The sequence below is a fragment of the Ziziphus jujuba genome, chromosome 9 (assembly GCF_031755915.1).
Source record: "Ziziphus jujuba cultivar Dongzao chromosome 9, ASM3175591v1".
Classification (NCBI taxonomy): Eukaryota; Viridiplantae; Streptophyta; class Magnoliopsida; order Rosales; family Rhamnaceae; genus Ziziphus; species Ziziphus jujuba.
Window position 1 is genome coordinate 21,446,564 of NC_083387.1, and position 144,179 is coordinate 21,590,742.

The window sequence follows — 144,179 nt, forward strand, 5'->3', positions numbered from 1 at the left end:
ATTTGGATATGGTATAAAATCGTAAGGATTCATTTGATATGCTATATTAAATGGTAAACAGTGTTTGATATAGTCTATATTATAAATCTGTATAAATTATATTGTACTTGGTGCAGGATTGTAAAGTATTGTGGTATAATCATTCTTTTTTTAATTTTTAAACAAAACTAAATAAATTGATAATATTTTATTCATTTAGTATTTTATCTTTTATTTTTATATTAATTTGACAACCACATATTCAAAATGTTGATAAAAAAAGTTAGTACCAAAACCATTTTCCTAAGTATATTGATAGAACAATTAGCTACTAATTAACTCTGATTATATATTATGAGCCATTAATAATACAAGTATACAACAATATGCCTTTTATAAAGGTCATGCAACAGAATGCATGATGGTTACGATCAGATCTACTGTTAGAAGTACCTCGTTGGTTACAATCAGATCTAGAGCGGAAGCCTTGGAGTTTAGGAGAGTAAGCATAGCTCGAATTGATGATAACGAAGAAGAAGCTCAAAGAAACTCGAATTAAAAGCTCTGATTGATGATGATGCAGTGCAGTCTAGTACAGCGCCACTTCATGAGACACCACACTCGGCATTCAATAATGCATTATTATATATATATACATATATATTTGTTGAATTGATAGCGGGTTATTTTATACACTCGTTTCCTAAGCTTGGATCTTTCAACTAGTTCATCGGTTGATTTCTGGTTTTGTGTGGAATTGTTTGAAAGTGGAGAGAATTGGCAATAGAAAAAGTGAAAAGGGGCTTGATTATAAAGGGAGGTGGTCGAGGATTATGGATATGCAGAGCTATATTATACCCAAAAAAAAAAAAAAAAGTTGCAGAGCAATAGGCATTGAGGTCGACTATGTGGGTTAGAGAAAGTATGAAGGAGTAGCTTTGTTATTATCATATGGCTTTGGTCTTCATTGTCGTCGCATTGTCACTGTCTTCTTCTTTTTTTCACTTAAACTAATGCAAAATAAGGTTTTGAAATATGGATTTGGTTTGTGTTTGAGACACTTTATGTAATTATACTACTACAAAAGATTTGAATTTCAATTAATAAATAGTTTTGAGATCTGGGTTGTCGTGTTTGAGGATATAATTTTATCAGTGTTGTTGATTTCACCGTTTAAATACCCATTAACGTTCTATTTGTTTTAAATTATAAACAATTTGCATTGTATTTGAAAATTTTGTTGTATCAGTTTTTATTATTTGGTGTCCTCTGTTGAAAAATTGATATATAAACTTTGAGATCTTTCATTGGAATCCCATTTTGGAGAAAGCAGATATGGAAAATGGTATAAAAGGGTTAAAATTTCTATGTTTCTATTCGGATGGTAAGCTAAATGATTTGTATAGTGATTTTGACACCGATTCATCTCCAAAGCTTGAATTTATTTTTTTAACACGTTCAATTTGTGAAAAAGAATAAAGAAATTCAAAAAACAAATACAGGATCTGAGAATAAAACCCACCAGAGGAATGAGGAAAACGATCCTAAAGAGAGAGAGAGAGAGAGAGAGAAATGGAGCAGAAAAGTGAAGGAACAAACGGTATAAAATGGAGAAGATAGCAAGCATTGCTAACATGGAATAATAAGACACATGTTAATTAATGAGAGGCAGGAGTACTAAGTGGCCAGTATTCTGGGAGTACTAGAAAATTTTCTAGTGTTCACCTGCTTGGCTATAGCCATGTCTCAACTTCCTAACTTGAATTCTATAGCCAAAGTGTCTTTGATCGGTGCCATCATGGCTTCGAGCTATTGTACAGTTTTTTGGGCCTTTCCTATCAACAATGATATGCTCAAAGACACATCATACGAACCATCTGTAAATGTAAACTTTTGTTATGAGAAGAAAGTATTATTTTATGACCAATGCATTTCATTAGAACTAGGAATAAATATATACACATTACAAGACCAACCAGCAACAACAGCTGATATATACACCAGTATTGATAAGAAAGCTATCAAGATAAGTGTTTGACTATAACTAAACTTCTCTAACCAATATGTGAAGATAAACATAAGTTTACACATGTGGCCCGTAACTTGCTATTTCAGTTTCTCTAACATCCCCCCGTAAACTGGACAAGGAAGATTTCAAGTTCAATTTGTCTCTGAGAAATAGAAATAGGCCAATAGAAAGCACCTTTGTAAAAATGTCTGCAACCTGATCTGTACTAGGAATATAATTAACTTGGAATATCTATTGGAGGACTTTATCATGGACAAATGCACATCTATCTCAATGTGTTTCATTCGGGCATGGAAGACTGGATTAGAGGCCAAAGATTGAGCACTTGTATTGTCACACCAAAGAATAGGAGGGCGAGGCACGGGCACACAGAGTTCATTGAGTAGAGATACAATCCATGCAAGCTCGGCTGCTCTATGAGCCAAAGCATGATATTCAAATTCCATACTTGAGCGAGCAACAACTAGTTGTTTAGGTGAGGACAAAGAAATCAAATTGTCACCAAGTTAGATACAATAACCTCCTATAGACTGCCGATCATCGACATTGGATGCCCAGTCAACATCTGTATATCCATAGAGAGATGAATGCAAAGAAGGCTGAATATGAAGACCCAGCTGGAGTGCCCTCTTTAAGTAATGCAAGACATGTTGACAAGCAGCCCAATGGATGTCGATTGGATTTTGCATAAACTGGCTCAGTTTGTTGACGATGAGTGCCAGTTTAGGCCTTGGGAGCAGCAGATATTGTAATGTGCCAATTGTACTCTGATAAAGTAGCTTATTGGGAAATAAGGCACCAATGTCCTTACCAAGTTAAATCGAAGTAGATGCAGGTGTAGGACTTGTCTTACACTCAGCCATGCTACTTTGGACAAGAAGCTCACGTATATATTTAGCTTGTGACAAGTAAAGGCTAGTAGAATCCCAATAGCCTTCTATCCCAAGAAAAAAAGATAAAAGGCCTAAATCTTTGAGAGAAAAAAAGGAATTAAGCTGAGCAACAAACCTGTTAATTGCATGGGGAGTCACTGCCAGTAATGAGTATGTGGTCAACATATATAAGAACCTAAATGATCAAGCTTGATTGTCGGAAGATGAAAAGGGAGGAATCCATTTTAGACCGTACAAAACCCCATTGACTGAAAGTAAAATGCAATCAATCGTACCATGCATGGGGGGCTTGATTCAATCTATAGAGAGATTTGTGAAGTTTACAAACATGTGTTGGCTATGATGGGTCTAAGAAGCCATCGGGTTGCTGCATATAAACAACCCCATGCAAGCGCCCATTCAAAAAGTCATTGTCAATATCCAACTGCCATATAGGCCATCCATGAGAAACCACAACTGATAAAATGATTCGAATTGTCGAAGGCTTAATGACAGGGCTAAAAGTCTCCTTGAAATCAGTTTTTTTGGGTTTTGCTGGAACCCCTTAGCTACAAGCCTGGTTTTGTATCAATTGGGGGTGCTTTCAGGATTTCTCTTAATTTTATAAACCCACGTGCTACCAATGATGTCCATGCCGGCTTTCTGGGGAACAAGAGTCCAAGTCTGATTAAGGTGCAATGTGGTAATTTCTTCTTTCATGTCTTAAACCCAATTAGGATGAGATAGGACCTGTTTGACAGAGGTAGGCTCATAATGATCAAGATCGACAAGTTTTTCATGAAGAAAGACTTTCTTTTTAGAGATACTAGCCTTCAACTGCATGATCATAGGATGAGTAGGACAGGGTTGTGGAGATGATAGAGGACCAGTAGAAGGAGCAACATCAGACCGATGGGTATTTGAGGCATCAAGTTCAGAACCAGCTAAAGATGGAGGTAGAACTGATTAGACTGACCATCTGGAGAGGATGCCAGTTCCTAGTGTCAGATTCCAGGACTCTAGTGGAGAGATGACTATTGACAGCCTTGGGGAGAAGAAGAAGAGCACATGGCAACAGATTGATCATTGTCATGAGGAGCAAGAAATTGAAATGGTGCTGTTACATTGAGGTGAGACTCATGCTGGGAAAGGGAAGGACCAGATGAGGATGCCCCACTGTGGTGCCCAAGAGATGAAGTGGCTGAGTGGCTGTAGAAGCTAAAATTAGAGAATTAATATGCACAAAAATAGAAGAAGTTGAGTTAGAATTAGATTCCTATCTTTGGAAATTACTGTAGGGAAAACAAGACTTGAAAACCACATTCGATGTAATAGAAATTTTCCTGGTTGTTAAACTACGGCACTTATACTCTTTGTGAATGGAACTATATCCAAAAAAAAATTACATCTTTCAGAATGGTAAAAAAAAAAATATATATATATATATATATATTATGTTGATATGGCCGAATGTAAGGGAAACATTCACAATCAAAACACTTTAAAAAAGAAAAATTAAAATTTTTCTTAAATAATTTTTGGAGTGGTGATTTGTTGTGCAAGACTTTCGTAGGAAGTCTATTAATTAAATAAATAGCTGTAGAACAAGCATTTCACCAATCTTTAAGTGGTAAGGAGTTGTGAGCTAGAAGGGAAAGTTTTATTTCAGTGATGTATCTATGTTTCCTTTCCACCTTACCATTTTGATTGTGTGTGTGGAGAAATGGATGCTGAAAAGCTATGCCAAAATTTTTAAATAAAAGAGCTAATGACCTCTATGTAACACCCCCCCCCCCCCCCAAAGGGGTCATATTGAAAGTTTTTATTCTTGTTTGAAAAAGGATTTTAACCAAAGTTTTAAATTCCAAGAAAATTTTGGGTGTTTCATATTTTAATTTAAACCGAAAAATCCATGAATACCTTGAATAATCATCTTCAAAGAGCTATATCCTTCGGTAGAAATAACAGAGGCAGGTCCCCAAACATCAGAAAAAATTAAATCAAGAGTTTGAGTACTTTTTGTATGCAAATGAGATGCAAAAAGTTTATGGGATTTGCCTAAAGGATGGATAGAACAAAAATTATCTTTATTAGAAACTGAAAATTTTCTACAACCATCAGCAACAATTTTCATTGTAAAAATATAAGGATGTCCAACGCGAAAATGCCATAATTTATCTGTAGAGAAATCAGAATAAAAAGAACTAAATTTATCACTTGCACAAAAAGCTGAAGCAGGTGCTTTATTGAATCAAGGTAAGGAAATTTAATAAAGTCCATCTCTGAAGGTTCCTTTCAGTAGAAGCTTCCTTGTAGACAGATCCTTCACAAACACAGAATGAGCATTAAACTCAACAATTGCTTTATTATCATGAGTTAAGCTTGCAATACTTAAAAGGTTTTTCTTAATTTTTAGAACATGCAACATACGATCTAGTTTAATATTTTTAAGCTAGTGTTTAAAATTGAAGAACCAGTAGAGATGATATCCAAACATTGGGTGCTACAAACAACTAATTTATCCATGCCTCTATAATCCATCTTTTGATGTAAGTTTGATGAATCAGTAGTGATGTGGTTAGTTGCACCACTATCCATCAACCACTCTGGATTAGCTATAATATCAAGACTAGAATAGTAGGCAAATGACCTGTTATTTTTGTGATGTAGAACTTGAAAATCCTTGTCAAACCTATGGTAGCAATCTGGAGCAATATGTCCTGGTTGTTGGCACAATTGATAGAAAACTCGTGATCCAAAACCACGACCCCTTCCACAACCTCATCCAACTCGGAATGAAGTTGTTCTGCCACGGCTAGGATTGGTCTTATCAGGTTTCTTATTTGTTATTTCAATAACATGGACAACAGTTTGTATGATTGGTGTGGCACTTAGAGTCTGTATCTCTTGACTTAATAAAAGTGTTTGCACTTCCTCAACTTCTAAAGGTAAACTGTGTGAATTAATATTAGCTATAGCATCATATTCAAGTGGCAAACCTTATAGAAGGTGCATAATGAAGTCCTCATTGCTAAGGCTATAACCAGCCATATTGAGGTTATCTAACAATTCCTTCATCTTCATGTAATATTCAATGATAGTCATTGATTCTTTCTTTGTGGACTGAAGTTGTAACTTCAACTGCATAATTCTTGCACGGGAATGACTTCCAAACAACCTGCTTATCGAACTCCATAGTTGAAAACATGTATCAGTATGAGATAATTGAATCTATACCTCTCTTGATATTGAAGATCGAATCCATGCAAAGAGTCCTTGATCTAACAATCTCCACAGCAAGAGATCTGGGTTTGGAATATGTCTTGATGATTCTCCATCTTTCGATTCTTCTATGACAAAGGTTGGTGGTGTCTTGATTGCACCACTTACAAAACCTTCGAGATTTCTGCCACCAATGGCAAGGTAAATCTGAGCTCTCCAGAGTTAAATAATTATCTTTTTCAAGCTTGAAAGGGAAGGGATAGTTTCGCAAGGATACTTCATTGAGTTAAGGTATTTCAGAAGAAAATGTAAGAATTATCGCCATGACATTTGTCTTATGGCTCTAATACCATGTAAACTTTTTTATTTCATTAGGACTAGGAATAAATATATACACGTTACAAGATAAGACTAACCAGCAACAATAGCTGATATATACACCAGTAGTGATAAGAAAGCTATCAAGATAAGTGTTTGACTATAACTAAACTAAACTTCTCTAACCAATCTATGAACATAAGTTTACACACGTGGCCCGTAACTTGCTATTTCAGTTTGTCTAACAGTAAAGAAGGAATCAGGTGTGGAGATGTTTGGTGGAATTTTTAGTGCAAGTGGGGTCATTGTTCTTAGTTTCAGAGGCCACAATGTTGTGCTTGAGATTTAAGCCAAAAGAATTTCATCTTTTTTGGTTTATTTATTTATTCAGAATTTAAATTTGAGAAATGGGTTTTAAGTCTAGATTTTGGTATCTGCTTGGAATTTCACCTTGTTTGTTGCTTGTGGCACAATTTGATTATTCAAAACCAAACTTGAATATATACTAAAAGCTAGCATGTCACATTATTAAAAATTTCCCCTGTTTTTTAATTGTTCAAATTGTTTATGTCATTCTTTCTTTCTTACTATTTCAACTTCTCGTTTCCGTCAAAGTTTTATAAAGTTTAAAAAACTAATTTTACTATGGTAAATTAGAGGTCTAACGATAAAGATTACTAAAAAAAAAATGATTTATGATACTTAATACTAGTTTTTGAACTCCACGAAGTCATATTTTAATTGACAATAGCTAACTAGTAAGTTTTATTGTTATTATAATTGTATATTAAATAAGCCAAAAGTATCCCAATTGATGCAGGGGACATTGCCTTCAGATTCAAAATAACCATCCCACAAGACAATGTGGATTGCATTACTCAAAATCTCATACGCATTAATAACCATGTGCTTGTTTTCCCTAGCAATAGCAGGATTTTGGGCTTACGGAAACATGGTAAACAAATAAATCAACTATCATTTATGCTTTTTTGTACCATTATTTATACTAACATATATTTACAAGCATATTCCAAATGAATTATTGTCCCAAATACTTTTAAATGGAACAATGTTGACTGCCATTTTGAAAATACACGGTGATGAAATCTTTGAACGTGATAATACTAATTTACATATAGTAATCATAAGCTATCTATGCACTTCCCAAATCTATGCCATGGTCGTATTCAACAACTTGGAGTTTAGGTATAGCAACAACAAGAAAAAGAAGTGCCCAAGATGGGTTCGAACTTGTATTCGACTTTTCTTTGGAGGGCTGGCTTTCTTCATGGTAGTGACTTTTCCATTTTTGGGTAGCTTGGTTCCTCTCATTGGAGGCATGACAATGCCTTTGATTTATGTTTATCCATCTTTCATGTGGATAGCAATAAAGAAACCAAGCTCCAAGAATGCAATGTGGTGGGTTAATATGGCTTTGGGTGCTTGGGAGTGATTTGGAGTGTCTTATTATTTGCTGCAGCCATTTGGAATTTGGCGGATAAAGGCTTAAATGCCAATTTTTTTTTACCCTTAATATTAGTGGTTTTTGGTTAAAAAACAGAGATCACTTATAAGTGAGGTTCAAAATATCTTGTATAGATTAACATATTGAAGGTTTCTAACGAAAATATTATTAATAAAAGAAGTCCTTTAGAAATATGAAAATATCAAATAATATTTTATAATTGACCTTTCAAAAAAAAAAATTGTAGAAATATCCAAAAAAGAAAAATATGGGTATTTCAAAACTTGCTAATAAGTGGAATTATGGATATATATAGAATTTCCATATATCAGTCCGTCTATGGTGTGGACGGTCCTCATGCGGACCACAATATTGGTGACCGTTTTTCATATTATTGGTGACGATTTTCTAAAAAACCATCGTTAATACTATAAAAAACCGTCACTAATACTGCGGTCCTCATGCGGACCGTCCTTACCATAGAATTTCCATATATATGTATAGTGGCATCAGATAAGGTAAAACATTTGTTAAATGGGAGCTCACAATATTCTGACAACAAGTACACAAGCATGTTTCATGGTTAAGGTGGACACCACATGCCACCAGGTTGCTGCTATTGACAAATCACATAATACAGAAACACACACACACACACACACATAATCATGCCCAACTCAAAAACAACATTCAGAAACTCTTACATGTAAAATAGCTCCAGAGTCACATCCCTGAAGAGGCAGTGCAACAATAGAAGGCTTTAGTGCATCAGCATAATGAGCTAGATTGATGTTAGCCTCACCAAGGACACTAGATCGTGAAGAACCCTGATTCCAGTGAGATTTTGGCCAAAGAAAAGGATTTTCAGTTAATACAAGAGAAGTCACCAGAATAATAATTTTTAAGGGAGAGTAGGTATTGAGAAACGAAATTTCTGAGTTCACACATAAGACTAGAGATCGTATTACAGATATTATAACTTAAAAATAAAAATTATAAAGGAATACTACCATTGTGACCACAAGTTTATAGATCCTCTCATCATACTGCTTTGTTTTAATGTCTTGAAGAAGTCTAGTAGTTTCATAGATAGGATCTGCCCATTTGCAGGTGCCATTCCTCACATTTGCTTTAGTTGTCTTGGCTGTGGCCTTTGCAGAATCAGCAGGAATGAAAGAGATAAACAACTTATCCCATCCGGTTTGTGGAATCTGAATCATTCAGGACAAACATTACATTAAGTACTCATATACTTTGCAATGAATAAAAAATCTAGTCCTTCCTAATCATGCAATGTATGTACATTCACTTCAATCCACTGTCACAAGAAAGCAGGATCAATATAATGTAAACTTCCAATATGAATTAGTTATAAAACTTTATTTCCAGAAAAAAAAAATACGTATAAAATTTGAATGTTGGTTTTTTATTTATCCTATCACAATCTCGTTTGTGCTGGTTGAAATCAAAAGGAAATACCAAACATCTGTCAATCATTAAAATACTAATGTCATCATAACAAAAATCAAAAACCAATTACACAAACCAGATCTTATGACATCAGATGGACAACCTCAAACCGATTCAAAACAACCACCAATGACAATCCAAAACAAAAACCAATTACACAAACCAGATCTTATGCAACCACGTTAAACAACAAAGGACACTAAACAACAAAAAAGAGCATCACTAGGGTCTCGGAGACATCGAAATCCAAATACAAACAGGAAGTGGAATCAAAGGAAAAAAGAAACAAAAGGCCCAGATCAAAGAGTTAGTTACACGTCCGTTTGGTCAACAAGAAAAAAGCAAAAGAGAGAGAGAGTATTGGGAATGAAGAATTACCTGTTAGATACGGTCACTGGCCTTGGGGATCAGCAGGGTGGAAGAGTGGGCAATGAGGGATTGGGGAAAGGCAAAGGAAAAAGAAATGAAATGCTGGAATTTCGGAGTTGGGAGAGAAGGCCGGTTGCTGAAATGCTGAAATACGCAAAGATATATGATTACAAATTTAATAATTCAAAAATAAATAAAAAATAAACCACAAATTTGGGTTGTCTATAGGCTGCAGCTAAACCCAGCAGTAAGCACAAAGCAAAAGCATGTAATACATGGTACACTGCCCCTATATTTTGTACTTGCACTAAAATAAAAGGTGAGCTTGATTGGTGCTTACAATGGGAAGGCCATTACTGCCAAGAATATACAAACTGCAGCCCATAGCTGGTGTGCTGAAAGCAGCCAATGACTGAGCCTGTAATAAGGACCCAGAAACAAATCCACCACCAATCTCAGTACCACCACAATATTCAATAACAGGCTTGTAGCAAGCTCTCCCCATCAGCCATAGGTATTCATCAACATTAGATGCTTCTCCGGTGGAACCAAAACAACTACAAGATATCATTAAGGAAAAAACAAACAAATCTTAAACAATCAACTCCTGAAGCAAAATCCACCATTGATGTACAACCTGCTTCTAAGGAACATACAATGTAAGCATTGAAACGCCAACATAAGGTATTTTATCAACAAACACAGATTTAATATGCTAACAATTGCCCCAATTCTTACCGGATGGTAGACCAATCATAGCCAGCAACACAATTTGAGCTTTTCCATGTCCGGACAATACTTGGGATCACACCAAGCATTGTTACTTTAGCGTCCTAGACAGATTGCAGATCTTTCTTTGAGATCTTACTCTGGTCGGCCAAGGGTTGAGATTCGAGCTCTTGAGGAGTCTTGGCGACGATAGAAAGGGCATGGAGTCCAGATTGGAGCTCGTCGGCCAAGGCATCGTAGACCAAACGATGCCGTTTCACGAGGTTTAGGCCTTCGAATTTCGGGGAGACAATCTTGAGGTTGAAATGGGTTTCGCCGGAAGCAGAGTTAGGGTTAGCTTTAACAGCTACGTGGCTGGCGTGCTGGTAGGAAACGTCTTCGAGGTCAAGAATTGTGGCTTCAAACCGAAAAGAAGTGGCGAACGGTCCGGCAGAAGCAACTTTGTGTGAGAGGCTGAGAGGTTGAAAGCATCGAAAGAGGGCAGGACAAAAGTGACCCAGGTGTTTTGGTGGGTCAGCTTTGTCCCCTTCATTTCGGATAATTTGATTAACGGGATAAGTGTGTCCCGTCCTCCATTTTCCTTCCCAAACACCAGATTGGAACTATAACCCATCCGATCCTGGCCAGTCCCATGTAACAAACACCCCCATAGTGGTCAAAGTTTTGGAAAGACCGTGATGAAATAAGCCCATCTTATGTGGCTGCCATGTTGAAGAACATTTTGTAAATAATTATTTTTTTTTATCAACTTAATTTTCTTATATATAACATATTTGGCAATATTTATGATTCTATTTCATTTTTGTTTTAGACTAAGAATACATGAATGATAAATAACTATTCTAATTTTGTAATGGTAGTTAAAAAAAATTAAATTAAAAAAAATCAGAAAAATAACGTCTATCAAATTGAAACTTGCTTTATAAACGGGTGCCATTCTGTAATATATTGTTAGTTTTTATTGTAAGTTAATTATGTTAAATTTAAATAACAATAATTCTATTTTATTAGGCATCTTAAATAACTATAAACTAGAAATTAAAAAAATTAAAAAAAAAAAACCAACACAATTGGAAATCGTGTTCAATTGATATTAAGCTTTTTTCTTCCTTAATTTTATAGTTAATATAAATACTCAACAAAGTCTAATTACCACTAATTATTTTTAATATAAACAAATTATACACAATTAAATAGAAAAAATAAAAATAAAAACAAAACAAAACAAAAACAAAAATTAAAAGTCAACCATGTTACCAAACAATTCCTTAAAATTAATCTTCTTATTTTCTGTTTTATCTTTTTTTTTTTTTGTTTTATTTAGTTTTTGAAACTTGTAACTAGTTTTTTTGTAGCTACCTAAATAAAAAACATAGCTATTATTTGAAGCAAAAGCCAACAATTAATGGAATAACAAGTAATTACAAGAAACATTCACCTTTTTTTTTTTTTGGGGTAAACAAACTAGAAATCTTCACTTGGCACCTATAAACACCAAGTCACATGATAGTCTAGAAGTCGATGCACGTTGGGCACGCTTTTGTCGGTGAATATTTTAATAACATTTGACATTATTTACTTGTCAGAACAAAAATTATTTTGCAATTTATAAAATTTAAAAACGTTCAGCATCCTTCAAATCAACTAACAGCAATTTCAAATCAATGAGCAGCAAATTTATACTAAAGCTTTGCTGAAATAAAAAAAAAGGCTCATGCCCTTTTTAAATATTTGGTATCCATATTAATATTTAAAAAAGAAAATTATTTAATAAATCCATCCTATTTCTATGGTTATTCTCTTGCAAACATATAAATATTATATAAATTTGACATAAACTTCACATATATGTTTGTGAGATGGTCCATGTAGATTGAATCAACTACATAATTCCTCCGACAAACAAAATTAATCAGTGTATTATTAGGTATTAATTGATAAGCAAATTTGAAAAACTCCAACCATATCCACGTGAGTAGTACCATGAAACCATTACAAGCTCCTGATCTCGATACTACATATAAATATATATCAGCTACCAAGACTTCAAAACCTCTTGAAGAGTACATATGCATGCAGTCCACACCGACCATTCTTGGATTCCTGAACCTAATCAACCATGGCCGACAAACGCCCCCCATCTTACCATGTAAAGCCCTCTTCAATGCAAATTCTGTCTCTTTCTCTCCTCTTGCTTTTACTCGTGTCATTTGCTCTCTTTCACTACTAAATTGTAAGTCCAAATCTTCGTGTAGAATCCACTTCTCCTATAAATACCCCAACACTTTCTAGCTCTCAAACCATCATCAATCTATCAGCTGCCTATCACCGATAGTGTCAATAGCTCTTGTTCAAAGGCTCTAGCTTAATTTCCATAGTTTCGCTCGCTTGCTAAGTTCAGCATTATGTCAGATACACACCACCAAGAGCATGAAAGTGAGGAAAAAGTCGCCGAAGAATCAAAAGGTTGTGGGATGTTCGATTTCTTGAAAAAGAAAGAAAACGAGAAATCTGGGAAACCCCAACATGACCAAGATGTGGGCATGGCAGACGTCCAACAGTCACATGGCGATGACTCTAGCTCGGTAATCTCTCTCACCTATCTCATTTTAAAATGATCTGATAGTTTTAAAATGACAAGATTTAATTTTCTAGTCACATAGATATGTAATAGATTGAGAACTGTGTGTATGATCCTTCAACCAAGTTTTTTTTTCTTTTTGTACTTGTGCTGCTTGAAATATTTGCAGTCGAGTAGTGACGAGGAAGGAGAGTCTGGGGAAAAGAAGAAGAAGGGGATAAAGGACAAGATCAAAGACAAGATATCAGGCAAAAAGAAAGATCATCATGAGGATCCTCAGCATGCAACTATTCCAGCTGAGAAAACCAGTGAGAATGCACATGTGGAAGTGACACACCCAGAGGAAAAGGGATTTATAGAGAAGATCAAAGACAAGCTTCCCGGACAGCACAAGAAACATGAAGACGGTGCTTCTGTAGAATGTGCTGCAGATGGACACTCCCCAGAAGGTGAGAAAAAAGGAATCTTGGAGAAGATCAAGGAGAAGCTGCCAGATGGTCGTAAGAACGAAGAGAAAAAGCATGAAAACTGAAACTGCAATATGATCGAATAGAAAGTGTCAATCTTGGCAGCCTATTTGTTTTCTGGTTTTGTAATTCCATGTCCTATGTAATTTTCTTGTCCTTCTAGGTTTGGATGAATCTGTATGTAGGCTAGTCCTACACCTAATCAGGAGATTTTCTCTTTTCCAAATCTTGCACTCTCGTACTTTTCTTAAATTAATGAATTAGAAAATCTTGTTCAGAAGCTTCTGAATGCTACTTAGTTTCATGCACTGAAAGAAATATTTGGTCCAATCCACCCAAGACAAGTTTCTTCAATATATGCTGTAATATATTTTGCTTTTTAACTCAAATCCTAAATCACATAAACCACATATATACTATAAACCATATATACTCTATAAGCCGTTTATAAAATCACATCGATTGTCGCAAAATTTGAAGAATAAAATTCTCAAAGTAAGAATTCTTTAACTAAAACTAGAGCTAAGTCCAAATAAGCTTAATACTGCACAAAAGCCTCTTTAACTAAAATAAGAGCTAAGTCCAAATAAGCTTAATGCTCCACAAAAGGAATAGACAATGAGAGCCTGTATAAAGTGAACCTTCTGTTTGTCAATTTCAACGTTACATAACCACACCCTGCAAATAGGAATTGTCTTATACTACCTGCAGGAGTCCAGACCAAGTATGATTTGTTCACGCAGTCACAAATACAGCATTCCCAAAGAAATACTAAAATCATATGTAAATTTATGTACAATTTCACTGATTCAACTTTATACAGAAATCATTTTGAATGCAACTAGATAATCATTACCATAAACTCAATAAACTGAAATTTTTACAAGAAAAAGAGGAGTCAATTTTTCACCATGTTTCATAAATAACAGTCAAAGTCAACGTTGGAATTCCAAAATCTGGACTCCACATAATTAAGTGAAGTATTCACCTATAGGTACAGGAATTCGTCAAATTAGAGGGCTTACCGAGTTTGCTTCTTCTAAGGGTGACAGAGCATGTGATTCTTCTATAAAACTTGGACTTCACTAACTTCCCCAAAATGTAGGCCCTCGACCTCATCACAAATGTAAGGTTCAACGGCACTACCAAATTCTCTTGATTATCTCTCGCACCTCCAATAAACGATAGCCCACCATAAACAGGAACTTGATGCCCTAATACTGTCGTCAAGACTCTCCGGTGTTTTTTCCTCTTCTCATAGAACTTCTTCATCTATTATTCCATTTATCACAAAGACAAAAGGAGAAAATCAGCTCCAAGATAGCTAGCATAACAAATCACAGGAGAAAAAAATTACAAAAGTTGAAGCTCTCCAACTGAATTAGTAAACATTTCATGAAGGCTTGCCCACAAACAGTAACATCTGGGAAACAATATCTGACTCAAGCCAGATTCACAATCCAATTCATCTACCTAACCCATGTAAGAATTAGTTTTCCTAACAGAAAACCAAAGAACAGGTGCCATCTATATTTTAAATTAAAAGCCTTTTTAACTAGTAACCCAACAGGCCAACTCAGCCAATTTCTGTCCCGAGCATACACAGGCCAATGAAAAGGACACTGCTTTAATCTTTTTCTTTGTTCACACGGAAGTTGGTTGGTTGTCGTATAATTTTGTTTCTTGGAGATTTCATGTTACATGTACACAAATAAAGTAAGAAAATGTTGCATGTTATAACATATTTAATATTTTATCCTCTAAAAAATATATATACACTAGTTATATACTTATGTATTTCCATACAAGCTAGAAAATGTATGCAAAACTACAAGTAATATTCGAAAATCAAAATATTTATATGGGAAATTACAAAAATTAATACCAATCAAGGAAGAAAATTGAAAAAGTAAAATAAGAGTTACTAGGAGATCTCTACTAGAATTTATAGAAATCTATTAAGTTTACAGAACAGAAAATGAAATACCGTAATTTAGCCTAAATATAATACCATTTAATCTTTTATTGCGAAAATAAATTATATTGAAAAAAAAAAAAACTGTAACTTACTGTTCTTGGACAGTTGTCAATGTTTAATCCATTTGCAGAAAACCAAACAAAGTCAAAAAAGGGGCCCCCAAACGACATCATACAATCATCATTTTTTCTTTTTTCTTTTTTCTTTTTTTCTTTTTTTTCTTTTTTTTTTTTTTTGATATTAGACAACATTCATTATTGATTCATGCAGGATTTCATAAAAATAACAATAATAATAATAAAAACCCAGCAGCAACAACAACAACATGCAGTATCTCTTTATGCTATCAATGGAATTTGACGTTTTCTCTAACCACGTGATCATACAGTTGGAAAAAGACAGAAAAAATGGGGTCCAAAGGAAACCCAATTTTCGCAATCGAATTTGTGAGCGGCAGACCCACGCTTCCCAATGAGAGTAGGCTCATAGAAAATTATAACAATTTATAGCAAACCCACAGGCTTTTCAGTCGCCCAACAAAGACCAAACAGACCAATCGCATTTAGAATCATATTACCACTGCCATTTCCAGCTCCCAGTGCCAAACGTTTTACCACTCCCTAATCTAACGTCTCCCAAAACCACTTGAAATTACCTTATTACCCCAAGGGTGCTTATGTAGTTTCCATTGATACCAACAGCGATAAAATAGACTTTCAGATTTCTAATATCTTCTTTTCGACTTGCAAAATTCTACTATTTTCAAAAATATAATAATAATAAACATTTCATCAAAATAATAATAATAATAATAACAATAATAAACATTTTTTTTTTTTTTGGTTGCGTACCTGGCCAGAAGCAACTTTGAGCTGGTAATAGTGAAGCTCCATTGGGGTAGAGGTGACATGGAGGCTGAAGAATGTACCTCGGTTTCTGAAGAAGACCCTAACCGTTGAATTCAACGAGACCATATCTGTTGCCACTCCCGTTCGATCATTGCCCGCCTGTATCGTAAAGCTCCTGAACACTATGTTCTGCTCCAAAAACCAAACAATATGCTTTTATTATATGCTTCGCTTATTTCCTACTCCTTATTCGAAAAAAATCAAATAAACATTCTTTTTTGTCGGGTATTTTAATCTGAAATAAAATTCAAATTAGATTTTTAAAAAATTAAAAAAAAAAAATCAGGGTTTCTATACTCAACTAACCCGCGCAAATCACTCGTTCCCGTTTCGAGCCCCAAAATCCCCAAAAACCCTGTGTTACTGAGTTGCCTCGGAGAACCCCCATCAGTGATCAGAGACGAATCGTTTCTCGACGAGCCAACTCAGCTCCCGACTCACTTAAACAGATTTAAAAAAAAAAAAAAAAAGAGCTGATAAAGATGAACAAAAACTTAAAAACCCTTACCTCCACAACTATTTCAGGCTTGTGAGATTTACTAGCGCCCCAAAGAATCAATGAAAACACAGTGAAAAGAACGACGAACAACAGAGCGAAGCAGAAGTACAACCTCACATTGCGACAAGGACCAGCCGTTCCGGAGTCGTATTCGTCGTCATCATCGGACTCTTCCTCCCGCTGTACCTTCCTCCAGGCGGAGAGACCCCTAGGGTTTTTGAGAGAGGCAGAGAACCGCGAGGTCGAAGATTCTCGGGAATGGTGAATCGGCGAGCAATGGTAATAGTGGTGAGGCGAACCCAAAGGACTAGAGCCGTAAGACATTTTCTCGGCGTCATGGTTGGAAGGGCTCTGAACGTAGTAAATCGGACGGCGCGGCGATCGAGGCGGCGTCGACTGGTCGAAGCTCGTCACCTCGGAATCGGACTTGGCGTGCATTATCGCAGGCGGCATTAGAGAGGGGAAGATATAGAAGGAATTGGATTTTTGAGGGACCAAAATGCAAATATTTTCCAATTTTGCAGAAATAGAAGAAAAATTTTTGGGTAAGAGTCTGAGACTCTCAGAAAAGGAAGTGATAGGTAACAATGGGCTTTGCTGAGAACGAAGCAGAAACCGAGAGCTTCTATAAATGCGAAACTTTGAATTACGAGCACGATGTTTTCTTTCTTTTTTTTTTTTTTCTTTTTTTTTAATTTTCGGTGCGTAGCTTTCACGCTTTTAATCCAGTTCCACTCGCTAATGCCTGGGAGTTGATCTGACGGTTTGGATTGGTGAAAGATGTGGAACGGTTTTGATGATTTTGTGGCGTGTAACCCACGGCAATTAAGAGAAGGTGGTGGCGTGAATGGTGCGAAGCAGGATAGAATGAATGTTGAAGTGTCTACCTTAACAAAATAACGAAAGGGTATTGTTGGTATTTTGTAAAGTGGGATTTCGCAAAGTGGATAAAACAAATAAAATGGCTTTTATTCATCAATAATAATAATAATAATTAATAAAATGGCTTTTAGGAATGGTCGAAGAATCTTAAACGGTGGCCCACTGCCCCATTTGAAAAATAGTAATAAGAATAATAGAAAATTATAAAATGCTCTTAAACTTTCTCCCAAAAAAAAAAAAAAAAAAAAAAGCTTTCAACATTTTAAAACCAATATTAAATTGCTTATTATATAAATAAAATATGTCTTAGTTATTTTTTTAACAACATCGTTTTTGGAAAAAAAAAAAAAACTTTATGTTCGGCATTATCTTTCAATTTTGATAAAATAAAATTACAATTTAAACATATTTTAGTTATGTAATTTATAAACAATCAATTCTAATACTAACCAAACAATTTCTTCAAATTATAAAGCAATGTTATCAATTTGAATAGTGATCAAGAAAAGAATTGAAATTTTAGTGAAAGTATTGAGAGGTATTTTTCAACATTCTATACAATAATAAGGCAGTGAAGATACGAGTTTTAGAACTGAACTCGAACATGGGCACTAAAAGTATGATTGTTTTATCTAAAAACAAAATAGTTTGTAACCACTTTATGTGTATCCCAAAAAAGGGTAAGACTTTTTTCCGCTTTATCTTGCTATTCCATTTTTTTTTTTTCACTTTTTTTTTTTTTTTGACCTTTTACTTTCTCATTTTAACACTAAAAGGAGAGTAAAGTAAAATTGTACCCTTTTTTAACACCGAAATGAGATCAAGAGGATGATGACGATGAAGAAGAAGATCATAAAAGTACGTGTCCAAGCAGATTTTCATACCATGTATGTATAGTCAAATCAAAACTCTAGTATTTTCAGCCAAAAAAAAAAAAAAAAAGTCTAGTATTTTATTTTTACCAAAAAAATTCAAGTATCTGGTAGGGGGATAATGATCCTCAAAATTTAAATTTAAGTTTACCCAATTTTTGACATATTAAAAAATTAGATCTAATAACTAAAATTATGTCATGTCATTATTTTTAAATAAAAAAAAAATTGTTGGTCATTAATTAATGTTGATATTCTTTTATGGTTTATAATATAAAATAAAATAATCAAATAAAATTAAATGGAGAAGTGATGACTTTTAAAGAGCAAAAATCATAAATATTAATAACAAATTACTTTCTAATTATGTAAGTTTAAGTTTTACAAACTTTTCTCGTGTAATAAGAAACATACATACATACATGAAAATAAAAGCATACCTAAATTGTGAACCCTCTAATAATAATTATTTAAATTATTATTGTTATATATATTTTATTAACAATCATTCATCAATAATAATAAATAATATTTTTTTAAATAATACATATAGTATATAAATATTGAAAAGAAGTTCTCTTAATTTTTATGGTGGATTGTGCACATTTTACCTTCAAATTATAATTTCTTTTCTTGTCATCCTTTTTAATTTATTTTCTTGTTATCCTTTTTGCCTTACTTGTTTTATTATTTAATTTTTAATATTACTTAAAAATAATTATTAGGGAAATATTATATACATATATTTTTGTCATATTTTAGTTTTTTTTTTCTTTTAAGTAATCAACTTGGAATTTTATTTTAAATAGAATTATTTTATTATTATTATTTTTTGCTTCCATATTAATTTTATTTTTAATTTTAAACCATGACAGGATAGCCATTGCATTTAATTTTGTTGATATTTCATAATTCGACAAACTCAAATTAAGATTCTCCAATTTTTTATAAAATAGAGAGGGTTCCTTATCCTAGTAAAGATGGCGAAGGCATCCTATTCAAATTTCCACTCTGAATTAAAATTATGTAACTATTATATAGGTAATATGATGTAACAAAATTCAATAATGTTTTATAGAATCTATATATATATATATATATATATTTATTTATTATAGTGTGATATTGCATTAATTGAGTTTATGTGCCACTTTCTCTTTAAGGAAAGAATTTTTATGGCACATAAATTATGACAATGGTACATTCCCTGATTATTGAGAGGTGGGACAAGTGGACAAAGATCCTTATTCTTCTGTTTAAATCATTTTAAACATTAATTCTTGAAAATAGTATTTTGAAACTTTATAGTATTTTTATGGCACATATATATATATATCATAAAAATTTTAAAAATACTATTTTTATCATGTTGTCATCCTATACTCTAATCCTAAAATCAAAGTTGCTAATATCAAAGCAAAAATAATAAAAATAATAATTAATTAATGGAAAATAAGTTGCTAAAATAAATATGATATACCAGTGATAACAATTGAAAACCATGATTTAGCCAAAAATAAAAAAAATAAAAGTTTCTAATTTTGGTAATATGATTATTTTTTATTTTTTATTTTTCATTTTTGATTTTTCCTATCTGATTATAATATATTATTTATATTGTATTTTTATTATTAAATTAGCCAAAATTGGTAATCAAAACAAAGCAATCTTAGTTGGTGGAATTTTTTTATTTTTTTGACCGCAAAAAAAAAAAAAGTTGTAAAGGTAAAAGTTGGCTTGTCAATTAAATAATTTACATATAATTATGTTCACAGTTGCATATATGATCGAATTTCCAATATAAATTGTGGTGAAACTCAAACCTTTATCATTTTAATTAAAATTTAAATCCATTTCAATTGGTGGAAGTCCAAATTTATCTTAATTGGTTGAATATATGTAGATATATATATAAATATATATATTGTTTTGGTACGTCAAAAATAGATTGAAAAAGGTAGAGGTTAGCGTGTGCATCCGGCAATACATATAAATCCATCTGTTAACACCGAAATTATCCTTGGCGGATTTTGTGTTACATCTCTCTTAGTTAGTTTTGGGTTTTTGTCCTTATCCTTCCTTTTCTCAACGATATGGGCCGTGTTCTAAAATGCAATAGAATAATGGGGTACTCCTTTTTTCATGTTTGTGTGTCAAAGAAAGCTTTGCCAAATTTATTTTGTATATTCCATTTTGCACTACTCTTTAGCCTATTTTGATCCACATGGTTTTTTGTTCCATAAACCGAACTTTTTAACTAGAAAGTCTACTATTGTTGCATTTTTCAGCTCATCATCTTCAAACTGACAAGTTGAAGCTGACAATGTAGAGATTAGAATTCGGAGGTCTAATTTGCATAGCTGTAAAGCATTTTGATTGGTCAATAAACCCCAAATTATTTTCTAGGCAATCACTACATCAGTCAAGGATTTACGGGGTTGATCATGGATCATCATGGTTCACGGGGCATCTCAACAAAATGAGCAGTCCTTGCACGTGAAGGGTAACCATCCTTGTGTATTAGTACATTTCAACATCCCAACTGGAGAAGAAATTATTTTTCCCACCAAAAAAAAAAACACTACATACACAATAAGCTAAGATGTTTTACTTATGTTTGTCTTGATTAATATAAGTTAATCTAAAAAGTAAACAGATGGTCAAAAAACTAAGGGTTAATAATACACTTTACCTCTTGAATTTTTTTTATCTTTTGCATTTTATCATTTAAATTTTAAAAAGTACTACATTACTAACTAAACTACTAGTTTTTTATACTGTAGTGTAATTCTTCAATTTTTACAAATAAATTTGGCAAAATTAGACCATAAATATTAGCTAGAAATGAAATAAAACATAATAAAATTATTTTTATAAATTCCATTAATTGTGTACGATTAATTTTATAAAATTCATCTATAAAATGTTATAATTAGACTAAAGTGATAAAAAAAAAATAATAGTTAAGAAAGTAATATGACAATTTTTAAAAATTTAGGTCTAAAGTGCAAAAGGTGTTATAATACAAAATAATAAGGTGTATTTAATCACAAAATCAAATAGGAAAAATAATAAACAAAATCAAAGTCTAAATTCTAAACTAAACAATTAAAGTACAAAAACTCAATTTACTCTCTCAACTTATGGATTTTGTTTTGGACAATTTCTTTGTAAAATTAATCAAATCAAACCACTATCAACCTTTTTTCTTTTTCCCTCTTTGTAAGAGCCATTAGCAACCTTTTAAAAGCTACAAATAGTGTTTGCTTAGAAGAAAATAGTGTATAACATCATGAAATGTGAAGAAATATACAATCATACTTCCCGCAAAGATTTAGATATGGTATAAAAATCATAAAAGTGATATTTTCTTTTTCCAACTATGTAAGGAATTTTTTATTGGGAAAAAAAAAAAAAAAACAATGTAAAGATGCTACTCTTTTTCCTTTCACAATAAAATTCAAATTCTGATCTAAAAATTATCGGTCTACAAAAATTTTAAAACGGCACCAGGAGAAATCAATGGATTTCCAATTAATATTTTCTAGGCCAATCTCATAATTCAATTAATCAGGCAACTGTGCCTCTTATCCATTTTCATGTGAATAATCGATATACAAGAGAACCAAAAAAAAGAAACAATTTAATCATGGACCATCCTTATTTAACTGGGTCTCCATATTACCGATCCGATTACCATCTTGGTCCGACTCAAATGCCTTAATCAAATCAGGATCAACATTCTCCTCAGGTTCCCACGTGGCATCATCAATATCCGTCCATTTAACCAAGTACTCATTTTTTCCATCATCTCCAAGTCTCTTCCCCAAAACTCCCTCAGCAACTGCATATTCCAGACCAGCCTCATAATCCTTGATCAAATCCTCCCCGATAAACCTGGCTTTGACCCACGTATTATCATCGCCGTCCTTCCATTTGACCAGATATTCAAGGTTATCACCTTTGCCTCTCTTCTCCAGCAATTCCTGCACCTCTGCGTACTCGAACACTGCCTCTTCAAGAGCCCTAATCACACTTTCAAGCCCCAATCTTCTCGCAAATTGCATCGGATTTCCTTTGGGAGTCACTTTCAGTATCTCTTTCGCTAAATCCAATGGCGTACGACCCCTGTCGTCTTGCACCTCGGGATCGGCGCCGAGCTCCATCAGCAGCTTAGCCACGCCGGGTTTGACATACCCAGCCGCCATGTGAAGAGCCGTCAAGCCGCCGCTGTTGTTGCGGTGGTCGAGGTCGGCTCCAGCCTCGGCTAGGACCCTGACGCATTCCTCCGAGCCCAGCCCGGAGACGAAGAGGAGAGCGGTCCGACCGTCGGAGTCGACAGCGTCGATGTCTCGGCCGTCGTCAGCTTCGATAAGCCGCTTGAGGGCGTTGTGGTCGGCTTTTTTGGCGGCTGTCCACCATGGGGTTTCGTACTCGGCGACCACGTCTTTGGCTATGTAATCGGATGAGACCCACGAAGGGGTATGACCGTCTTTCCACTCGATAAGGTATTCCATTCCGGTTTTGCCCTCCGCTGCTCTGCTGCCGATGATCTTGTCGACTTCGCCGTAGTATTCGTCGTCTTCATTGCCCCTTTTTTGGTTGCCGGAGAGTGTTGGTGCTTGGGATTGTTTTTCTGGGTTTTGGATAACGCAGATTGGTGTTGGAGTTGGGTGGGCTTTTTGAGTGGGTTTGAGACGATAAGATTGGGAAGGGAATGAAGAGGTGGTGAAGTTAGGGGAGAGCTTGAGGCGGGAGAGAGATTGGTTTACGAAAAGAGCTTCCATGGAAGTGTGGGAGGTGAGTGTGGTGGTGAAGGGTGTTCTGGAGGATTTGCGGTTGGGAAGTTAGGAAGAGAGTGAGATTTCACTGGTGGGGTAGTGTGAAATCTGGATGAGAAAGGGAAAGACGAAGGTTTTGAGGATAAGAAATCCCATCCATTTCGTGGTCTCTGTTTTTGGGTTGGAGAGGGTCATTCTTGCCATTTCATTTTTGTTTTTCGATTCTGGCCACAAAATCAGTGTTTTTTTTTTTTTTTTTTTTAAATAATAAACTGACAAAGATTACAAGTTCCATTAGCCCATGCCAATGTTTGTGGACCTGAATGGAACATGCTGTTATAGTCTGTACTGTCCAAGTGGCGTTGAGCTGAAAACTATTTTTTATCAAAGGAAACATTACAAATTTTATTTAAAAATAACTCTGGTTTTGCCGAAATACTTTTTTATTTTCAGAAAATATTAAGATATATTTTTATATTTTATTTTTGTTGCAATGCCATGGAGCTGTAAATAATTTTTTTTTTAAAAAAATTACATGTAAAAAGAGTCTGTGTCCCTGCATTTTTTTTTTTTTAATTTTTATGAAAAACTATATGTCCTTGTGATTAAATTAATTAAGTCTGTTCACCCATTTCTAAAATACTCTTTTATGATTTGCCCTCTTACATTTTTTTTTTTTTTTAAAGTATCAACCAAATCACATAAAGAATATAATTAAAAAACTATATTATTTCTTTTATTATTCTTTTCACTGTTATCTGCTTATGCAGTTCCTTTTGTTATAATCATTCACTAAAATGGCAAGTTAAATAAAAATGCCTCAACCCTTTTATTATTACTAGTTGTTGGCAACATACCGCGCGATGAAAATTTAAAAGTTACATAAGTTAAACTAAAAAGAAGAGGGATTCCATCTAGGTATAGTTTAACTCAGCAAATGAAAATACATTCTTATGGATACTATGTATATTGAAAAATATGTAATAGTGTTATAAGAACATTAATACTTTTAATATGATACAACATAAATTTTTGGTTAATATTATTTATTTTTTACACCAGTATTCAGTATTTAAAAGTACATTTTGAAACAATATATATATATACACATAATTCATCTCTTATTATTAAAATATCTAGATGAAATTGATGCAGATTTCAACATTACACAATATGTTGTAGGAAGCCTTTTTTTTTTTTTTTTTTTACACAAGATATTGCGTAATGTAGGAATCTGCATCAAATTCCATCAAGGTGATCTGATGAGAAACTATCTATAAGAAACTATATATATTTATATATGTATAGTATATCAAATAACAAAGTAATTGATTTTTCCCTTTACATGGAAAAAAAAAAAAGAATAATAAATAATACCAAATCAATTATTTTCAAATTGTTTGTGTCCAAACTATGAATTTTTATTGCTAAGAGATGAAAGTAAATTAATGAAAAATTGAGGTTCTCTATCTAAACCCATATAAAATAAAGGAATTGGCTGCCTTCATACTCAATAGGAAGATGCAAAATAGTTAGTTATATTACACAATAATTACAAAATTAAATCAGGTGTTTTAAATTACATTATCCACTATTATCGTTAGAGTTTTGCTTGCTTAAGAATGGATCAATAATAGGTTTTATCATTTCAACTTGGAACATGATGAAAGACATAGATAACCATGTTGTGCTCATAAACCTCTTGACTTAAATATTATATGTATTCTAAAGAAAGAAACAAATTAATTAATTAAATATGACACTACTATTCTATATAAATTTGAACATTGTGCACTAAGTATATTTAATTACATTATAATTTCATAAAATTGATATTCCTAAAAAAAGAAAAAGAGATGAGGTTAAAATGCATTTAGAGAGATCATAGAGAGACCAAGTGTATATTCTTCATTATTTAAGTTCTCAAATTTTATTTTATTTTTTATTTTGGGAGGGGGTGAAAGGTTAAATTCTACTAATAAAACAATTTAAATTTAAATTTGAATCCAATCAGCTAACCCCAACTCCACCTATAGTGTCACAGTATTGGTTGCTTTTGCAAGGTCCATCATATATGATCTTCATCGAATACCATCTCTTATTACCTGCTATTATCTTTTGCAACTTTCTGATCAATTTTCAAATCTAATCTTTCGTTCAATGTTTTTTTATTACATATATTTATTCCTTGTTAGGCGTACATGTTAGTCACACCCATATATATATATATATATATATAAATTAACAAAGTAATGAATTTTTAGTAAACATTTCTTTTTATTTGATGCGCAAGTAATAAAGCTTAGTCTTTGTGTGTTGTTTGAGGAAAAAATTAACTATAGATTTTCACAAGATTTAATGAAGTTGATGATCTAAAATCCATGAAAAGCATTGAGTCTTTTTTTTTTTTTTGGAAGAAGAAGATAAAGAAACAGAAAAAGTAATATAGATAAATTCTTATATAGGTAGAAAGAATTATAAATGGTAAATAGCCAAAAAAAAATTAAATTAACTCCTTTTATAATAAAGTCTAAATGGAATAAATGCAACATTGAAAAAAAACAAATAAATAAAAGTTGGCTTGACAAATAACCATACTATTGAGAAAATTACAAAAACGACCTTCTAACTTCATTAATTTATTAAAACCTAAGCAAATAGGTGATTTGATAAATAATCCTAACATTTAAAAAAATTACAAAAGTGTCATTTAATATTTTATTCGCACTTTTACTATTGCTATAACTTATTATCATGATTTTGATATTGAAATGGAAATTAAACACCTTAGTTAGATCAAAGTAAATAAATAAACAAAATAATTTTGTTATTAGACTAGTGACAAAACACAAAATTAAATTGATATTTAACAATTAGTCTAAAATCAAATCTTTGTATTGAGATTAATATCATAACTTTCTTTTTTTAACCTTTGGAATGTTTCAAAATTGAGATTTAAAATTGATTTATTAACCATTGAATTTCAACATGTTCATTTTTTTTTTAAATACAATTTTAATATATCATTAAATATATATATATTTTATCATCTTTAATTTTTAAATATATCCTCCGCGGAGGATATCTAGACTTAAGTGCCAAATACTGTGGGATATGCCATTCACCCAAGAAAAAAAATGCAATGAGATTTGTCAAGTACAATGGTCAATTTTACATTTAGGGCTTGAGTTTCTTGGTACTATTCATAAAGTTATGTACTCCTGCAAGTCTATTCATAATCGACATCGTTCTCCATGTCATCTCTTCTACTTCACATATAACTAAAAGAAATGGAGTGGTCACATTTATTTTATTTTTATTGAAACAAACTTCATTAGAGAAAAATAGTCTCTTTTTTTTTTTTTTTTTTTCAAATAGTGAAAAATAGTCATGCAGGGGTATCGTCCATCCAAATATAAAAATGATCAAAATGCATAGTAAATCTGACCAACTCATGAGCCACTCTCTATGAATTGGAAATAGAAGATCTCAACTTGATTGAAATATTTTATACCACATAATATGATATTAATGTAATGGTTAGAATTAAATTCAATCATTTTGCTTAAAGTTAAACAACATTCTAAACTTCTAATAACATTAAAATGACATTAGCTTCACTTTTATGTTTATTTTAAATAAAGATCTAATCAATATATTATTGTCCCTTTTTTCCAAATCAAAATATTGTTAAAATTAATATATACCTAGCTATTTAAATTAAAGAATATAAATATAAACTACCATAACAAAATGTTGATTTATCAACCTATTTAATAATTTAAAAACTTCACAAAATTTTTTTTTTAAAGAAAACCATAGTAAAACAGTTTTGTTTTATAGTTTTTGGTGGCTCATTGGTGTGTGTATATATATATATATATTAAATTTATCTATATGTATAAAAATAAATTTGTATTTTGAATTTAGTATTTATTTAATATATATATATATATATATATTTAACATTAACCTAAAAAATAAGTTATAAATATAAAAACTACTAACTATACGATTTATTTCTTAAAACTACTCAATTTATTAATTTATATGATATATAAAAGTTGAAAAGTCATTAAAAAAATTGCCACGTATTATCATAACATTCTTTTAAATTTTTTTAAAATTAATTTTTTAACCTTTTATTGGTTGTACCCAAAAATATATATTTTTATTATTTTAAAATTTTATGTGATATAAAATATATCTACATATATATGGTTCCCTTAATCAAATATATTTTAAATATTTGGAAAATAATAAAGATATTTCTTTATTTGGGGCAAAAAAATTACATAAATAATGTAAGTTTTTTTATTGGTGGAAAAAATTTGACATATTCTTTTAGGAATATGATTGTTAAATATGGTAAAGTATAATTAATATTCAAAATAAATTATTTAATTATATTTTATTTACTAAATAAGCTAAATACATTTGGGTATAAATTAAAAGTAACACTTTAGGTTGTTTAAAATTTTGATGTTAAATATTTTGGCGTTTTTTATATTTTTGTTTTGGTCATTAAAATTCTTTTTCTATTTTTTATTGTTTAGTTTCAATTTAATTTTTTTGATTGAATCCTATTCATGATCATCTGAATCATGAGCAATATCATGGATCATGATATGGATTTTTGGTTGAAGTTGATATTGCTGAATCAAAATATGTTGCAAAAACCAATCCAAAACAATAAAAGGCTTTTGAGGAAGATTCCTCACTAATTGTTAATTCACCTTTATATATCGAATTTTTAAAAAATAATAGAGGACAAGAATCTGAAAATAAGAAAATGTAAAAGATTATTCAGGGTGAGAACATATAAAAAAGAATGATACCATTATTTTGGCAGTTAGGTGATACTGAAATTCTCAAACTTTTTATAACTGTATTAAATAAGAAGTAACTTACGGAGATTAATGATTTATCCTTAACAATATTGTTGTTGTTGTTGTTGTTGTTTTTTTTTTTTTTTTCCTTATTAGGTTTCAATTTTTTGTTAGAATCTATTGTGTTTCAAAAATAATATTTTAATTTTTAATCTGAATTGAAATAAAAATAAAAATTTTATTTATTTACTATTATTATTTTTTTATATTTTAAATTGATGTTGCTTTGACCGTTTCCAATAATCTAATATTTTAACTCAATTTGTTTGAATTTAATTTTCTTGAATTCAATGTATGACAATGAATTTTAAGTCAAGTAAAAGTAACAATAATTAGCCTAATTGCATTTTAATTTTTATGATGGTACAGTTGTAAGACTGGATTCCATAAAGGTTCACCACAAAGGTAATCTTTTTCTAACAAATTCATAGTCTTGAAGCATGTTGGAACATCATCTCTATCCCGTAAATTTTTATTTTTATTTTATGCATCTTTTATGATGATATATTTTGCATAATATTTACTTAATATGAAGTTGTATTTATGATGTTCTCCACTTATTGGAGCATTCTCAATTCTAGGTTCAATGTTTTTTTTTTTTTTTTTTTGGTTTCTCTATACTCTGATATACAAAAGTAAAAAAAATGTTTAGTTTATAAAAATCCAAAAAAGAATATTGAAAGCAAATCAATGTTACTTGAAAGGAATAAAAAAACTTGAAAAATAGTTAGAATAAACAATATTAAAAAAAAGATTTTATAATCTATATATTCATATTTTTATTGGTTTGTTATATTTATTTTATTGTTTTATATATGGTAATTAATAATGAGATTGATTTCTTTATTTGTATAATCAATGTATAATATCTTTATTGTGTTTTTATATTTATTTTATAAAAAATAAGATTTAATTTACAATAATTATAATGATATTGATCTTTTTATTTTATTTTATTTCCATTTTTTAAAAGATAAATAAAAAAAATGTATATAATAAAAGCTATTTTTGTTATCAAAGATATTTCATATAAAATTTCCATACAGTAATACATATTCATGCGTGATTATATAATAAATGAAATTTCAATATCATGATATATAGATTTTAAGAATGATAGAAGTTTATAAAATAAATAATAATAATAATAAATATAGTTAAATTATATTATGAGGATTTAATATAAAGAAATTAGTTAGTTGCAAGGAATAAAAAGAAAAAAATAGTTATAATAAAAAACATTAAAAATGATTTTATAATCTATATATTAATATCTCTATTAGTATGTTATATTTATTTTATTGTTGAATAATAAGATTTTATATATAGTAATTAATAATGAAATTGATTTTTTTATTTGTATAATCTATATATTAATATCTTTATTACTTTGTCATATTTATTTAATTGTAAAATAATAAATTACCTTATAACATAAAATATATGTAATTATAAATAAATTACCTTACAAATAGAAGGTAAATAATAATAATAATAATGATAATTAAATTATATTGTGAGGATTTAATATGGAACAATTAATTACTACAAGGAATAAAAAAAAGATAGTTGGAATAAAAGATATTTAAAAAATTTATAATCTATATATTAATATTTTTGTTGGATTGTTATATCTATTTTATTGTAAAATAAAAAGATATTAAATATGGTAATTAGTAATGAAATTCCATGTACTAATACATATTCATATATGGATATATAATAAATGGAATTTTAATATCATAATATATAGATTTCAATAATAAAATTGATATTTTTATTTAATCTTCTTAAAATATATATAGGCATAAATAAATTACTTATGAGTTAAAAATGTGTTTATAGGATAAATAATAATAATAATAGCCATAATAAAAACTATATTATGAGGATTTAATATGGAAAAATTAATTAATAAAAAGTAATTAAAGAGAAAAAAAGAAAGATAGTCAGAATAAAAAATATTACCTTTTTTTATAATATATATATTAATATATTTATTAGTTTATTGTTTTTATTTTTTTAAATAATAAGATTTTACATGTAATAATTAATATGAGATTGATCTCTTTTATTTGTAAAATCTATATATTAATATATTTATTTATTTAAATTTATTTTATTGTAAAATAACAAAACTATTTACGATAATTAATAATGAGATTGATTTTTTTATTTAGTTTTTTTTTGAACTTTTAAAAAATAATGTAACAAACGTGCATATAATAAAAGATATTCTTATTAATAAAGTTATTTCATACTAAAATTTCATATTGTAATATAAATCATATATGGATATGTAATAAATTAAACTTTAATATTTCAATAATAAAATTGATCTACTTATTTAATCTTTTTAAAATATATATAATCATAAATACATTTGAATGAGAATTTAAATTCCATAAATAGAAAAAATTATATAGATAAACATTTTTAAATTTAAAATCTAAAATTTCATAGTATTATATATAGAAGTCAAATTTTCAGTTCTTAATAAACTTTTACAATATAAATTAAAAAAAAAATCCAAGTATACTTATTAATGATAAAAATTTTAAGTAAAATTTGAAATATAGTCAAGCAGGTTAATTTCAACAATCAGATCAACGCTAACAAAATGCAATAAACATTCAAAGTTCGAGTCCTGAGATTTTGGAAGTCTTAAGCTTTGATGATAAATTAGAAATTAATATTCTTGAAATGATTTAAATGGACTAACAAGTTTTTTTTTATAATAATTTTATTACATATTAATGATATATTTGACACTATTATTATTATTATTATTTATTTCAGTATATCTAATTTCTATTTATTTTTAATTTTCTATTTTAGATTATTTTTAAATAATTTTTTATAACAAATAATATATATAATATAATTTAAAACTTTTATATGTAAACGTACATGTAACATGTAATAACATCAAAACTTAAATGCTATTATTTAATTATTATTTATGATTATATATATATACATATATATTATGTATAATAATATAACAATATTATACATTAGATTTTATTTCTTTTGATTTAAAGTTTAAAATATTTTTCCAAATATCTATAGGGTGGAAGGATTCATGCTATAATAAATTGTTCATTGGTTCTTTATTTAAAACCATTGATTCATAAAAGCCAAGTATATTTAATGTAGAATTTTATAGTAGGATTTAACAGAGCAAAATTTAAACCATAAGATACAAATACAAATTGAAATTTATGTCGTTTGCTAAAATTTTGAATGCAATTGAACTCAATGAACAAGAATTTTTTGATAAGTATGAAATTTATAATGTAATGATTTATGCTCCATAATTTTATATATAATTTTATTTTTTATTTTTTTGAAGATATTATTAGAGAAGTTGTTGGAAAAAACAATGTAAAAAGCCTAGAATTTGGAGGAAAGACAAACAAAGCTCATTGATGTTGTGCTTATGGATCTAAAGCATGTTTCATCTATAATTTGGATGCACGTTAAATGATAATCTTATTTACATATATTATTGTATAAGTTTTTGTGTTTATTTTATAGAAATACTAAGCATCGGTATACTTCGTCGGGCGATTTTGTAGATTAAATCAGTGATTATCTAAATTCAGGAAAAACAGAAACTATAATTATAATACTTCAATTTTGTCAATGCAAAAAATTTAGAAGTTATATTTATAAATTTTTAAATACAGATAGATTCCAATTTCAAGATTTATCTATCTTACATAAATGTTTGATTAAATTAAAAGCTACTTCATTGCAGGAAATATTAGAATATTCTATACTTTTTATATTTTGAAGTTGAATCAAGAAAGTTATTGAATTTCAAAATAAATATGTCTCTTTTTTTTGGGGAAAATGTTTAACTACAGGTATTATTATTTTATTTTACTCTAATAATTTTTTCTTTTGAAAATTGATGGGTGGGGGTCGTTGCAGCTCTTAAAGGATAAGTTAGCTATTTTCTTTATGTACTTACTCCGTCTCTAATGATCTAGAAAATGGAAAAAATTATTGTAAAAACTATTGAAGAATTGGTGGAATCTATAGAGGTAGAAAAATAGTTCAAAAATAATATAGCAACATATATTTAGCAATCGTGCTTTGTGTTTTTTTTTTTTTAATAAAATATTTTTCTTTTGCTTTTTTAAAAAAGTTTTTTGTGTTTCTTTCTTCCTTTTTTTTTGAAAAAAAAAAATATAAACCTGTTTTGTAATTTTTTAAATAGATATATGCGTCCTTTGAAATCCCATCTCATTGCAGTTTGCGTTGAATATTATAAGTATATCGCTCAATTATATGGGATACCAAATAATTTAAGTAATTGGTACCTAGCAAAAAGGCAAAAATCAAAATAAATGGAAAGGGAATTGACATTGTCTTTGTTTATGTTTTGGAGCTGAATGCAGCACTATATATAAAATAAAAAAGAATTAAAAAAACAAAACTATAAAATGATTACTAATTACATATTGTTTTATTTATACCTAAATATTTGACAACAATTGTTTCACCTATTAATTAAATGAGCGGATTTTTCTTTTTATGAAGATCGGTGATACTAATCCTGTAAAAGATGTCTAAAGAAAGTTAGCTTTGCTGGAATAAGATTTTATTATGAAAAATGTGACAAGTTTGAGTTTGCTGGAACTCGTAGGTAGAATAACTATCACTTTTTTTTTTTTTTTTTCACATGTCCAACTTTATCTGAAAAAATCAATTTTCAGTATAGGCTGTTATAGGTTACAGTCTACAAAGCTACAAATAAAAAATAGTTGAAAATGTTAATTTATGATAAGAATGGAGAATCTACCAATTCAACTACTAATGTGGTTTTTAAGGAAGTTTTTTAAATTTAAATTAGTTATGTTAAATTGAAAGTTTTGATTTAAGGTTGTTTTTATGATGTTTTGTATTTGATTTAATTATAATTTTTTTTCATAACTTATAATCAAAATTGCGATTATACATGCCGTGCATCCATAAATATATCACTAGTAATATTTTAAATAAGTAAAATAATCAAATGATTTAAATTTGTTTAAAACATATAATTCTATATTATGTATCTAACTTGATATCCTCTAATTCTGAAAATGAAAGGATCCTAGTTTCTATGAACTACATGGAGGGAAACACAATTGAATTGTGAGATGAGAACTCGTTTAAAAGGATTAATTATTGGAAAATTAGTATCATTGCACTCTCGAAGTTTATTAGGTATGAGCTTTAGACCTTAAAAAAAATTTTGGCATTTTATTTTTTGGTAATTAGCATTTTGCTCTGTTGGTCCATCTATCAAAAATATAAACGGAATCGATATTGTGAGCACATGTGATCTTGCTAAGGAGTAAATAAGATGATTTCACTTGCCTGTTGATTTTTTTTTCTTCTTAAATTTGCTTTTTCTTTTTGTTAAAATTGCATTAAACAAAAATTGGTAGATCGAGCTGAAAGTGAGAGACATGAAGGGTTGCGTTATGAAAGACGGTGCGAATCAATCTGAGAGAGGAAACAGGAGTTTGCCAATCATATCCAAAAAAACCGCATCTCTCTCTCTCTCTCTCTCTCTCTCTATGTTGTTCTCTTTTTTATTCATAAGAAATTTCAAGTATTTGAATAATGTTGTGATTTTGGACTCTTGGTAATTCTTAGGTACTAAAATTTTAGTACAGTTGCTGAGAAAACTGAAAGAGAGATTGTATGTCCTTTTTGTTGTAGAAGCTAAGTCGAAATTTTTATTCTTCTCCATTCTTGCACACCAATTTAGTTTAAGCATGGCGTCAGTGTTTGCATTGAATACTTCTTCAAGCATGGTGTCCAAGAAGAAATGTTTATTCTTCTCCCTCTCTCAGATCGGTCTCTCCTTCCCTTCTTTCCTAGCCTCTTTGTCTCCCACTCTCAATTTGCCAATTTTCCTTAATATTTTTATTGACTTTCTAAAAGTTTTTAAAAATTATATTGTGGCTTTTATAAACTTTTAAAATTTTTTATAAAATACAATGACTTCTCAATTCAATAAAAATCAATTAATTTTGATTGAACACCCCATTATTGGGCAATTTTAACAAAAATAGAAGAGGCAAGTGAAATGACTCTATTTACCCCTGTATAGGGATCATCTGATATGCACATAATCAATTCCTTTTGGGGTTTTTAACAAAGTGACCAACAATATAAGGATTATGTGAATTTAAAGTGCAAAATATTAGAAAAATTCTTTCGGATGCAAAATATCAACCTGATAAAATTCGAGGTGCAACCATATTAACTTCCATTAGTTATTTTACTCGTATTATTATTTTTTTTTGGGGCAATATTTTACTCATAGTACAACAAAATAAGAATTTACCGTACTATTAATTATTTGATATCCTCCAATATAAATTATAGGGATAACCATGGTTTACCCTCTCAATTACACAAGTTTTTAGAGTTTGCCTCCTATACTACAAATTTCCTTACATAGTCCCTAAATTATTAGGTTTTAGTCCGTTAAATCTAATTATGCATTTTGATAGATGAATTTGAAAATTAAACATGAATAATTCATGTAACTCAGTTTAAAAAATGTTTTATTCTATTTTGCTTTACCTTTAAACAATATTCATGATTAATTGCAGTAAATTTATTAAGGAAAATTGTTTGATTTGACCAAAGGACAAGAATGATAATTTAGTAGGTAAATATAAAAGTTTTTGTAGTATAGAGGACAAACTGCAAAAGGAAAATTTCCTAACTTTATTATATTTGAAACAAATTTATATGAAATTTTACATAATTATCAGAGGAATTGCTATTGAAAATGCATATTTTTTTTGATAAATAAATAAGGGGGGTTATACTAACTAAAACGGAGGCAAAATACACGAAACCGATCAAGATCAGGTGGAGGGAGTTAACCACTCTCCTTGTTCATCGCCTCAACAGAAGTTCTAGGAAACAAACAACGGGGCACAAACCCTGACCAACCAAAAGACAGACCCCAACTAGCGATATAATGAGCTAGTTTATTATTGTTTCTTGGGGTCCAAGCAAAACAGACAGAAGTCAGATTTGAAAATGCATATTTGATTCTCAAATTTATCACCATTGATTTCCCCACTTAAGTTGATTTTTTTTTTTTTTTAAGGATTTTATAAATGATTACATTTTAGAGAAACACTACTAGTTGCACTGCATAAAACACTTTACGTAATGCCATAAATTTTTAAATACCATAATGCCCATGTTAAATTTTTTAGATGATAGGCAAAAGAACTGAAACTCACGTTGGACCCATAAATTTTAAGTACAATAATGCCTTTGTTAAATTTTTTAGATGATGGGCAAAAGAAATGAAACTCAAGTTGGACAAAAAAATAGATTGGAAGACAACCAAAATGACAACAACACATTAGAAGATTATATTAAAGCCGATATCTAAGCTTTGTCTTGTTTGTTGAGGCGGTCGTAGTTCTTAAAGAGGATTGGTCATTGTTAAGTGTCAATAGTAGGTGTAAAACTCTGGGGTTTGATAATGAAATCGGCATCATTTTAAGCTGGGTCGGCGTATGTGCGATTGTTGAGTGGATTTTGTTGTCTAATACGACGTTGTTTTTGGCTTGGTGCTTCTTCTTCTTCTTCTTCTTCTGCGACTGGGAAATCTTGACCTTCGACTAAGAAATCTTCTACTTCCATAATCATGCTTCTCCCCTATTCTTGTTTGGCCTTTTTGTACCCAAACCCAATTTACGACTTCATCTATTTTAACCCACTCTCTATCCTACCTTCACGACTCTCTCTTCCTTCTCTTTACCATCATCTATCATTCCTGTCATCATCATTTAATTTCAGGGAATTGATTGAATCTGGTAAGAGAATTGATTAAAATGAAGAATTGGCTTAGAATGTCATAGCTTTTTATTATAATTTTTGCAAAGGAGATTGATATATGATGATGATGGAGTTTCATTTGGATTGAAGGACTTGAATCTTTTGGATTTAGCCATGGAAGCAAAGCAGAGGCTCTAATTTGCATGTGAAAGGAAGAAAACTAACTCGAGAAAAATTAAATAAGGATATTTCGATAATTTAAATATGTATAAGATTGTATATAATTCTTTTTGCAATTCAAGAAGAACTACTCTGTATTTTATTTTTTTATAAGTAATGCTATAGACACTATTTAGTCTATTAAATTATTTATAAAATATATACCTATTATTATTTAATTAGTTAACATATTAATATATCTAATAATACATAAGTCTGAACTAAATATATACCAATCAAATAATAACATATATGCACTTAATAAATAACTTGGTAAACTAGATAATATTTTAATATTACTCCATTTTATTTTTTAAATTAAAGTTGGAAAATTCAAATTCATGATCGTTTTTAGAGAAATGGGGGTATTCCAATAGCACTACAAGTGATTGGATTATAGTAGTGTTAATATAAATGATATCACAATATTAATATTAAACTAAATACAAATAAGTGATAATAGGTGAAATCCAATAAAATATTTTGTCACATAAATTGATAAATAAAGATTATAAACAAATTAATTGGAGTGGCAGATTGTTAGATTATCAATTACCTATTTTATTCCGACCATGAACACTATAATTTGTAATTGTAAGATGACCAGAAAAAAAAACAACATAATGTTGTTATTATCAAAAATATAATTGACATCACATTACACAAAAATCATGAACTAAAATAATACAACGAACATGGAAGTGCAGAATATTAATCACACACATGAAATTTCAAAGCACAATTTTTTATTAAACAAATTGTTTCCTTCAAATGAAATTTTTCCTCTCATTAATTTTTTATTATGGTATGACGTTTCCATATCCACATTAAATTTTACAAAGGAAATGAACTTTCTATACATGTCAGTCAACTCATAACATTAAAAAATAGAAAAGAAAAAAAGCAACTTTCTTTATGAAATTAAATATTTTTCATGCATGTATACACAGAAAAATTAAATGAATGAGAAATCAATCGAAAGAAAAATGATTAGATTACAGAATCCATCCAACCACGCAATATCTTCATGATTGATTTTGATTAAATATATTTTCCGAAAACATTTTTATTATTTAAAAATGTTTTTTATTTTTTTTTTAAAAAAAAAACAAAAGTATGTTTCTATCAGTATCTTAGGCAAAACAGCTAAGCAGGCAGAGAATGTCAAGCAATTATAAGTTTCCGCGTAATTTAATCTATAAGCTTTACCATAATTTTTCTCATGTGTTTTTTTTTTGGTTGTCTGTTTCCCATATTTTCCATCTTCACCGTTCCTTCCTTGTGGGGTCCAACAAGAGGAGCAAATGTCCACAGTATAGAGATGAAAAAAAAAAAAAAAAAGTGGCGTGGCGTGTTTGGAAGTGTGAAAATGGGGCACATGAAAATACCGTGTGTCGCGTCAGAACTCACGGACATTATCCACTCATCCAGCCGGACATGAGAAAGCAAGGCGTACGCGGTTCTAGTAAAGCCGCTTTGTAATCACCTACTTCGGATCCTCACCATAACAAGGGCATTCTCGTCATTCAGGATTAAAAATGACAAACTTTTTGACGTGGCGGATAGTCATTCGACCTTTCAATTCCGCGGTCAACACTCTAGACGACTTTTAAACTTTTACCAAGTAAAACGGGTTCGATCCGACCCCCCCACCACCGCTTTTACTACGTAATCTGGAATTTCTAAACACGACAGCAAGACAACAGACAACACCCAATTTCTACTTTTCAATTTTATTTTATATGTTTTCAATTTTTAATTTTAATAAATAAATTTTATTTTGGGGGCGTTCCACATTTCCCACTTCCTTCCTTGGATTGTTGGCCCTTTAAAAGTGTCACGCACTGGGTGGTTCAGTTATACCACTAAAGCCATAATCTTTAAGAGTCTCTCTGTAAACTTCTCTCTGAGAGTCTACAAGAAATTAGACCAATTCTTATTATTGATTATTTTTTATTCTTAATTATTTTCTTCTTCTTCTTCTGCCAATCAGCCACATTTCCTTTCATTTCCTATACCTTCACAAATTTTCAGTTTGTTTTCGTCCAAATGCTGATGAAATTGGCAGGAAAATTGATATGGCAATTGGGTTTGTCACTTTTCGTTCTGTCTAGTCTTGCTTTTGCTGAAGATCCTTATAGGTTCTTCGACTGGAACATTACATATGGTGATATATATCCTCTCGGTGTTCGTCAACAGGTTTTGTGCTTCTACTCAAAGTTGTATTTGATATCTTCTATTTCTTCTTCTTCAATGCCATACTAATGTTTGGTTAATATTATTGTAAAATGTCTTGCAGGGAATTCTCATAAATGGTCAGTTTCCGGGGCCTGATATATACTCGGTCACAAATGATAATCTGATTATAAATGTCCATAACAGCTTGCCTGAGCCTTTTCTCATATCCTGGTTAGCTTTCTGTTTTCCTTGTGATTCTGTGTTCAATATAGCTAACTAATGCTTTTTGATCAGCGATCACCAACCAAATAAGAAATTTCTAATAGAAAAAAAAATGCTCCTTTTTTTTTTTTAATTTTTTTTTTGGTTCTCTTTGGTCTTTGGTCATGAAATTCTTTTGTTTTCCCTTGCTTTCGGAAAACACGTTTTACAATTTTTTTCCAACACCGTATATGTCCGCTGCTGGTTACTTTATTATAATTTCTCAGATACATTGCATGCATTTATATTTGGTATAAAATCTTATAGCATATAGTATATACCACCTAGACAAAGCATATAAAATCAGTTCTAGTATTTCTTTCTAAAAAAGTTTTTTAGCCGGCCACCAATTGTGCAAACAAAAATGGCAATATATACATGATAATTGAAGTACGTGTCTTGTGTAAGTAGATTATCTCAATATTTCACCATTGGGTCACCGCTATCACATTTATTTAAAGTAAATACCAATACACCTTTCCATGGCAACTTTTTTGTGTATCTATCTTTTAATTAATAATATTATGTACCTTTTTTGGGATTATAAAGGAACATTTGGGTTTAGTAGATCCTATTAATTAATAATTATTGAAAGCCATTATAATGTAATAGAATCTTACACGCTTTGCTAATGGAACAGCTGCTTTTCATAGTAAAACAGCTTATATGTATGCAATTTAGACACGTCTTGATATAAAAACGACAATTTAATTACATGCGTGGTAGTCTACTTTATAATGGGTAAGGAAATTTTTATATGTTGGAGTTCACATGTAAATGTAATTAATCTGCCGTTGAAAAGTTGGTGGTGGCGTGGCAAATTGGTAATATACACATCATATGGCACATACCCAATTTGTTAATGTATGGACCAATATCCTTTTGTAAATGTCATTTTCAACTTCCTTATACATTATTATTATAAAGCGTAAAATTGTAAGGTGCTTCCACTTTTGGATATAGTGGGTTAAGGTCAACTTCCAATCAGGTACAGCTTATAGCAGGCTGTTTAGTATATAAAAGTAACTTTGGTATAAAATGTCATTTACATATTTATTTTCACTGAATTCCACACGTATCGTGTAAACGGTCACATCCCATATATTAATCAGTGATAATGACAATTATTTATGTCCTAATAAAATTATGATCTCTAACTTTATCTTTGTCAATCTTTAACTACAAGATCAATACATTTGAATTCATCTATGTCCATCTAGACTGTATCCATCGGAATTCTTATTGACATTCTGTTATGGTTTTGGTAAATCAGGAGTGGTGTGCAACAGAGGAGGAATTCTTACCAAGATGGAGTTTATGGAACAACATGCCCAATTCCACCAGGCAAGAACTTTACCTACACTCTTCAGGTCAAAGACCAAATTGGGAGTTTCTACTATTTCCCATCTTTGGCCTTCCACAAAGCTGCTGGTGGGTTTGGAGCCATTAGAATCCTCAGCAGGCCTAGAATTCCAGTCCCATTCCCTGATCCAGCTGGGGATTACACTATTCTTATTGGTGATTGGTATAAGACTAACCACCAGGTAATTTAACTTTATCTCTATCTCTGATTCTTTGGTCCTCATATGACACTAGAATTATATCTCATTCCAAATAGCTAGATTGATGGGGATTTCTATGTTTTTTGTCCAAACTTGTAATATTTCAGAGGTTGAAGGCCATTTTAGATGGTGGTCATAGGCTTCCATTTCCAGATGGTGTTCTAATCAATGGCCGTGGAAACAACGATTCAACTTTTACAGTTGAACAAGGTAATTTAATTTCATGTTTGAATCAATAACCTTAAAACGCTTTAGTTTTATATGGTAGTTGGTACCATTTTCAATCTCCATCTAATCTTCATTTTTATTTTTCGACAGGTAAAACTTACAGGCTTAGGATATCAAACGTGGGACTTCAGAATTCACTCAATTTCAGAATTCAAGGCCACCAGATGAAGTTGGTTGAGGTTGAAGGGACCCACACTGTCCAAACGACCTATTCGTCCCTTGATGTCCACGTGGGCCAGTCTTACTCTGTGCTTATCACAGCAGATCAAGCACCCCAAGACTACTACATTGTGGTTTCGACCCGGTTCACAAACCGAGTACTCACATCCACCGCAGTCCTTCACTATAGCAACTCTGCCCGTCGAGTCTCTGGCCCAATTCCTGGTGGGCCCACCCAAATCGATTGGTCCATAAACCAGGCCCGTTCCATTAGGTAACCTCTTTCACAAATTTTCTCGAACCAATGTTCGGTTCAAGCTGTCATTTTCACGGTTGAGTTGGACAGCTATATGATGGATTAAAACTATCATAGTCTAAACTCGAAACCATTTTTGTTATTATTTATTTAACGTAGAACATTCTGAGTTGTAACATTTTGTGTGTTGTGGCTAACAGGACCAATTTGACAGCAAGTGGACCAAGACCAAACCCACAAGGCTCATACCACTATGGTCTAGTAAACGTAAGCAGGACCATAACGCTAGCAAGCTCAGCAGCCCAAGTTAATGGGAAACAGAGATATGCACTGAATAGTGTGTCATTTATCCCAGCTGATACGCCACTTAAGCTTGCGGATTACTTCAAGATTGGTGGTGTTTTCAAAGTTGGAAGCATCCCAGATAGACCTAGTGGCCAAAAAATGTACCTTGACACATCGGTTATGGGTGCTGATTTTAGGAGCTTTATTGAGATTGTGTTTGAGAACCATGAGAACATCGTTCAGAGCTTGCACCTTGATGGATACTCCTTCTGGGTTGTCGGGTAAGTTTTCTTAACTTTTCGCAAAATTTAAAATAGTCCAGTCCAATCCTGCATTTCAAATTATGCCAAATTTTTGGAGTTAAAACTCAAATGGCTCTAAAATTTTCTAATTTACTAGGCAAGTTGTGACATATTTTATGCTAAAATTTCAGAATGGATGGAGGACAGTGGACACCAGCAAGTAGAAATGAATACAATCTTAGAGATGCAGTTTCAAGGTGCACCACACAGGTTAGTTGCATTGTCAATAACCCGATCATTTAATTAATTAGTTCCCAAGGCATAAACCATATGATATAAAAATAATGAAAAATACTAATTTACATAGTAATTTTTTTATGTGACAGGTATATCCAAAGTCTTGGACAGCTATTTATGTGGCACTGGACAATGTTGGAATGTGGAATGTTAGGACTGAATTTTGGGCACGGCAATATCTAGGGCAACAATTTTATCTTCGAGTGTATTCACCTGTGGAGTCAATTAGAGACGAATACCCTATACCAAAGAATGCTCTCCTCTGTGGCAGGGCTTCTGGCAAGACCACCAGACCGTAATACGATCACTACAAAAATTTAACCTTTTAACCCCCCAATTCAACGCCTTCTCATTCTTTCCTTTGTTACAAAAAATAAGAAAAGAAGAAAATTAATTTCATTTGTTCCTGTAATTCTCTGAAAGTTAATACATATATATATATATATATATATATATATGTTTGGCAATAAATTGCAGCAATACTATTCCGTATTTTCTGTGAATTGTTTTTCAAATGTTTGTGTTTTCGATGTTTAATTAGCTTTAGAAGCTAAAAGTCTTGCTTAGCTTTATAAAGCCTACTGGAAAATTTTGGATTGGGATGATATTCACAAAGCATTTGGGGTAGTGAAGGTTATTATTATTATTATTATTATTATTTTTCTGGAATCCGTTTATTATGTAAAGAAGAAAATTGGATTATAAAGAGTTAGTTTGAAAAAAGTATTGTTTCTTTATTTCTTCTTCTTCATTCTTTTTGGTTTTTTTATTTTGTAGGGTGATTTGAAACTTTGATAGATATAGTAAGCCACTAACTGTCACATGGGACCAAAAGAGTCATAATAGGAATTATTTGTTTACATACATTTTGAATACTGACCGATGTTTGCTCCAAAAAATATAAAATAAAATAAAATAATAATAATAATAAACAGGGATGGCAACAAGGTGGGGCCGGGTTAGCCTCCCCGTTCCCCCTCTTGGTGGAGAACTAGTCGGTCTGTTAACCACTGCCGAGGAAAAGAAAGCCATCGGTAGTGGTTTCTCATCAACCATAACTAGCGATCATCGAAATCGACCGCTCATTCTTGTGCAATACAAAATTTGATAATAATATGTGGTAGATTAGATCTAAAACTCAATCTCACTTTTGGACCTCATTTGTCACCCTTTCCGCTTACAATTTCCTTGCTTTTCCATGTGGTTTCTCACGGGTACCATATTTTTTTTTTCCTCTTTATAAATCCTTTACCTCCTTGTTCTTGAACCCACTGAAGCTTTACGAGAGAGGAAGACAACGAGAGCCATAGAACGAAAAGGTTATTATCTCAATCGGAGAAACCGAAAATAGTGAAGGGATTTGGGCTGGCTGATTAGTAATCTAATCCAGTTTGTTGTTGCTGCTGGGTACTTTGCTTGCATGCGCTTAATTTTGCCTCCAATGAAAACATAAGCCCGATCTTCAAGAAGAAGATAAAAAAAGAGTAACACCCATAAAAACCAAAACTAACAGAAAACCGAATGATTATTTGATCAGTCACTGACCGTTGGTTTTCCAGGGCCCAAAAATTAAAAAAAAAAAAAAAAAAAGATGTCAACTAAATAATCAACCGACCGAGGAAAATTGTTCACCAATCGAAACCGACAGAAACAGACCCATGAATAGAGCCCTCATTAAAATGCATAAACAATTTAAAAAAATCAAAACTAACTGCAAGCCAAACGATTATTCGATCAGTCATCGATCGTCGGTTTTCCATGGCAAATTCTGTTATTATGCCATTCCTAGTAATAATTGTTCAAGATGAATTATAAATAAATAATAATAATAAAAATGTTATATAAACTGGTATTCAAACAAGTTTGTTTGTTTGTTTTATTTTATTTTATTTTATTTTTATATTCTTCTCTGCTAACAGGTAATCAAACAAGTTGGCAAAAAATTTGGTTGTATATAATATTATAAATATTAATTTTGTAATAGCCTAGTTGATCAAGGGTAGACAAACATATAAAAAAAAAACTAGAAAGAATTCCATGACAAATGAAAGTGGCCAGTAGCCTCGTTGATTTGTCCTAGAAATTGTCGATGCCCAGCAAATTTATCACTGGCATTAAGAGCTATAAAACGCTGTTTGACTTTTTCAGTAAGCCGGCAACAATATTTTTACCCATTAATTTAAGTACTAATTGGTTTTGCTTGTATCTATATCTATATATATATATATATATATATATATTCACCGTGCACTTCAAACCACTTTAGTATTTTACATTTTAGTTTCTAAATTGCATTTACATTCTTAAATATATACGTTTTTTACGTCAAAAGTAAATGTGTTGCAACAAAAATACTAAAAAAAAAAAGGAAAATCAAATAATTAATACTTATAATTTCTATTTGAATAGTAAATTTTTAATTGAGGGATTAAATTTGATAAACCAAATCATATACAAAATGAAAGGCAAATATAAATCCTATTTATTTGATAAATGAACTAAAGGTCAATTAGCAGAATTCAAGATCATATATGTCTGTCTATGGGTTGTCAATTTATATTTTTCAATTAAATTTTTATTAGCAGTTTGCGATTATCATCTGAAATACAAGTTAATTTTTTAACGGTTAAGGATCTAAATGCTATAATTTTTTATTTTTATATTTATTTAGGATCCACCTGATATAACTTATGTAAAAAAAAATTTTGATGATTAAGTTTTTTCCAATAGAACTTATGTAAAAAAAGTTTCTGTTGAAAAAGTAATCAGTTTTTGGTTGTCAATTTGAATTAAAAAAAAACATTTTTTTTGTCATCTCCATTTTGGTTAATTTTTTTTTATTTTTTTATTTTTTATTTTTATCAACAAGCATTCATTAATTTGTAGTCAAACATTTATTTACTTTTTTTAAAAAGAGTTTATAACAATTAATAAGTGCTTTTGGTTAAAAAAAAAGTCATACACCAAAAATTCTAATTATGTTTTCTCGTATAATCCATCTTTTTTATTTTATTTTATTTGCTTCTAACTACGCTTCTGCTATGTACGTTGGTTTTTGTCACTTCCAAAGTTCCAATAAGTTTTAGACACCAATATAGAAAACAATGCATTATTTGTATATAAACTTGACAGATTAGTTGTGAAAGACCTGGTCAATGGTCAATCAGGACTAAGAAAATCTCTAGGCAAATCCGCCCAAACAAAACCTTTGTTTTTGTAAAATTAATGTGCATTGTTGCTACAATAGTTGTCGCCTTTTAGCACTATTTTGCATTGCATATAAATCCCAAAAGATCTGAATCCCTATGACAAATTGAAAAGCTTTGCAGTAACATCCATTGCATTGTTGTAAACATAGTCTCTTTAGTTTCCACATTTTAATCATGGCAAGGAAATGGATTCCTCATCATGAAGTCCTGCTCTTAGCAATGGTTATTCTTCTTCCTTTGGCACAAGCAACCGCGCCGGCTATTTTCATATTCGGTGACTCCACCGCTGATGTTGGTACAAACTCTTTCTTGCCTAATAGCAAGGCAAGAGCTAACTTCCCTCCCAATGGCATTGATTTCCCACATTCAAGGCCCACTGGAAGGTTTAGCAATGGCCTTAATAGTGCTGATTTTCTTGGTTAGTATTGCTATTTTCCTTTAATAAATAGAAATGCATATTTTTGGACCAAACTATTTAATGCAAATTTGAATATTATAAGGAAGTTTAGCTAGTTAAAAGCATATATGCTATGCTTATGAAAGCAATGATATTCCTAAAGTTGTTATAAAATCTGAAAGTGTCGCTTTCTATGCTGTTTTCTTGTTAGCCAAGCTATTTGGTTACAAGAGAAGTCCACCACCCTTTCTTGCTCTTAACAGTACGACGCTTAAGAGGAGGAGTTTCACAGGTGTTAACTTTGCCTCTGGTGGGTCTGGTCTTCTTGACATAACCGGACAATCAACCGTAAGTTCCTCTTCCATATGGTTGTTCCAGTTCTAGGTGTAAAGCAGATTGGCCTGTAATGCTGCTCCAATGCAGTGGTACTAAAAGCATGATTTTCGAGCATTATATTCTTCTCATTTTCGTTTCAGCTGACCTTAATGAAGTTTGGAAAAGAGAAAATCCCAATTGATTCCTTATCATCCAAGAGCCAAAAGCATGTTATTCCATTTGGAGAGCAAATTCAGCAATTTTCCACTGTCAGGGAGATTCTTGTGGATGCAATGGGTTCAAAAGCAGCTAAAAAATTTCTTTCAAAGTCTCTGTTCTTCATCAGCACTGGTAGCAATGATATTTTTGGGTATTACTATTCAAAAAGTTCTGTATCCAAGGAAGAGTTCCTAGGCAGTTTAGGAGCCACTTACGAAAACCATTTGAGGGTGAATTTTTTTTTTTTTTTTCTTTCTCTCTCTCTCTTTTATATTTTTCACAAACTCATATTTACCATTGTTAAGAAGATTGGTTTGAGATTATTTAACTCACTGCTTTGCTTATACGGCAGGGTCTACTGAATCTTGGAGCAAGGAAGTTCGGGGTTATTGGTATCCCACCGCTTGGTTGTTGTCCTTCTCAAAGGGTTTTTAATATTACCAGCGGATGTTTGGAGGAGTTGAATGACCTTGCAAGAGCATTCCATCCAATTTTGGATGCCATTTTGTGGAAACTCAGCTCAAAATATGAGGGAATGAATTACTCCCTTGGAAATTCATATGAAATGACAATCAATGTTATAGATCACCCTCTGCAATTCAGTAAGCTATTCAACCCCTCAATCAAAATATTATCTCTATTATTATTATTACTATATGTTATTTTTTTTTTTATTTTTTTTTTTAACTTATTTGTGTTTGCAGAGCACACATAACTTCGTTTTCTTTGTAACAGATTAAGCTTTCGAAAGATGGTAACATAGTATACGTGCTTTAATTCCTTCTCTGTGTTAGATTAATTTTAATATATGTATACATGTTGGATCATGTAATTTCCCAAACCAGTTGCAAGTTGAAGTTCTGTCATTATGTATGACAAAGCGATAGCTATCATCATTTTTAGTGTAGAAAGCAAGCCACAATCTGATAGTCTTCAAACTTATTATGATTTGTAATTTTTTTTTTTTTTTTCAGATTTTAAAGATGAGAAATCTGCATGTTGTGGAGCCGGAAAGTTGAATGGAGAAGCGTTTTGTAGTTCAGAAGCTAACCTTTGTTTGAATCGCAACGAGTTCTTGTTCTGGGATTTATTTCACCCTACACAGGCTGCTTCTAAGCTTGCAGCTTTAACCCTCTATGGTGGTCCTCCAAGATTTGTAGCTCCTATCAACTTCTCTCAGTTGGCTGATGCATGCTAAACATATATATATGGCCTGCTTGGTTACACCTATCTTATGCCAGAATAAGTTACACCTGTCTTATGCCAGAATAAGCAAATATTATGTCTTTACTTTTCAATATTTTCAGGTACTATGACTGTTTATGAAATGAAAATGACAGGTTTAGGTGATTAAAATATAATCTGTAATTCATCATCTTATTGATCAAAAAAGAAAATGATCGATTGCTTTCCATACATCAAGTTGTTTTGGCCTCTCTTTCTTGAAACCTCTTGATTGTGTTATATGCAGATTTCATTGTTTAGCTTCCAAAAATTGAAAGACAATCAAATTTGAAGTGAAAAATTTAAAAGACTAATGGACTTTAGTACATTGAATGGGACAAATGGACAGTTATATCAACAAATTGAGAACTGAAATTTAAAAATACAAGAGATGAAGAAGAATTTGCAAACTAGTTCCTTTTTGAATCAAGGTTTCAAAACCAAGCATTAATAAAATCCTCTACTTGCTGCATATAATGGAAGCCAACTTGCAAAATCAACTAATTTCACACCATTCCCTCATTATAATTGACAAAGAACCTAACGTTTTAGAACTTAATTTTTCAATATCTTAGACTGCAATAGTGATGGCAGAGAATGTCAATATATATCATCAATAATGGCAGAAATCCTGTTTTGATCATAAGAACAAACTTCATGAAACATTGTAGGTACAATAAGTTTTACTTATCTTAAAGGAAAGTATGCAATTGCCTTTAATCTATAAATTTTTACTTATATAGATTCAATAGTTTTTACCGAGTCCATGGTAAAGAAGAATCATTGTTTGAAAAACAGGAATGAATTAATATGGAATTTGCATGCTAATTGTCAACTGGAAAGACAATATGCTGCTATTTTATCCAATTTTATTCAAGATATACTTGGTTTCCTTTCTGGCAGCAAAAATTGCACTCTGTCGATGACACATTCTGAATGTGCTTACTTTTTACAGTTGTCTAGGGATTAAAAGGTATTGACAGAACTGTTTTGCTGGGTAAAGGAAGAATTCCTTTTGATGGAGAAACTTTAAAACAAACTTAGTCAGCTAATAGAAAATCACCAGGCCAATTCCACCCCCCCCCGAAAAAAAAAAAAAAAAACATGAAAAAGGCTTAGTTTTTGTAAATGTGCTTTGTGGTTAGAAAGTGACAACCTTAATTTTCATCACTATTTTGTACACTTATGTAGAGAGTGTTTTGCATATAAATTCCTCAACGATTTCAATAGAATGACAATAAACTGAATGCTTAGGTGAAAACATCTAATGCATTTTTGCACAGAGAGAATTTCAATTTAAGCAGTTAGAGTTTCTAATTTGCCCATTTGATCAGGCAAAGAGATGGATTCCTCTAGTTGATCTTCCTCTGGCTCAAGAAACTGTGCAAGCTATATTCATACTGGGTGACTCGACAGCTGATGTGGGTACCAATACTTTCTTGCCTGATAGCTAGTAACTGGAAGGTTTAGTAATGGCCTTAACAGTGCTGATTTTCATGGTTGGTATGATAAAATACCTATTAAGATTGATGTTAAAGGAAAATTCATATTTTGGACTAAGCTATTGTTCTGGATTTTTAATTTTATGCTCAAATCCATCCATAAGGAAGTTTTAAGAAAACATAGTTAGAATATGATAAAAGTTTTCATAAGGACATCATATTCCTACATTATAAAAGTCAAATGTTGATTTTCTCTGATGTTTTCTGCTCAGCCAAACACTTTGGTTACAAGCGAAGTCCACTACCCTTTCTTTCTCTTAACAGCACTAAGCTTAAGGAGTGGAGCTTCAGACGTATAAATTTCACCTCTGTAGGATCTGGTCTTTTTGACATAACCGGACAATCCATGGTAAGTCTGTCCTGTTAGTACTATCTTGATGAAAGGTATTATAGCAGGGATGTTTTTGGATCAATAGGGTGATGATCTTTCTTTTTAACTATATAAACTTCCTCGGTGTTTGGCCGCATTGACTATAAACTTGCATCCTTTGTAGTCCAAGTATTCTTCTTGTTTTTGTTTCAGCTCATCTTATTGAAGTTTGGAAAATAGAAAATTCCGTTTGATTCCTCACCATCTAACAACCAAAAGAATGTTGTTCCCTTGGGAGAGCAAATACAGCAATTTTCCTCTGTTAGGGACAATCTTGTGGACACAATGGGTCCAAAAGCAACCAATAAGTTTCTATCCAAGTGTTAGTTCTTCATCAGCATTGGTAGCCCTGATATTTTAGGGTATTGTTGTCAGGACCCGTCCAGAATTCCTTCTCCGGAACCCTAGACAGCCCTGATCCCAGGGAAACCCTACTGGACCCTCCAACGGAAAATTCGGCAGAGCCTCCCCTAAGGGATTTACTTACCACAAATTACCTGCACTGAAAACACACTTCTATACTCATCCTTTTATTCCTCCCGCAAACTACAAATTGATTCCACAAATTTCAGCACTTCAAATAACCACAGCAGCAACCCAGTGCATAAATAATAACCACACGTCCAATACAGTATACAGAGCATTATACAACAAATGTGGAATTTATAAAATGACAGATAAAGAAGCAATACAAGATAGAGAGGAAAAAGGGAAGAAATACTTCTTGAACCTTCGACAACGAACTGAGACGTTGGGCTCGCCCTGGACAATCAACGTCTCCAACCTGGACCTAGGGGAACGAAATTTAAGAGTGTGAGATGCTAATCATCTCAGTGAGTGACCCTAACTACTGAACACCTTTAGTGATAATAAAATAATATTAATAGCAATTAAGGAATAGAACAAATACCAAGAATTAATAAATAATAATAGTAACTGTTGGAAAATACTAATTTCCCTCAAAACTCTCACCAATCGCTCCGTTTGAAATGTTCCCTTTTTAAAACCTTTTCGCAAAACCCAATGTACATACCTCCCAAAAACCAAGGGATTAAACCATTTAATAAAACAATAATTAAATAAATACATATCCCAATATATAATTAAAATGTAATAAATTATAGTAAATAATTTTGAACACCTTTGGGGTTTAAAACATTATTTGCAATTTACACCGACGCACCACACCATATACCGATGATGCCCTCCGATACCCAGCGTCCCGAGCACCGACTGGCGGGGGGTTAAAGAGAAAAACCTGCAACGGTCACTTCGGCGTCCCGACAGTACCGCTGTTGAAACCATCACCCGGCCAAGGAGGGGGGCGGCTGTGCACAACAATAACCTTGCCTGTCCACGATCCAATGGCAACTCACGGGTGAAGTAATAACCACGCGCTAAACCACATAATAACCGCGCGCTACCACGTGTCCATACACCATACACCAGAACACCAATACTGTATGAGTGCGTCTAAAAATAAACATTATTAACCAGCCGTACCGTTTTTCCAAAATTACCGTGGGAAATACATTAAATTCTCACAATTACCATCCCACATATTTTTATTTAATAACCCGGTACGAAACATTGATAACCAACAAACCACAATTTTCTCGAAGTACAAACCATGATCCACCACGGGATCAATTCTACGACTCACCGGTGCTCCTAGAACAAAATTCACAGACAGTCAAATAAATTAATAATTTATTCGGGTAAATAATACCCGGTACCCGGGGGGTCAAACACAAACATTAACCAAAATGATCGAATGATATACCGAATCGAAGCTCGTGGGACGAGGATCACAAATCCGGTCTCCATCGACCCCAATTCCGCCGGAGGTGGCCGGAATTTGGTCGGGAAGCTTCGGCCGGTTTTCAACTTGAGGGATCTTTTAAACGGTGGGGATTTTGGGCAATCTAACCCTAGAAATGGACTCAGAGGGGTCGAAAATAGTGGAATAGAGGTGTGGGTCGGGCTGGGTTGGTCGGAAACGGCGAGAATCGCCGGAAAAATTTCACCTCGCCGCCGCGACTTCGCCTGCCCGATCTGGGCGCGTCCGGCGGCGGATGGCCGGGAGATTTGGTGGCTGAGGTCCCGAGGTGGTGGGCTTGGACGGTGGCCGGCGCGTGTACGTATGGGTGGCCGGAAAAGTTAAACACGGGAGAGAGAGAGACGGCCGGTGGGAGAAAAAAAAAAAACTGTGCGTGTTTTGTGTTTTGATGCTCGGGGAAGAAGAAGGAAAAAAAAAAAAGAAAAAAAGAAAAAAAAGAAGGGTGTTTTCCCACGTGGGGAAAAGAAGAAAAAGAAAAAGAAAAAGAAAAAGAAAAAGAAAAGAAAAGAAAAGAAAATATATAAAAATAATTAAATAATAATATAACAATATTATTATTTAAAATAATTTGATTTTTAACATGGTTGACATGTGGCATTTCATCATGGTGACACATAGTCACCTTCATTAAGTCACACGTGGCACATCGTTACGTGTTTAAAAATAATATTAAAATAATACGGTATTTGAAAAACTTTACAGGTCCATAACTTTCAAACCACATGTCCAAATCGGATGTGCCGCTAGTCTACGGACTCGTATCGACGAGCACTTCACAACCATGCATGAGTCAACGCTCAACCTTGCATGAGTAAAAAGTCAACCCCGGCAAACCTTGGACAGTTTGGACCTCAACTTGTTTTGCTCATAACTTTCAAACCGTAGCTCCGTTTTCAACGTGCTACCAGTGTACGAACTTGTGCCAATGTGTACTTCGTAACGGTACCCCAGTCAACCTAAAATTCCAACCGGGTCAAAAAGTCAACTTTTGACCCTTTCGATCAACGGTCAAAGGTCAACCTCGGTCAACGTGCAAAAATTCCGACATGGTTCGGGACGGGGTGTTACATTGCAGTTCAAGAAGTTCCATATCCAAGAAAGATTTCTTATACAGTTTGGGAATTGCTTATGAAAATCACTTAAAGGTAAAATCTCATTTCATTATTCACCTTGGTTTTAGGTGAGCTTCCTTTGAAGTTGCTTCCAAAGATGGAAGATTGAAGCTTGAGATTAACTCACTGTTTACACAGCAGAGTTTGCTGAATTTTGGAGCAAGGAAGTTTGGGATTATTGGTGTTCTAGCAACTGGATGCTGTCAATCTTAAAATGCTTCAAATATCACTGAAAGGCTGTTTGGAGGAGTTGAACGACCTTGCAAGAGCTTTTCATCCAATATTGGATGCCATCTTGAGAAACTCAGCTCAGAAAATGAGTGCATGAACTACTCATATGGAAATTCATATGAAATGACAATCAATGTTATAGAGACCCTCTACCATACAATAAGTAGTTTCCACCTTTAACGAAAAATATTACTGGTATTTGCTTTCTCAATTTAATTATTCCTTTGAAAGAGAACGGCATATGAAAAATGCTTAACCAGTTCTGTCATAATGTATAACAGAATATAAGAATCTAACAATCTTTGAATACAGTTTATCGTTTTTCAGAACTTGAAGAGGTGAAAGCTGCATGTTGTGGAGCAGGAAAGTTGAATGGAGAATCCATTAGTAAACCAGAATGTAACCTTTGCTTGAAAAGAAATACCTGTTCTGGGATTTATTTCACCCCACACAGGCTGCTTCTGAGATGGCAGCTTTGACTCTCTATGTTGGTTCACCAAAGTTTGTAGCTCCTTTTAACTTCTCTCAGTTGGTTGATGCTTAATAGACTCAAAGATGGACAGCTTGGCTTACTCCTATAATTAGCTGTATCCTATAAGCAACTCTTGGATGTATCTTTAATTTTTGTTTTTTATTTTTGTAATAGGTTTAGTCAATAACAAAAATCATAAGCTCATTATGATCGTAATGAAATAATCAAGTTGCAGGAATTTAGTTTTTAGCCTCTTTTTGTTGTGCACCGCTGTGTCATGTTATGAAGATTTAGTAATTCGACTTCCTGGAACCATAAGGCAATCAAATTTCAGATTTGAAACTAAATTTAGCATTAGAACTTTAGCATGGACAGATTTGATATATTAGTGAACCGATATCAAATCCTTAGTTAATATGCTCTAAATCCACATTGTTAGATAAGGAACTTGCAAACCAATTGATTAGTGATCAAATATTTCAGATACTATATATATGTATATCTATATTTTCTTTTAGACTACTAGAAAGTTGGCAGAGAATGTCTAGAGATTATCAATAAGTACATCTTCACTATTGACTGACTCATCCTGTCTCAACGGCTCTGTTTCACCTATGGAAGTGGTCCCTTTCAAGAACTCATCCCTTACCCTCTGCATCTTTATCCAGTAGTCTGGCTCTTCAAATAACCTTAATATCTGCACAAACAGAAGGAAAGTGAGCGGCCTGTCTATTGTAAGAATTCGGCATGCTCATCAAACATAATTTCATCTCAAAGAAGCCTGCAAAGATTCAAATTATTGGTTTTTGGACTTTGTAGGTAAGAGAAGTGTATTTTCTCTAGTGGTACTTGGACTTTTTATTAGTATTTGGTATTAACAGGAAGGGCAAGAAAAAGTGTATGCCAATTTATTAGTGCAACAACTGAGATAAGTTAAAAACTAAACAATGTAGTTTACTGTTTTTATAGTTGGTCTTTTAGAAGACGAATGCACGAGGCAGAGGCGCGATGCTATCATCATTATTTCCATCTCTTCCTTATTGTAGTCTCCATTCAGGTAAGGATCAATCAGACGTTTGAATAGGCCGTAACTCAGCAAGGACCTTGCCTGTAAAGTCAATGAACAAAGAGTTCATAAGGAAAGAAATAACTTTCTAAGAATTACTTCAAAGCCAAATGGTTTCTACCCAAAGTACTAAGCTTTCATGAATTGCCTGGTCTGTTTTCACAGCCTCCTTGCCAGTGATGAGTTCTAAGAGAACAACTCCATATGAGTATACATCGATCTTTTCATCAACCTCACCGTACATCATGTACTCTGGAGCTAAGTATCCAAATGTCCCAACCACAGTAAATGGCTTTGCATTTTCTGAAGCTTGCTGAGATTGATGAAGTAACATTGCCGCTCCAAAATCTGACAGCTGAAAGATAAAAACCGAAATGTTTTAGAAATGTGTAAGCTCACAACAAAAATGGAACTTGATTCAGATTAGGCAACAAATTAAGAAAAAAATAAGAAGTAACAAAGTCCATCCAACTTACTTGTGGTTGGAAACTGTCAGAGAGGAGAATATTAGATGACTTCACGTCTCTATGAACGACTGGAGGGTTGCAAGAATGATGGAGGTAGTCAAGAGCCTTGGCCACACCAATTGCTACTCTCATTCTCTCCCTCCATTTTAGGTGTCTCAGATTCTGTCTCAAACTTCCTCTAAGAAGATTATATACAATTGCCTGCATTTCTCTGCTATTGCAGTACCCAATCACCTCAACTATGTTCTCATGTTTTATACTCGACAACAAATCTACCTCCCGGAGAAGATCCTCTACCGCATGGTACGATGTTTTGAGGACTTTCACAGCTGCTGCTTTGCCATCTTCGAAGACTGCTCGGTATACATTGCTATGTCCACCCTCTCCAATGAGTACTACAGGGCTGAAATTGTTTGTTGCCCAACGAATCTCTTCCATCGTGAAATGTCTGCTTGATCCTTCTGATTCCAGGAGTGCCAATCTCTTAGACAATTTCTGTTTCATCATCAAGTTGGGAACCTGAGCTGTCTTACTTGCACCGAATAGTACTGGTTTATTAGTTTGCTGTATCGAAGACGATGTTGAGGAATATGGAACTGTCAAGGACTTTTGTAACCGAGAATTGTGAACTGACTGAGGAACCCTGTTGTAACATGAAGATGAGAATGATGATTGAAGGACTGCCCTTTTGGAACCACCCTGTTGGGAAGTTCCCTGGCTCTTGATTATGATTCTTCCAGCATTGTTCATAACCAGAAGAGTACATGTGGGAGGTAAACCTTTCAGACAATAATTTACGGCTGAATAATTGAGCCTGCAGTTCATATAACACACATTTTGAACAGATTAGAAAGAAAATATGTATATATACATAAAAGTGCATATAAATATATATATATATATATATATATATATATATATCTTGAGGTATGCAGAATTTTCATACCCTGAAAGGCTGGATCCAAGTGCAAGTATTGAGGCATAACTAAGCCTCACTTGATGGGTTAATACAGTAATGTATGACTCTCCATTGCAGACTTTAACTTGGAAATCAACCTGCAAAAGAAAGACATTTTGAAGCTTTTCATTGTATTCTGATATACAAAATTAATTCCTACTAACTGCAATAAGGTAGAAAATTTGTCTGCCTTCTTGGACTTGCAGAGGTCTTCATGTATATGAAAAGTGTTAGGATCAAAAGCATCATCTTCTTTCTGAACATGAATAACCAGCACATTATCCTCTGGTTTAACAACCGCAGCTAGTAGTTTAAGTAGTATTTCTCGGCTGCTGTTATCCGATTTCAATCCGAAGATAATGTTTCTGTTTTTCACTTTCTTGGACCTGAATGATAGCATTTGGAGATCAATGCTTGAACTTCTAACCATCATAACCAAAAATGTCAATGGATGTTTAGGACACCAATCTCGTTGCAGAACTAAAAGAATGTCGTCTTTTTTTTTTTATTATTTTTATTATTTTTTATTTTTTTTAAAATTTCAACTCTGTACCAAGTCCCAACCATGATGTTGAAAAATGAACTGAAAGTACATCTGTTTTCATGATGTGATTTGGTATGGTGTGGACCATGTTTTTATGAAGTATACCAGTTTATGGGTTGAAGAATTTACTGATTGTTGGTAGATAATTATGGCAAATCTAACCAGTTTTTTAAGTGCAGCCAACCCAATAAAGCCGAAATAAAAGTTCCATTATTTTTATGTACTCCTATTCATCAACAGATGGATCTAGTTGGATCAAAATTTAAACCCCAAAAATAAAGGTTTTAATTTCATGATTTGACAAAAATCTCACAATTTTAAAACCATAGCTTGCAGCACTATATATATGCTCTCAAGTATTGTTCTTGTTCTATATTTGAATTTTAAGCTAAATCCAATTCCAAAGTTTTCTAAGATTCCGCTATTAGTGTGTTCGCCCGAATCAAAGGATCATGAATTCTTTTTTTTGGTAAATAAGGATCATGAAATTAGGTAAACGGTTAAATATTTGCTTTTGGTTAAAAAAATTTCCGTTATTAGTTTATTAAAGGAAAAAGGGAAAGACAGGAAAGAAAAAAGTGAAATTTTCCGATACCGTTTGAAGGCTCTGATTTCTGATTAACCCCATCAATATTTTGGGAATTTTAAATGTTTATGGAACTGTAGTGAATTATTTTTATGGTGCAAAATGAACTTCTCCCCCAATAAAATGGTACTCGATATATATATATATATATATAAGAGGTATTGCGCTATCAAGAGGATCAGGTTTATATAGAATAGGACTCTATTCATATGTAACACATGTGAGATTTAATAAAACAATATAGAACCTAACCTCAAATTCTCCCATTTTCTTCACCAAATTGCTCAGATCCTCCATTTTTTCCCTCCAAAAAATCCTTACCCCTACTCGGAACACTTTTCTTTCCTGATTTCTCATGAAACTTGGACCTCCTCAATTTTTTTAATAACGTGGTAGCTTTATAAATAGTCTTCTTTCCTCTCTTATTATATTTGCATATATATAGCTCATAGATAAGATACAATACCATCATCTCCATCTTATGATTTTTCTCTCATTTTTTTGTCTGTGTATATATAAAATTTTCAATTAAAAAAAAAAAAAAAAAACTGAGAAAGAGAAGGCCATGATAGGTGATTTTATTTAATACATGTCTACTCATCCATTGTCTCCATTGATATATTTAGCAAGGATTGTGTGAAAAATATGGAGGATTTGATGGAAAAGAAGATAAGGGTTTTAGTCCCGTGAGAAAAAAAAAAACTGGAGAATTTGAGGTTAAGTTTTGATAGGGATATGAATCAAAACTCACGTCTATTGCACATGAATAGAGTTACGAGTATGAATAAAGTTTTGATTTATGTGGTTTTTAATGATATTAACCGTTAAATTGAATAAATTAGAAAATAAATGGTTACTATTAAAAATCAAATATAAATAAGTGCCTAAAAAGGAAAAGGATCTTTGTCCTCACTTCCATTAGGCCAAATAACATTTTGGGAGAGCCAATTTTGCTATAAAGTGGACAGACCCACTCCATCAAAACTAGGGCATTGTTTGTTTTTTCTTTTATTTTTATTATTTTTTTTTATGTTTTCCGTGGGACATTTTAACAAGCCCATTATAAATACGCGCTGGAGCTCAGTGAGGAAAAAACTCTCCATAAACATTGATGCATAAAAAACTGCCAATTATTTAAGTACAGGAATGCAAATATTATCTGCAACTTCAATAATTTAGTTTTTGGAATGGAGCAAAATGATCTTCTTTATAATCTCAGAAGACAGTTCTAATTTCATCCTTTAATTATTATCCTCTCTTAGAGATTGCTGTTCAAAAGCCAAGTGAAAGAACCACAAATAAATATTTATATATATCTCAATGAAAAAATCCATGAATTTAAGAAAACCTAAACAAAACAAACACCGAACTCAAAAACCCACATAGAATAAATCAGACAAAAAAAGAAAAAAAAAAAAAAATCAACACGCGATCTAAGAAGATTTCACGGACTCAGGTTTTCTGCAAAGAATCATATACATGGGAGTGAAAATCTCAGTCTCTCCACCTTCAGTCAGATATACAGCAGTCTTGCATAGCATTTCATGCACATCCACTGTTCCTTGCGGTGCAATTCCAATCCAAGACAATACACTTACCAAAATGTGGTTCCTCCAATATGCCACCTTCCCCATCTTCAACCTCGACCACCAGGGCTTCGCCGGAGGCTTTGCCAAGTCCTTCTCCTTCACCACCTCGAACCCAACTTTCCTCGCGATCTCCGCGATGTCTCGGTAGCTTCTGAGGCCAGGCAATGCATCTCCTCTCTCTATTCCCTGTACGATCTCTACATGATCCGCATCTCCATTGTCATACAACTCCGTCGTAACCCATTCGTACGACACGTACATCCCTCCAGGCTCCAAAACCCTAAAGATTTCAGCATATACCTCCTCCAGCTTAGGAGCGTGGCAAGTGGCCTCTATCGAATACGCCGCGTCGAAGCTGTCGTTGTCGAACGGCATGCTCAGAAAGTTCCCTGTGATGACCTGGCAGAGGCCATCGAGACCGGCTTTCTTGTTGTGGATTCGAGCCCTTTTTACTTGATACTCGTTGATAGTGATACCGACCACATTCGCGCCGGAGTGGGCCGCGATGGCCCGCATTGGCCCACCGACACCGCAACCGGCATCGAGGACTCGATCCCCTGGTTTGGATCCCAGAAGATCGACGACCATCTCTTCGTGGAGGCGGGTGGCTTCGCGGTGCGATTTGCCGGGGATAGAGGGGGAGAAGTGAAAGGATTGGCCCCAGCCCCATTCATAAATATCGGTGACTAGGTTGTAGAAGGTGTCGACGAAGGCGGGGACTTTGTCTTCGGCTGTTTCGAGGATCTCCTTGGGACGGCGGAAGAAGGAGGAGTACTGGTTGTAATTGTCGAGGACTTTTTCAGCCGAGATGGAGCCGCTCGAGAGATGCACGGCGTGCTTCCCTTTCTGTTCGGCTGAGCCGAGGACGAATAGGAACCAGTAGAGTCCGACTCCGATGAGTGAAGCCGTGAAAAACAGAGTGTAAGAATCCATTGGAAGACGATGATAAGAGTGCCTATGAGAGTGTCGAAGAGAGAGATGCTAGGTGAGAGCACTGAAACTGTTATCTGGTCAAAAGTTTTTACGTGATTGTAGTTATCCAATAGGAAAAAGTAAAAGGAATTCGGTTTTGTAGTTATCAAATAGGAAAAGTAAAAGAGGAATTCGGCTATTTGAAATATAATATATATCAAAATTCTATATACATATAATAATATTTCGGTCTAGATAACATTCAACTCCAGCAAAACCTTGTCTGAGCCGACTGAACTTACTTGAGGGGCAAGAAAGTAAATATATTGATGTGAGTAGGAAAAATATCAAAATTTGTAATATTTAGAATATTTAAAAGAGGTTAAACCAAAATAATTTAATGTTTTAACTTTTTTTTTTTTTTGGTTACATATAATTAAATGATAACTTTTTGTTCGGCTAGATACTTGTTTGTGATCAAAATGAAGCTATCTTACAGACATTTTTAAGTCATTTCCAATTTTATGTTTCTCATTTTTTTTTCTTAATTTTCTAGTTTGTTTAACAAATTTCTAGCTAGGAAGGAATTTTTTTGTGTCTCCCTACAACACTACAAATAAATCATATGTAAGCTATGGAACAATAACAAAGATATCAATTTTAAATAGTCTAATGATAATGATAAGTCCTTTGCATCCACGTCATGAGATTGTGGGTTGAAGATTTAACATGAAATATATTTTTATCTTATTTATCAAATTTCATTTGTGTGTTTTTTTTTTTTTTGGTAACAATATATTTTGTATATTCAAATGTATTATTAGCAACATCAATGTTGATTTATTTTTTTTAAAAAAATGTTATTTTAAAATATAAAAGAACTGAGAAAGAAAAGCTGAAGGAGAATTTATTATTTTCATGATAAAATAGATTTTAAGCGATTTTCATATGTATTCTTAAGTTTCTTCCTATTGAACTTTTGTTAAAATATTATTTCTAGCTAATAAAATAGCTATCTTAAGGGAAATAAGTGATAGTTTATAAATATTATTTTATTAATATAATGGTTTTTTTTTTGTTTTTTTGGGGTTATTATGGATTAAAGGAGGGTTATTAAGGGCAAAATCTAACATTTTTAAAGTCAAACTGGTCAAACAGTTAGATTTAACACCGTCATGGTCATGGTCAGGAGTAAAATTGATTGTTTTTCAAAATCATGATAGCAACATGCATATTACCTCAAACCTAAAGCTACCCAAAAGAATATTCCCGTTAATTATTAATTTATCGATTATTTAATAACTGTTTTGATTGATAAATTTTATGGTCTCAACATTATTAATCTATAGAGGTTATACTATATTTTAATTGTAACTGTAGTTAGTAACTAGCAAACATAAGGTGCCAAATGGTAATTATTAGATAATAAACAAAAATTGTGATATCTAAAGTGTAAAGTCTACATCGCGCTTACCGGTAAATATGCAATTGTATGTAAGGGTTACAACCCACAAAACGATTTGGTTAATATTTTTGCGATCAACCAACCACCAATGTGGAGTCATTTTAATGGGCTCCTCATCTTACCCTCACTGACTGCATTCATTCGGGCATTCCACAACCACATTTATTCGTCGTTCAATAACAACTAAAAAGAGTTCACTTATTTAACTGAAACTATTAAATGAAATCTTCCTGGTTCCCCTTAAAACAACTATAGCTTTTTGATGGTTTCATCCAATAATAATAATAATAATAAATAAATAAATAAAAAGAACCAGCTTTTGGATGGGTTGATTAAATGGGCATCGGCACCTTTCTTACTCTTTAATCGGCATTACTGAATAGCATCAAAGCAAATACATTGACAAAATGGAAAAGGGGGAATTTTTTAGCCAGAGACTTGATCGAACTAGAGCCTGCATTGAACCAGACTGAACTTCTACACCGCAAATGTTAGTAGGGATGTCAATTTGCCCCGCCCATCCCCGAAACCGCGGTGCACCGCCCCTAATGGGGCGGTTTTTCCCCGAAAATTCGGGGATGCGGGACGGGCTCGGGGCAAATACCTAAAAACCGAGTCGGGGACGGGCCGGGGACGGGGAATAATAACCCCGCCCCGAATCCGCCCCGATATATATATATATATATATATATATATATATTTATTTATTATTTTTTTTATAAAATTTTATTTATATAAAATCATTTTCTTCTTTTTTATATTTATTTTTCTAAATATGTATTTTATTATAATTGTAAATTTGTTCCTTGATGTATTTTATTATATTTTTATTGCATTGTAGTCATTTTCTTTATATTTTAATCATAAAATAATTTTTTTATATAAATTTTTTAAAAAAATATCAATTAAAAAACAAAACGGGGAAAACCGTCCCGCCCCGTCCCCGCCCCGCAAAATCCCCGATCTCGCCCCGCACCTAAAGAAACGGGAAAAATCGCGAGGATGGGATGTAAAATTCCCCGCGGGGACGGGAACGGGATTTTAAAAACCGACCCCGCCCCGCCCCGTTGACATCCCTAAATGTTAGTATCATCTAAACTATCACCAAAGAGACGGACTACAGCGTTGTGTACTTATCGGTAGAACAAACTAGCTATACTCGAATTTATCAAGTCAGTTGAAATCCCAATTGATAAACCTGATATCCTTTCAGAATGCCCAAGTATGCTTCAATGTTAATCTTTCACAGATTAAATCAAGAAGACCACCTCATTTACAAAGCATTGGCTCCTTTACAACTACGGCTTTAACGTAGCTACCAACAGCTTCTTACTTGACTACCACCAAACAAAAACCTAAATCAAGAGCACAGTTGTTGGACAATCTTTGGTTGTGGCAGAACTACACTCACAGAGCTACCAACTTAACAAACACCTTAACGGAGTCTTTCAACTTCTAAGGGCTCCACTTCCTGATGTGGTACTCGTATTTTTTTATCATCGACATTTCATTTTTCCTTTCCCATGGTCCTTTTTATTTTTTATTTCATTATTATTATTATTATTATTTATCGATGCTTCACTTATAGCCATGTTGTACTTGCCTTAACCGAGCAAGTAGCAATAAGCAGGAGGAAAAGACAGTATTCGTACATTGACACAAGTTGCAAATCCAAGATTAATTTGCCAACTTTATTCTATTGACAACGACCATAATGATTCATTAATCCAATCATTCTGCAAAGTACCAAGTTTTTCTCTCATATACAAAGTTATTCATAAGTCGATGCCTCTGGAAAAACCAAGAAATAAACCCACAGAATAACCAGCACCATTGTATGCAACGAAGGATATAGCTGGGCTCAAGATAAGTACCAAACAGAGGACACTGTTATTTTAATTTACGATTCATTGAGCGGAGACAAATACAGTAGGGAAGAAACCACATGCTATGTCGTTAACTACAAGCACACACCATGTTAAAGTGCGATCGACAAATAACCACAAGGGCTGCTATGTTGAGATAAAGAAATCACTCAGCAACCTGCAAATGAAAAGTACAAATTAAGGTGACTTTAAAGTAGAAAACAGATACCTAACTAATAAGTTATTGATATAGATATTTGAGAATGATGCCTTTTGATAATATTTACTGAAACTGAGCTTTCCAAGAAAGTAAAACCATAAATAATTTGAGGAAAATTCAACAGAGGTAAGCAGGTTAACCCACCATAAGAAAGTTTAGTAAAGTAAGAGAAGGAATAAAAGATCGCAAACATTATTGACTCAAGAAAGGCTGAAGATAGAAAAAATGAGATTACAAAACCAAATTTCAGAATCATCTCAAGACAATTGCCGATGAAATTGAACCAAAAGCACACCTGATTAAGAGGATTGTCAGGAGATTTCTTCCATAGCTTCCATATCATGTCCTTGTATTGATTGTGAGTAAGACCTGGCTTCTCTTCCTTCACCTTTGGAAGCTCAGCTTCTTCAAAAGCCTATAAGTAATACAAAAATCAATCAAATAAACAACATAGACAAGAGAGAAACTTCAGGATCCCGTTTGTAAAAAGACTGACAGTTAAAGATTGACTTATCACTAACAGTATAGTAAGTACATCCTATCCATGGATAGATCTATCAAAAACTTCATTGAAGTTCATTATGACTTCGAGAGAGAGACAGGGGGGGGGGGGGGGGGGGGGGCAAAAAAAAAAGAAAAAAAAAAAAGAAGCTTGGGTATTTACGAATGACCATCACATTATATTTCTCACCAAAAGTGTAAATAAAGAACAACAAGAAACAACCCAAACCAAAAAAAGAAAAAAAGAAAAAAAGAAAAAAAAAAAAGAAAAAAAAAGAAAAAAACTATGAAGATGGCAGCAAAAACAACATGAATTAGAAAATAACATTTCAAGCTAAGCTTTAAAGGCAGCACCAGCTGTAAGTGACACAGGAGAAGTGCCCACATAACAGCGATACTTCAGTCTAGCATTACATTAAAGCATGATACTTCAATGTGTATTGAAAACTTTTGATCCAAAAGTTAAAAAAACAAAACATTTAGAAGGCTTAGTGAACACAGCCTGACCAAAACCAACCAGATGCCTATATCAGGCAAAAACACATACACAATTAACCAAAGCACACATTCCCAGGAAACCCATTTGAATCAAACAATGGGTAGAGGTAAAACAATCCAAGTGGTAATGGAGAAACAGCTACAGCAGTTCAACCTTACAAGTTTATGCTCTGCTCAAAATCTGTCAAGGAATACCTTTTGATTGGAACAAGTGGAAGTAGAACTCCCAATTCCTATTCATTCACTGAGGACGCAATTATGCATATACTTAAAAAGACACAATCTTCATTGTTTAACCAACAATTCTACGTAGAGATATATCCAAGGAATGTCAACTATCTCTTTCCCAATGCTCATGAACCCAGACTGAGACTCCCATTTCCACCACAACAATGCATATTACATGAACACCCCATTAGTCTCAAGCATCAAATGGAAGAAACTGGAACTCCTAAAAAACAATTCAAAACCAATCCACAATGCGGACAATTCTTAAAAACTCTAATGAAGTCTCTAATCTCTTCAAATTTGCCACAATTTTCCACAATTCAAAATATAATTTGAAGAACAGTGCATAAAAGCGCAAAAAAAAAAAAAAAAGAAAAAGAAAAAAGAAGCGAACCTTAAACGATGCCTTAAGCCTCCTCTCAGGATGGCGATCCACAGGCAAGCTATCAGCGACGGTCATCTGAGCAATCGCATCCTCAACCGTCCTCGCCTCTATGATCGAATCTTCGCGATTCGTGTTCGTCACCAGCACCATCCTCTCGTACTCCTCCTCCGCGGCCGTCCGGCTCTGCCGCTTCTTCGACTCATCGGCTTTCTTCTGCAAAGCCGCCTGTTCCTCCTCCCTTTGCCGCCTGAGCTCGGCCTCGGTAACCTTCGGCACGGGGATCGAAACCCGATCGGCCTTCTTGTCGGGCTTCTTCATCGACTTCTCGAGCTCCTTCTCCTCCAGCTCAGCCAAACGGCGGGCTTCGGCTCGGCGCGCGGCGGCCTCGGCTCGCTTCTGGGACTCGTCCTCGCGCTTCTTGGCGGCTCGGGACTTGTTGCCCTCGGCTTCGCGCCAGTACCGTTCCTCTCTCTCTCGAGCCTCGCGGTCTTTGCGCTCGGCTTCGGTGGTGGCTTTGCGAGCCCTAGCCTCCTCGGCTTTGCTGTTGACTCCCATCTTCTTCGGCATCGTCGTTTTTCTGTGGCGGGGCTTGAATCCTCTACGACGACGGCGATAAGTCGGTAGGTATATTGGAGACTTTTGATTGGTTGGAATATGAGGCTGGTGATGGTCCTCTGCTAAACTGATTCTAGAGAGGCAGTTCTTTTTATTCACCGACTTGTTGAGGTTAGGAAATGAGGCGGTTACGCCTTCTGGCAGGTGAGCTAACAGCATTCCGGTTCAAATAACGGGCCCATGTTTAAGTGGGCTTGAAGTTTTCCTTTCACAAACGTTTCAGCCTGATCGAAAGGTAAAGCCCAGATCTTCCCAACCCATAATATAAAAGTATACGGATTATTTTTATTATTATTAAGGTGACTCGAAATAATTTTTTATTTTTTCAGGTAATGAATAATTTTGTATTAGTATTGATAAAGGTGCCGAATTATCGACAACATGGGGTAGCAAAATGATTTATTAATATGATATATTTTGGTAATTGATGTATTAATATATTGTTGGTTAAAAAAATAATATACAAGTAAATAAATGAATATCAAATATAAAATAATAAAATATTATTATATTATTTATCTTATTATTTGCTGTATTTTAACCTTAATGATGGTTCTTGTTAAAAAAACAAAAAAGCATTAATGATTCTAGGTTCACTTCCATCGTCTAAAGTATTGTATGTTTACATCTATTTACTCTAGTCTTTATTTACGCCAAAAAAAAAAAAAAAAACTTTATTAGTCATCAAACTATGTTCATAATTGTATTTTGCTCCTTGAACTTTATTTTTGAGTACTTTAATTTTTAAACTTTAGTTTTTAATGTACTTTAATTCTTAAATTATTTTTGATCTACTTTTTAACAGTTTTAAAATGTGCGATACATTTGATTATATAACATGTAGGATAACGTAGGTTCTATGATTTTATAATTTTGATGTTTTTTTGTTGTAATAAATTATTAATTAAATTAAAAAAATAATTTAAGGATTAAAGTGCACTAAAACTTAAGTTTAGATATCAAAGTGACAAAATAAATAAATAAAGAACCAAAATGTAAATATGAATATGATTCATAAACTAACATAGCTAATAATCATTTTAGTTAAAGTCCATCTTAATTATAGACAGACTAAGAGACGGAGCAAGGATTGTCAAAATAGGGGCAGGGGTTTTCATAACTTTTAGTAATATATACATATCTATATATGTACATATAAATAAATTATTAATAAAATAAAAAATATATATACATGTATTAATTAACTTCATTGAAATCGTTTAATTCTATCATGCATACATCAATCTTAAAAAAAATTATTCATAAATCAAAATATATATTTTTTGAAATTAAAACAGAATTCTATATACTTTCAAATTACGAAACTCATCTATAGTTAATCAATGCTGAAATAACTCCTCAATTTCCTTTTCAATATACAAAAGCAACAAGAAAATAAAAAGAATTGACACAATTTATCCATCTTTATATGCTTATTGGACATTTGGAGAAACAAAAAGAAAAGAAATGAAAAAAAGAAAAACTTGCCTAGTCTTCTCGAAACCCAATTCCAATGTTTCTGTTTTGTTACCTTGTAGAGTAGTAATATATATTTGTACGTTATGATAGAAGGAAGAATGTTTAATTTTTTATTATGTATGTAAGTTTAGATTAATTAGTGTATATATATATATATATATATATTCTAATTGGATAATTATTTGATAATACTGAATTTATAATTTGCAGTTTGAAATCTAACACTTAGTTTGAGAAGTGTCAAAATTTAAAAAAAAAAATAAATTTTTGATAATTTTTTTATTGAGAATTAATTTCCTAGGATCCAAGTTTTTTAAATTATTTTTTAGAGTGCTTGGTTTGTATAAGGATATTTAGGACTTATAAGTAATTAATTAATTTGTATTTTAAAAATTGAGGACAAAATTATCTTTTAATAAAATATTAAAAACTATTTTATTAAAAAATTTTAAAATGATATATTTTTTGGAAGATTCTGTAACACTCCGTTCCAAAGTACAATGAAAATTTTCCAACTTTGATCGTTGACCGTTGACTTTGACTTTGACCGTTGATCATGGGGTTAAAAGTTGACTTTTTAACTCGGATGGAATTTTAGGTTGACTGAGGTACCGTTACGAAGTACACGTTGGCACGAGTTCATAGACTATTAGCACGTAAAAAACGGAGCTACGGTTTGAAAGTTATGAACAAAACAAGTTGGGGTCCAAATTGTCCAAGGGTGCCAGAGTTGACTTTTTATTCATGCAAAGTTGAGCTTTGACTCATGCATGGTTGTGAAGTACTTTTCGATACGAGTCCGTAGACTAGTGGCACGTCCGATTTGGACATGTGGTTTGAAAGTTATAGACCTATAGAGTTTTTCAAATACTATATTATTTTAATATTATTTTTAAACGTGTAACGATGTGCCACATGTGACTTGATAAATGTGACCATGTGTCACCATGGTGAAATGCCACATGTCGACCATGTTTAATACCAAATTATTTTATTGTTATTTTATATAATAATATTATTTTTAATATTATTTTCTTTCTCTTTCTTTTTCTTTTCTTTTTTCTTTTTTTTTTCTTTTCTTTTCCCCCACGTGGGAAAACACCACCCAAGCCTCTTCTTCTTTCTTCTTCTTCTTCCTCCTTCTTCTTCCTTTCCTTTCCTTCTTCCTCTCGGGCCGTCGCCGTTTCTTCGTTTCCGGCCACCACCTTGCTACATGCGCCAGCCAGTGATGAGCGGAGGGAGGAGGCGAGCTCGGCAGTAAAATTTCACGGTCATTGGCCGTCAGACACGCCCAGATCGGGCCGGAGAAGCCGCCGGCCGAAAATTTTCTCTCTCCTCTTTTCTTGTGTTTTCCGGCCAGCCTAGTCCAAATTGACACCCTTCTCCCCCTATTTTGGGTCCTTTGAGTTCAAATATGGCCTCCAATTTCCAAAATTCGAAGCGGTTTACGAGATACGAGGAGATCAAAACATGCCAAAGCTTTCCAGTCAAATTCCGGCCACCACCGGCGGGATTGGGGTCAATGGAGACCGGTAATGCGATCCTCGTTCCACAAGCTTCGATTCGGTATATTATTCGACAATTTTGGTTAACGTTTGTGTTTAACCCCCCGGGTACCGGGTATTATTTACCCGAATAAAATATTAATTTATTTGACTGTGTGTGAATTGTGTTCTAGGAGCACGGGTGAGTCGTGGAATTGATCCCATGGAGGATCTTAGGTTAATTACGTGCTCCAGGTTAGTGACCCACCTTCAAATTAATTTCGGAAATTAAATTTGTGAATATTATGTGTGATTTGAATATTTGAAATTTATATTCCATGTGTCAAATATTTAATTGATTTATTGTGGAAATTTTTGGTGGATTTATTTTGATTAAAGAAAATATGCATTATATAAATTTATGCCATGTGAAAATTATTTTATGGTATTGAGAATTTTGGAATTCAATTATATATGAAATTCTTGTGGTTTTAACATTATTTTGGGCATGATTTGATTTTCAAATATTTCAAGGAAAATATTTGTTTATGTTGGTGACTTCAATTTTTATAAGTATGCCATGGAATATTATGTAATTCAATTTATTATATTTCAAAAAATATTTATGCCATTGGAAAAATTTGAATATTTAAATTGGTGGATTTGGGAGTTGGTGGATTTGAAAATCATGGAATTTATGGCGATGATTATAAAGATATTGTGGAAAATTTACTGGTTTAATTGGATGGAATAAACCCGGTATGTTTATGGAAAATTTGAAATTTTGAGATGTATTGATTTATGATTTTTAGATGCACCATACATGTATTGATGTTCTGTTTATATGTGATATGGTTAGTGTGCACACGGATGTGATTAGCGCACAGGTGGGTGTGAGTAGTGCGCAGGTGATTTTATGGGGTTGTCCTGTGTTTGCCATCGGATGACGGTAGGCCGCCCTTCCATGGCCGGGACACCTGTTTGCAGCGGCACGGTGGGACGCCATGCGACCGTATGCCGGTTTCTCTCTATAACCTCCTGTCTGGTGGTACCTTGGGACGCTGGGTATTGTTGGCGCCACTGGTATATAGTGGGTGCATCAAGTGATTTTTAGAACTGAGATTTTAAAATAAATATTTTGAAATTGTATTGGAATTAAAAATATAATTAATACTGCTTTTGGTATTTATTCGAATGGGGATTTTAAATTGGTTTAATTTTCCTTTTACTTAATTATTCAATAAATTAATTTTTTTTAATTATAAATTTTGGATGCTTGACTTATTATATTTTATTTGATATTCATTTGAATGAATTGATGTCGTGGTTTTCGGGGAATAAGAATAAAGGGTTTTGTGAAAAGGTTTTAAAAGGAGAACTTTTCCAACCGAGAGAATTGTAAGGGTTTTGAGAGAAATTATTATTTCCAATTAATTATTAGTTATCTACTTTATTACCGTGGTATTATAACTGTATAGTAGAGAGGGTCACTCACTGAGATGATTAGCATCTCATATTTTTAAATTCTGTTCCTCTAGGTACCAGGTTTGTCGGTATTCATCCGGAGCGGACTTGATCTTCATCGCTGTCTTAGTTCGAGAAGAACCTTTGCCATCTTTTATTGCAGTTGTAATACTTCTTTCACTCTTGTTGTATTCTATGTTTAATAGTAATTCATGAAGCTCTGTATACTGTATTGGACACTTATGTATTAATTATGCACTGGACTACTGTTGTTCATTTGAAGTGCTGTAAATTTGTGGAATCAACTTGTAGTATTGTGGGAGGAATAAGGGGATGAATATAGAAGTGTGTTTTCAGTGCAGGAAATTTGTGGTAAGTCCATCCCTTAGGGGAGGTTCTGCCGGATTTTCCATTGGAGGGTCCGGTAGGGTTTCCCTGGGATTAGGGCTTGTCTAGGGTTCCGGTGAGGAATTTTGGACGGGTCCTGACAATTCATTTTCAACTCTATTTTCTTACATTGTAAGATTCAATCCTCATAATTTCCTCATTGTAAAGCTATCCAAACCTAGAATAATTTTATTTTTTAAGAAAATTTCAATATATATGATAAGTATCTATGACCATGAATGATAAATGATTAATTTAATTGTTAATTATTATTTATAAAAATACTAAAATGAGGTGTCATGTTATTGGATAACAATTTTTTTTTCAAATACATATAACATAACATGACATGTGGCCAGATCTTGCATGCATGACTCTTCATCTTCCCACGCATGCAAACACAAGTTAATGCATTGTTCACTTATTAGTATAACATGATTTAAATGCCAAAATACAAATTTACTGATCATAATTGATCATATGGACATTTTCTGTGAAATTTTTGACTTTTGTAAATGTTATAAAAGTTCACATGCATCTATAGTACAACACTAGCTAGGAACAAAACGAGGAAAATAAACATTTAAATTAAGAAGATAAATGGAGTTAAAAGAGAAGCAAAGTTCCAAACCAAAAATACCAAAATCTTTATGACAAATTTGATCCGATCAGTTTTCTTTTTCAACCAGTAAATTAATCTAAGAAGCTTCACTACCTTGGAAATGGAGCAGTCATGGATTGAGCATTTACAGAATCATCATTACTTGTGAGATACATGCCAGGACCATTTGTTGCTATTGACATCTCTGATCTCTGATCTCCACCTCTAAATAACTCCATTTCCAAACACAGTTTAAGCTCTGCCAGTACAGAACCCATGGTGGGCCTATGAATGGAGGCGAAATTTGTGCATGCCATTGCTACTTGGAAAGCTTTCCTAACAGACTTCACCTCAAAATGTTGTTGCAACTTCCCATAAGCAATTGTTGCTATATCTCCTTGTTGAAGCTTAGGAACCACCCAATTTCTTATGTTTATGTGTGTGAATTGCTCGTTATTGCTTTGAATGACCGCAGTTTGGCCAGTGATTAGCTCTAACAGAACCACACCAAAACTATAAACATCACTTTTCTCGTTCAACAGATGACTAGTGTAGTACCTACATATATGCATGCAACAATTATTTAATACATGGATCAATTCATGAAATACTTAATTGCTAACAATATTAATTAATGGAAATTAAATTTACTCCATTACAGAAGCATGATACTTGATTTTGAACCGGTATGGAGGCACTTCTCATTACCACTGCTTGTCAAACTGTTATTTGTCCATTCAAACATTTTACCAACTAAAACTTAATAAGTTCCATTAATTAATAATTTTTTATAAAACAATATTTAAATATCAATTGTTGCATTATTTTTTGTTTTTTTCATACCTATTGAAGAAAGAAAGAATATCTTTACATCAGTATGGCATAAAATATGGAATCTTTTGTTTTCATTTTTCGGATTCTATTGCTACATATCTTACCAATGATATAAAACCTATTTCGATAAAAATAAAAAAAAATGATATATAGACTCCAGGTTTTTTATTTTATTTTATTTGTTTATTTTTTTTATAAGTGGTTTCATATTGTTAATGGAGAAAAATGATGATATAGTAGATCTTTATCGAAAATAAAGTAGTTGAAAGTTAAGTCGTTTACTCTGGGTCAAGATACCCTGCTGTGCCCATAACCGTGGTTTCCACATGATCAGAGTCCCTGTCACTGGGAAATACTTTAGAAAGTCCAAAATCTGCTATTTTAGCTTCTATGTTTTGGGTTAAAAGTATGTTTGCTGCCTTCACATCTCTATGTACAATTGGTGGCTTGCATCCATGATGCAGGTACTCTAGACCTGTCCCCCATATCCAATTTTATTAAATTTGCATAAATTTATATATGTTCACAATTTGGTTCATTTAAGGACATTTTCAACTTTAAGAAGGAAGGATATCTTTAATTTAAAAAGTTGAAGATAAATGAGATCAATCATTTTGAGCCGTTGGATTTGTGTGATTACATATAATCTAGTAATATGTCACATTATATCTATATAATCCAACGACTTTAAATGATTGAGCTTACCTTAAATTGATAATATTTTTACTTGAAGGCCATTGTATAATATATATATATATATATATATATATATATAATTTTGCTAATATAGGCAATGTTGCCTAACTTTTTGTGGGGAAGACTGTCCAATTGCACATGGTTATATGTAATCATGGTTTGAATACATGTAATTGTGTAGATTGGACAACGATAAATACTTGTCACCCTCCTTTTAGTGAGTGACATCACTTATAATAGCATTGATGTATATAAATATATACGTATACAGCTTTGATCTGTTAAAAACACTGCTCCTACTTTGTTTTGAGCATCCAGTGATGCTAAACTACTTCCTCTCTTTATATATGGGTGTTTCTATATATGTATATATGAAAGGAAAGGTTAAACTGATTTTGTAGAAATATGATTTGCCCTAAATATTAACTAACCTTGTGCAGCATCTATTGCTATGCGTAGCCTCGTTTCCCATTTCAATTCCGAACGTTTCTCTACAAAACCCAAATATCACGTTAAGTAAACAAATTAATTATATGTGATTTGGTAATGCATCGTTTTTTTTTCCAATTTAATTATGTGTGATTTCAAAAAGAAAAAGAAAAAACAAAGCTTAATTAGGTGTAATTTTAGTTTTAAATACTTGTTAGTGTTAGTGATAATTAGAGTTTATTAAACTTCTTAAACAATTATAAACATGAAAGAAAAAAACTGAAAACCATTTATAGGATATAATCGTCGCAATAATGTAGCATTATTAATTAATTAATACCTGAAAGATATTCTTTAAGGTTGCTATTAGCCATGTACTCATAGATACGCGCCAAATGATCATCGGCATCATCGCAGTATCCAACAAATGAGACCAAGTTTCTATGATGAATCCTTATCAGCAGCTCAGCCTGAACCAGTCCAACGGCAGTTTAGTTATTAGATCATTAACTAGCTACTTATATATAGATATATTTGTCTTGCATTAACTAATTTAAAGGTTGATATCATTTTATTCTCAAACTATTATTTTTGTATCATTTTAGTCTAACCATGCAATACTTAATTAATATTTTTGACCAATTTACATATATAAATTATACAAATTAGTAACATACAATATCATATTGTTTCCAAACAAGGTTACCTTATATAGATTATGTACAATTAATTTCTTCAGATTCATCTGTTGAAAATATTTGGTCAATTGACATAAAAACAATAGTTTTGGGGCAAATACAAAAATTTTATAATATGAAGGGAAAAATAGAAAATTATCCTTGTTTAGGAGTTAAAATGATATAAACCCTTAATTTAAGTTCTTTCTCATAGGAAACCTAAAGTCCCATTGAACGAGTTATTGAGTATGAACTTCTGTTTTGAATTCCCTAGGTCCTTGAGATGATAATGGAGAAAGCATTTTCACTGCAACTTCATTGCCATCCTTCATGTAGCCATGGTACACTATCCCAAATCCTCCTTTCCCTATCACCTTTTCAGATCTGCTGGTAATCTCTAGAATCTCCTCATGAGTAAACTGGATCTTCTTTATTGCTATTGTCTTTCCTGGTTTCTTATTCACTTTTTCCCCCGCTACAAGCATCCAAAACAAAATTTCACACCTTCTACTTTTAGCTTGCTCTACTCCAGATTATTTTTTTATTTTTTTATTTTTTATATAAAACTATATATAGTCTAACAAGAAGCATAAACTACAAATATATATATATATATATATATATAGTTGTGATATTTTCCATGGATGAAGGCTTATTCTATGCCCTATATAAATTCAATGAAGAATAAAATCATACCGTATACATAGACATTTGAAAACCACAGAGTCAAGGAAGTTGTAGTCCTTGGTCTAGGGAGGGCTAAAGTCCACTCAATTTAATTCGTATTATAAATAAATAAATAAATAAATAGAAACAATACTTTTAATAGTACTAAAAAATATTATTTTGTATTATACATCAAAGAAGAGAGAACGAAGGAAAATGAGAAGAAGAAAAGAAGGTGAAAACATAAATTCTTTTAATAATTTTGGATCTTGGTGAGTTTTTCCATTTTTATTTTTGTCGAGTTAAAAGAACTCTAATTTCGCTTCATTCAAGGAAACCTCAAAAAAAAAAAAAGTAAAAGAAAAAAACAAGAGAATGGGGAGTGAAAATCATGATGTTTTGTTCATTTTTGGTGATTTTAAGTTGAGATATACAATTATGACACTATATCAAAGATTGGAAGATGATTTGAATGATATTACTAGTTAATTATGACGATTAGTAAGCATGCACATTTTACATTAACGCATTGTTAAAAAACTTTGCTTAAGATTTTCTTTTTTAATTGAAGCAAGCACCTCTATTTGTAAGTCTTGGCTACTTTCCTGTCCGTGTTATATGTAGGAATTTTGTGAATAAAAATTATAAAAATTATTTATTTATTTAGTTGCCATAATATTTAAAATACTAGAATTTTATTTTAAAATAAATAAAATAATAAGAAACAGTATTCTAGTGAAAGAATACGACTTCAGAATGAAAATGTGCTTTTTATTGGAAACGAAGTAACTTTTAAAGCTTTGTAAATTCTGAAGCATTGAGTTTCTTCATATAAGTATAATCTTTCCTATAATAACAATAATTTATATGGCTTAAACATAAGAACCGAAAGAAATATTCGTTGTTTTGTTTTCATCATTCATTCATATAAAAAACAGAGAGAGAGTGAAACACAAAAATTGTTCGTTGTTTCTGAGAATTTGGAGTGCCACTACTCTCAAAAAGTAATCATTGTATCTTGGGAGACATTCGCTATCTATTAGACCGTTCAGTACCAATGCGGGGCGAAAATTATCTTAAGACCAAAGAATCAAATTCTTGCCTCGACTAATAGGTTTTTCTATCATCTTCTTCTTACATATGTATTTGATATTTATGTATTTAGCAGTAGAAAGCCTTATTTAGGATAACAATCTTAAGACAAATTTCCTATATTCTACTGTTAATTCTTATGTTTGAAATCTATCCGGTTAGTTTTATATTTATTTCATTATTATTACCAGTAGTTTTCAGTTTTAACTCAATTTTATATATACATTTTTACCTCCTGTTCATTTAGAGTTCTCTGCATTTTGGGTTCTTTCTTTTATATGCACATCCTTAGTCATTTATATATACACATATATATTATTCGTACCTTCTATTTTATTTGCCTTCATATATATATATATATATAGTTTTAAATTGATTAATTTATTCAGTTTCCATTCTTTCTTTCTTTAAATCAATTCTTATTTGTACTAATTGCCAATTGAAATGTGTTACTCTCTATTTTTCTTTTAATTGCCAATTGAAACATGTTACTCTCTATTTTTCTTTTAATTGGCTCATATATACATATTTAAATATCTTGTTTCTGTTTTATCTTCTCCGATTCTTTTATCATAAATAAGTATAGTGTTTACCAATCAATTGGCAATGTGCAATTCGATTCACTTATCATAAACAATTATATGCATATATATGTATATATATATATCATCATTGTTTGACATCAGTTAGTGCTGTGAATTTAATGTCTTCAATGGTTTCTTGTTAGTTTCAGTTTTATGTTTTAATTGATTTTCTTTGATAGAATTGTGTATATATATATATATATATTCATAGATCTGAAAATTTTATTTACATTCAATTCTATTCTCTATATGCTTTATTATTGGTTAATACATATTGATGTTAGATATATGTCCCTTGGTGATTACATTTATATAAAATTGCCTTTTATTTTCAATGGTTATGACTTTCAATTGATTAGATTTAGAATCTATTGGTTTTTAATCTATGTAATCGTTCTTCCGATTCATTTATATATTTTGATTATTGAATCTTTAGTTTGCTTATTATAATTTTGGTTACTTTATTTTATGCAAAATTTTTAAAGTGTACTTTTGAAAGTAACTTGGTTTGTAACTTTCATTAGTAGACAAATAGCAAATACAAGCCAAAATTCGATTCCTGCTCATGTGTATCATAGAGAGAAGCCCGAAAAGTTCAATGGTGCAATTTTAAAAGATGACAACAAAAAATGCTCTTGTATCTCACAACTCTGAATTTGGCAAAATTTTGAATGAGAAGGCTCCCTTCCTTAATGAGAATGAGACAGATAGGACAACTGTAGCAGCCGTGGATGCATGGAAACATGGAGATTTTCTATGCAAGAACTACATCCTCAATGGTTTGGACAACACACTATATAGTGTGTATAGTCCAATTGAGACTTCCAAAGAACTTTGGAATGCTTGGATAAGAAGTATAAAACTAAGGATGCTGACATGAAGAAATTTGTGTTTGGAAGGTTTCTAAATTTTATGGTAGACTCTAAAAATCTTATGAACCAAGTATAAGAACTCCAATTGATTCTTCATGAAATACATGCTGAAAAGATGACTTTAAGTGAATCTTTTCAAGTTGCTGCTGTTATAGAAAAGTGGCCACCTTCTTGGAAAGATTTTAAGAACTATTTAAAGCACAATCCTAAAGAAATGAGTATTGATGATCTAATTGTTCATCTTAGAGTTGAAGAAGACAATCGAAGCTCTGAAAAGCATATTAAAACTCATTACCTGGAGGCCAAAGCAATGTGATTAAGAATGGACAAAAAAATGGGAAAAAAAGAAAGTATTCTGGGCAAAATAAAAGCCAAGGGAATGCAAAGAAATTCAAAGGGAAATGCTTTATGTGCAACAGGCAAGGTCATCTTGCTAATGAATGTAAAAATCAGAAAGCACAAAGTAACTACAAGAATATAGAGGAAGATAAATTGTCAATTGACATAGAAGAAATGAATGAATCTTGCGCTGTGATTTCTGAAGTGAATTTGGTTTGTAATAACAAAGAGTGGTGGGTAGACATAGGTGCTACTAGACACATATGTTCCAATAGAAACGTGTTTACTACTTATCATGGTGTGGACACAGGAGAACATCTATATATAGTAAATTCCTCAACATCTAAGGTTGAAGGCCAAAGAAAAATAGTTCTGAAGATGACATCCAGCAAGGAGCTTACTCTCAACAATGTTCTTCATGTACCTGAAATAAGAAATAATCTAATTTCTGGATCTTTGCTTAGCAAAAATGGATTTAAGTTAGTCTTTGTGGCTGATAAATTTGTACTCATTAAAAATACGTATGTGGGAAAGAGATATTTGACTGATGGTCTATTTAAAATGAATGTAATGACTATTGTACCTCCTATTAATAATAATAACATTAAGTCTTCTACTTATATTGTGGAGTCATTTAATTTATGGCATGGTAGGTTGGGACATGTAAATTATGATGCACTATGCAAATTAATGAATATGGGCTTATTATCTAAATTTGAGATTGACTCTAATCATAAATGTGAAAAATATGTAGAAGCTAAATTAACTAGAACCCCATTTCAAAATGTGCAAAGGAGTACAGAACCTCTAGAATTAATCCATATTGATGCATGTGATTTAAAATATATACAAACTAAAGGTGGAAAAAAGTATTTTATTACTTTTATAAATGATTGTACAAGATATTGTTATGTTTATTTATTGCAAAGCAAAGATGAAGCAATTGAAATGTTTAAACATTATAAAAATGAGGTAGAAAATCAACTAAGCAAGAAAATAAAAACTTTGAGGAGTGATAGAGGAAGAAAGTATGAATTACATTTTGAGGAATTCTGTTAGAACATGGTATTATACACCAAATGACCGCTCCTTATTCACCACAACAAAATGGTTTAGCCAAACGAAAAGTCATACTTTAAAAGAAATGATGAATTCCTCATTGCTTATGTTTGGTTTACCACAAAATTTGTTGGAAGAAGCTTTATTGACTTCTAATATAATTCTAAATAAGTTACCTCATAAGAAATTAGATAAAATACCATATGAGTTATGAAAAGGTTGAAAACCTACAAAGGTTGAAAATCTACATATAAGTACATGAAAATGTGGGGATGTCTTGCTAAAGTTGCAATACCTTTTCCTAAAAAGGTCAAAATAGGACCTAAAACTATTAATTGTATTTTCTTTTGCTTTGCACACAATAGTAGTGCATATCAATTTTTGGTGTATAAATATGATATTCTTGACATACACGTGAACATGGTTATAGATTTGAAAACTGTATATTTCTTTGAAGATATTTTTCCTTACAAAATAGGAAAAAATGGATAGTTCACTAAAAAGGTCTTACGAGGATATGGTTACTAGTAATCAAACTTAAAAAGATACAAATGAAGGGAAAGATGATAAACTAAGATATAGTAAGAGAACTAAAACACTTAAGTAATTTGGTCCTAATTTTATGACTTATTTGTTGGAAAATGAACCTCAAACCTTCAAAGAAGCAATGTCAATTCCTGAAGCTTCATTTTGGAAGGAAGCAATTGATAATGAAATTGATTCCATAATGCAAAACCATACATGGGAGTTGGTAGATCTTCCACCTAATACTAAATCGTTGGGTTATAAATAGATTTTTAAAAGGAAATTAAAACCAGATAGTACCATTGATAAAAACAAAGCTAGACTGGTGGCTAAAGGTTACAAGCCAAAGAAAGACTTAGACTATTTTGATACTTATTCACCAGTAACTAGAATTACATCAATTCGAATTTTGATTGCAATAGTAGCTTTGTATAATCTTGAAATACATCAAATGGATGTAAAAACTGTTTCTTTTTTTTTTTTAAATGGAAATCTGGAAGAAGAGATCTATATGGAACAATCAAAGGGGTTTATAGTTCTAGGACAAGAAAAGAAAGTGTGCAAACTGGTTAAGTCATTGTATGGATTAAAACAAGCATCATAACAATGGCATGAGAAATTTGATAATGTAATGATGACAAATGGGTTCAAAATTAATGAGTGTAATAAATGTGTATATTATAAAAGCATTCAAAAAGGTTATGTCATCATTTGCTTATACGTAGATGACGTGCTAATAATAGGTAGCAATGTGGAAATTATTAAAGCTACTAAAAAGATGTTGACTGATAAGTTTGATATGAAAGATCTAGGTGAAGCTGATGTGATTTTAGGTATTAAAATTACTAAGACATCAGATGGAATAGTTCTGTCACAATCTCATTACATTAAAAATGTACTTGAGAAATTTGATAAGTATGATGGAGGTCCAGCAAAAACTCCTGTTGACATAACTTTACACCTAGCTAAAAATCATGGTCATAAGTGTATATCAATTGGAATACTCTAGAATTATAGGGAGCCTAATGTATATAGCTTATGCTGTTAATAAGTTAAGTAGACTTACTAGTAACCCAAATAAAGATCATTGGAAAGTGTCGATTAGAGTTTTGAATTACTTATGATATACAATGACATATGGGCTAAACTATACAAGATATCTCATTGTGTTAGAAGGATATTGTGATGCTAATTGGATATTAGACACAAAAGACTCAAAGTCCACAAGTGGATATGTATTTACACTTGGAGGTGCTGCTGTGTTTTGGAAGTCTTCAAAACAGACTTGTATTGCGAGATCAACTATGGAATCTGAATTTATATCTTTAGATAAGTTGGAGAAGAAGCTAAATGGCTTAGAAATTTTTTAGAAGATATTCCAAATTGGTCAAAGCCAATGCCTGCTATATGTATTCATTGTGGTAGTCAATCAGCAACTGGTAGAGCACTAAATAATATGTATAATGGTAAATCTCGACATATACATCGAAAACATAATGCTGTTTGACAACTTCTCTCTAATGGAATCATAAATATTGAATATGTAAAATCAAAAAACAACCTAGCAGATCAACTTACTAAAGGTTTGTCTAGAGAGCAAGTTTATAAATCATCGAGGGGAATGGGATTAAAGCCTAAATCTAATGAATCATCATAAAAGGAAACCCAACCTAGCTAAATGGTGATTCCAAGGTCTAGGTTCAATGGCACAACGTAAGTATGTATGATTCACAAGAAATACTATGAAGTATTAAAAGAGAAAATACTTCTTCCCATTACTAAGGTGAAACAGTATTGCCTACAGCGTGTTATTAGGATAAGCTATGCTTTTAATGATATCTATATCTTGGAAATCCAAGTGAAATATGGCAGGATATTTCTTATAAACAGTCACCTATATAAGTGTATAAGTGGGGCCCCTTCTATGAGAATTATAAAAGGCATAATTCTCCAAAATACTTATGAAAACTAGGTTGTTCAATGCCAAAATGAACACAACAATGAGAATAAATTTTGTGCAGAAAAAGAATTGTATGTTGGTTGTTGTCTCAATTTACATCAAAAGTTGATAATTTAAAGCATTATGCATATTGATCGAATAGTAAACTCGATAACTATCTACTAGGGAAGATTCAAGGCAAAAAGCTATATATCTTAATGCAATTTCTTTTCATTAAACTCTCTCTGGTGTCTGCATGGTCATCTTGCATTAATTTCTATTCATGTGGGGATTGTAGGAATTTTGTGAATAGAAATTATAAATATTATTTATTTATTTAGTTACCATAACACTTAAAATACTGAAATTTTATTTTAAAATAAATAAATAAATAAAATAATAAGAAACAGTGTTCTAGTAAAAGAACACAACTTCAGAGTGGAAAGGTGTCTCTTATTAGAAATGAAGCAACTTTTAACGCTTCGTATATTCTGAAGCATTGAGTTTTTTCATATAGATGTAATCTTTCCTATAATAATAATAATTTCTACGACTGAAATATAAGAACAGAAAGAAATATTCATTATTTTGTTTTCATTATTCATTCATATTAAAAACAGAAAGAGAGTGAAACATAAAAATTGTTCGTTGTTTCTATGAATTTGGAGTGCTACTATTATCAGAAAGTAGTCATTGTATCCTATAAGGCATTCGCCATCTATTAGACCGTTGAGCACCAGTGTGGGGTGAAAATTATCTTAAGGCCAAAGAATCAATTCTTGCCTCGACTAATAGGTTTTTCTATCATCTTCTCCTTATATATACATCTAGTGTTTATGTATTTAGCAATAAAAACTCATATTTAGGATAACATTAGATATACCAGACATGACATCAGGCTCCACACTGCATAACTACTTGAAAATTTTTGGCATATGAATTCGTTCAGTATGCATAACCAAACTGTTTTGAACTTGTCTAGGTTATGTTTATGTATTTGAGAATGATTTTTAGTAATATTTAAAGCAAACAAAAATTCAATGTTGGTGAAGTTGTTTGGTATACAAGGTCTAGAAGTTCTAAGGGCATTTGGATTATAAATACCAGAGAAAACAATGAGCTTCAGTTTATATGAATGATAGGTAAAATCGTTCCATATATATTCTAAGGTCATTGGGATTTTATTTGCTAGATAAATTTGGAATATCTGGGTTACACACACATGAGGATATATATTATATCGGTATTTATAAATCAACATTGTTATGAGATTTCAGATTACATGTACCAAATCAAATATATCACTCGATTTTTGCAAACCGAATACTCATCTGAGTCTGAGAGCAATTCGTTAGAACAACATGAATAACAAACATACAAAAACAGATAAAAACGAACATGAAAACAAAACAAATAAATCATAAAAGGGATAGTTTGCTAATGATTATTTTCTATCTTTTCTTCTTCATTGTTAAACTTCGTTGTTAGATTTTTATTTTCTTTCTAAAACGTCAAATACAATATAGTGTATGATATATTTAATTTTTATTTTGTTTAAGTATTTAAAGATATTACCATCCTTTTCTCAATTAGTATTCTTGAAACATAAAAATAACATTAAAAATGTCTATAGTTAGCAATTTTTGTAGCGTGAATAAAACCACTAGTAGAAAAAATAATTTTTTTTTATATTTTCTTTTTTGCCCTCATTTAATACTATGCCATATCGGTATTATATACCATAAGGTGGGTTGCTTTTCCTACTAGATCAAAATCTTTTATATATATATATATATTAAGCAGTAATGCTATGGGTACAAAAATTTTCACCAAATGACACATTTTGAGATATAATTGGTCCGCATATTAGTATAACCTAAATATGAATAAACAAATGTGATAGGTGAATTAAAAACTAAATCAATTAAATATTACCATATCATTTCTCAAATCGTTTGATAAATAAATTTAGTGAGTGTTTTGGTATCTCTAACATTTTTGTATACATAGAGATTCAGTCTCACATCAAAGTAAACATAATGATTTTAGCATTGAAGTCTTCTTTATTAGGGAAACATTATTGCTGAAGGGACATTTTATTTCCACTTGTTTGTAAGTAGTTTTATATTTAAGGTTAAAAGGTTAGAATTAATTCGTTTTATTTTTCTTATTTCTATCATATTTATTCTTCCTTATTAAATAGGATTTGAAGTTTTTTTTTTTAAAATACTTTCTTTCTATTTTACGTATAATTATAATTTTCTTTTTAAAAAAATACATTTAATGAACAAATATTCCATAAAATAAAGGGATAATATCAAGTGAAGCCCCTAAACTATATAATTTATAACACTTAAGTCCCTCAACTAATTTTTATGACAATTAGATCCCTAAACTATATAATCTATGAAAGTTTAGTCCCTAAACTAATTTTTTTAAACAATTAGGTCCCTAAACTCCTTATAATGGTGCATTGTTGGTCCAAAATCCAAGTATCCATCCAAATATTTAACAAAAAAAGCATTTACTTCTCGCGTGTCATTTTATAAGGGCATTGTATGTCATTTTGACTCAATGAGCCTCTCATCTTCTTCCCAAATCCCCTAAATTGAATAAAAATTACAATTTTGCTTATTAAGAACTGTGAGTTGGAATCCGAAATCTCTATGCTCTTTCAACAAACCTAACACAACTATTCATCGAGGAGGAAGCCTGATCGCTCTTGGCGCGAGGCTTGTTTGGTGCAATCATCGGCATATCTAAAGGCTCCATCGAAGACCTCAAGGTCACCTATCTAAAGGAAAGAATCACTTTAGACCATATTCCAAATTAAGAACACCTAGCTAAAGTGAGTTGGAACATCTAGCTCAAGTGAGCTGAAATTAATTTAGGTCACTTTAGGTCACCTAGCTAAACAATTTCAATTCACTTTAGGTGACTTGTTCGGATTCTAACTTACGGTTATTAATTTCAAAAGCAACGTTGTAAAATTTTTTTAGTTTAGGGTATTTGAGAAAAAGACAAAAGGCTCATTAAGTTAAAATGACATACAATGCCCTTATAAAATGACATATGAGAACCATATGCATTTTTTGTTAAATATTTGGATGGAAACTTGAATTTTGGACCAACGGTGCACCATTATAAGGAGTTTAGGGACTTAATTGTTAAAAAACTTATTTTAGGGACTAAACTGTCATAAATTTTGTAGCTTAGGGACCTAAATTGTTACAAAATTAGTTTAGGGACATAAGTTTTATAAATTATATAGTTTAGGGACTTCACTTGATATTATCCTTAAACTAAATAAGAAATAAAAAATTTAAAGAAAAGATGCAAAAATAAATGAGGAAATAATTACAACAACAAAGGTGTGAAGTAATTACATTTTTATTAATTATTTATGATAACCATCACTAAAAATAAACAGAGAAATATGATAAACTATATAAAATACTTTAATTATGAGAGTTACACATAAACTTAGAAATAAATAAAAATAGCAATGTGTTTTTATCTAAAAAATAATAATTAAAATTTTGATTTTTTTAAAAAATTAGATACAATACTTATTATGCATATGTTAAAGATAAAATTGTAGTACATATTCTTTTTTTTTTAATAATTTACAAAAGAAAAATAATGTTTGTCATTACTAGTGAACGATAATTAAGTATGATTTACATGTTAAATGACAATTTAAATTGTTATTATTAAAGGGTGGCTGGTGATCATTACCAATGACCAATGATGATAAATAATAAAGCTCTTTACAAAAATATTAACTAAAGAAATAGAATATTTTAAGTAAAAATGATTCATAATGAGGCCAAAAAACTAAAAAGATTCATAAACTATTTTTAATAAAATATAATATTAATTATGTAACAATCAGTATCAAAATACCCTTGTTGTACAAGTTTTAACCAGATTTGATCAAGTGAACCATATGTAGATTAGATTGACTTTTTCTATGGTCAAGATTTTAGTTTGAGTGATATGTTATTGTGAAGAGCTCATCGATACGAGTTCATAGATTAGTGACACGCCAAATTCTGAGTTACGGATAAAAAATTATGGTTCTAAGAAGTTTTAATCATTAGTGTTATATCAGTGTCCAAACCAGTCCTAGATTTTTATCCAGTAGTGATCTAAGACTCTATATAAATGTTGGAAAGCATGCCTAATGGGGAATGAATCTTAAAATACCCATTTTGTCCCTAAACCCAAAAAACTTCTATCCGAACCCACGGGTTCGAATTGGATCACCTTGAACCCATTTAACGCCCAATCGGTTCGCCGTCATTTTGTCCAAATTTGGCCACAATCCTTATGCACATGGCGACATCAACCATGAAATTTCATAGTGAAAAATCGGCCGACTCGCCCGTATTAGGCCTGTGAAGTCAGCGGCGATTAACGAAGTGGGTTGTTAGAGTTTTTGACTTTTCCGACCATTACAGGCCAACCCACACATCTATCCTCCCATTTTTGGACCCTCTGAATCCATTCCAGTGCTTTGTTTGCCAAGATTCCTCACCGTTTGTGAGATGCATCAACAAGAAGTTTGGCCAAATTTTCTAACAAGTTTTTGGGCCATTAGAGTCATTGTTGGACCGAGGTAAGTACATCATTTTATTTCTTATCTCTTGAGCTTTCCATTAATATAAGCTTTGTGAATTTTGAACGTCGTTTGATAGTTTTTCTATTTTTAAGTCAATTAGTTAAATATCCGATAAATTTGGACAAAATTGGATAAATTGGATAAAAGTGAAGTTGGATTAGTATAATTAGATATTAATAGATCTCATTAGAAGGTTCAATTTCGAAAGATTGACCTTCGGGTGAAAAATCCCAATTTTGGATACCAGATCCTAAGGGTACGCTTTATAATTGGACCGCTTGATGCCCAATTTATGTAATTTTATAGTTGTATAAATCATTTTAAGACATTTTTTATACACCAATGTCTTTGGTTTAGTTATTGGAGCCTAAAAAATATTTTACTATATTACAGACACTCGTGTTGAGCTTAAAGGGGATACTGTAAGAGAGTACGAGTGAGCATCTATAGTACTGTAAGTGGTTATATCTTTTAAAATTTTTTTGGGCATGTAGTATACTATATATGTGGTTTGAATATTTTACATATATATCGTATGATTTAAATGATTATTTTATGCTTTATATGAATATCAGCAATTTACATATATGTGTTGTTAATTTATGTGACTCTTGATAAGATTTTAAATGATTTCCAACTCTATTGAATTCATAATGGATTTGTGGATTATGATATTTAAATATTTTGGTATTTGAATTGAGGTTTTAATAATTTTGGAAAATAATTGATTTTGAGAAACTAGATTGGAAATTTTTTTTTAAAGCAATGTTTAAGTGTTTTATAATTTTATGCACTTAAAAATGGTTTAGGGTGGTATATAATTTCACTGTGGTATTTATAGATTTAACATGAAATGATGATTTGTAATTTTTGGAATATTTGAACAAATGCTTTGATTTGAATATTAAATCATATTTTGTGATAAATATTGTTTAGAAGGGTGTGATGTTATAAATATTGTTTTATGGATACTGTATTGTTTATTTTTATTTGGTGTACCATATAGTATCAGTGTTTTGGAACAGTATCATATTATAGTATGCATATTTGCTACGATATCTATAGTATGCTAAGGGTCGTGAGATTGGTTCGTTCTATAGGTTTATTATTGTCATGATATCTTTCATACATTTAGGGTCGTGAGGTTGGGTTCACCTCACATGTTTATAGTGCCATGTCGCCTTAGGATGCTAAGGGTCGTGAGGTGGGTTTATCCCACAGGTTTCTTTTTCTTTTTTTTTTTTTACTGTTCAGTGGTATTATGGAACACCATGCACCACTTGGCAGCGTTAGGTATATCATATGATACATTGTTTATGTTTTTGGTTATATTATTGATTTTTTTTTATATATATTTATGGTTTTTACTGCACTTTCATAATTATTTTGTGAAACTGTGTTTATACTATTTTATGCTTAATATTTATATTATGATTAAGATAGTTTATAATATTTTAATGATCATTCACTTTATACCATTTGAGCATCAGTTTTGTAACACTGATTTGAGGTATAAATTTGGATTTTACAAAATAATTTTTAAACAGAGAATCTTTCAAACGAGTGGAAGGAGAGGTCTTAAAAGAAAGTTTTATAGAAATAGAGTATTATTTTTTTATTATACTATGCCACTCACTAAGACATATTTATCTCATGTTTTATTTGTTTTTAAATTAGTTTCTCTTAGGTCTAGGCAGTTGCCTGACAGTCTACCTCGCACACCGCTTGTTACTTTGTGCCTTCCACAGCAGTAGTAGTACTTATCTTCTTTTTTTTTTTTAATTTTTATTTATCCTCATCTTTCTAGACTTATTTAAATTAGTTGTACTTCTAATTTTCTTAAATACTCTTAAAATGCTTTGATATAGATATTGGACATAGTATTCACTATATATGTGTAGTTATGTCCTATAGTATGGCGGACTGTAGTTGTGGACCATAGTTGTGGATTTGTATACTGTTGTGGTTTTATCTATATATTAAGTATTATTCGATATTGCATGTGTTCATTTGTCCACTTTTTAAGTGGAATTCCATTGGATATTCTTTAAGGATTGTCCAGTAGGACTTCCTTAGATGGGACCATCCAAGAGAACTTGGGAGGGTTCTCAGGGCAGGTCCTGTCAAATTGTACGTTGTTATCTTGTTTATTTATTATTTAGTTTTACTAATATTTTCGTTATTATTTTGTGAAAAAGAGTGTTGTCTAGAAATATTGGATTTAACTAAAACTAAAAAATATTTAAATTAATAATATACTATACAAAAGTGAAAATTGAAAAGTTAAGGATTAATATAGGAGCACAATATATTTTATTATTTAGAAAGTTTGGAAAAGCCTAGAAACCAAATGAAATGAGCATTAAATGCCTGAGGAAGGAACATTTTTTCCCATGGTAATGATGCATCCAACTTTATCAATTGTTGGATTATATTAATTGTTGAGATTACAAATTTATTAGTAATTAAGTATGGGTTCATTAATATACTAAACCTTGTTTGAACAAAGTAAACCTCATGGGAATCAGAGAAGGCAATTTGGCCCATATCGTCTTGTCCCCTTGGTATCCTGCCCTAATGGGGTAGGATTTGTTGATTAATTAGGATGGCAGGCAAATAGGGGGTATATTTTTTTTGCCCCAGATGGTGTCAGGATGGGACCGGAGAATATAGACTCCACTTGTCCTGTTGGCATATATATATATATAAATAAAAAATATAAAAAATATTATTATTATTTATTTAATATATATGTATATATATATATTTTATAATATATATATATATATATTTGTTTTAAAAAAGGATATCAAAATATTAATTAACTTTTAAGTACATTCTTTAAAAGATTAAAATTTTAAAAAAAATTAATTTTTTGATAACAAAATTTTTAAAAATAATTAAACAAGGAAATAGGATAGGAAATGAGGATCTCGGCCTTGATCAATGGAATTTTTACTCCCCAAAACATGGGGAATGAGGCACAGACGGGGATGAGGAATCCCTGCAATGCAAGATCTAGAAGCTGCCCTAGCTTTATCTTACCTTGTTGCCATCCTCGATATGAATTGAAGGACTATAAATGTATTTTTAAATTTAAAGTTTTAGAATGACCCAGAGGTTGATAAAGAAAGTTTTGATGGTAAATCCATCACATAAACCGGATGTCAAACTGGTTACATTTATATAGAAGAAGTTTCTAGTCTAAGAACTCCTAACATTAATAAATAAGCCATTCTTATATAACAAGTGCTAAATATTATCTCATCTCATCTAGGATTTTAAATTTGATCTTAAATATTTATTATTATTTTATCCAATGATTAAACCATTGCTAAGTAAACAACATCTCTGATTTAACTAAATAACATATTCCTTAATAAGATACATGGTCAAATATATATATATATGTGTGTGTGTGTGTGTGTGTGTAACAATTAGTTAAATCTTAGTCAATGTATTAATTAAGGTGATGTGGCTGAAAAAGATGAAACTAAGTCAAGATTTTTTTAATCTTTGTTTTTAGAATTTAATTATGTTAATTTATTTTATTACGCTTAATTGATTTTTTTAAAGACATTATTAAAATCATTAGGTAGCCTTATGTGAGACTCCTTATATATAATAATATATTGAGAACATATGTTCGTAATATAAGATGGAAACATACTGACTTGTTAAATCTAAGAGTGTCATATCGACTAATTATTTAAAACAAAAGTTCTAATTAGGTAAATGGCAACTTTTAGCATTTGTTATGTTAATAGGCCACCCAGCATAAATGAAAATTATGTTCTTAAGAGATTAAAATTTTACACACCCATATAATGAAGTTCCAATGAGGAAATTTTAAAATTTTTAAAGTTGAGGATAAATAGGTTGAATCATTTAAAACCATTAGATTTGATAAGTAGTAATATGTCATATCAAATCCAAAGATTATAGATGATTGAATCCACTTATCCTCAATTTAAAAAATTAAGGACATCTTCATTGGAGTTTTATTATATATAAATACTAGCTTAATCCCAGTGTGATGTACGGTATGTATAATAATAATAGATGATTTCAAAAGTAATATATAATAATTAATTATATTCAAATTTAACAATGATATACAAAATTTTTTTCATTAACTATCTTACTACAATTTTTTTTTTTATTAACTATCTTACTTTTATATAATATAAATAATATATATATATATAGATATATATAATATCATAAATAATAAATAAATAATAGTTATTATATATTACATACATGTTTACATACAAAACTTTAAAATAATCTAAAATAGAAAATTAAAAATAAATAAAATTTAGATATACTGAAACAAATAATAATAATATGTAACAAAAAAAAAAAAAAAAAACAAAACCTGTCTATCCATTACAATTATTTTAACACTACTAATTTCTAATTTATTATCAAAGATTGAGACTTCCCAAATTCCTGGGACTCGAACTTTGAATATTCACTACGTCTTTTTAGTGTTAATCTGATTAATAAAATCAACTTGTTTGGCCATATTTGAAAACTTATTTAAAAGTTTTACTGTTACTAAGTATGTTTGAATCTAAATTTTTTTTTTCAATTTATATCATAAAAGTTTGTCAAAAACTAAAAGTTTGATCTCTATATGTAATATTATTAAATTATGGAATTTAAATTCAAAAGTATACCTATCTAATTTTTCTTATACACGTACCATTTTCATATCTATTTATTTTTTTTCATATATAGAATTCAAGTTCAAATGTGTTTATATAATATTTTCCATATATGCAATTCAAATTCAAATTCAAATGCATTATTTGATACCTTGCAACTAATTAATTTTCCTATATTAAATCATTATAATATAATATAATTATATTTATTATTATTGTTATTATTATTATTATGATTATTATAACTTAATTAATTATAATTTAGATTTAAGAAGAGTTATATTATATATATATATAGTTTCACTACCATATATGTCGACTTATACATTATGATATAGGTCTACATCAAATTATATATAATTTATGAAGTATTTCATATATTTTATTTCAATATTACATATAATTTGATTATGATCTACATTTAATGTGCATGTGAATATTCATTATTGCAAAATTTTCAATATATATTATTACAACAATCTATATAATATATAAAAGTAAAATATATAATATATAAAAGTAGAATATATATAATATATAATCTTATAATCACATTTGTATATTTAAAAATATTTAAAATATGTTTGATTAAGGGAACCATATATATGCAAATACAATTTATGTCATATATAATATTATAATAAAATATATATATATTTTATTCTTTCACTTTACGTTCGAGATATATTTAACTGATCAACTTGCTGCTCCTTCACATCCGTGGTAATTATACTGATAATATTATAATAAGAAATATATAGTTATTTATTATTAATAAATAATATATATTTATTATTATTTTATAATAATAAATTTTATATATTTTTGGATATATCCATGAAAGTTAAAAAAATTCATACTGTTTCAATCAATTATATAATATTATAATAATTAAAAAAACATTTTTTTAATACAACCAATAAAAGGTAAAAATATTTATATTTTTAAATAACTGTTCCATTTGGTATAGATTAATATTTTTATACGATCATAAATAATAAAAAGAAGGAAAGACAATTTTTTTAAAATTAATAGTTTTGGAGGGAAATTGAAAGATTATAAGAATGACACGTGGTGCAGACTCTTCTGTTTTTATATATTGTATAGATATATATAATTATGATATGTTGGGAACATAGTTTCAATTTTATACTGGACACCTAGTGATGTAGTAAGTGTTAAAGATTGCTACTTACCTAATTAGTGTTTTAGTATTAAGTCATTAATTGACATGTCACTCTTAGCACTTGATATGTCAATACGTTCTTATCTTATATTGAAAACATGTTTCCAACATATCATTATTATATATTTATACATATTTATGCAATAACAATTAGTTTGAATCTTGGTCAGTGCATTAATTAAGGTGATGTAACTCAAAACTTTGACATAATTGCTTTTTTATTGTATTTTATGATGGAATTGGGTGTAGGTTTATGTTGTTGTACCCTAGAGCACAATCATTCAAGGTGTTAGTCAAGAATGATTGTTGTTAGTTCTTGGTTCTTGATTTTGTTTTTTTTTTTTTTTTGGGTTTGTTAAGGTTTTGTTTCTGGTTTTAATGGAGGTTTAGGGTTCTTAAGAAGGTTGTTAGCTTTTGGAAAGAAGAAGAAACCAAAATATAGTAGTTGAGAGAGAGAGAGCCAAAAATATTGTTTTTCAAAATCTGTTTTTTTGAATATTTTCTTTCTTAAAGTTTTTCATTACAATTTTCATACTTTTAAATACATAAAAAAGACAACAAGGCATGCTGCCATATTGAGCAATAAATACAAAAGCATTAAAAGTAACCAACCAAGCCAAACTACCTCAACTAACTCTAATCAATGTGCTGGACATGCAAGAAACCTTCTTTAATGGGCAGTTCAGATTGTCTAAGGCATTTGAATTTGAAAACCAGCTCCATTTGACTTGAAAATTGGAGAGAAGCCTTTTTGAATATTAAAATATGTTCTAACCAAAAACCAGATAAAAAAAAGTCCATTTACCCATTCAAAAGTAATCAAACCCGAGGCAGTTTTGCCCAGTTTTCTGGGCAACAAAACTGCACAAGGGTCAGATTGTTTTGGGCTTAACTCAGCCTTCCCAACTCCAAATTGGGCCATTCTTTTTGTTTCTTCTTTATCTGCATATCTAGTTTATCATATCCAAAATTCAGGTCCAAATCCCAAACCTACTTCAAACGGCATCCAAGGAAGTGGACTTATGTTGCTGGAAATACAATGCCAGCAACTAGACAAAAAAGGCCTTAAGCTAGATAATGAGCTTAGGGAATAATAAAAAAGATATTGTTCTTAAATATTACAAGATAAAATAAAATGCATAAACATAAATAATGTTTGGTCTTTGATGTTGCAAAACAAAGAGTGCAAATGTAACCGAACTACCTTGCACATTGTGGCAAGATGACCACATTTCAACACTCCTCCTTGGTGTTCTTGCTTGAAATATTGAGAAGCTTCCTCTAGGTCTCAAATCTTGCTTTTGGAAGTGGCTTGGTGAAGAAATCTGCAAGGTTATCTTCAGTCTTGATATATTCCAATCTTACTTCTCCATTTTCTTCAAACTCCCTCAATGAGTGATACTTCACCGGTATGTGTTTTGTCCTTCCATGTTGAACGGGGTTCTTGACTATTGATATGGCTGAAGTGTTGTCACATTTGATGATGGTTGAACCCTCTTGAGGATAACCAAGGTCCTTCAATAATTTCCTAAACCAAATGCATTGATTTGCACATGAAGAGCAAGCAATGTACTCGGCTTCGGCGGTGTTTTGAGCGATTGTTGCTTGCTTCTTTGCATTCCATGAGAATGGTCCACTACCAAGTGAGAAAAGATACCCCAAAGTGCTCTTCATATCATCCAAGCATCCAGCCCAATCACTATCCGAGTAGGCCATTAATCTCATCGCATCTTGCCTATCATACCAAACTCCAAAGTCTTGTGTTCCTTTTAAGTATCTAAGAATTCTTTTGGCACCTACAAAATGATTTTAGGATGGTGCTTGCATATATCTAGACAAAACACATGTGGCGTGCATAATATCCGGTCTTGATGAACATACATAGAGTAAACTTCCTATCATGCTTCTATATAGGGTCGGATTTACATTTGGTGTGCCATCCTCCTTCTTGTATTTGTCTCCTTGGCTCATTGGTGTTGACATTGGCTTGCATTCATCAAGGTTGAACTTTTTCAAAAGATCTTTGATGTATTTCTCTTAAGATATGAAGATACCCCTAGAGCATTGCATCACTTTCACTCCAAGGAAGTAATTCATTTCACCAAGGCTTGATATGTCAAACTCCTTTTCAAGTTCATTTTTCAAAACTTCCACATTCTTTTCATTTTCACCCATGACCAACAAATCATCCACATAGAGTGAGATAACAATCATGCCTTCTTCATTCCTTATGTATAGTGTTGGCTCATTTGAACTCCTCCTAAACCCTTGGTAGATCAAGTAACCAACAATCTTGCCATACCAAGCCCTAGGTGCTTGCTTTAACCCGTAAAGTGCCTTGTGTAGATGGTAGACTTTGTCCTCATGTCCTTGAAAAATGAAGCACTCGGGTTGCTTGACATAAACCTCCTCTTGAAGCACACTATTCAAGAAAGCCGACTTTATATCAAGGTGGTACACCTTCCATGACATTGAGGCCGAGATCGATAGGATGAGCCTTATGGTCTCCATTCTTGTAACCGGTGAAAATATCTCTCCATAATCTACACCTGCTTGTTGTGCATAGCCTTTTGCCACAAGCCTTGCCTTGTGCTTACATATTGTTCCATCCGGGTTGAACTTGGTCCTAAAGATCCACTTTACACCAATTGGTTTCTTGTTTTTAGGTTTAGAAACCAAAGACCAAGTTTCATTCTTTTCTATCATATCCATTTCGGTTTGCATGGCCTCCATCCAATCTTTTTTTTGCATAGCTTCTTGAGCATTGGTAGGATCACTCAAGGCAACATTGCACCTTTCATATATTTCGGACAATGGCCTTTCTCCTCTAAAACCATCTCCAATTCCAATGGTCTCAAGTGCATCCTCCTCATCATTTTCATTTTCTTCATTGTCATTGTCATTGGTTTCTTCTTCTTCATCATCCAACCGAGCATTATCTTCATGGACAAGAAGCTCCTCCTTTGTCCAATCCCAAACAGCATCTTCATCAATCCTCACATCCCTTGTTACCACAAGTTTCTTGGTTTCCAAGTTGAAAACCCTAAAACCTTTGGTAACTCACTAAAGCCGACCAAGATGCACACATTTGCCCTTTTGTCAAGCTTGTCTTTCATGTGTGGATGAACATGAAGAAAACAAGCACTTCCAAAGATTTTTATGTTGTCCAAAGATGGTTTTTCTCCATACCATATCTCATAGGGTGTCTTGGACGCATTGGCTTTGGTGTATGCTCGGTTTTGGATGTAGCTAGCCGTGTATATGGCTTCGGCCCAAAACTTCTTTGGCATGTTCTTCTCATGTATCATGCACCTTGCCATCTCCATCAAGGTCCTATTTTTCCTCTCACAAACACCATTTTGTTGTGGTGTGTATGATGTTGTGAATTGATGCACCATTCCATTTTCTTTGCAAAAATCCTCCATAGCCAAGCTTGTATATTCTCCACCATTGTTGGTTTTTAAGCACTTCATCCTTGCATTGCTTTGGGTTTCCACCATCTTCTTGAATTCCATGAACTTCTCAAGCACTTGTGACTTGGTTGTTAGAAAATATACCCAACACATCCTTGAGTAGTCATCAATGAAGGTTAGGAAGTACTTACATCCTCCAATTGATGACAAACTCATCGGTCCACACACATCCTAATAGACTAGCTTAAGCTTCTCCTTAGCTCTCCATGAACCGGCTTTAGGGAATGGAAGCCGTGTGGATTTCCCTAGTTGGCATACATCACATAGGATTTTCATCTCCTCAATCTTTGGCATGTCCTTCACAATGGCATTGGTGTTTTTCATGGCACCATAGTTAGAATGCCCAAGCCTTTTATGCCAAAGTTGAGAAATGAACTCCACTTTGGTTTTTAAGGCTTGTTCATTCTTAACTAGGTCCAATCTATAGCTTTTGTCCTTCAATGGTACCTTAAACGCTTGTTACCACAAGCATCATATATGATACATCCATCTTTTGCAAAATTTAAAGCAAAGCCTCTTTCTACCAATTGTGCTACACTAAGCAAGTTTTCACACAAACTAGGAACATATAGCACATTTTTTATAATTTTGGTACCTTCCTTGGTGTTCAAGCACACATCTCCTTTGCCTTCTACTTTCATGAACTGGCCATCACCAATCTTCACTTTGGTTTTGTAGTTTCCGTCAAGCTCCATAAAGCCATCCTTTTGGAAACTCATGTGGTGTGAGCAACCACTATCCACAAGCCAACCGAGACCACTACTTGTGGCCTTAAGGCATGTGGCCATAAACAGGTTCTTGGCTTCTTCATTAACCACATTGGCTTGTTGTCTCCTTTGCTTGCATACTTTGGCAATGTGGCCTTTTCCTCCAGGTCTTTTACAAGATGCATCCGGCCTCCAAAAACACTTAGATGGTGGATGTCCAAGCTTCTTGCAATGAGGACAAGGTGGATGCCTTCCTCGGTTTTGATGACTTTGTTGTTGTTGTTGTTGATTCCATCCACTTTTGTTGTTCTTTGTGTTGTTGTTGGTTGTAAAACTGGTTTGGTTGGTGTTGTTGCTCTTCCTTCCTTTATTCTTCTTTTTGTTGCCGTGGCCACCATAGAATGCACTCTCTATGGTCTCTTCCTTTCTAATGGCTCTCCTTTGTTCGGTTGCTTGAAGAGCATCGATAAGCTCACTCAAGGTTATTTCACTAAGATTTCTAGATTCTTCAAGGGAGGAAATCTTAGCTTCAAACCTTTTGGGTAAGCTCACCAATACTTTCTCTACTACCCTTTGATCAGTCAATTACTCACCAAGGACCCGAATTTGATTTACCACTTTGAGCATCCTTTCAGTGAAATCCTTGACAAGCTCATTCTCCTTCATCTTCAAGGTCTCAAACTCTCTTCTTAGGTTTAAAACTTGCATTTGCCGAGTTCTAGTATTTCCATGGAACTCCTCTTGAAGCTTTATCCAAGCTTCTCTAGCACTTGTGCATGACATTATCCTTGTAAAAATGGAATCACTCATGAAGGAGTGCAAGGCAGTGAGGGCCTTGAACCCCTTGGAAACTTCGGCCTCATGTGCATTTCTTTGTGCTAGGGTTGCATTAGCTCTCAACTCTTCCACTACATAACCTTCTTCTATGATTTCCCATAAACCAAAGGCTTGAAGGTAGGCTTTCATTTTTATACTCCAAATGGAATAGTTTTGGCCTTCAAACTTAGGTGGTGTTGGGGTTGCAAAGGATTGTGAGGCCATTTGAAAAAATGGTTTTTGAAAAGTTTTGAAAAATGGACACAAGAACAAGCTCTCGGGTGGTGGTGTTCTGGTGAGTTTCAACTAGTCTTTTTGGGAGGTTTTGGTTTCGGTTAGAAGGCTTTAGGTGAGGGATCCTCTCACAAATAAAATGGTCTAGGTTGAAAGCTCACAAGGTCCTAAGAAATTACACTATTCTCTGATACCATGATGGAATTTGGTGTAGGTTTATGTTGTTGTACCCTAGAACACAATCATTCAAGGTGTTAGTCAAAAATGATTGTTGTTGGTTCTTGGTTCTTGATTTTGTTTTTTTTTTTTTGGGTTTGTTAAGGTTTTGTTTCTGGTTTTAATGGAGTTTTAGGATTCTTGAAAAGGTTGTTAGCTTTTGGGAAGAAGAAGAAACCAAAATGTAGTAGTTGAGAGAGAGAGAGCCAAAAATATTGTTTTTCAAAATCTGTTTTTTTGAATATTTTCTTTGTCAATGTTTTTCATTACAATTTTCATACTTTTAAATACATCAAAAAGACAATAAGGCATGCTGCCATATTGAGCAATAAGTACAAAAGCATTAAAAGTAACCAACCAAGCCAAACTACCTCAACTAACTCTAATCAATGTGCTGGACATGCAAGAAACCTTCTTTAATGGGCAGTTCAGCTTGTCTAAGGCATTTGAATTTGAAAACCAGCTCCATTTGACTTGAAAATTGGAGGGAAGCCTTTTTGAATATTAAACTATGTTCTAACCAAAAACCAGATAAAACAAAGTCCATTTACCCATTCAAAAGTAATCAAACCCGAGGCAGTTTTGCCCAGTTTTCTGGGCAACAAAACTGCACAAGGGTCAGATTGTTTTGGGCTTAACTCAGCCTTCCCAACTCCAAATTGGGCCATTCTTTTTGTTTCTTCTTTATCTGCATATCTAGTTTATCATATCCAAAATTCAGGTCCAAATCCCAAACCTACTTCAAACGGCATCCAAGGAAATGGACTTATGTTGCTGGAAATACAATTCTAGCAACTAGACAAAAAAGGTCTTATGCTAGATAATGAGCTTAGGGCATAACAAAAAAGATATTGTTCTTAAACATTACAAGATAAAATAAAATGCATAAACATAAATAATGTTTGGTCTTTGATGTTGCAAAACAAAGAGTGCAAATGTAACCGAACTACCTTTCACATTGTGGCAAGATCACCACATTTCAACATTTTATTTATACTAAAATATTATTTATTCTCATTAAACTTTATTGGTTAGTTTTAATTACGAAAATATGAGATTTTTTTTCCTTTTTTTGGTTATTTTTAATATCTTAATATATATATATATATATATTTTTAAATATGTTATCTTTTAGTGTTATTTTTCATGTTTTAGGGTCTTACTAGATCAACCATAAATATATAGATGGCTATGATGAATTTAAAAGGGATATGTTTGATGAACAGTAATAATTTGTAGTATCAATATATTAAATAAATTTATTTATCAAATGATATATGTTAAAATATTATTAATTGACATATTCTTATAACCTAAAGGAAAATTCTACACTTACCAAATTTGCTAACCAAAATTTTGATCACCAATAAATTGGCATTGTTTAATTGGTTTTTACCACCCATAGTTATAGGGTATTATTAATTTGCATCTAGAAATAAATGACCGTGTCAAATGCAATGTTATTGGTTTAGAATTTTAGTGAATCTTTTGATCCCTGTAGCATTAATGAAACCTAAGTATGAATAAGTCAATTCTTAAATGGATAAGTGTATTAAAAAATTAATTAAATATTGACATATCATTTGGTAAATATTGCTTGAGTTTTCATTTTGTTTTCTTTCAATACTTGGTATTCCACAGAGTCAACGAATTTAGAATCTTTAATTTTGGATTATTTGTAAACGAATTATCAAATTGGATTATAGTTATATGTTTTATATGATTCATTGTTCTTTTTCATACTTCCTTAATTCTTTTTCATGCTTCCTTAATTTTGGATTATTTGTAAGCTCAATTAACAAATTAGATTATCGTTATTTGTTTTATATGATTCATTGTTCTTTTTCATGCTTCCTTCCACATTACATCAGTAGCTATGAGAGCTTGGTTGGCGTTAGCTGTAACATAGAAAGAGGTTGTCTTGAAAACGTATTAACGGTTGTGATGAACTGAAAGATGGAAAGCATGAATGTGAGAAAATCATGTAATTGCAACAACTCGTCTATTTGTTTGGTATTACCCCATATAATTGGTGTATTCAGCCAGCAAATGAGATTTTTTTTTATTTTTTTTTATTGGACTTGTGTTTTTGAAGATGATCAATATGTTGATTTTATATAAGTCCAATTTTTTATGAGGAGCATCTTAAGGAAAACTAATTTTAATCTGTTTTTTATTTTTTGGGGATGAAACTTTATTATTTGAACAATTCAAATAATTTCTTTGATTTAGTGAATTGCATGAAGTTTCACAGTCATGGTGGTGATTGTGATATCAAATATGTTCAAACTTTATAGAGTTGATGGTAGCAATGGTAAAGGGAATTGAAATATCCCAAATATACATATATATATATATATATTTTGTAACAACCCGTACCAAAATACCCCTGTTGTACAAGTTTGACAAGGTTTGATCAAGTTTGATCGAGTGAACAGTATGTGGGTCTAAAGTTGACTTTTTCTATGGTTAAGATTTTTTATTTGAATGATGTATAATTGTGTAGAGCTCATCGATATGAGTTCATAGACTAGTGGCACGCTAAATTCTGAGTTACGTATAAAAAGTTATGGTTCTGAGAAGTTTTAAACATCAGTTTTATATCAATGTTCAAACCAGTCTCAAGTTTTTATCTGTTAGTTACTCAAGTCCCTATATAAATGTTGGAAAGCGTATCCAATAGGAAACAAACCCTAAAATACAAGGTTTGTTCCAAAAACCCAAGAAATTTCTCTTCAGACTCATCGGTCTGAACTGAGTCGCCGCGAACCCCGTTTAACGCTCAACTAGATCATCACTGTTTTACCTAATTTCGGCCAGCATCTAGCTGCATGCACCAGCCACCCTTGTTACCCAACTCGAGACGACAACATCGACTAAATTTTACGCCAAACTGCCAGCCGATGCATCGGGATCGGCCGTTTGAAGCTGGTGATGGCCGTTTGGACTTTTCCAGTCGATCCATACACGCCTCCCCCCATTTTTGAACCCTCTAAACTCATTTTTGTGCTCCATCTACCAAGATTTCTTACCGTTTTAGAGATACATCAATGTGAAATTTGATCGAGTATTGCAACAAATTTTCCGGCCACCCAGGACACTTTTGGACCGAGGTTTGTACACCATTGAATTTTTTATCTCTTTGGATTTCCATTGATATAAAGTTTGTGAATTTTGGGGGTCCGTTGCTAATTTTTCCAATTTTTGGGTTAATTAGTTAAATACAGAATAAATTCAGATTGTGTTTGGACAAAATTTGGTCAAATTAGGACCCATTAGAAGGTTCAATTTCAAAATATTAACTTTTGGGTGTAAAACTCCAATTTGAGATATTGGATCTTAAGGGTACGCAGTATAATTGGATTCGTCAATGTCCAAATTGCTTAATTTTATAGTTATTTAGTTTATAGTTGTACAAATTAATTTAAGACATTTGGTGTTCACAAATGTCTTTGGCTTAGTTATTGGAGCCTGAGAAATATTTTATTATATTACAGGTACTCAAGTTGAGCCTGGAAGCGATCTTGCAAAAGAGCAGGAGTGAGCATCTACAATACAGTGAGTGGTTATATTTTAAAAATATTTTGGACATGTAGTATAATATATATGGTTCGGTTATTTATGTATTTATCATTTGATTTAAATGATTAATTTATGTATATATGAATATCAGCATTTACATATATGTGTTATTATTTTATATGGATTTTGATAAGATTTTAAATTGTTTCTAACTCTGATGAGTTCATAGTGAACTTGTGGATCATGTTATCTAAATATCCTGATATTTGAATTGAGGTTTTAAATCATTTTGGAAATGACTTGATTTGAGAAATCAGATTGAAAATTATATAATTTTAAGCATGTTCAAATATTTTACAATTTTATGTGCTTAAAATTGGTTTATGTGATATATATTTGCACTGTGGTATTTCTGTTTTTAGTATCAAATGATGATTTGAAAATTTTGAAATATTTAAACAAGCGGTTGAGTTTAAATATTAAATTATGATTTATGATACAATATTGTTTGGAAACGTATGATCTCATAAGATTGTTTTATGGATACTGTATTATTTATTTTTAATTGATGTACCATATAGTATCAGTGTTTTGGTTTAGTATTATATTATGGTGTGTGGGTTTGCAAAGGCGCCGTGAGGTTGGGTTCATCCAATGGTTTATTATTGTCATGGGCTGTGAGGTTAGGTTTTGTGAAATGATTTTAAAAAGGGAACCTTTCAAAAGAGTATAATGAGAGGTTTTGAGAGAAAGTTTTACGGAAATAAATTTTTATTGTCTTATTTTAAATTCGTTCTCCTAGGTTCAGGCAGTTAGTGGCAGTCTACCTCGTGTATTATTTTTGACTTCTTTCTTTCCATAGTAGCAACAGTATCCATCTTTCTTTATTTATCCTTATCTTTCTACACTTATTTATTATTTATCTGTTCTTCTTCTAAACTTTGCAATGACTCTTAGAATGCTCTGATCTAAATATTGGACATAGTAGAGTCTATATTATATATATGTATAGTTATGGTCTGTAGTATGATGAGTTGGTTGTGGACCGTAGTGGTGGACTTTTATGCTGTTGTGGTTTTATATTTATAAATTTAAGTATTATTGATAAAGCTTGTATTTGTATGTCCACATTTTAAGTGAGATTCCATTGGATATATCTCAAGGATTGTCCAGTAGGGCTTCACTAGGCAGGACCACCCAAGAGATCCTGGACAGGTTCCCTAAGCAGGTCTTGCCATTTTTGTATTTGGAATATAGAAGATTTCAATTTGAAAATCGAAACTTGAGGACCTTTTCTTTTTTGTCCAAAAAGTAAAGAATTAATGATGTTGACCTAAAAATATAATATAATTGATTTTTCATTCTATTTATAGTAAAATATTATTTGTGCGTAGTGGTTAGTTTTAATTAGGAAAATAGGAGATTTTTTTCTTATTTATTTATTTATTTTTGGATCATTTAAATATTTTAATCTATTTTTTATATTTTACTTTTGTTTTCCATGCCTTTGGGTTTAATTACATTGCCTATAAAGAAGGCTATGAGGAATGTAAATGGGAGCTATTTCAATGAATATTAATAATATTGCATATGCGGCCGAGGTCGAGTCAAGATGCCAACAGCCATTCTTGTTAACCCACCCCTGTTCATGTTTGAGCCTGGTAGTGGGCAGAAGCCAAGAAAAAAAAAAAAAAAAACACACACACACATATATATATATATATATATATAAATATAAATATATAAAAATTAAATATTGCATGTGTTTTTACTCCGTTTTCTTTTAGTTCTTAGTATTCTGCTAAATCAGTCAGTATCAAACGTCTAATTATGGGTTATTTGTGAATGAATTAATAAATTAGATCATCATTTTTTTTTTGTGTGATTTATTGTTCTTTCATGTTGTTGCACTGCATCAATTGGTGTGAGGCTCTGGTTGACATTTTTCACAACATAAAGAGATGTCATGCTTATGATAACCTGATAGATGAAAGGTATCAATATAATAATTTAGTATCTGTTTGGCATTACCCCACCTAAGTGGCTATGATCAATGAATCAAAATTTTTTCGATTGGATTTATGATTTTGATAAGGATTAACTCGTTGATTTTTATTTTGATTCAAATTTTAGTGAGAAGCACATGGAAGAAGAGTTTTTATGCCATAAAATATCATTCAAGGTCAAGGTGAAAACTTTATTTAATGATAATGTTGGCACAAATCAACTTTCGTATAACATTGATGTTCTTGCAATTAACATTTATTATTTAAATAATCCAAATAATTTGGTTAATCTAAAGACCTATATGAAGTTTGACGGTCATGCTTTTAAATTTGCTCACACTTCATGGAGCCAATAGTTCTAAATTTCAAGACAATTGAAATATTCCAAATATTCTTTTATTTGGAATGTAAGATCTCAATTTCAAGATTATGACTCAAGCACCCTTTTCTAAAAAAGGGAAAAATGATGCAGTAATATATATTTATGTATAATCTTTTTTATTTTAATTTGTTAGTAATTAATTTTTAATTAGAAAACTAAGGATTTTATTTTATTTTTTTAACTAATTTTCTTGTTATTTAATTATTCAAATTTATTTTTTATGTTTAGGTTTATTTTTCGTGTTTTAGGATTTTATTATATGTCGCTTATATGTAAATGCCTTTATGAAATGTAGGAAGGAGTTTTTTTTGGCATATTAATAATATTGCATGAGTTTTTACTCTCTCTCTCTCTCTCTCTCTCTCTCTGCTTTTCCCCTTAAATCTTGGTGTTTTGTGGAACTACAAAGTTTTAAATTTTACTTATGGGTTATTAGTGAGCAAATAAAAAAAATTAGATTATTTTTCCTCCTTTTCGCGAGACTTATTGTCTTTTTCATGATTTAACGACTTGTCCGTTAACACATTTTTTTTTTTTTTTTGGTTTTTTTTTTGCTCTTTAATTGTGTATAAATTGCTCATTCAGTGGTAGATAGAGTTCACACACACACATACACACACACACATACGCACATGCACATGTAAATGCACCCATGCACACATAACATGCACGTGCACGTATGCACACACACACACACACACACACGCACGCACGCACACACGCACATGCACACACACACACACATGCACACGTGTACATGTACACATACACACACACATGGATGCATGCATGCATGCACTCACGCGCATACACATGCATGCACATACACGCACATACAACACAGGCATATGCACACGCACATGCATGCACTCACATGCACACACATGCATGCACATACACACACACATATAACACATGCATAGGCACGGGCACGTGCACACATATATGCACATACACCAAACAGAAAACCACTTCAACTTGAACACACACATACCCACCAAATAGAAAACCATTTCAACTTGAACACACACACACACCACCAAATAGAAAACCATTTCAAATTGTATGCACACACACACACACACACACACACACACACACACACACACACATGAACATCCCTCCAAATAAAAAAGCACTTCAAATTGTTTTTTTTTATATTAAGTGTTTATGTGTTTTTCCCCATTATCGAGTAAAATTTTGTATGTTAGTATCTTCATGTTCAATACACCGAGTCCAAATTTTGTTAGTGTTTATTCTAATGCTTTAAGGATAAATATTATAGGAATGGTAAGCAATTTAGAGATCTTTATGATCATTAGAACGTTAGACACTTATATATATTACACTTTTATATTTCCTTTATAGTTAAGTTTGGATTTCATTTTATTATGTTACTTAGTCTTTGGGGTATGTTGACATGGCTTTTAGATTATATTTTTAAACAATTTTTGATGTCAAAATGATAAATTTTTGCATCGAGTTATTCATCTTTTGAGCAAAGGATGTGTGGCGAGAACCAACCCCTTTTCTTCTAGGGTTGCTTACTGGAGAGGAACTTAGAAGAACAATATAGCCACCAACTTTGAGTTTTTCTATGTAATATAAGAGTATTTGAGCTATGAATTCATTTTAAAACATATTTTGGTTTGTCAATTTTAAAATGGATTGATTCTCTATTAGTTTTTATAAGTTTCTTTGACTAATTTTCATGGATTTCATTGTCCTTCATTTCCCACATAGTTAGTGAGAACCCGTAAGTTTCTTTTTCATCACATCACTTTAGATAAATTTCCTTTACCTTATTCTATTACATATCTTTGAGATTTGTTAAAACAAAGTCTTGGAGGACATTTTTCCTTGTGAGGAATATTTTGGAGATAGCTATTGTAAGGCTATCCTTGCGAGGAGGGTAGTTGCGATGGTCTTAAAGCTTGGCTGTCACATCCTAGAATAGAGGATTGGATTGCGCACTACCACGGTAGATAAAGATGCTCGCAATATAACCTTATATGATGTCTATATATATGTGTCTATATATATATATATATATTTTTTTTTTATCTATTTAGCATATTTAAACTAGAACTGGTGGCCGAAATTTGCAGCTTTTCTTCCCAATAAATGAGGTTTTCCATGTAAAATTCTTTGCATTGATTTTTATTTTTGCATTTTATTTTCTACTTTTATTACTTTCTATATAATTGTCTGGAAGGACCAAATCGTCGAATGGTTGTGAAATTTGAAAATCGTTAGTTTGGTGAAATGGATTTATGTTATAAAGTAGGCTTAGGCTTTTGCAGATTCCTTTATGATGTATAATTTTAAGAAGAGTAAAATTTTTATAGAGCCTAGTCAATCCCCATGCTAGGCATTTTCCAAACTTCAATTATCTTCAAAATAGGTCATCTTAGTGTTGGATTTAACAACCTTTGTGACATCTTCTAGGCTTTGGAAAAATGAATATAGTTAAGGAAGGTTTATCAATTATGCATACTATTCTTCTTGATGGTTTGAATTGTAGTTTTTGCAAAGCCAAATGAGAACATTTCTAACTTTATTGGATGAGTGAGTGTGGCATTCAGTGGTTAATGGATGAAAGCTCCAATTATGTATTCTAATGGTATAGCATGTACAAAGCTGATGGTTCAATGAACCAAAAAAGAAATAAATGCTAATGAATGGAACTCCAAAGGATCAAGTATAGTCTTTCATGCTTTGATTGTGATGAGTTTAGATTTATGAATTGGCCGAGGAGGTTTGGGCCAAATTGGAATTAGCTCACAAAGGAAATGCTGATGTAAGGAGATCTAAAGTTCAACTATTGATCACTAGATTTAAAAGCAAAAGGGATGGAGGAAAATGAAACTTTCTTTGATTTTTATTCCAAATTCAATATAACTATTAACTCTTATCATAGTCTTCAAGAGAATGTTCCCAAATACAAGCTAAGATCTTGAGATCACTTCTAGAAAGGTTTCAAGCCAAAGTGACTATCATTGAGGAAAATAAGAATATTGAGACTACGAAGGTTGATAAGCTAGTTGGATCACTTAAAACTTATAAGCTGACTTTTCCTCCACCTAAAAATAGGAAAAGTTTGGAATTGAAGATGAATAGTGAAGATTTGTAGAATATTTATTCAAATCGTGATGGTTTGAAAATGAATGAAGAAAAGATGGCTCTATTTAAAAAGAAGTTCAAAAGGTTCTTGAGAAACAAAAAATGAAACTCTTAACATAGAGACAAAAAAAAAAAAAAAGGCAAAAATTACAGAAATGATACAAGAAAAGATGAATATAGTTATTAAGGAAGAAAGATTTTAATGTTATGAGTATTATAGACATGTGCATATTGTAACAAATTGTCCAAAAAATAAAAAAGAATAAGTTTGTAAAAGGAATAGGGAAAAAAAGTGTTGAATACTTGTACTGGTATGGATGAAGAATCAGGCGCTTCAAACAATAGTGATAAAGATGGGATTTCACAATTTTCATGGCTTTTCATATTTTTAGCCATAAAGGGTTTTAGTTGGTTTCTTTTCATGGTGATATATTAGATGATGATTTACTTTCAGAAGTTGAAGATCTTGAAGTTGATAATTTGGAGAAAACTTATGATGTTTATTTGTTGAGAGCTTAAAGTTGAAAAAGAAGCTTATCAAAGGTAGTTTGAAACATTAGAGAGAAATTGAAAGAGAACAAGAAGTTGGTCATTTGTCAAAAGAAAATAATGAGAGGATACTTGTATTTATCAAGAAAATAACTACTTTGAAGGATGTGGAAGATTCTAATAAAATTCTTGTGGAAAAATATGGAATTTTTAAAACCTCCACGAGTGAAGAGTAGGTTTTTGGAAACTTGATGTTTTGAGAATGCATCTTGATAAAGAAATTGGAACAAGCTAAGAATAGTTAGTAAATGGAAATACAATACTTTAAAACATTTTGAACATTGGAAAGGATTTAAATGACAAGAGAGAACTTATGTACATTGATGAAGCTTTCGCTTTATTTAATTCAAAGATTACCTTTGTGAAATAGAAAAAGTCAAGCCTTTGGAAGGATTTTGTCAGAAAGAAAATCCTTTCTAAGAAAGTTGAGAAGAAAAATAATTTAAGGGAAAATGGTGCTTATACTTTTGCTCAAAGAAGGGAATAATCATGATTTCATAAACCTTCATATTATTTTCATGGTTTATCTAGCCAATTGTTCATTCCTACTTGTCATTAGTTTAGTCGGAAAGGTCATATAAAACCATAATGTTTTCAATTGAGGAATGAAACACAACCATGACTCATTAGAACACGCTTGAATGGTCATGTGAGAGAATTTTAGAAAGTTTTTCAAGTTGTTACAAATGGACCAAAGAATTCTAAGGGTTTTATTTTATTATTTTACTTGGATTTATCTTGGTAGTATGTTGATATGGCTTTTAGCTTATTTTTATAAACAATTTTTTTTTTTTATGTCCAAATGCCAATTTTTTTTCCTAAATGATTCATCATTTGAACGATGGCATCAGCATTATTGATATAATGATGTTAATATTCAAACACTGACATTAGATTTTAGAAAACTTCATTTTCTTCTCGGTTTGATTTGTAAAAAGAGCCTTAAAAATACACCATAACCACCACCTTTGCATTTTTGATTGAATATAAGAATGTTTGAGCTAGGAAACCATTTTGAAATGTGTTTTGATTCATCAATTTGAAAATGGATAGATTCTGTTTTAGTTTTCATAGGTTTCTTTAAGCACTTTTCATGGGTTTCATTGTTCTTCATTTTCCACCTAGTTTATGACCATAGTTTTCCTTTTTATTAGATTAATTCAAATGCATTTCCTTTACCACATTATGTTACATCTTTCTAAGTTTTGTTGAGATAAATGCTTGGAGAAGATTTGCCCTTGTGAAGAAGGTCTTGGAGATAGCTATTATGCAGTTATCCTTATGAGAAGGGTTGTTACAATGGTGTTGGGGCTCAGTTGTCACATCTTAGAATAAAGGATTGTATCATCCACTACCATATTGAATAGAGATGCTTGGTATAATCATTTAAATGTTGTTTGCGTGTATATGTATTTTTTCTTCTTCTTTATTTTAGTTGATTTAAACTAGAGGTGATGGTGGACACCCACGATTTTTCTTTCCACTAAAGCAAGTTTTCCATGTAACACACTTTGCATTAATTTTTATTTTCTACATTTTAATTTTTGCTTTTACAGCTTCACATATGACTATTTGGGAGGATTGAATCCTTACATATTGTAAAATCTAAAAAAATTATAGTTTGATGGATTACGATTATGCTATAAAGTAGGTATAAACTTTTAGAGGTTCCATTGTGATATACAGTTTTAAGAAAAGCATAAGTTTTGGAAAGCAAATTCAATCCCTCTTCTAGGCATTTTTTAGACTTTCACCCATAAATTTGTAGTCAATTGGAATACCTAACAAATTCTAACATACACTATTAAGCATTTAAAGTAAGTAAATTACACATCATTAAAAATAAAACCAAAATCTTAAAATAAAATATCAATACCTTACCAAATGACAACTAGATAAACATTACTTACTTGTTTTTCCTTTTCGTCTTATTCTCCATCCAAGAACCAAGAGTATAAGAATGATCACTGCTAATGGCAATGACACTGCCATTGGAACAATATTAATTTTCTTCTTCTTTATACATGAACCTGAGCCACAAAGATTTTGGGAATCCACACTGAAAATAACCCCCAAAACAAAATTATTGAATTGTACAATATTGCATGGAATTGTGTAAAAAGGAACCAAATAATGAAGTTACTTCTACTTATCTCTTCAACTTGATCAGGCATGCCAATATAAGGGAAAAAAATTATGTTTAATATATGCAATGGTAAAAAAATCATAGTACTAGGTTGGAGCTTAAGATTGGAAGGCATACCTCAATGTAAGTAATCCGGCCTCCCATCTCTTGACAAGAGCACTAGGAACATTACCAGATAGCTGGTTGCCTTTCAAATTTCTACACAAATTCTCAGATAAGTGGATTTTGTTACAGCTTTTGAGTTAATATATAGTACTTTATAGTGAGGGTTTTAGAATTAAAATTTAGAAATAATCTGAATGAACTTATAGGCATTTAGCGAATGTAGGTTCTTAGACATTAATTTTAGTCCATATCATGGATATAAAAGAGTTTATGTAGTGCTGTATATTATAGTTATATATGTGGATATATATTGTTGTCACAAAGTATCATACCTATATCAATAATGAAAGAAGCACTAAATTGCTTAAACTAAATAGTGTATGGCGAATGATGTAACAATATTTTATTAGTTTTGTAGTGTAATTAACTAATCTATATTTAGATTTTTATTAATTTTTCAACCAAATATTATTGGCACATAATTCATAGCACTACTATAATTGTATATATATGTTATTGTTAGATTCCAATGTTTCATCACTTATAGAGACTTAAGAGATTTTAGATCCTCCATAAAGTCAGGCATCGGTCCAGTCAAGCTATTGTTAGATGGATCCCTAAGACATGTAATTATTTTTTTTAATAAAAAATGCTTTCATCTTTACATCTATCCCTTTCAACTATTAAACTTTTGCACTTTGGTTACAAAACTTTTTTTTCCTTGGCACTTTGATTTTAAAACTTCAATTTTTTGGTACGTCTTAGCCCTTAAACTATTTTTTAAGATTTAGGCTTGAAGTGCACTTGATGCAACATGCACATGTTTTATAATGCTGTTTGCTTTTGTGATTTTATTGTTTAATTGTTGCAATAGTGCACTGCATGCCTCAAAACTACTAAAAAAGTAAAGAAAATAATACTATGCACCAAAAAACTAAAATATAGGAGCCAAGAAAAAAAAAATATCAGGAATCAAAATGTAAAAGCCTAATAGTTGATGAGGGCATAAGTGATAAAAACCCAAAGAAAAATTAAGTACAACTTTACTTACAAAAACTCCAGCAATGACAACTCTTTGATGGAAGCATCTATTATCCCACTCAAATTGCTCGAGGTCAAGTTCCTATTCACAATTGAAATAGTTTAAGAATGAGATCTTCTATATCATTTTTCTTATTCATATTTAATTAGCAAGACAATGCTGTATTTTTCAATGTTTTTAAAATGAAATGACATTAAATATATCGCTAGTTAATATGAAGAGTGTGGGGTCCAAGCTTTTCCTAAAGTCTAATCGATTAGGGTTTTTACTTGTTCTTTAAGTTTACTTAATGGTTAAGTTATTTAATGGTCATATTGCCTGTAAAAAAGATAATCTTATGACTTTATAAATAGGTGCTAGACCTTTAGTATTGTATTATAGACAACGCATGTTTTTTAGAAGCTATAGAGAGAGAATTTAAGAGAAGGTTTTTTGTGTATTGGTTTTAGAGTGAATAATACATTGTCTTCTCAATATTTTGCTTTTTTGTTAAAGCTCTAGGTTTAGAGATAGGGTTCCTCTCAAACTAGCTCCAAATAGAGATTTAACTTTACCATGATTGATAGGGTTCCTCTCTAACTAGCTCCAAAACTTAGCATGGTTATGGTAACAGATGCCCTATTTAATAAGAAGGCCAAAAGAAAAGACATAGATGATGATCAATCACATGCTCTTATCACAGAGAAATGGGGGAGACAGTAAGAAGGTAGTTAAGAAAGGGGGAGAGGCAAAAGCCAAAATAGGGGCAGATCCATAAATGGAAGGATGCCAACATACAAGTACCATTATTTTGACTAAGAAGATCACTTGAAAAGGTATTGCAAGAAGATATTATGAGAGAAGAGATTAAAAAGTAATCAACCAAAGTACGATGGTGAAACACTAGTCATTGTTGAAAAAGAAGTGACATATTTTTCCACATATAAAGAGAAATGCTTTCACATTTGAAGTTAAAACATCTAGTGGGTAGTTGCTATTACGACATCCTATCGTGTCACGCTGCACATAGAGTTTTTCAAAATGCATAAAGCAGGAGATTTTGGCATAGTGAAGATAGGAAATACCAATTTTGCAAAGATTATTGGAACTAGTAATATTCAGATAATAATCAACGTTTGAGACACAATTACTTTGAAGGATAATAGATATGCTTTTTACCTTCAGCTTAATTTGTCTTAGAAAATAGCCTCTCATAAGGAAGGCTACGACAACCACTTTTACAATGGCACATGGAAAATGATAAAAGATGCCATGGTTATCACTTAAGGATATATTTATGAAACACTTTACAAGATTCATGTAAAGATTTATGCAGATAGCCTCAATATTACAAAGGGTAAGGTGTCTTAAAATCTATAGCACTAGAGACTCGATCACATGAATGAGAAAGGATTATCTACTTTGACAAAAAAGAAGCTTATCATTATTTTCAAGGGTGCTGTGCTAGGTTTTTGTAATCATTGTTTATATTGTAAGCAACACAAAATCTCATTTAAGTGATCTTTAACACGAAGATGCTTAGTCTATGTGCTCTGATGTTTGTGATCCTTTGAAGGTTGAATCAGTAGATGGCAATAGATATTTTTAAACCTTTATTGATGATGCTTCTTAAAAGGTGTGGGTATATTTTCTGAAGATGAAGGACCAAGTTTTAGATCACTTCAAATAGTTCCATGTCATGGTAGAGCATGAAACAACAAAAAAGTTCAAGTGTCTTTGTTCAGATAATAGAAGTGAATATACTTCTAGAAAATTTGATGCCTATTACAGAGGATAGGGTATTTGACATGAGAAAATGGTTCTTGTATGCACAACATAGTTGAGTAGCTAAGAGAATGAATAGGATGATCATAGAAAAGTACAGAAGCATGATTAGTATGACCATGTTACCAAAGCCATTATAGGGAGAAGCCGTTTGTGTCGCCTACCATTGGATTAGTAGATTGCCATTAGTACCATTGAGTTTTTAATGTCTAGCATTTCACTTAAGAGTATTTAGATGTTTAGCCTTTGCACATGTATCCTAAAAAGCTAAGACAAAAGCTCGATGCAAGGACTACTACATGCATCTTTATTTGATATGGAGATGAAGAACTTAGATATAGACTATAGGATTTAAAGGCAAAGAAGGTTATTAGAAGCAATGTTGTAATATTCCATGAAAACTAGCAATAGAAGACATTAAAAATCCTAAGAAGTCTTATAACTCTAGTGCCTATGATTTTGTTCCTTACCCAATACCAGCACTAACTGCCATAGATGATAATGAAGTGCATAAAGAATCGTCAAAAGTAATGCATAAGCGAGAAAAAAGGTGTTAATTAGAGAAAGACTCAATCATTAGAAGCTGCCAGACCATCACAGCGATCAAATGGTGGCATACTTCCTTGAAATAATATTTTACAAGTTAAAATATCTAAATGAAACCGTATTCCAATGAAGAGATATTTAGATTCTCAATATGTTCTGGTTACTATAAATGGGGTGCTACATAGTTTCCAAGAAGCCAAATCCCATTAGAACAAATATAAATGGCTACATGCAATGCAAGATGATATGGAATCTTTATAGAAAAACCATACTTATGAGTTTGTTGAACTTCCAATAGAAAAAAAGGCACTAAAGAGTAAATGGGTGTTTAAGCTTAAGAAAGATGGTAGCGGATAAGTGGCAAAACACAAAGCTTGATTGGTCATCAAAGGTTTTCTTTAGAAGAAAGGAATTGATTTGATGAAATTTACTCACTAGTAATAAAGATGACTTCAATACGAGTTTTTCTTGGTTTAGTAGCGACTTTAAATCTAGAGCTTGAGTAGATGAGTGTAAAAACAACATTTCTTCATGATAATCTACATGAAGAGATTTATATGGAGTAGCTAGAAGGTTTTGAGATTTCAAAGAAGAAGAACCTTGTTTGCAAGCTAAAGAAGAGCTTGTACAGTCTCAAGCAAGCACTTAGAAAATGGTACGAGAAGTTTGACTCTTTTATAATAAGTCAAGGCTATAAAAAGATTGATGCTAACCAGTGCATTTATATTTAGAGATTTTCAAATGGAAACTTAATTGCACTTTGATATATGTTGACGACATATTGATTGTTGGACAAGATTTAATGAATATTAGTCAGTCGAATAAGGAACAATGTAAGTCTTTTGATATGAAAGATTTAGGATTAACTCAATAGATTTTAGAAATGCAAATAGCCCAAGGTAGGAAGAATCATTGGTTATAGCTATTTCAAGAGAAGTATGTTAAGCGAATGATAAAGAGATTCGACATGGATAAAGCCAAACTAGTCAGTATTCCACTGGCAAATTATTTTAATATGAGCAAGAGATTGTGCCCTTTATCCAACGAAAAGATAGAAGAGATGGCTTTACTACCTTATGCTTCAGAGGTGAGAAGTCTGATGTATACAATGACATGTACAAAACCAGATATTACTCATGCAATTAGTATTGTGAACAAATTTCTTTCAAATCCTAAAGGGGAACGTTGGGAAGTAGTCAAGTAAATTCTCTGGCATCTTAAAAGTACCTCTAAAGTATGCTTTTGTTAGCAGGGAGGAGGGGTGATCCAGTTCTAGAAGGCCATATATGTGCATATATAGCCAAGGACTTTGATAGTAGGAAATCTACTTATGGTTATCTTTACACTTTTATTGAAGGAGCTGTATCATGACAGTACAAATTGTAAAATGTGTAGCTTTTCTACGACAAAATCAAAATCCACTACCATAGCAGAAGCCGACAAAGCATTGTTGAGGTTAAGGCATACACTCCATGAACTGGGCATTAAGCATAAGGATTATAAGGTATATTGTAACAGTCACAGTGGTATGGATTTATGCAAAAACTTAATGTATCATTTTTGAAAAAAACATATTAATATTTGCTATCATTAGAGATGTAATGTGATAGAGCACAAACTGCATAGATTGGTGAAAATACACAAAAAGGAGAATACAAGAAACATGTTTACAAAGGTTGGTGCACCAAAAAAGTTGAAGTTGTGCAGAGACATAACTGGTATAGATGGTAGGTGACCATCAATTTTGAAATGCAGTTAGAGGGGGAGAATTGTGGGATCCAGTCTCTTCCTAAAGCCTAGCTTATTAAGCTTTTTAATTATTCTTAGTGGTTAAGTTTACTTGGTGGTCAAGTTGTTTTGTTAAAAAAGGCAATCTTATAAGCTAACAAATAAGTGCTAAGCTTTTACTATTGTATTGTAGATAGCACAATTTTTTTGGAAACTTCAAAGAGAGTTTGAGAGAAGGTTTTTTATATATTGATTTTAGAAAGAAATAATACATTTTTGTCTTCTCAATATTTTGTGTTTTTGTTTCCTTTATTTTTTGCATTTTATGGTCAAAGAAAAACAACAAATAGAGATGATGATGATGATGGTGATGATGATAATAAATAATGGACAGAAAATCTTAATTTGTCATGTGTGCAAGGACTCACAAAGAAATAATCCGAGGAACTGAAATATTGTAACTGCATTTTAGACCTTCCCAAACAAAATTCTTTGGTCCACTGCACGGATCACCAGCCCAGTTTTTATTAATTTGATATGTTGCTTTGACTTTTCCAATAGCATTAACTGTAATAAATCAAGAAATTTGCCACACAAGTTATATTTCCTAGTCATCTAAATAAATAACAACAACAACAACAAGAACAATAATAATATTAATTTCTAGTCCATGCAAATTTATAAATGTTGACAAAAAAATTAATATATATATATATATATATATATAAAGTCAGTCTAAACTTTATCCACCCTTGATAATATAATTTGATTCTGCCAATGGGCAAGGCTTTATCTTTTAAATTAGAATCCAATGGTCATCAAAGGGGAAATATTAATTTAATAAAATAAAGTAGATCTTGTTTGAATCTCATTATATTAGTATATATATGACAAAAGCTTCAATTATTCAAAGCATGCTTGGGGCTTATTTTTGTTAGGAATACCAAACTAAAATCAAAGTTGTTAGTAAGCCATTTTTTTTAGGAATCCCAAACTGATTAGGTCACATTAACACATTGATTTTTAGTTTTTGTTTTTGCTTTTGTGTTTTTTTTTTTCTACCTAATTTAAAGTAGAACTCATTTATTTTAAATGTTTGTTAATATTAATTGGTGATAGCTAAATTTTGTTAGACATCTCAATTAACTATAAACTTAAAGAAAATGGAAAAATATTGAATATCATTTTGTTTATTTTTTCCCTCATCATTTTGTAGTTAATTGAGATGTTTTACAAACTCTAACTAACATTAAAGAACATTTAAGGTAAGCAAATGGTTTAGTAGCAATGAGAATTTCAAATTAACCTAATTAGGCAACTCAGACAATGATAAAAGATCAAGTTTGCATTAATTAATGATAAATAACTTCCATGATTGTCGTCTATTATGGAAAAAATAAATCAATGAAGTATTTTTTTCTCTTTTTTTTTTTTCCTTAAGTTCGTAGCTAGGTGAGAGTTAAAGTGTTCAATTTTTATTTTTTATGTTCATTTATATTTTTCTCTAAATTGTATGCAGTTTGCATACTTTAATGCTTTGTTAATGTTAGTTTTTGATAGTTAAATATCTTTATTAACTATAAATGTAATGAAAAAGAAAAAAAACCAATAAACAGAAAATGAAACACACAATTTGAAGTTGTATTTTTTCTTTTTCTTTACATTTTTAGTTGATTAATATATCTAACAAATTCTAACAACAACTAACAACATCTAATACTAAAAAATAATTAAAATAAGCAAATTACAAAAAAAAAAAAAAAAACATAACCAACAAATAAAGATTGAAAACGTTAATAAACAACACCTTTAATTATCATTTAAATTAAGTAAAAACAGAAAGCAGAAAAAAGCATAAAGTTACCAAACAAAGAGCATGTGTTTAAAATTCAAAATGATCTAAAGCAGGTTGCATATTAAGTTCCTCAAGTGAAGCCAATTGCTTTATTTTTACTTTGTAACTAGTTTATTTTCTAAATAATTAACTTCTATAAACTTAAAAGTAAACATACCATCTTGAATATATGTTGGTGATTCATTCATATGTTTGACCACGTAGATCTCAAGAGCGTTCAGGATTGGCGGATTAGTAGAATCCTTTGTTTGATAGAGACAAATCAAGTGCTTATTCCCAACCAAGGCTCCTGAGCTAGATACTGTGGTTGCAAATAAATAACGAGGACTAATAGTTCCAAGAAAGGGAGCGCCATTCCAAGACACATTAAATTTTCTCGACTGGTTTTTCTCAGCAAGTAGCTCTAATTCAGCAAAGTACATGTAAATATAAAATTCAGAACTTGAATCATTTGCACTCCATATGAACACCAAAGATGTGGTACCAAGCCGGGGCTTAGCCGCAGTCGTAATTACTTAAGAGGGCACACTATTTCCATTTTCACCGGTATTGATTTGTTGGGAAGTTGTTAGGGGATCCCAAGTAGCGGAGTTCATGTAGGAGGTCCAAATATTGCCCAATATCCAATCTCTTGAAGAGTAGCAATGAAGTAGAAGTATTCGTTCTGATGAACTCTGTATCATACATTGAACTGTCAACCGGCCTGAGCTCCAATGATGATATAAATGGAACTCCCAAGCCCATGTTGACAAAACAAACGTGCATGGTATCAGAGAGTGCCCTGGTGATAATCTCAGTGGTTACAACATCAGCAACATTTGTGAATTTCACAGTGGTCCAAAGATTGACTTCGACATAGAGATCGAATTCAGGTGGTTTGTTTTTTCCATCATAGTTTCCATAAAAAAAGTTAGCTCTTATCAAATTCAAACTTCCATTTCCTACAGGGTTCAAGGAGTAACAGTTCTTGAAACCTTGAGGAAAACTTCTGAGGTCTTGAAGAGGCTGTGGTAGGTTTGGATTGATTGGATATGCATGTTCTGGGGCGATATTCTATTTATCCCAGTCCCTATAAAATTTTTGTCCGAAACATAACTTATGTCGGTGTCGGAATCTGTGTATTGTTCTTGTACTGATCCACAGTCGATGCTTATAAATCCTAGTTATGGTGTCAGTGCATGGAAAATAAATCAATTAATGTAACAGCCTATGTTTATTCAATAGCACCACCTTTACAAATCACATATATCCCAAAATGAAAACCATGATGGGGCAGCGGTGGAGCCAGAAAATTTCACTAGTTGAGGTAATTCAAAACATAAATAAAAATCCACTTACCATAAAAATATTGCTATTAACAAATTATTATTAGACATTATACATAAGTCATTAGCATTTTGATTTTGAGAAATTGTAATCAATAACATGCAGAGATGGATGAAAGTTCTATGAACCAACATATATGATTAATCATTTTAGCCTTGAATGGGTAAATTCAATGGTTTTCGTTGGTGATTGGGTAGATCTAATGATGGATACATGATTTATACACCTTTAACTGTATCTACTGAAGGCCAGAAAATAAAAATTATATTTGTCAAATATATTAGTTATAATTATTTATGTCAAAATTAAAATATATAGAAAAATTATTTTTTCTTTGTTACACACATGAATTTTAATTTTATAAATTTACAATAAATTTTACATTATTATAAAAAAAAATTAAACTTGTAAGTAACAAAAGATGGATAACTAACAAATTGAAAACATAAAAAAATATAATAATTTTTTTGAGAAATAAGTAGTAATTATTGATATTCTATTAAAAAATAAAAATTTATCTTTTTTTCTTTTTAAATAAATACAAGTCTAGCGCTATTCTTAAATGTTTCTTGAAAAAAGTTACAAAAAACATTAAAGTGTATTATTAGTTTGGATATATCAAATTAAGAATAAAAATAAAAAATATTAAACCTGTAAAATCAAATTAGAAATATATATTTACAAATTTTATTGAAAGTGTTTTCAAAATATATATTAATTATCAAAATCTGTAGGAAAAACCAAATCAAGATAAAACTGTGCCTAGAGATAGATAAATGCTATGAAGGCAAAAGTATAATTAAACCCAAGAAAAAAAGGAGAGGGAAAAAAAAAAAAAAAAAAAAAAAAAAAAAAAAAACAACAACAACCACTACTAGTTGCCCCATTCTAGATCCGCCACTGATGATGTGGTTTTATTCAAGAAAATTGAAAATTCCTATAGTACGTATAAAAAGCATGCAGTAGATGTTAATAGGATAGTGTGTTGTTATTGTTAAAGAAATGCTAGCCTATGTGGCGCTGGGCATGTACCAAAGCTGCAGCAGCCAGCAAAATGAAGAGGAAGCCAATTGGCATTTCCATGTTCGATCCTGCTCTGTCTCAACTTTGTTAATTATTGGATTTTATGCATATTGTACGAGTTGGTCAAAGAATAATTTTTGCAGATAAAAATTTGAAATATAATATATATATATATATATATAATTACCCATTGATCATTCGTGGTTACATATACATCAACATTATTGATCAGGTCAATCCCACTGTCGCTAGCTTGTGAGATAGTCGCAAGAAAAATAATCCTCTTTTCCTATTCATATGTGATGGTGGAGGCGAGTATTATATTTGCAGAAAAATGAATTACATGTACATGGTTTTGGTTTGGTATTTTATAAACAAGTTACTCGGAGATTGCCATGAATATAGTTGGTATGACCTCGACGTGCGTTCTTTCACTGAGATTTTATTTTATTTTTTAGTTTTCGTGGATAATGAGGTAACCAATTTTTCCTTTGATCAATAATCAACCACATGAAGTCAACTTATTATTCTATGTTCCATCTGAAGAAAACAAAGGAAAAGTACTTAATAATTCAGTTTGTTTTTTGGGCCCATGTGTCTATAAACAATTTCTTGGTAAATGGAATCTAAAACAAGAATAAGTTCATGTTCCTACTTTAAAAACAATGTTATTTGCCAGGATAAATAATGTTATTTGAACATGAAGAATAATTATTAATAAAATCTATATATTGAATGATAATTTAAATTATTATCCTAATTTTATACTATTTTAGAATAAAAATAATAAAATTAAATATTATAATTAAAATTTATCATAAAAAATTGTAATTATTATCATGATAAATAGCAAAACTCCTAATATAATTGCTAATTCCTGTTTATGGTCACAACTTTTGACTTTTCAGCAAAAATTTAAAAATATTTTTTATTTATGTCATCGTATCATGTAATGTCATATTATATTCACATTGAATTTTTCAAACCCAGTCATAAACCAATACTTTTTTTAAATCACAAAAATCAATAAAATAATGGATAGAAATATCATAAAAAATACTTAAATTTACTAATAAAATATATTTATTGCATATATCAATATATTATTAAATAACTTCACAATCATAGAAAATTAAACCAAAACAAAGTCTAAAGTCATCATTAATGTGCTTTTTAAAAGTTTTCTCTTCTTTATTTTAAATAATCATACTTTATTTTCATAGCTTCAACGGCCTTTTTAAAATGAAAAATTAAAATAATGAGTGAATTTTGGGTCTCCATGTTTTGAAAGCCATAATCACTCTCTATATAAAGCTTTTCCATGTACAAATTTAGTTAATTTATCAATTATTATTCACATTGCATGTTTTAAACATTACTCTGGTGCTTGGAGGAAAAAGGAAAGAGAGAAAAATGCAAATCATAATCATTTATGGGAAAATGCAAAATAAAGAGTAATTATAAAGAATATCGTTGGAGTTGGATAAAAAAATCTCATTGTTTATTCTTTAAAACTCTTCACGATGCTTTTATTTTGAAAATTATGCACCGTTACAGATGCTCTAATCGACATAGTCTTTTCTTGGTATAAATAAAAGAAATCTTAAAAACACAAAAAATAATTGTTGGAAAAACATATACTAATAATTGAAAAACAATTAGGTTCAAATTAAGTCTTTGATATCAAGACTAACATCAGAACTTCCTTTTTCAACTCTTGGATCATATCAATTGTTGAAATTTAAAATTATATTTATTTATTGTCAAATCTTTAACATGATTCACTTTCCCTAAATAGATTTTTAGTATGCCATAAAACTCGTATTTGACATTTTTTAGTTTTAAACTTTAACCTTTGATGTCATCCAAAGGTTAATAAAGAAAAGCCTGATATGAAAACTATTAGATCGTTCAATGTGAGCTTGACTCATTTGAAAATATCTAACAAATAATAATTTTTTAACTCTAAAACTCTCCACAATCTCATAGCTTTGACTTGATAAATTAAAAAAAAAAAAAAAGCAATGAAATCTCACAGGTTTGTAATAAAATTTAGAGATTTTATTATTAATATATAATAAAATTATCAAGTATACCATTCTAAACAAGAGAAAAGGATTTACATATTTATAGATTGTTAACATAAAAACGAATGTTAACAGAAAAAGTTATGAACCCAATTCATCACAGCTAAACCTAAACATTGATATAACATAGGAAAAGTTATACCTTTTGTAATACCTCGATCCGAAAAAATGCACCGAATTTGAACTTTTGACCATGTTTGACCAAAGTTGATCGGGATTGACCAAGTGGGTCTCATGGTTGACTTTTTACTATGAAAGAAATTTTGCATTGACCAAGGTATCATGGTGTTGTACTCATCGATATGAGTTCGTAAACTAGTAATACACCAAAATTAGAGCTGAGATTAGAAAGTTATGATCAAAACAAGGTGCGATTAGGACTCACTGGCAAGCTTAGGGTTGAATTTGGTATGAACTCGTAAACTAGCGGCACGTGTAATTTGGACGTACGATTGAAAAGTTATGTGTTTATAAAATTGTACCTATCTTTTCCCGAACTGACTTTATGAGATAGTAGAATATTTAAAGGAGTCCCTTGCTTGTGCCATGTGTCACCAATTGGAAGGCGCCACATGTCACTTTCGAACAGAAGTCATGTGCACAATCGAAGAGGGGTACATGTCATCCTTAATTAAAAAATTAAAATTAAAAATCTTTCTCTTCTCTACATGTGCAAAGGAAGGGCTCTCTCTCTCTCTCTCTCTCCCCCCCCCCCCCCCCTGTTGTCCGCGACCCTAACATCCAATTTTCGACCGTTTGGCTGGCGAACGTGCTGGGATCTATGATACAACATCAATGACTTGCATTTCTCCCGTTGGTCGGTTTTTCGATGGTCTTCAACTATGAGATCGGTCCCTCCCTCTAATTTTTGACCCTTAGATCTAAAAAATGGTCTACATTCATCAAAATTCCAAACCGTTTAAGAGATATATTGAAAGGGAATTTGGCCAAAAATTATGGTGGTATATTTGAAAAATTGCCAATTTTTGAGTAACTTTTGTATTTAATGTGATAATTGTGTTAAATTGTGTATACATTGACATGTTCATGTAAAGATATGTGTATGTGCATTTGCAAATGCATATTTCTGTGTGTGTATATATATATATATATAAGTGTATGTGTGTGTTCCTTTCCCTTGTGTTTAGGTGTATATATATCTTGAGTATATGAATATATATATATATATGCTTGTTAAAAGAATTGTATATATATATATATATATATATATATAAATATATATTTATATATATATATATGTGTATGTGAATATATATGAATGTATATAGATGAATATATATATATATATACTTGTATACATATAGATGTGTCTATATATATATATTTTGTGTTATTTAAAATTTTGAAAAATATTGTGTATGTTTTAAAATTTAAGAAAATTGTTATTTAATTTTATTGTGTAAAACTTATGTGATTTAAATGTATTTGTTACCTAAAATTTATATACATGACTTTAAAGAAATTATCACGGTAATAATTAATTTTATAATATTGTTGAATTTATGTGATTATTTAAAAGGAAATATGAAATTTTATGGGTTTAGCAAAAGTGTATCAAATCCAATGGTATTTTATCAAATTTAGTATTTGTGATATTGTAAATTTTTATAGTTTTTAAATGCATCATTACTAGTATTTTGTACTGTATTCCTTACTAGTGTGCAAATATGTATGGCTATCCTGTGGAAGTTATGGGTTTCAAGGTTGGCAAGTATATTGCATAGTGAGCATGGACCACCTTCCCTTGGGCATAGGATGGCTGGATATTATATGAATTAGCGTGCAGGTTATATACATGGTCATCCTTCATGAGTAGCGGCGAGAGAGTATAGGCAAGTATATTGAACAGTGAGCATCAACAACCCTTCCCCTCAGCTGAAGGACGACTGGTGTAACCATGACAAGTTATTAGCAATATGCGTCTTGAGACACCAAGGTGATCGACTATAGGTTTCTTTCTTTAACCTCCCCGTTCGAATAATTCTTCGGATGCTAAGTATTGTCTGACACCATTGGTATATCATATAGCGCATCAAATGTTTTTTTCATTTATACATATATTTTATATATATATATATATATATATATATATATTTTATGTTATATCCATATATACCACGCCATACGGGGGCAACAACCTTATTTGACCTATTAATATATTAGTCTTATAACTCTGCTTCTTATGAGACCAATGGGTCAGATGGCCATTATGGGCAACTGCCACGGATGGCATTGATAGCTCATATTATGGAATGGTGCATTAGCATGCTATATGATATATCAGGCATATCTCTGCTATGAGTGTGTGAATTACGTAATATATTTATAAATTTATAAATTTTATTTTACTTTATTTTATTCTATCTATTTGTGATTATTATTTTATATTATTATCATTATTTATTGTTATTATTATTATTATTATTACTATTATTATTATTACTACTACTACTACTTGTAATAATTTTTATTATTAAATTTGTCATCATTATTATTATTATTATTATTATTTATCATTATTACTATTGTTAATTATTATTGTATTTGTTATTATTATTTATTATGATTATTATTATTGTTATTAATATTGTTATTGTTGTTGTTGTTGTTGTTGTTGTTGCTATTGTTGTTATTATTATTGTTGTTGTTGTTGTTATTATCATTATCACTACTATTGTTATTGTTATTACTGATATTAATATTATTATTTGTTATTATTATTATTATCATCATTAGTGTCAATTGCATATTCATTGTATTTGTCCAAATAGACAAGTATTGTAGCATTTGGGCAAGTGTTATAGCTTTCGAACAAGTATCGTAACCTCTAGGTAAGTGTTGTAGCCTTCAGGTAAATATCAAAGCCTTTGGACAAGTATTGCAAACTGCAGGTAAGTATTATAGCTTTCGAACAGGTTACTTAAACTCTTGAGAGGTTGTATTGCTAATATTGTTGTTGTTATTATCATTATTATTATTGTTGTTTTTATTATCTTCTACTTGTATTTACGGGTTTGAAATATTCAAGAGATATTATAAATTTATAATAACGTATAATTGTAATAAGTGGGTGATGTGGGTGGAAAAAAGTTATAAAAGTACTTTTGTTTTATTAAATTATTTCTTCCATCTATATCCCTATGTTATTATTATTGAAGTCTTGCAAATTTGTGAAATTCTTTCATAGGTGAGAGCAATAAGGTGGTGTATTATTGGAATTTGTTTGTGCAGGAAATTTTGGTGCATGTTCAATCTTTAGAGGAGATGCTGCTGGATTTTCTATAGGAAGGTCTGGTAAAATTTCTCCAACATGGGCTCATCCTGGGTTCCGATAAGGAATCTTGGATGCATTCTGAAAGTTTTAATATCCTCTAAAGTTACATAATTTCAATATTTTTTTCCCTAAATCATTTCAAATTGGACCAAAGCTATTAAATCATAACAAAGAAATAAAGATCACGTGTGCCTCATGTGACCCGTAAAATTATTTTTTATTCATATATTTTTTCCCATTTCTTACAATTAGTTTGAGATAAAATAATATTAGTTATTAAAAAATTTAAAGCCCTTAAAACTCATTATTTCATCCACTTTCACTCGTACTACATTATCATCATCATGATCATCATCATCGTCTGCAATATGAAGGAAATCAACTTGCCATAGACCATGAAACCTATTTTCCTTCTTCTTTTTTTTCTTTTTTTTTTTTTTCATTTTCAACTTCTTTTTTCTCCATGCAATGGCAAGAAGACCATGAAAATCAACCAATCTTCTTGTTATAACGGCTATGAAATCAACCAGTCTTCTAAGTGCTTCCCTAACTTCCCCCTTTCTCAATGACATAGAGTTTGGTTGCATAATAGAGAAAGGAAGAGGTCATCAAAGATGGAGACAAAAAGTTGCCATTGAAATTGACTGATCTTTTGTGGCCATGATTTTGGTTCATGGGTTTCAAATGGTGGGTTATAAATGGGAAAGCTGAAGATATCAAACGATTAGTCTTATCTACGAAGAGTAGTGGAAACTATATCGGTGTCACTGCTGTCATAGTCGTCATGATCTTCACTAATGCAACAAAAAACCCACTTCCAAGTTTCGTGTGCTTTAAGGGTCCAAGTTTTTTTAATAACTAATTAACAGATTTTGTCTAACAAACTGGAAGATAAATCAAAATTTTTAACAAATTTTAAAGGTTAGAAAATGATGCTTGTAGAATTTTAGGGTTTTTAACAAGTGGATGAAAAAGAAGAAGAAGAAGATGAAGATAATGATGATGATGCTAACATGGTTGGAGGAGTAGAAGTGGATTAAACGTTGAGTTTAAGGGCTTTTAAACTTTTTTAATAACTAATATGATTTTATCTAAAATTAATTGTGAAAAAATAAAAAATTAAATAAATAAATCAACAACTTTGGGGTCATGTAAAGTTCATATGACCCCCCTATTTCATGATTTTTGTTGTGATTTAAGAAATTTGGACCAATTAAAAATCACTTTTGGTAATAGGAAGTATCAGATATCAGAGGAAAAAAAAATGTGGAGTGCCCTAAACAAAATTATGTGATTTCAGAGGATAGCAAAACATAATTACCCCGTACTATAGTTTCATATGAATTTATATAGTATTAAAAGGTCTTATGAAATTTTATAAGGTTTCCACAAACAATCACGAATTGTTTTAGTATTAAAATTTCGTATATACTACTGAGCACATGGGTGTTTTCCTATTTACTAGGGGCATTAAAAAAAAAATTGATGCTTGGGAAAAAATCACCATTTTAGAAGTGTTTACATCAAACGGGTCAGTAGCAATTTTTAAAATACCCATATCTGGGAATAGGCACAAATCAATTTAGACCAACCAAACCAACCTAATTGAATTAGTTTTTCTCGGTCTTTGCCCTATGGTTAGTTCAATTCAGTTTTGACAACTTTTAAACCAAAATCAAACTAAAATGAACGGACTATGCATATATATAATTCTTTTAATATTTTTATGGTAACTAGTTATATTTTTATTTTTATTTTTTATGTTTTAAAATGAATTAGTCTAAGATATTAATAATGTTAAGTTTAAATTTTTTAAAAAATAATAAAATAATAAAATTATTGTATTTGACCAAGTCCAAATAAAACTGATACAGTTATTGTCGATTCAATTTTGTTTGGTTTTCTCAGTGATTTATTATGGATTGTGCTATTAACAAAAAAAGAAAAAAAGAAAAAAAATCAATCAATTAGTTATTAGGAACAAAAAATGGATTACAATCAAACCAATGCCCACTCCTTTCTAAACCAATTTTAATCAATCAGTTATTAGGTACAAAAAATGAAAACTCGAATTAATCCACCCAATCTGCATACCTTCCAAAGAAATTCAATTTTCTTTTATCCAAACCCAAGACTATGGGGTTCAACTGAAACCCAAAAAAAAAAATAATAATAACAAAGAAAAAAAAGAAGAAAAAAGCTCAAGACTAAGGCCCAATCCCATTTTTTCCACCCAAGACTTTGTCCTCACCTTTAAGACTCTTTCTGTAAATTTAAAAGAAAAAAAATGAAATTTAGCAACAACCTCTTTTTGATTTGCCAACCCACCCACCAATGTCCAACCTTTCTTTATTACCAATCTCTTTTCCTAAAACACTGGTGGTAAGCACAACCTAAACATCAATCTTATCCCCAATAAGCATCGATCTCAATTTTCCAATGTTGATCTTATGCATATTTTTTAGAAATAATCATTTTTTCACTTTTGGTTAAGGGTGGGGCATTTGCTTGATCTTGACTAGTTTTTGGCCAATTTCTTGCCAATCGAACGAACCAAATCATTGGATAAAACCATCCTAGACCGAATTGACTTGGTTTAGTTTGGGCTTTGGCCCATTAAAGATCCACTTTAGGCCCAAAATCATATTTTTATTATTATTTTTTTAATATATTATTATTTTTTAATAATTTGAATTTACTAGTAGAAATAATTTAAATTAATTAATTTAAAATATACTAATTATAATAAAGTAAAGAAATATCTTTATATAATCGGTTCAGTTTAGTTTGATTTAATTAAAAATTGTCCAAAGTGAACCAAAAGATTAAAGGGTTAAAACAGATCCAAACAAGTTGATTAGTTTGGTTGGTTTAGTGCGGTTTATGCTCATCCTTACTCTCAATATATTTTTCTTTCCCAATGTTTTCTTCACTGGCGAGTTCCACCACCTATCTTAGCAATTGATAACTAGTATCTAGGCATTCACGACCAGACAGGTATTAACCCCAGCCAAAAACTATCTTCTAATGAGTTGGATTGAGTCTATTTTCAACATTTTTTTTCTTTTAGTTTTTAACTCGATTGACCGATTAATTAGTTGATTTGATGATTGGGTCGAAAACCAATCCAACCATGTGCATCCCTGATATTGTCAGGACTTTTAAGTATTCTTACTTCCCTTTATTTTTGAATTATACATATAATGTTACAAAGATAAAGTTAATATTGAAAATATATATTTAATATATAACTCATTTAATTATTTTAGTTTTTTTCAACATTTAATTAAAATTAGTGACTCTATACTATTGATGTTGAAATAAAGAAATATTATCATTCAATTGCATATAACAGCTCATTGCAGGTGGGAAAAAAACAATATATAATAGTACTAATGCTGTGATGGGCATTATTGATGGCCATATTATGGTTGGGATCTAGCATTGCATACAAACATCTATATATGCATTTGGATTTGGTCCGATCCCATCATAAAATGTATATCAATAACTGTTATAAAAAATTTCACATATTAGTTATTTTTATTTATAAATACTTCATAGGATAATCTTTTTTATTTATCAAATATTAAATATTGACTTTTAAATGTACAGTCATGAAGTGATTCAATGGATGCTAAAATAAGTTCTTATGGTAAAACTACCAATTTAATATGAGGTTGATTGTATATACATACTATTATATTTTAAATATCGTGATAATAATTAATTAATTATTGTAAAAAAAATACAATAAAAAAAAGGTCAATGTAATTGTAATTCATAAAACTAAGAAATCTATTTGTCATAATTAATGGACTTATTTTCCCATAGAAAGTGCGTTTGTGTTAGCAGAGATGCCTATTGCATTCTCCCAGATTATATCTTGTAGGGGTCGGTCTTCTTTAGTTAACGTACCCCAATCTTTGGTTTTTAATGAGGTTATAGGTACCTTCTATGCCAGTTTTCCTCATTCTAACATTGTACCTTTCTTTTTTCAATTGCAAATCCTTGACCACTTTTATACATTTTCTCAAGAGGTTATTAGGTCTATTTATCCAGTACCTACTCCAGCACCTCCTACTAGATTAGATCTAGGTGTTCGTCTTTCCCATGACAAATTTGTTGTCTACCTGCTCTCACTCGTGAGCTTAATGCTTAGATTAGGGATTTCGGTGCAAAATATGATAGTGGTGAGTTGCTAGAGTTATATAGGGTCTTCTGTGATAGCCTAGACCATCCGCATGCGATATTGTCCTCTTTGGGTCTGGCAAATCCTCTTACAACCCAGCCCTCAAGGTTTTAAAAGGCCTCGCAGGGGAAAGGTACCCACACGCTTACAAGCCATGCTTTGTTTCCCTTTTCCGACCAATGTGGGACTTCACAATCCTCCCCCTTTGGGGCCTAGCGTCCTTGCTGGCACACCAATCCGGGTCTGGCTCTGATACCATCTGTGACAGCCCAGACTACCCGCATGCGATATTGTTCTTTTTAGGCCTGGAGAATCCTCTTACAACCCAGCATTCAAGGTTTTAAAAGGCCTTACAAGGGAAAGGTATCCACACGTTTATAAGTCATGCTTCGTTCCCCTTTTCCAACCGATGTGGTAATTCACATCCTCAACCTTTTGCTTTGTCACAACATTAATCACATCAAGAATACTGGCTATATCACTGCCAATTGGGCTCATGTTATGTATACATTGCTTCAGAGTGGATATAGATGCCTATTTATAGAGTCATGTTCCACTTCACTCATGGTAATTCTTCAACTCTCAAGCTTTCATTTTCCTATTATGGTTTATAAGATGAAACGACCCACCCAAAAGTCCTTGGGATACCCAAGTGGCTTTGTCTAAGAAAAGTTCCACTGAACAATCCTATGGAGTCTAGAATCCTGTAGAACCTCCCTTAAAGTATAGGTAACCTAACATTTTGACAATTAAAACTTCAAAAATATTCTATAGCAGTAACCCAATTTCAAAACTACTGTTTATTAATCAATGTTCCGCCATAAAATTCATAACCAAATATGATGGTAATACTACCCATCATAAAATGTTACTACAAGTAATAAATATATATACTATAATCTACAAGTAATAAATATATATACTAGAATAATCTACGATACTTAGAAATTAAATCAATAAAAATGAAATGAATGTTACTCCTATAGATCACCACACGAAATGTGATGCCCAAGGAGGAGCTACTAGCTAACACTCAAAACCTAGGGGAACAATTTAAAATAATAAAACATGAGATAAAGATATCTTAGTGAGTAGATTAGTTAATATAAGAAAATAGCCTATTTAACCTTGGAAAATTATTTCCTCTCAAAACCTTACACTTCACTCTTTAAAAAGTTTCTCATTTTGAAAATTCTTTCACAAAATCCATAATCATATCCCTAAAGGTTTATTGGATAATAATCGATACTTGGTGATTAAATCAACATTTAAAACCACTTTAGCATAAACAATTTAAACAAGACTGAAGCATAATTAACCATGTGCATAGAATATCATACTTAAGCGAAACATATAAATATCACTAGGAAAAAAACCCAATAACATAATCAAACCAACAGATTTATTCATTCAAAAACATAATCAATTTTAATCACCTTCATTATTATCAATCCATGAATAACCTTGTGTACCATGCTATATACTAGGTACTTTCATGTGGCCCTTAGTGTCCTTAGGGACTATTGGCATGGTATGGCACACCAACTCATCACATACCTAATACCGCTATTATCTTGCTTAGAATCAATGTCAATCATACTCACTAATATTGTATGTACACCAATCTCATTGTATTCAATATTAATAGCTGTTCATTAACTCCACATACATATAGTTATACCATTTATAATTTCAAATCCTAGCTTCATCGACCAGTTCATATAAACCACATTTTCCATGCAGCAAAATCAAATAAATAACTATTTGACGAAAACATCCATTCAAATAAAATTAAATACCATAGTTCCAAATATCAAATAAAACAACATGCCATAATTCCACGTCTCATGTACCAAATTTGCCAAAAAATATTGTTCAATTTCACAATTTGAAATCAATGATTTTCATTTCATGAAATTCAAGTTAATAGTAATTGAACTAAATCATGAAATACCAAAATATTTAAGTACTAAGGTTTACAATTTTACCATGAGCATGTTTGAATTTGGAATTATTTAAAATCTTACGAAAACTCAAATTAAATGATAATATTCATATATATATATATATCTAAGATTTTTTGTAGCAATGTGCCCTTAACTTTTAGTTTTAAAAAATTGCACCCTAAGCTTCTCATTCACCACCTATGCACCATAAATGAATAGGTTTTTTGCATCGGTATCCCCCAAACGTGATTTTGTCAATTCTTTGATATTAAATATTACGTGAGTGATACATGCTCTATTAGAATAAGGCTATTTCTAGAAGATCAAGTCACTCGATAACATAAAATAATAAAAAATCAAGCAAAAATAGATTGAAGGCAAATGGAAAATTCTAAGGTTTATGAGGTTGGGTTGTTAGAATTTGGGCAAAAAATCACAATCTTATGAAAGAGATGATTTGTCATTGCGGAGATCCTGGTGTGAGAAGGATATCATGGACTAATTTGAATCTTGGAAGGAGGTTTATAGTTTGTCAAGACTATCCGTTAAGTTTTGTACTTTATCTTTCTCTCTACATTTATCATCCGGTGAATAGGCATATATTCACTTTACATGTTCTCCATTTTTTGATACTTGATTATATATTTACTAAATTTTAGTAGTTTGAACACCATTGATTGGTTTAAAAATTTTAAATCCTCAAAAATACAATTTGAATAAATTGTATATTGATTTATTAATTTTACTATTTCTTGTATCCTAATATATCCTTTGATTTTTTCCCTTTTATAATTTTACAATGCGTATCTATTTTTTAAGCTGTATTCTTGTTGATCAATATATCTCTTTCCACTTATATTTTCTCATCCTTGAAGAGTGTTTTTTTTTCTTTTTCTTTTTCGTTTTTTTTTTCAAAGTCTTGCTTTGTTTTTTCACCTTCTATACCACTAAATATGATTTGATATAGTACTTTTTTTTTTTTTTGGAATTTAATTCTTTAAATTCGATTGATAAGCTTTTATACTTAGATGGACATTAACATTCGTTGTAGAATAGCCAGAATTTTAAGAAGCTAATAAAAATCTGCAACTAGGAAATAGAATAGGATAGATGAATTTTGTGATGGCATTCAATGAAATATTTGAATTTTCTATAAAATAAGTCTGGAAAAAATGTGGAAGAACATTACAAATGACCTTAATGCCCTTAAATGAAAACAACATTTTGAGATGTCAGAGAGTTTTGGTGGCTATAATTATTTCTCCTGAATTAATAAAGGAAAAGAAACTTTCACTAAATTGGTATGCACTTTGGAGTTTGGACTAGTGAGCAAAAATACAGAGGATATAGTTTGTTAACTTCTGTTTTGATTTTTATTATTGTGTTTGCTTCCTATTTTTGTACAACTACATGAATTTTAGCAAAATAAGAGAGTCAAAATTAGATAGTTGTAAAAGATACTAATCAAACATGTGATTTGGTTTTTAAATTTCTATATGTTTTTCTTCATTTTTGCTTACTTGATTTTCAAAATATATCATATTTTAGACTAATTTTCTGCATATGGCATTAGACATGAATGATATTTTCAGGACCCACCCAAGATTTCTTGCCAAAACCCTAGATAATCGTTGATCCTAAAGAAACCTTACTGGACCGTCATACATAAAATCCATAAGCATCTCCTTAAAGATTGAACATGCTCTAAAAATACCTTGCACAGAAAACACTTTAACATCATTCCACCTTATTCCTCCAATTTTACTATAAGAGATTTCAACAAGAGGCAACACTTCTATAACAAAGCCATAAGATTTCATATACTAGAAATACTTTAGCAAACATAAAATACATTTACACTTCATGGCCACCCACACTACCCACTTATTACAATTATACGCTATTATAACATCTCGTAAATGTTTCAAACTCGTAAATACAAATATAAGATAATAAAAACAACAATAATAATAATGATAATAAGACCAACAATAACGATACAATCTCTTGAGAAATTGGGTAACTCAATACTTGTCTGAAGGCTACAATACTTGCTCAAAGGCTATCATATTTACTCGAAGGTTACAATAGTTGCTTGATTTGATGAATACGATAAGTACACAGTTAACATGAATGATGATAATAATAACAGTGACAAATTTACAAAAAATAATAATAATAATAGTGGCAACAATAACAACTACAATAGTAATGTTAATAACACTATTAATAACAATAATAATAATTATTATAATAAATAATATATAGCAACTACAATAATAATTAACAATAGTAACAATGATAAATAATAATAATAAATAGTAACAAATAATAATAATATCAATAATAATTAATAATAATAATAGTAATAATAACAATAATAATTACAATAACAAATAATGATAATAATAGAAAATCATAGCTATTAATAGATAAAATAAAATGAAATAAAGTAAAACAAAATTTTAAAATTTATAATTATACTATGGAATTCGCATGCTCATAGTGGAGATATGCCTGCTGTACCATATAGCATGCTGATGAGCGGTCCCATGAAATCAATTGTCACAAGTACACTGCTACCAATACGGTCTAAGATAGTTATCTATAGTGGTTATCTGGCCCTCTAGCTATATATAGGCAGCAGAGTTACGAGATGAAACTATTCATGGACCGAATCGGATCGTTGTCGCTGTACAGTGTTATACACATGGACATAATATGTATATGTATAAATGAAAAATACACTTGATGAACTATACAATATACCTGTGGTGTCAAATAGTAATCGACGTCCCAAGCATTATTACAGCGGAAGATGCTCACTCTGCATTATAGCATTATACTTGCCTATCCTCTCTCACCACAGCTCATAAAAGATGACTGTATATAAATTGCACTCTAATCCATAACATAATAACCAACCATCCTAAGGCCAAGGAAAAGGACGACTGATACTCACTCTACATTATATTTGCTAATCCTCAAGTCCATAACTCCCGCAGGATGACCATACATACTTGCACACTAATCAACAATACAGTACAAAATATTAATATTGTATGGTACATCTAAAAACTATAAAAATTTATAATATCATAAATACCGAAATTTGATAAAATACTATCGCGTTTGATACACTTTTGTTAAACCCATAAAATTCCATATTTCCTTTTTAAATAACCGCATAAATTCAATAATTTAATAAAATTAATTATTACCACAATAATTTTTTTAAAATTAATTATTAAATAAACACATAAATTCAATATAAATTTTATGTTACAAATATATTTATATCACATAAGTTTTACAAAATAAAATTAAATAACAATTTTCTTAAATTTTAAAACATACATAATATTTCTTCAAAATTTCCAATAACACAAAATATATATATATATATACGCATCTATATCCACACATGTATATATATTCATATATATTCACACACATGTATATACAGTTATATACATATAAACACAACTTCTTAGCAAGCATATTCATGCTCATATACATATTTATACAAATATATATATATATATATATATAATGTATATTCATATACATAATTACATATGTTCACATATATACATAGATATTCATATATACATAATTCCTTTAACAAGCATACACATATACATATACATATTCATATACTCATATATATATATATATATAAATATGTACATATATATATATATATAAATATATATTCATGCATCTACACACATGCCTAAGGAGTACCCACATATACTTATGCTGCATATGTATATATATACAAGAATATACATTTGCAAACATATATGCACATATCTATACATAAGCATGTACATACATATAATTTAACACAATTACCAGATTAAATACAAAATCTACTAAAAAATGGCAACTTTTTAAATACATCATCATAATTCACAAACAAGGCATCAATGGAAAGCTAAAGAGATGAGGAACACACTACTGACTTCTGTTGGGCTCAATACTATCGGTGGTGGTCCAAAAATGAATGGAATATTGAAGTCAGCCTTCTTTAATGGAATATTGAAGGAGGAGGTCTATGTTATGCAACCCGAAGGTTTTGTGAAGAAAGGAAGTGAAGAGAAGGTATACAAGCTACACAAGGCCTTATATGGCCTTAAACAAGCTCCTAGGGCATGGTATGCCAAGATAGATGGTTTTTTGACAAAGCATGGATTTAGGAGGAGTCCTAATGAGCCTACATTGTATATTAGTACTCATGGTTGCATGGTGTTGGTGTCTCTTTATGTTGATGACCTTCTAGTGACCGGTGGTAATGAGAAAGAAGTGAGCAATTTCAAAAGTGAGCTAGAATTGAACTTTGAGATGTCTAGCCTTGGAGAGATGAAATACTTTCTTGGAATTGAAGTTGTCCAATCATCCAAGGGCATCTTCATATCTCAAGAAAGCTATGTGAAGGAGCTGCTCAAGAAGTTTGACATGGAAGATTGTAATAGCGTTGCCACACCTATGAATGAATGCACCAAGTTGGTGAAGGATGATGATTCTCCAAAGGTAAATCCTTCCATCTATAGAAGTTTAATTGGTGTGGCTGTTTTGTCAAGATTTATGCATAGTCCATCACAAAATCATCTTAGTTGTGCAAAAAGAATCCTAAGGTATTTGAAAGGTACTAGTGATTTTGGTATATGGTACAAGGATGGCATGAATGAAGCTTTGCTTGGTTATAGTGATAGTGATTGGGCTGGTTCTTTGGATGATAGCAAGAGCACATCAGGCTACATTTACACTCTTGGAAATGGTCCTTTCTCATGGAATTCCAAGAAGCAACAAACCGTTGCACAAAGCACCGCCGAAGCCGAGTATATTGCTTGCTCAAGTTGTGCTAATCAAGGTGTTTGGCTTAGGAAATTATTGGAGGACTTGAGCTTGAAGCAAGAGGAAGCCACGGTAATATTGTGTGACAATACTTCAGCAATAGCAATTGCACAAAATCCAGTCCAACATGGGAGGACCAAGCATATACCGGTCAAGTATCATTCCTTAAGGGAATTTGAAGTAAGTGGTGAAGTGAAGTTGGAGTATGTGACTTCCGAGGAGAACTTGGCGGATATCTTCACCAAGCCATTGGGAAATAAGAGATTTGAGATATTGAGAGGACTTCTCAATGTCTCATACAAAATTGCCAAGGAGGAGTGTTGAAGTGTGGCAATTTTGCCACTTGATGGTGCATGTCACCGGCTAGCATGCACACCTTGGTATCAAATCATTTCCTTTTATGAGTTTATATTTTTTTTGGTATGTTTTTAATTTATGCAAGGTATATTTTGATAATGTTTTGTGCCTAAGTTATGTATGCAAAATTATAGGCAAGATTATGCACAAAAGAGTAGGAATGTTATGCTTGAAATGCCTATGGTGCTGGATTCATAATTTCCAGCAACATAGTTCCACTATTTATCTTATATCTCAGGTTGAAAATGGATTTTTGGGCTGAAATTTTGAGGGATGTCTACAGACATATATAGAAGACTATGGTTCAAATTTCAGGTCCAAATGACATGGGAAAGTCCATTTTCTATTCCAAACAGATTGCTGTATCTGATGGGCCCAGTATGCAGAGTATGGGTCAGCTTTGGAGCTATTTGGCCCATGATCCGGTTCCAGAACTTTCCTATCTCTTGGAACAATATTTATTGATGACCAAGGATGCTTCAAACCAAGTTTCATAAGCAGATACAAAGGGGAACTAAGTAGGTGAAGCTAGTTTGGTTGTTTACCCAAACTAGTTAAACAATAGGAACTTAGTTCAAACCATGTGCCACTTTTTACTATATTTGGAATAGACATGTTGCAGCTGGTTTTTGACTCTTTTGTGTATGAAAAGTTAGGTGTTGACCATTTTATTTTTTAAATTTCAAATACTTTACTCATTTTGTAAGCTCACATGCTTGGCATGTGTGAACTAGTTGTAATTTCAAGCTTATATTGCAAAATGAATGAAATGGCTAAATATCCAAGCCTCATTTTCAAAAACCAACGTGGTCCCCTTCTTCTCATCACTTCTTCAACACCTTAGAACACTTTAGGAACCCTAAAAACCAGAAAACACCATAACCAAAACCTAAAAACACAACTCACACACAACCATTCCCAAGAGCATCACCAAAAGCTTGCTTGTTGCTAACACTTCAAGCTAGCTTGCTCTTGGTCATAACCTTCTCACCCCAACAACATTTGCAAACATATACGCACATATCTATACATAAGCATGTACATACATATAATTTAACACAATTACCAGATTAAATACAAAATCTACTAAAAAATGGCAACTTTTTAAATACATCATCATAATTCACAAACAAGGCATCAATGGAAAGCTAAAGAGATGAGGAACACACTACTGACTTCTGTTGGGCTCAATACTATCGGTGGTGGTCCAAAAATGATTTGGAAAACTCAGCCAAAGTTCAAATCATCATATCTCTAAAATAGTAAAGAATTGAGCTAAATGGAGTCAGAATTGAGCTTAGGAGGTCCAAAGCTGGTGAGAAGGAGGATCGATTCGGCTGGGAGGTGGATGGATTGCTAGGAAACCAGCTTCACCTTCATCGACAATGGAAACCCAATCTGGATGCTTCTGGCGATAGTTCACCCTGATTTTTTGGTTGTCAACCAAAATCTTCATGGCTCCATCCTCATCTGAACGTGTGGTGCATGGACAGCCAAAATGGCAAGAAACTGATGAGGCTAGGAGAGAGGGTGAGAAAAAGAGAGAGAGAGAGAGAGAGAGCTTCCACCCACATAAGAGAGAAAGGGGGAGGAAAAAAAAAAGAAAAATGTTTTTTTTTTATTAAGGATGACACATGGCACCATACTGTTGGGGCACGTGGCATCTTTCTAAACTGACATGTGGCACATTCCAATTGGACTCCTTTAAATGCTCCATTATCTGGAAAAATCAGTTCTAGAAAAGATAGGCACGACTTTACAAATTCATAACTTTTCAATCATAAGTCCAAAATAAGCATGTCGTCAATCTACAAACTCATATTGACGAGCATTATCACATACTACATGAGTGAACAACAAAATCCATATAAATAAAAAGTCAACTCCAGGCTCATTGATCAATCTAGGTCTCACCTTGTTTCGACCATAATTTCTAATCTTAGCTTTGATTTTGGTATACTACTAATCTACGAACTCCCATCAATGAGTACTTTGCCATGGTACCTTAATCAACGAAAAATTCCTTTAACAATAAAAAGTCAACTGTGGAACTCACTTATCAACCCCAGTTAACCTTGGTCAAACTTGATCAAAAATTCAAATTAGGGCATTTTCTTGAGTTGAGATGTTATAAAGGTTAAAGAGCTATAAAACAATATTAAGAAGTAGCTAAAACTTCAGATATTGAAACAATATTAACCAAACCTATTCATGCCCAACATATTTAGCTAAATATCTTTTTGCTTGGATTGATAATCCAATATGTAACCAATCAAAAGAAATAACCCCTGGGTTGTTAAAATGTGTGCCACAATTGGAGAAAGCAATGTAAGCATAAGACATGGGCCATAGCTTACTTTTGTTGTTTGTTATGTTTTGTTATTTATGGTGTTTAACAAAGGGAAGAAAGAATGAGCATTATAATAGGAACTTAAAAGGTTAGTGATGTAGTAGGCATATCAATTACTTTTGCTATAATTTTATGGCAATTTGACTTATAATATTGTAGTATGCAATTTGAATGAATAACAATATTGTCATATACAAATTGAATGAATGACCATATTAGTAGCTGTTTGATATTGTTGTTTTTAGGGTAATAAAAATAGTTTACATCGTTTGTAGAGTGTATACACAAAAGATTTTGTAATTTGAAGAGTTTGAGTCGACTTGAACTTTGCAATATCTTAAACAAAATGACCCCATTAGATTAAATTATTTTTACATTAATGCCTTCCCCTTAAACTTTCGTTTTTTTTTTCAATAAATCCTCCAAAGCTAAGTGATTTTGCACTAATACCCACCAAACTTTAAAATTTTTGCAGTAATACCCCTTTAAAAACTACCACAAAACCATCATAAATAATAGGAATTTTTGCAAAAGTTACATTGTTATTCTTGTCTACCATAGTCAAACTTATATCATACATCATATAATCATATAGAACTTGTATTCAAATATAGCACTAAAACTATAGCATTCAAACAAACAAACATATACACCTCAACTTGGATATAAACTTTCTCATCTACATTTTATTCACATTGGTGAGTTCAAATCATCTTAAAACATTAATATAATGGGTATGATCAATGTGAAAGTGGAGCATAATCAAAAGGGAAGCAATTTGCCTCCAATTTGTCATCCAAGATAGATTATGTTATGAAGTTTTATTGTAATGAGCTGCCCAAAATACACAACCCTAACAAAAGTCTACTAAGTTATCTTAAGCTCAACTAAGCAATCCCTAACCCAATTAAATACAGCTATATATGCACAAAATGTATGAAGCTCACTTAAATGTACAATAAATGACATAAAACATCCATGATCAAACACCCATGGTCAATTTACTTAATTCTAATAGGCAGGCTAATGAGTAACACCATTACCTCCTAACTCTTCATGTCTATCCCATTGGTCATGATTAACAGCTTCTTTTCTGCTGCTTTTTATTTTTCTTTTTCCTCTACTTGTTAGTCTGCCCCTTCCTCTACCTCGTCCTTGTCTAGTGTCTGTATTAAAGAGGTACATTTGTTTTTGCTAAATCTAGTTGCGCATAAAAAATACTATCTCTGAAATGAACATTAGAGTGTCCTCTACTTGCAATCTGAGATGATATTCCCCTGCCTTTTCTAACCTACAACCAAATTAAGAACCTGAGGTTATAAAATGTAAGATGTAAGTAAACCTATTGAGAAATAAAAGTCACAGTTATTTACATCCAATTTCTCATTTTCATGGTATATGGTTCTCTCTCACAACTCCTCTTGTTATACCTTTTTTTTACCACATTTTTTACATGTCATAGCCACATTGTGTTTTGTTTATCAGCTTTGTAGGGTGTGGAAGTTCACCTACATCTATTTATGTGATAACCAGTGTAGGTAGATGCGAGGCATTAGTAAGCTACTTAGTGTCTAATCCCACATTGACCAAGTATAAACTAAAGGATGATTTAAATGTAATAATAGCCACGCTTATAACGCTGAAACATTTTTAGAGCGATTGGCTTTAGGGTTTGAAAGAACCTGAAGTTAAGTTTGGTCAGGCAAGACCACTCCAAGGTTGGATGAGCTCTTGAAAGGCTTTGAACATAACAACTAATACGGAGTATGGTGACTAAGTCGTGGACAATATCGGCAGAGAGTGATAAACGCCTCCCGTGGAGGCAGGGTGTTACAAATGGTATCAAAGCTTCTACTCGGTTGGAAGTGTGCCAGCAAGGATACTGGGCATCAAAGGGGGGGGGGGGTGTTATGACTAACAATGTAGGTGGGTATGGAGCACAAGTAGGCTACCTGGTGACCAATCGCATATCACTTGGGTATAAAACAGGGGACGATTAAATATAATGACAGTGACTCTCATAACATCGAGGCATTTTAAAAGTGGTTGACTTTGGGGTTCGAAAGAACTCCAAAGTTAAGCTTACTCAGGCAAAAGTACTCCAAAGATGGGTAACCTTTTGGGAAACTTTAAACAAAAACCCTATATTGATTGCAATGGCTAAATTGGGAACAATATTAGCAAAGAATAGTAGGTTTGCTAATGGAGGCAGGGTGTTACATTTCTTCTCAGCTTTTTGAATCTTCCTAGTTGCTTATGATAGTGGTTGTTCTATTAGATTTTTGTGGTCTCTGAGATTTTAGTTACTAGTTTCATTCATTAATAGGATCATAATATGTCCATAAGCCTTCAAGTATGCCTCCTTCTTATAGCATGGATATACAAAGTCTTTAACCTCTAACCATCCAATTTTGTATATCAAAGAAATGGCATGGTTGCATGGGATGCTGTGAGCTTCCAACTCCATAAAAACAATAATTGGTGTCCGAATCATCAACATAGTGATATCCATCAGCCACCTTAATCTCAAATTTCTTGTGACCACCTATACTGTGACATAATACTTTGAATTAAGTTTGTTAGCCTTCAAAAGCTTAAACATCTTACGGGAAGTCTTTTCATTCCATTTATTGACTTCATTTCTCTTAGCAGCCATCCTCTTCATGATATATATTCTAATTTTGTCAAGTGGAGTGACTAAAGGATTATCCCTTTCATCTAAAATAGCTCCATTAATGAGTAACATAGGTTGTTCAATAAAATGTCACAATTGCATACATTCTAGAAGCGTGACCTGGACCAATGTCTTGGATCCTTCCTAAGTAACCATTTATAAGTCTTATTACATAACTCTTTCATCTTCTGCATTTCAGCCTCAAACCTAATTCACAATTGATCATATATATATATATATATATATATATCATAATACATGTAGTTCTAATAGTGTAAAAATAGCATATAAGCGTATAACTCATAGTCATTTAAATGAATGAATACATATAAAGTTAAACAGTGTAAATCACTTTGAGTTAAATGAAACTTATAACTAACTTAGAAAATGTAAGATAAAAACACATTTACCTTAGCATTGTTGTAACCTTTGCAACCTTCTATAATATATTCTTAAACAACTATCCTTTAAAATGAAGCTAGAAAATTTTAAACAAATGCATAATATAATGTCCATGTTTAGATTCTAACACCAACCCATCCAATGATTGGATTAGTCCTTTCTATGTATTAGTTATAAAGTACCATCCATGATGGTTGATAATTTCCACATCCTCCAGAACAACTCCATGAACTAATGTCAAAGGACTCTGTTCTTAACTTCCACCATCGCATAAGCAATAGGCAAGATGTTTTTGTTTTCATAATCCTAGAAGCTGTCAATAGCTAACTAGGGTGTTGGCCTTTCAATAAAATATTTTTTACAAGCTGCCAAACAAATATAAATTCTTTCAAACATAGGGTTCCCTTCATCCCTTTAGTTGGTCTTCACATTGGTTATACTTCCTTCATTGGATCTCTTGATCTTTTCACAGTAGTCCAACAACCAAGTTTATTATGCAATAACTATTCCATTAATCTTCTCATTTACCTTGGCTCAAGCTTTATAGTATTGCAAATAACTAACATTGGCCACAAACTTATCATGCATCATTGCCTTGAATGAACTTTACCCCCATTTCCGATCTTGCTTGAACCTATCTAAATATGTCTTAGCCAACCATGTAGGGCTAACATTCTTATCATTAAAATACAACCAACATTTGCATAAATAATTGAAAGTTTACACTAGAAAAGTGATTCCATCAATTATAGTTGCATATAGCACCCATTTGCAATCTTATTTCCCATTGCTTCTATATTCGCTGATAGATGTTCTAAATTCATAACAACATTCCAACATAAATGAAGGGTGCAAGTAATTTTTACTATTGTAATGTTGCTACCTATATCTTCTTTTCCTATCCTCACTATCTGAATCAAAATAAAAGTCACAGTCACGTAAAAGCTTTTCATTGTTCATCTCATTATCGACTATAGACTCATTATCTTCTCCTTCTATATATCCATTCTCCACCTCAATGCCAAGATTCACAAAATCTATATATCTTCTAAACGTAGAAACATCATCATATAGCACACACTAACTATCTACAAAATTAGGATCACCCTCCCAATTACTAGTAGGTTGAACTCTAGGATAAGTTTCAGGTTGTGGTGTAGAGTCATGTGTTTCAAGTTGTACTTGATCAATTTCAGATTGCATTAAAATTTCATTTATTTTAGTTTGAGCCTCCAAACTTTCAAGTTCTGTAAGCCTTTAATGTTTTTAAGGTTGTGATCTAGTATGAGTTTCATTTTATATTTTTGTTTGGGTATCAAAACAAAAATCGTCAAGTCCAAATATGAAAGAATCAGCACCCTCACCTCCACCTACGTTTGGTTGTGGCATACCATCTAAAGATAATGTAATGGGACATTCTCTAGTAAGCACATCCATTGCTCTGTCTTCATGTAAACCAGGCGTGCACAAATTATATACATTTTCATCAAATGCAAGATATGTAAAATAATTATGCCCTCTATATTGTGCATAAAATACCAACCTTTCAAAGTAACCCAGTATCTTTCCTATACCCTACAACTGAAGCAAAGATATGAATTCCGAATAACAATCATCAAAGTAGTCTATAATCGTATCAAAATACATCCACTTCCCCATCTTATCATATATATCACCTCCATGATATAACCTAATTATAAAATGATCATTACTAGGTATTGCATATTTAAAAATAGAAACACAACTATCATTAATTCATATTACAGCACTTAAACAGGATAGATTAACTAGTTTAACCACTTGTATGATTCATTTCCAAAATACATAAACAATTTTAATAGTCAGTAAAACTAATAAACAATTTATAAGTCAAAAAGACACAATGGACCCCAAATAAGCCAAAATAAATCACAACAGTGGACCACAACCAAATAATAAAAAATAAATTGTACAAATTTACTAATATAAAATTATGTTACATTTCTAGAACACACATGCAGCTAGCACAAAGCATAAAATCCTACTTTTGTGGTAGTTTTCTAACTTTTTTCCCACTTTAAGTTTGATTTCCAAACACATTATGATATTTCAATACAATAAAGCCCATGCATCCATTTCAATAAACACAAAACAAAATAAAATACTTATTCACCAACCACTTTCATCCAAAAGAAAAAAAATAAATAAACAAGCAAACAAATTGTACAATACTAAAAACCTGTTTACCAAAATCTTTCAACTAGGGATGGCAACTAGGCAAGGCCGGGAAAACTTCCTTATACCTGGCCCTATGGGAATTTTTCATCCCTATCCCCCACCCCATTCCTCAATTATAAACGAGGTAGGGCGAGGTAAAGATTCCCAAGGTTGGGCCAGGTTTTCCCATTCCCCATCTCATTCCCCATTATTTTTTTTAAAAAAAAGTAAACTAAAAAAATAATTTCTTTTAAAGTAATATTTTAAAATATTATTATTTCATTTTGAACATGAGGAAAGCAATAAACAAAAAATTATAAAATTTTATAATTAAATATATTAAAAATAAAAATAATAATAATTTTTTTTATATATAATATAAACGAGGTGGGGATTATATTCCCCATTTAATTGGGGAATACCCACCCAGGGGCAAGGCATTTTGCCCTGCCTGCACACCGATTTTCCATTTAATTTGGGAATCCCCACCCCACTGAAGGCACTTTTTTGTAGGGACTGGGGCGCCTGAGGTATTTTTTTCAACCTTATTTTCCATCCTTTTCAAGCTTAACAAACAACAATCAAAACTCCACATTTATGAGTATACTACTTTACATAAATACCCAATTCAAAAAGGTAAAAACCTAAATAAATAAAGAACTGACCGAAAAACCCATGCTCAACTAATAATTAAAACAAAACTATGCACCTATTTCAAGTTCAACTAACAAAATAAACAAAAGCTCACATCTATTTTAAGCTCAATATACACAAATACCAAAACTGAAACAAAAAAAATCCTAAATAGAAAAATCTGAAGAAATCCAAAGTCAACCAAAGAATCCAAACAAAATCATGTATCACTTTTAAAAACTCCCATTGAAGACAAAAGAGGAAAAAAAAAAAACATAAAACCAAACCTAAATACAATATTATGATAAATTGGGGGTTCTTTGTTGCCTATTAAATACACCATTTCGTGCATTAATGGTTACAGTCGTACATTAATGCTTTTCTTAAGATTTTTAATTTCAATTTCTACTCTTATTCAGAAAGATTTTTTTTACTTTTGGTTGGGATTTTTTAACAGTATCAACCAATGGTTTTTTTCTCACCTAATTTGGGATTTGGAGAATTTTGAAGCTCTAATCCCCCAATTCTAACCTAAGTCAATCTCAGTTGTCTTGACCAAATCACTTTGATTATGGAGCCAAGTTACTTGATCTTCCAAAAATACTCTTATCCTAATGAAGCATTTGCCATTCATGTGGCATTTAATGCCATAATATGGATGTACCGATACAAAATACCTATAGGTTTAGGGTGTAAAAATGGTGAATATGAAGTTTGAGATGCAATTTACAAAAAACCAGAAAGTTTGAAAGGCATCACTGCAAAACATCCATATATATATATATATACAAATATGATCTAGTGGGTTATATATCTCACCTTATTGTTAGCTATCTAGAGGAAAGATTGGCAAAATAATGTATAACAATATTAATTTGCCAGATTTATTTTTATTTTTATGTTTTAATACTAAAAAACTAATAAGAAAAATTGAATCTTTAATACAAGTCTATTAAATTGTCACATAGTATGTAAATAACACTGATTTTTCTTTAAAAAAAGTAAAACTTCAAAAATATTTTTTTATTTTACGCCCATTTAGTATTGCACCACATCAATGTCATGCACTATAAGGTGAACTAGATAGGCCACTAGATAAGAACTCACATATGGTTTCAAATCCATGAAATTGATATTTAAACATGCCCAAAAATATATTTGAAAGTAATTCTACTCACAAATATTAGTGATGTCCACTTGCTCTGATGTGATTCCGCCCGAGCCCACTCCACCGATAACCCGCTGGGGTGCTGACTCGACATGGATGAAGACTAGGCCAATCACAAGAGCTCAAATTAAGAGATTTAAGGGCAACCTGGGAGTATTTATACAGAGGGTAATCAATCTCAACAGAGCTTGTCCATACTTGAAGATACAAAGCCTATTCGAAGCATCCAAGTGGTGGAAGCCGATACGGACCCGGGTGACAGTTTTGGTACATATTTGGAGTCCGGGAAGCATGAAATGGTTTCAATGATTTATGGGTTCAATACATATGCCTAAGAGGTCATGGAATCAAGTTAAACCAGCCTCAAATGCAATCAAAAAGGGCTTGTACGGACAGCCTCAACAATTTGGCCGAATTTACTGTATTGCTTGCTGGCTTTATTGTATTTTACTGTATTAGCCTTTTCTTATTTTTCCAAGCATGGGCAACGTGTGGGACTTCATATTCAGCTTATTTGGCATCCTAAAAATCATCTAGAAGCTTATTTGAAGCTCAAAGAGGTCAAAGATTGATCAAAGTCAATCTTTATCTCAAGGACATGGATCCGTGGAGGATTATTACAAGGAGATGGAGATGCTTATGATGAGATTGAACTTGAATGAAGATAGGGAAGCAACCATGGCAAGGTTTCTTGGTGGTTTGAATCGTGAAATAGCCAATCAACTAGAATTGCAACAATATGTGGAATTGAAGGAGATGTTGCATGTGGCTATTAAATTAGAGCATCAATTCAAGAGGAAGGGTGTAAGATCATGGTTTGGAGGTGTTTCCAACAGTGGAAGGTCCAATTCTAGTGGCTGGAGGAACAATCCCATCTATGAAAGCAAGCCAAAGCTGAAAGTCAAAGAAGAAAGTTCAAATTGGCCGAGGAAGGAGACTAGAACCGAATCTGTCCAAGCACCAAAGAATGAGGTAAAATTAGATCCTAAACCTTCTAGAACTCATGATGTTGTGTGTTTTAAGTGCCAGGGAGGAGGACACATCGCTAGCCAATGCCCGAATAGAAGAATCATGGTGTTAAAGGACAATGACGAGCTAGAATCGAGAAGTGAAGAAAGTGAGGATGAAGCCAAGCAAGAGGAGGAGGACTTGGAGGATGAACCTGAAACCTTGCAAGCATCCAATGCTGAATTAAACTTGCTTTCTAGGAGAGTACTTGCTGCATACAAAGATGAGGATGAAAT

General features: G+C 31.7%; 11 protein-coding genes and 3 pseudogenes across 11 annotated transcripts; 5 read left to right on the top strand and 9 right to left on the bottom strand.

Moving 5' to 3' along the window:
- Positions 1-6,086: 6,086 nt before the first annotated feature.
- On the top strand, positions 6,087-7,974 carry LOC107427309 (lysine histidine transporter-like 8; annotated as a pseudogene).
- Positions 7,975-8,488: 514 nt separating this feature from the next.
- On the bottom strand, positions 8,489-9,144 carry LOC125424376 (uncharacterized). The gene is made up of 2 exons (XM_060820148.1): positions 8,896-9,144; positions 8,489-8,712 (listed from the first exon to the last, which is right to left on the bottom strand). Exons 1-2 carry the CDS (start codon positions 9,103-9,105, stop codon positions 8,563-8,565), a joined length of 360 nt encoding a protein of 119 aa, XP_060676131.1. The 5' UTR covers positions 9,106-9,144; the 3' UTR covers positions 8,489-8,562.
- An 857-nt stretch (positions 9,145-10,001) lies between these two features.
- On the bottom strand, positions 10,002-10,594 carry LOC107427310 (probable acyl-activating enzyme 17, peroxisomal). The gene is made up of 2 exons (XM_025077760.3): positions 10,463-10,594; positions 10,002-10,281 (listed from the first exon to the last, which is right to left on the bottom strand). The coding sequence occupies exons 1-2, from the start codon at positions 10,540-10,542 to the stop codon at positions 10,032-10,034; spliced, it is 330 nt and encodes a 109-aa protein (XP_024933528.1). The 5' UTR covers positions 10,543-10,594; the 3' UTR covers positions 10,002-10,031.
- LOC107427311 (sufE-like protein 1, chloroplastic/mitochondrial) lies at positions 10,558-11,103 on the bottom strand. The gene is made up of 2 exons (XM_060811227.1): positions 11,063-11,103; positions 10,558-10,906 (listed from the first exon to the last, which is right to left on the bottom strand). The coding sequence occupies exons 1-2, from the start codon at positions 11,101-11,103 to the stop codon at positions 10,558-10,560; spliced, it is 390 nt and encodes a 129-aa protein (XP_060667210.1).
- A 1,241-nt stretch (positions 11,104-12,344) lies between these two features.
- On the top strand, positions 12,345-14,210 carry LOC107427323 (phosphoprotein ECPP44). Its single transcript, XM_016037701.4, has 2 exons — positions 12,345-13,038; positions 13,204-14,210. The coding sequence occupies exons 1-2, from the start codon at positions 12,859-12,861 to the stop codon at positions 13,564-13,566; spliced, it is 543 nt and encodes a 180-aa protein (XP_015893187.1). The 5' UTR covers positions 12,345-12,858; the 3' UTR covers positions 13,567-14,210.
- Positions 14,211-14,330: 120 nt separating this feature from the next.
- Positions 14,331-17,572, bottom strand: LOC107427317 (uncharacterized). The gene is made up of 3 exons (XM_016037694.4): positions 16,896-17,572; positions 16,331-16,516; positions 14,331-14,773 (listed from the first exon to the last, which is right to left on the bottom strand). Exons 1-3 carry the CDS (start codon positions 17,337-17,339, stop codon positions 14,486-14,488), a joined length of 918 nt encoding a protein of 305 aa, XP_015893180.3. The 5' UTR covers positions 17,340-17,572; the 3' UTR covers positions 14,331-14,485.
- Positions 17,573-22,167: 4,595 nt separating this feature from the next.
- Positions 22,168-23,711, bottom strand: LOC107427356 (signal recognition particle 43 kDa protein, chloroplastic). The gene has a single exon (XM_016037739.4). The coding sequence runs from the start codon at positions 23,425-23,427 to the stop codon at positions 22,288-22,290; it is 1,140 nt and encodes a 379-aa protein (XP_015893225.3). The 5' UTR covers positions 23,428-23,711; the 3' UTR covers positions 22,168-22,287.
- A 14,450-nt stretch (positions 23,712-38,161) lies between these two features.
- On the top strand, positions 38,162-42,549 carry LOC107427344 (L-ascorbate oxidase homolog). The gene is made up of 8 exons (XM_048461739.2): positions 38,162-38,543; positions 38,644-38,753; positions 40,057-40,327; positions 40,453-40,555; positions 40,664-41,006; positions 41,189-41,554; positions 41,707-41,785; positions 41,902-42,549. The coding sequence occupies exons 1-8, from the start codon at positions 38,394-38,396 to the stop codon at positions 42,109-42,111; spliced, it is 1,632 nt and encodes a 543-aa protein (XP_048317696.2). The 5' UTR covers positions 38,162-38,393; the 3' UTR covers positions 42,112-42,549.
- A 2,646-nt stretch (positions 42,550-45,195) lies between these two features.
- On the top strand, positions 45,196-47,150 carry LOC107427345 (GDSL esterase/lipase At4g16230). Its single transcript, XM_048481013.2, has 5 exons — positions 45,196-45,439; positions 45,630-45,766; positions 45,895-46,182; positions 46,305-46,554; positions 46,927-47,150. Exons 1-5 carry the CDS (start codon positions 45,196-45,198, stop codon positions 47,148-47,150), a joined length of 1,143 nt encoding a protein of 380 aa, XP_048336970.2.
- Positions 47,151-48,304: 1,154 nt separating this feature from the next.
- Positions 48,305-52,775, top strand: LOC125424197 (GDSL esterase/lipase At5g33370-like; annotated as a pseudogene).
- Positions 52,776-53,092: 317 nt separating this feature from the next.
- Positions 53,093-55,685, bottom strand: LOC107427346 (protein kinase STUNTED). Its single transcript, XM_016037729.4, has 6 exons — positions 55,385-55,685; positions 55,183-55,292; positions 54,246-55,050; positions 53,891-54,124; positions 53,662-53,811; positions 53,093-53,400 (listed from the first exon to the last, which is right to left on the bottom strand). The coding sequence occupies exons 1-6, from the start codon at positions 55,625-55,627 to the stop codon at positions 53,248-53,250; spliced, it is 1,695 nt and encodes a 564-aa protein (XP_015893215.4). The 5' UTR covers positions 55,628-55,685; the 3' UTR covers positions 53,093-53,247.
- A 1,910-nt stretch (positions 55,686-57,595) lies between these two features.
- On the bottom strand, positions 57,596-59,171 carry LOC107427347 (24-methylenesterol C-methyltransferase 2). The gene has a single exon (XM_016037730.4). It carries the CDS (start codon positions 58,844-58,846, stop codon positions 57,758-57,760), a length of 1,089 nt encoding a protein of 362 aa, XP_015893216.2. The 5' UTR covers positions 58,847-59,171; the 3' UTR covers positions 57,596-57,757.
- A 2,988-nt stretch (positions 59,172-62,159) lies between these two features.
- Positions 62,160-64,718, bottom strand: LOC107427354 (uncharacterized). Its single transcript, XM_016037736.4, has 3 exons — positions 63,997-64,718; positions 62,671-62,790; positions 62,160-62,333 (listed from the first exon to the last, which is right to left on the bottom strand). Exons 1-3 carry the CDS (start codon positions 64,552-64,554, stop codon positions 62,322-62,324), a joined length of 690 nt encoding a protein of 229 aa, XP_015893222.3. The 5' UTR covers positions 64,555-64,718; the 3' UTR covers positions 62,160-62,321.
- Positions 64,719-70,127: 5,409 nt separating this feature from the next.
- LOC125424198 (probable LRR receptor-like serine/threonine-protein kinase At4g29180) lies at positions 70,128-116,835 on the bottom strand (annotated as a pseudogene).
- Between the last annotated feature and the right edge of the window lie 27,344 nt (positions 116,836-144,179).

Excerpts from the sequence above, each read along its gene's own strand:
- LOC125424376 (XM_060820148.1), bottom strand. The coding sequence starts at position 9,105 with ATGATTCAGATTCCACAAACCGGATGGGATAAGTTGTTTATCTCTTTC. Across the intron at positions 8,713-8,895 it reads ATAAACTTGTGGTCACAATG|GGTTCTTCACGATCTAGTGT; the intron begins GTAGTATTCCTT and ends CACTGGAATCAG.
- LOC107427310 (XM_025077760.3), bottom strand. The coding sequence starts at position 10,542 with ATGCTTGGTGTGATCCCAAGTATTGTCCGGACATGGAAAAGCTCAAAT. Across the intron at positions 10,282-10,462 it reads TATGATTGGTCTACCATCCG|TTGTTTTGGTTCCACCGGAG; the intron begins GTAAGAATTGGG and ends GATATCTTGTAG.
- LOC107427311 (XM_060811227.1), bottom strand. The coding sequence starts at position 11,103 with ATGGGGGTGTTTGTTACATGGGACTGGCCAGGATCGGATGG. Across the intron at positions 10,907-11,062 it reads GACTGGCCAGGATCGGATGG|CCTCTCACACAAAGTTGCTT; the intron begins GTTATAGTTCCA and ends TCAACCTCTCAG.
- LOC107427323 (XM_016037701.4), top strand. The coding sequence starts at position 12,859 with ATGTCAGATACACACCACCAAGAGCATGAAAGTGAGGAAAAAGTCGCC. Across the intron at positions 13,039-13,203 it reads ATGGCGATGACTCTAGCTCG|TCGAGTAGTGACGAGGAAGG; the intron begins GTAATCTCTCTC and ends AAATATTTGCAG.
- LOC107427317 (XM_016037694.4), bottom strand. The coding sequence starts at position 17,339 with ATGCCGCCTGCGATAATGCACGCCAAGTCCGATTCCGAGGTGACGAGC. Across the intron at positions 16,517-16,895 it reads AGCCTGAAATAGTTGTGGAG|AACATAGTGTTCAGGAGCTT; the intron begins GTAAGGGTTTTT and ends TTTTTGGAGCAG. Across the intron at positions 14,774-16,330 it reads TCAAAGTTGCTTCTGGCCAG|ATGAAGAAGTTCTATGAGAA; the intron begins GTACGCAACCAA and ends ATGGAATAATAG.
- LOC107427356 (XM_016037739.4), bottom strand. The coding sequence starts at position 23,427 with ATGGAAGCTCTTTTCGTAAACCAATCTCTCTCCCGCCTCAAGCTCTCC.
- LOC107427344 (XM_048461739.2), top strand. The coding sequence starts at position 38,394 with ATGCTGATGAAATTGGCAGGAAAATTGATATGGCAATTGGGTTTGTCA. Across the intron at positions 38,754-40,056 it reads GAGCCTTTTCTCATATCCTG|GAGTGGTGTGCAACAGAGGA; the intron begins GTTAGCTTTCTG and ends TTGGTAAATCAG. Across the intron at positions 41,007-41,188 it reads AACCAGGCCCGTTCCATTAG|GACCAATTTGACAGCAAGTG; the intron begins GTAACCTCTTTC and ends TGTGGCTAACAG.
- LOC107427345 (XM_048481013.2), top strand. The coding sequence starts at position 45,196 with ATGGCAAGGAAATGGATTCCTCATCATGAAGTCCTGCTCTTAGCAATG. Across the intron at positions 45,440-45,629 it reads TAATAGTGCTGATTTTCTTG|CCAAGCTATTTGGTTACAAG; the intron begins GTTAGTATTGCT and ends TTTTCTTGTTAG. Across the intron at positions 45,767-45,894 it reads ACATAACCGGACAATCAACC|CTGACCTTAATGAAGTTTGG; the intron begins GTAAGTTCCTCT and ends TTTTCGTTTCAG.
- LOC107427346 (XM_016037729.4), bottom strand. The coding sequence starts at position 55,627 with ATGATGGTTAGAAGTTCAAGCATTGATCTCCAAATGCTATCATTCAGG. Across the intron at positions 55,293-55,384 it reads ACCTCTGCAAGTCCAAGAAG|GTTGATTTCCAAGTTAAAGT; the intron begins GCAGACAAATTT and ends TTTCTTTTGCAG. Across the intron at positions 55,051-55,182 it reads CTTGGATCCAGCCTTTCAGG|GCTCAATTATTCAGCCGTAA; the intron begins GTATGAAAATTC and ends TATGAACTGCAG.
- LOC107427347 (XM_016037730.4), bottom strand. The coding sequence starts at position 58,846 with ATGGATTCTTACACTCTGTTTTTCACGGCTTCACTCATCGGAGTCGGA.
- LOC107427354 (XM_016037736.4), bottom strand. The coding sequence starts at position 64,554 with ATGCCGAAGAAGATGGGAGTCAACAGCAAAGCCGAGGAGGCTAGGGCT. Across the intron at positions 62,791-63,996 it reads GGCTTAAGGCATCGTTTAAG|GCTTTTGAAGAAGCTGAGCT; the intron begins GTTCGCTTCTTT and ends TATTACTTATAG.